At 63.9% G+C, this 109,360-nt stretch overlaps 5 protein-coding genes across 5 annotated transcripts; 3 read left to right on the top strand and 2 right to left on the bottom strand.

Moving 5' to 3' along the window:
- Positions 1-7,966: 7,966 nt before the first annotated feature.
- On the bottom strand, positions 7,967-30,476 carry PRKCSH (protein kinase C substrate 80K-H). The gene is given in 19 exon segments (XM_039514761.1): positions 7,967-8,532; positions 8,802-8,959; positions 9,625-9,724; positions 10,067-10,130; positions 10,133-10,140; positions 11,358-11,447; positions 15,191-15,260; positions 21,144-21,240; positions 21,956-22,099; positions 22,722-22,808; positions 24,057-24,135; positions 24,740-24,824; positions 26,241-26,370; positions 27,062-27,179; positions 28,040-28,097; positions 28,193-28,288; positions 29,059-29,175; positions 29,883-29,992; positions 30,458-30,476. Coding segments are annotated over 17 exon segments (1,569 nt in total). The 5' UTR covers positions 29,968-29,992; positions 30,458-30,476; the 3' UTR covers positions 7,967-8,532; positions 8,802-8,818.
- An 885-nt stretch (positions 30,477-31,361) lies between these two features.
- ODAD3 (outer dynein arm docking complex subunit 3) lies at positions 31,362-44,265 on the top strand. Its single transcript, XM_039514760.1, has 13 exons — positions 31,362-31,821; positions 32,206-32,327; positions 35,464-35,541; positions 36,120-36,299; positions 37,581-37,682; positions 37,956-38,081; positions 38,898-39,020; positions 40,024-40,185; positions 41,237-41,397; positions 42,103-42,259; positions 42,612-42,767; positions 42,917-43,001; positions 43,703-44,265. Exons 1-13 carry the CDS (start codon positions 31,737-31,739, stop codon positions 43,828-43,830), a joined length of 1,665 nt encoding a protein of 554 aa, XP_039370694.1. The 5' UTR covers positions 31,362-31,736; the 3' UTR covers positions 43,831-44,265.
- A 1,538-nt stretch (positions 44,266-45,803) lies between these two features.
- On the top strand, positions 45,804-63,227 carry RGL3 (ral guanine nucleotide dissociation stimulator like 3). The gene is made up of 18 exons (XM_039514703.1): positions 45,804-46,378; positions 47,549-47,656; positions 48,275-48,486; positions 49,183-49,379; positions 50,837-50,967; positions 51,199-51,405; positions 51,626-51,729; positions 53,370-53,454; positions 53,803-53,895; positions 54,328-54,414; positions 54,645-54,677; positions 55,786-55,907; positions 56,476-56,565; positions 57,267-57,411; positions 57,821-57,982; positions 58,147-58,261; positions 58,432-58,523; positions 63,183-63,227. Exons 1-18 carry the CDS (start codon positions 46,217-46,219, stop codon positions 63,225-63,227), a joined length of 2,190 nt encoding a protein of 729 aa, XP_039370637.1. The 5' UTR covers positions 45,804-46,216.
- Positions 63,228-66,926: 3,699 nt separating this feature from the next.
- EPOR (erythropoietin receptor) lies at positions 66,927-83,967 on the top strand. The gene is made up of 8 exons (XM_039514702.1): positions 66,927-67,135; positions 76,249-76,378; positions 76,641-76,819; positions 77,666-77,813; positions 78,293-78,471; positions 80,814-80,901; positions 81,270-81,357; positions 81,838-83,967. Exons 1-8 carry the CDS (start codon positions 67,030-67,032, stop codon positions 82,429-82,431), a joined length of 1,512 nt encoding a protein of 503 aa, XP_039370636.1. The 5' UTR covers positions 66,927-67,029; the 3' UTR covers positions 82,432-83,967.
- A 1,547-nt stretch (positions 83,968-85,514) lies between these two features.
- Positions 85,515-86,871, bottom strand: SWSAP1 (SWIM-type zinc finger 7 associated protein 1). Its single transcript, XM_039514701.1, has 2 exons — positions 86,662-86,871; positions 85,515-86,207 (listed from the first exon to the last, which is right to left on the bottom strand). Exons 1-2 carry the CDS (start codon positions 86,869-86,871, stop codon positions 85,671-85,673), a joined length of 747 nt encoding a protein of 248 aa, XP_039370635.1. The 3' UTR covers positions 85,515-85,670.
- Positions 86,872-109,360: the final 22,489 nt, after the last annotated feature.

The following is a 109,360-nucleotide window of genomic DNA, read 5'->3' as shown; positions in this document are numbered from 1 at the left end:
TTGAACTTCACACACATACACACACACACACAAACACACACAGAGACACACACGCGCACACAGACACACACACACACACAAACACACACAGAGACACACACGCGCACACAGACACACACACACACACACACAAATCTTTTTTGTTTTGAACAATGAGGTTCTGTGATTGCCCAGCTCAGGGCCGAGAAATGGAAATGGTTGTTTTCTTTCTTTGGGTTTCTTTTCCGAAGGGGGGGGGGGTCGTGAGCACTCACGCTTGTTACCGAGGATATTTTTTTATTTAACATTTTACAACAAAAAAACCCACAAAAAACAAAAAACCAAAAAAAACCAAAAAAAGCCAGAACAACAACAAAAATAAAACCTAGCAGAGAAAAGCAAGGGAAAAAAATTAAAAGAGGATTTAAAAAACACCCCAAACTAACCGGAAACACAACTGATTTTATCCAGGGAAACATGCTTCATCTTGCCATTACTTCCATTTACACCCAATTCCATAGTTTTGAAAAAGAGCCGTGAGTTCCTCCTTCCCCTCGGTTTTAGGGTGAAAAACGTTGGCAGCGCGTGAACGTTTCTTATTGATTTATTGTCCGTACCATAGTCGTGCCTGGGAGCTCCAGGCTTGGCTCAGTCTCGTTGCGCAAGGCACGGCACACATGAGAAACCAGTCGATGGAAGTGGCACAAAAGCATTTCTGAGGATCCCAGGGGAGGGTGGCGAAAACAAACCCCAGCCCTGACCAGAAATACACGTCTTGGCGCAGAAAAGCATTTGACTGGGTCGAGAGGAGGATCCGTTTCGGGGCATCTCGTGTGCTCATCGGTTCACAGGCCTTGAGAGATTCATAAAGTTTCAGAGCCCATTGGATCGAGTCCTGCGGTTCTCAAACTGGGGGTCGGGACCCAGAAGTGGGTCACATCCCCATTTTAATGGGGTCGCCAGGGCTGGCTTAGACTGGCCAAAGTCCGAGCGCCACCACCCGAGGCCGAGCCTGAGGGTTTCAGCCCGGCGTGTTGGGACTGAGGTTACCGTCTCCCCACCTGGGCCTTCAGCTTTGTCCTGCCGTCCCGTCCCTCCCCGCCCTGGGTCCCTGGGGCCCGGGCAGGCTCAGGCTTCGGTCCCACCTCCTCGGGTTGTGTAGTAATTTTTATTGTCAGAAGGGGGTTGTGGTGCAATGACGTTTGAGACCCCCCTGCTCTAGTCCCACCGGCTGCACAGACCCCTGGCACTTCGCCGAGCCAGCCCGGATCCTGCAGTTGAGCTGGCGCGGCACATTTAGAAAGACGACTCCCCCATCTGGCTGTGAAATCGCCAAGCTGCTGCACAGCCTGTCTTGCTCCGCGGGAGGCTGCTCCAGGGGTTCACCCCTCTCGCTGGGCAAACTCGGCTCTGCTATTTCCACGCCGGACTTGTCTGGCTTGGAAGCTGGGTCTCCCTTTGCCCCGTGGCATCAGCCCTCGTTCCCCAGCGTCGGGGACTGACCGGCGGTGCTCAAACTGCTGCCTAAGCTTCTCGTCCATCAGCAAAATTGATTTGAGCCTTCCCATGGCCGCGCCTAAAGGCAAAGCATCCAGAGCCCAAAACTGCTCTGAGATCCCTTCTCTGAACCTGCCTCAGTTTTTCCAACAGAGAAATGCAGACGCCATCGTGGTGGCAAGCTGCAGGTTCCACCCCAGTGCCCCTAGCATGAGAGCCAGGCTCCAGCTAAAAGACAGGACCTCACCCGCCCTGTCTCTCTAATACCATGAGGACAGATGGTAGCACCGTGCCCGTAGCATGGCCTACCATGATGCCCTGGCTGTGAGCTCACATGGAAACACAATACCCATAGCATCCTCCGTCATGACTCATGTCTCCTCCTCTGAAACGGAGGCCCCAGCGGTGCCTCATCAAGAGAAGCCAAGCCCTGTGTACCCCCACCACCACACCCACGGCCATGCTACGAAACTGATCCACCCAGGAGACCCACAGCTTTGCACCAACCCTCCCCTTGATGGGGAGGTGCTACTTTATTTCAAGCCATAGGATAATCATGGGGGATTTTTTGTTTAAGACGTCATTGTCCTGCCACCTGTAGCCACCCTGGTCAACTACCCTGATTCCCAGCCTTACAGCTGGGGGTAGGATTTAAAACTGGCCAGTGTCGGCTCTCCTCTGCTCTCAGGAAGGTCTCTGGAGCTTTACCGAACGCCGCATGAAACATTTTAGTCAAAAAAATTACTGGGAACATCAGATTTTTGAAAATCAGATTTTTTTCCCCCAGATGTCCAGCTCTTGCACTGGAAAACTGAAAATGTTGGGCCAAAAACTGGAGTTTTAATATATTCAGCTAAAAATGTCTTGGTTTTTTTGGCCAATAATTGGCTAACAAATTTGTAGTCACTGGCAGAATTTTGTTGATGTTTCAGTTTTCTGCAGGAAATTTTCTAGGTTTTCGGCCAGATTTTTCCAGTTTGGGGCAATATTTGGCCCAAAATTTACCAGCGTTAGGGAGATTTGGGCTATAATATTTTGGAAAATTTGGGTCATTTTTTCCCATTTTCATCAGTTTCCCCCCCTAGTCTTCAGCAATTTTCAGCCAGTTTTTTAAAATTTTTGGTTAAAAATTTACCAGTTGTTAACCCCCCAATCCCCACAGTTTTGAGATTTTTTTGACCAATTTTTTCCCATTTTCATGGGGTTTTAGTCAATTTTTCCCATTTTCATCAATTTTCAGCCATTTCCCCCTTATTTGGGGGAAGTTTTTGGCCACTTAACAGTGTTTGTCCATTTTATTGTCAGTTTTCAAAAAATTTGGCCAATATAAATGTTGGTTTTTGGTAATTTTCAGCCACCATTTTTCAGTTTTCTGCTGCCAAATACTCAAGGTTTTTGGGTTTCCAACTAAAAATCTACATTTTCCAACAGGGGGAACAAGAAACCCCCTTTTCTCCCACCAGCTCTAATGTAACCACTGCCTGCGATGGGAGCCAATTTCCCCCAGTGCTGATGGCTTGTAGCAGAGCTCTACCCTCGGTTAATTTCTTTGAAGGATGTTTCATTTCAAGGAGTTTAAAGGGGCAGTTTTTTCCTGGATTTCTGTTGAAAAACCACTTTCAACTCCTTGAAGTCCAGCCGTTCCTGAGAAAATATCTTCCAGTGTCTCATGTCTAAGCCAAAATCTACAGAGAATAAACCTTTCAGGAGTCCTGACAGACTTTTTAAACACTCACTCTTCTTGCTCTGTAGGCTTCTTTCGTTTGTTGCAGCGCAGAGCGACTGTGGTAATGGAAGGGAACTATCCCCAGAGGGGTGTTACTAACTCACCTGTCTGATTTTCTTTTCTCGTCCGCCCCTCCAAGAGCGAGCAGAAATTACGCTGATTTAAACTAAATCCCCAACCTTAAAAAGGGGGAAACTCCATAGCTCTTGCCTTAGCCAAGGCCTGTCATGGCAATTCACATTACAACGCCCATCCCAAACCACACACATCCGCTACTTTTTGGGTTAGGTTTTTTTTTTTTTTGAAATTTGATTTTCAAGTTTTGGTTTGACAAAAACGAGACCAATTCCTTCACTTTAGAAAACAAACGGGAAAAAACAACAACAACGTAAAAAAGAGAACGTGACGCTAATGAAACCTTTTAGCATTAGTTGAGTTTTAATTGTTTAAATGATTTAGAAGTTAGTTTAGGATTTCTTGAGTTTTGAAGATAAACGTGTTCTGTGTTCGTAAGAATCTGTGAGAGCTTCTGTTTGCGAAAAAACATAGAAAAACGACAAAAAAAATAACTGGCACCATTAACTTGTATCTTTTTGCGGATTTTAGCTTCTTGTAGTTTTAACTTATTGTTAACTTAACTATTTATTATTACTGCCTTGTATGAGTACATTTGTGTATATTTATGTTATCTCATCCGATCTGCAAGTTACAGAGGAACTATTTTTTAATTTGCTGAGACGTGGTTTTACCTAATTTATTTATTAAAGGAAAAGGGAACAGAAAACTCAAATCATCATAATAAAACCATTTAAGGAGCGATGCTCCGATCGAGGCGAAGTGCACGGACTTAAGTTAAGGGGGACGATGTAAAGAAACGCGTACAGCTCAACTGTCGAGCAAAGCGTGTCTGTGGGAATCAATGTGACATCGATTACTTTTGTCGTGTGGGGGAAATCGCAGGCCTGTTTCTGCTCTTCATTCTACGAGCAGGTTAAGGGACTTGAATTTCTAGCTTGTTGTTTGATCTATTTCTTTTTCTTGGGTGTAAGGATTAGCCCCTTGTCCCCTACATAACACAGCCCTCAGCACTCAAGCACCTCCCCCCCAGGTAAAACCAAGGATCGATTTCAGTCTGGTGATGGATTTCCTTTTATTTCAGTTTTTTTTTCTTTTAAAAAGAGCCTCCCGTGAAGCCGATATTGTGCACGTAAAGGGACAAATTGCACTTCTCTCTGGACCTGATTCAGCAACGGATTTAAGCATGTGAGCAGGATTACAGAGCTAACTACGATCGGGGGGGGGTTTACCGTGCTGGGCGCCGTGCAGACCCCGACTGAGATCAGGGCCCCGACGCGCCGGGCGCCGCCCAGACCCCACCCGAGATCAGAGCCCCACATCGTGCCGGGCGCCGCCCAGACCCCGCCCGAGATCAGAGCTCCACATCGTGCCGGGCGCCGTCCAGACCCCGCCCGAGATCAGGGCCCCGTCGGGCCGGGCGCCGCCCAGACCCCGCCCGAGATCAGGGCCCCGTCGGGCCGGGCGCCGCCCAGACCCCGACCGAGATCAGGGCCCCGTCGGGCCGGGCGCCGCCCAGACCCCGACCGAGATCAGGGCCCCGTCGGGCCGGGCGCCGCCCAGACCCCGACCGAGATCAGGGCCCCGTCATGGGGCCCAGGCACAGAGTGAGAGAAGGTCCCTGTCCCGAAGAGCTAAATACACAAAGGCTGGGAGGGGAAACTGAGGCATGGCCCTGGGCAGCGACTTGTCCCAGGTCACACAGCAGAGAGAGGTGACTCCCAGTCCCTCACCCTACCCACAGGCCCCTCCACAGCCAGGCCGCGTACAGAACGTTGCTGAATCAGGGCCGGTGGAGAAGAGCTGACCTGGCACCGCTGGGCGTTGCAGGCGAGAACGCCGGCTGGATGGGGCTGGATAACCAAGATCCGGTTTCTTTCAAGCCCTCCCCCCCACTCAACTGTCCTTGGCATCCAATGCGCCGCCTGCAGTTGCAGACGAGCTCTTAGCCGTGGAAAGGAAGAAGCTCTCTCCATAGCTGATCAGGTCAACCTGTCGCTCCCGATATTTCTTCTAGTAGCAATAAGCACTGTCGGGTTATTGAAGCGAACGGCCGAGCCGGCCGCGGAGGAGACGACTCCGACTTCCTTTGCCAGTCGCTGGGACAATTTGCTTCCGAGAAATGGGCCGGTGGGTTTCATAACCTGGGGACATGCTCCTAACCTCTCTCACCCCCCCCTCCACCTACCTTGTTGTGGATTTAGTGGGGGGGCAAAGTGGGTTGCTGGAGACTGCGTATCTCCCTCCCCGCCCCCCGGCTCTGTCGTTTCATACGGTTCATTTATTTGGAAGGGTTTGGGAGCCAAAACCGAAATCCCGCCAGGCAGGGCGAGCCAGGGGCCGAGAGGAAGGGGGCTTAGAGAAAAAAAAAAAAGAACAAAAAACTGTGGTAAAACAGAACACAAAGCAAAAGCTGATTTCAAGGACACTTTGCATTTCGTTAATTTATTACTGGGATTTCCGGCACAGCGACTGTAAGGAACTTTTACATGGACTTGTTGAATTATTTGTACTTTTCATGCCAGAAAATTAAAAAGTTCAGAATCTTACGCGTCTCTCTGCTGCGTGTGTGTGTGTGTGGGGGGGATACCCAGGCGTGTGCGTTTGTGCGTGCGGGGCTGGATGTGCGTGCAGGGGGGCGTGGGTAGGCGCCTGGGGGGGGCATGGGCGCGTGGGGGCCTGGCCTTAGAGGGGCGGGCGTTCAACCCTCCCCAGGCCGCAGCTTTTCCAACTGCAGTCGCCCCTGAGGCCTTCAAAATCCTGAGCGCGGCTCAGAACTCATGGGATTTTTAACAAGCACGCGTGTTCACACGCGTGTTCCCATGCGGACACGCGGAGGGCTGTGTGTTCCCTGTTGTGACCCTCTTGGGGTCACGCTCCTCAGACGTCACTTCCAAGGGGCGGGGGGACGGGACGCGCTCTGAGAAGCGCAGGAGTGGGAGGGGCTCCGGGGGCGTTAAATCACCCCCAGAGCTGGTCGTCGGCCAAGCTCGCAGCACAGTCCAAACAAGTGGGGAAACTGAGGCAGAGGGCGGGGCCGTGACTCGCCCCAGGTCAGGCAGAGGCAGGGCTAGAAGCCAGGACTCCAGAGGCCCAAATCTGCACACTCGCCCCTGCCCATTAAACCCCCGACCGACCGTCACCAACTGTTTGGAAACGGAGCCTTCCTCTCCCGCGGGAGCGTCCCCTCGGCTAGGCTGCCCGAGCTGCCCGGGACGCCGGCAGCCGGGGCTTTCTGAGCGAGACGCAGAGGGGGAAACTGAGGCACAGAGCAAGACAAAGGCGCGGCTCCTTGGCAGCATGTAGGCACCCGGCACCCGCCGAAGCGCCTGGGATCTCCAGCCCCCGTCCCAGTGCCCCGCTGGCCCCGGCGGGCGGCTCCGTGCCCTGGGGCGGGCACCCGGCTCCTGCGGGGAGGCGCCAGCCCTGCTGCCGGCCAGAGCCGGTTCCGATCCGGCCCCGCGAGGCAGGGAGCCACGGCTGGGGCGGCCGAGGGGGCGCAATGGGGGGGCGCAAACTGGGGCCGATCAGCCCCCCCCCCCGGCAGAACAGACCCAGGGCCCAGAGTGCGGCTCTGCCCCGCCTCGCCAGGCACCAGGGGAACGATGCAGACTGGGCAGCTGGGCTAGGCACTGCCCGCGGCCTCCCCCTCCCCCAGCCGCCTCCAATGGGGGGGCAGGAGGGGAGCTGGGGCTGAGCAGCTGGGGCACAAAAGGCCAGCGAGGTCTCCCCTCCCCCGCTTAGTGCAGCCGCCCCCTTGCTGCCCCCCCCCCGGAGCACTGTCTGTGCTGGGAGCTTCCCCCACCCCCCGCAGCAGGCACCTGGGGGCCCAGCTGGGAGCGGGGGCAGGGAGGCCCCTTTGTTATGGAAATGGGGTGGGGGCAGCAACAGGAGGGAGGCAGAGGAACGGCACCAAAGGCCCCCCCCTTAGTGCCCTGCCAGCCCAGAGCCGGCCGCAGCGGGAGGGGCCCATGGGGTGGGCACAGCGGGGAGGGTCGCTCCTCCCCCAGCCCTGTCGGTGCCCCTCACTCCCGCCCGCAGCCCCCTGCTCCACCGGTGCCCCTCACTCCCGCCCCGCAGCCCCCTGCTCCACCGGTGCCCCTCACTCCCGCCCCGCAGCCCCCTGCTCCACCGGTGCCCCTCACTCCCGCCCCGCAGCCCCCTGCTCCCCCGGTGCCCCTCACTCCCAGCCCGCAGCCCCCTGCTCCTCCGGTGCCCCTCACTCCCGCCCGGTGCCCCCTGCTAGACCGGTGCCCCTCACTCCCAGCCCGCAGCCCCCTGCTCCCCCGGTGCCCCTCACTCCCAACCCGCAGCCCCCTGCTCCACCGGTGCCCATCACACCCCCCCCGCAGCCCCCGGCACCCCCGGTGCCCCTCACTCCCCCCCCGCAGCCCCCTGCTCCACCGGTGCCCCTCACTCCCGCCCGCAGCCCCCTGCTCCACCGGTGCCCCTCACTCCCAGCCCGCAGCCCCCTGCTCCACCGGTGCCCCTCACTCCCAGCCCGCAGCCCCCTGCTCCACCGGTGCCCCGCACGCCCGCCCGCAGCCCCCTGCTCCACCGGTGCCCCTCACTCCCAGCCCGCAGCCCCCTGCTCCACCGGTGCCCCTCACTCCCGCCCCGCAGCCCCCTGCTCCCCCAGCCCCGCTGGCGATGGGTTCAGGACAGACGCGGCACTGGGGAGAAACGTCCTTTATTGGGATGGGAATCCTTGACGCACGTTCTCTCCGCTCGCTCCCTCGGCGCTGGCCGGGGGTCGCGACCCCTGAGTGCCTCCCCGCCCCCGGCCTCCCTGCCTGGCTCAGTCGATGCAGGGGCTGGGGGCAGGGGGCAGCTCCTGGGGTGAAGGGGGGGCGCCCTCATGGCATGGAAGTTCTTGGCCTTGGGACCCTCTGCCGGTGACCGGACCCCCGAGTCGCTGGGCACACGGGCAGTGCCCCCAGCAGAGCTGCTCACGGAAGATCACCCAGGACGTCGGGGGCACTGCCAGGGACCGGTGCCAGGCTGACGGGGAATCCAGTGGAGGCAGCCTGGCAGCTGCCCGGTGGGCACAGGGCACGACTCACATTCTGGTGTCGAAAAGGCAGCTGGCGGGCCGTGGGCGTCTTTCTGGGCAGCTGGGAGAGCCCGGTGGGGGCAGCGGGGGGTGGGCACAGCCGTGGGCAGTGGTGAGGTCCGGATCGGGGCTGGGGGAGGAGAGTCACTCAGCCACCCCCTGGAATGGCCTGGCTGGGAAGTGGGGCCGCAGGAGAGAGACTCTGTGAGAGAGAGAGGAGGTGCCCCATGAGCTGGGGGGCACCGGGCAGGTGACAGCCCTGCTAATGCCAGCAGGCCCCCTGGAGCCCCCGGAGAGCAGCAAGGATCACTGACAGATGGGCAAACTGAGGCATGCCAAGCCCATCCCCACCCTGGGGGCAGGGGGAAACTGAGGCACGCCCGGCCTGGGCTAAGGACACAGGGCCGGTCCCATCCCTGCTCCCCCCGAACCAGGACTGGTCCCCCCAGCGCCGGGGGGGGGGGCACATACCTGGCTCTCCCGGCCCCTCACAGCTCGTCGTGGTCGGCGGCGCCAGGGTCGCGGGGCTCCTGGCAGGCGGACGGCGTCACCAGCTCCATCAGGTACTCGCAGCGGCTCGGCTCCGTGGTGGACGTGACCACGGTCTCTTTGCCGCACGTCAGCTTCACCTGGGGGCCGGAGGGCGACGGTCAGCCTGGGGCGCAGGGAGAGGCCCCCAGCCACGCCCTGGGGCACCGCCGGTAAAGCCCCCAGGGCGATTTCCATTGCAATGCGCCTGCCCGGGCCAGCCAGCCGGGCCGCAGACAGGAATGGCTGGGGTGGGGGGCCGGGGGGGAGCGGCTTTGGCTTGCTGTACACAGGGGCTCACTGCAGGCTTCAACACCCTGGGTGGGGTGGGGGGTAGAGCTAAGGGGGACCCAGTGCCTGGGGGGCAGAGTTAAGGGGAATGCACCACTGGGGTGGGGAGCTATGGGCACAGCGCTGTCTGGGCTCATGCCCCCCATGGGAGGATGGGTAGGGGGCAGAGGGTGGGGGTGGCAGGCGAGGTCAGGGGAGGCAGGGGGCAGAGGGCGGAGGTGGTAGGCCGGCTCAGGAGTGAGGAGGGCACGGGGCAGGGGTGGCAGGCCGGCTCAGGGGAGGGGAGGGAGGCCGGCAGGGGAGGGCAGGGGGCAGAGGCCCTGTGGGGAGGCCGGGTCGGGAGGGCAGGCCGGGTCGGGAGGGCAGGGGCAGAGCGGGCGGGGATGGCAGTCCAGCACAGGGCAGGGGGGCGGGCGGCGGGAGGGTCAGGCCGGGTCGGAGGGCGAAGGGGGGTGGGTCAGGCCGGGACACTCACCGTGGTGGAGCGGTTGGGGCCCTGCCAGCAGCCCGTCCCGTGTTCGTACTTCATGACACTGAACTTGTTCTCGTCCGGGCCGGCCCACGAACCCCACGTGCTGCAAAAGGGGGGGGGTCAAAGGTCAGCACCCCACAGACGCCACCGCCGACCCCCAGCCTGTGCAAGGGGGGGGAAGCTTGTGAATGGATCATGGGGCCTTTCCCCTCTAGGGGGCGCTGGCTCTGATCCCACCCCAGGGTGGGGACTGGCTGGCTCGGGGGGACCCGGGGCCTTTCCCCGCTGGGGGCGCGGCTCCAGTGCAGAGTGGGGGCAGGGGGGCAGGGGCTGCGGCCTGGGGGCCGTGGCTCCGGGAGGTGAGGGGGCTGCGGCTCCGGCACAGGGGGCTGGTGGCCGGGGCACAGCTCAGGGGCACAGCTCGGGGGCTCAGGCTCTGTCTTACCCCAGGTTGGTCTCGGCGCCGCCGTTTTTGGGTTTCTGGGACACTCTGTTGAAGGGGCAGAGCCGTAAACGTACCTGGGGGCAGTGAGGCGCGGTGAGGACTGACCCCACCTCAGCAGCGCCCCAGAAGCAGGCAGAGGCCAAGCGCCCCACGCTTCCCCATTCCCAGCCCCACCCCGCTCCCCCTTCCTAGCCCTCCCCATTCCCCAGCCCCCACCCCGCTCCCCCCTTCCTACCCCCCTCCCCCTCCATTCCCCAGCCCCCACCCCGCTCCCCCCTTCCTACCCCCCCTCCCTCTCCATTTCCCAGCTGACCCCCCCCATGATGCGTTGCTGTGGCGCATCACCTGGGAAATGATTTGGGGGGGGGGAGCTGCCTTAAAGAGACAGGGCGGCATTTGGGAGCTGCTCTGTGACTCTGGGGAAATTAGCCCTAAATAGCTACCAGGAAAAAACAACTCGTTAGCGAGCGCATCCATCTGCAGCCAAGGGAATAATGGGGGGGACACGAAGCAGAGGGAGGGGCCGTGCCCAGCGCCGCTCACCCCGTGTCCGATGACTGGATGCCAAGGAGGCAGCTCGGTTCCTGCCGCCCCCACACTGGCGCCCGAAGGCGGGTCGGGCACCCAGCTGAGGTGGGTTGGAACAAATCGGCAGCCCCAGCGCTGCTGGGAACTCACAGGGGACGGCGTGGAGAGGTGCCAGGCTGAGTCAGGGCTCTGCTCCCAGGCCTGGCAGGGGAGTGGGGGCTAGTGGTTAGAGCAGGAGCCTGACAGGGTCAGGACTCCTGGGTTCTATTCCTGGCTCTGCCACTGGCATACTGTGACACCGGGGCCACTCCCCTTGTCCGTGCCTCAGTTACCATACACAAGGATCTAATCAATGCTGTCCGGTACCCTGGCACCCAGCCCCCCGACCGAGCGGGCTCCAGGCGCTGCCCGGACCCCCGACGGAGAGCTGAGTGGGAGGGGAAACTGAGGCACCGAGCGGGAAAGTGACTTGCCCATCGTCATCCAGCAGGCCGGTGGTGGAGCTGGGAAGAGAACCCAGGCGTCCTGATGACACCATCCCACGCGAGCAGCGCGCGCAGTGCATCGCTCAAGGTTAGCGGAGCACCGTGATGCTGGGCGTTGGGCGTCCTCTGGGCGTTACCCCCGAGGCAGAGCCGGAGTCCGGCCGAAAACCTCGGGCTGGCTCGGAGATCCTGGAGGTGGGTCAGTCCCCAGGCCGCCCCAGTGAAAGTTTGCGGTTTGAGGGCGGGAGGGGGGAATCAATCCGATCACCGGCACCTACTCGGTGGTGCTGAGCTCGTAGCACTGGCTGTAGAGATACGCGAACTCCCCCTGGGGGCCAAAATCAAACGAGATCTCCTTCTCCAGGCTCCTGGAACGACACGGGGGCGGGGGGAAGAGATCAGCCCCGCGGTTCAGCTCCTTCCCGACCCCTGGTGCTCTCAGGTACATACACCCCCCACCCCCCATCGCCAGAGTGTCTGGGCCCCTCCCAATCCCCTTGCGAAGGACAGTGTACTGCTGGGGAAACTGAGGCACAGAGCAGCTCAGTGACGTGCTCAAGCGACAGAGCAGGGACACCACCCCCATGGCCCCTGCTTTGCTCTCTGGGCCACCCGGACCACATGATTTCCTGCTGTCTGGGTCCACTGGGAAGCCAGCCCTCTGCCCCCAGTGGCCCTGCCTCCATTCACCCCGTATGGCAGCGACTCCCTGGCACCCTTGGCTCCCGAGTCACTGGGTCCTGCTCCTCCCAGTGGCATTACAGACTTGGTTCTTCCCTCACGCCCATCCCCCTGGCATAACAAGGGGGGCTGGTGACCGCTCCTCCCCCCCACCCCCAGCACTTTTCATTTTCAAAGCCGTCCAGCAGACATGGCGTCTCCCCCCCTCAGGCAGGGGAATGTTACTCGCCTCATTTTAGAATGGGGAAACTGAGGCAAAAAAAGGTGATAGTATGTGGGGGGTGTGTGTCAGGGCCTGAGGGAGGAACAGAATCCACCACTCAAGCCACTTGACCCCACTCCCGTCCCAGAGCCAGGGATGGAACCCAGGAGTCCTGGCTCCCAGCTCCCCTGCTCTAACCACTAGACCCCACGCCCCTCCCCGACCTGAGAACAGAGCCCAGGAGTCCTGGCTCCCAGGGTTCACTTTGTGCCAAACAGGACTTCTCAGATCTCAAGTCATCTCCCGCTTGCAATGGGCCGTCCCTGCCCTCAGCCCCCTGGCCTAGCTCATGGGAGGAGGGGGGTGGGTTTTTTTTGGGGGGGGCAGAGATGGGATATTGGAGGGGAGGGGGATAAACTTCCCGGCCCCACTTTGCTCCTGCCACACTCGCCAGCTGCCACAGGCTGGACCCCAGGGGACTCGGGCACCTGCCGTCAGCAAGGGGGGGGCCGTCCGGGTTACCTCCCCAGTACTGGTAGCCAAGGCTACTGCCAATTACTGGCCTCTCTGGGGCAGGCTGCTGCAGTCAGCCGGAGAAGGGGGGAGGGGGCCAGATGCCTTGGCCAAACTGCCGAGCTCGAGCTTCATTGAGAGCTGGCAGCTGAGCTTCCAGCCCCGGGAGGGGAGTGGGGGCTAGTGGTTAGAGCTGGGGGCTGGGAGTCAGGACTCCTGGGTCCTTACACCTGTGCGCTCGCCAGCTCTCGCAGCCACCCCCCCCGGCCAGTCGCGGGTCCCGGAGCTAACCCCTCCCTCCGGGCTGGCTGGTGGCTCAGACCAATCGCCCCCACCCCCCCCGTTAGCTAACCCCTCCCTCCGGGCTGGCTGGTGGTTCAGACCAATCCCCCGGAGCTAACCCCTCCCTCCGGGCTGGCTGGTGGCTCAGACCAGCCCCCCGCCCCCCCCCATAGCTAACCCCTCCCGCCGGGCTGGCTGGTGGCTCCGACCAATCGGCCCCCCATAGCTAACCCCTCCCTCTGGGCTGGCTGGTGGCTCAGACCCTAACCCCTCCTCCGGGCTGGCTGGTGACTCAGACCAGCAGCCCCAGGGCTCCAATTACAGGCCCAGTCTGGCACCTGCTGCGGTTTTAAGGGGGGGGAACTGACCTCGATCGGAACAGGCTGCCCGGCTGGAACTCCAGGGGGCGCCGTCTACCCCACACGGGGGGGGGGGGGGGCAGGGTCCCACCAGGAGAAGGGTCTTTAGAGCCCATCCCCCAACGCCCCCGGAAATGGGTTCCAGCCTGCAGCTCGCTCTCGCGTTTGGAGGGGCTGGGAGCCAGGACCCCGGGGTTTGATCCCCGCTCGGGGAGGGGAGGGGAGGGGAGTGGTTAGAGCAGGGAGGGGCTGGGAGCCGGACTCCGGGGTTCTAGCCCCAGCACTGAGAGGAGAGTGGGGTCTAGTGGTTAGAGCAGTGTGTATACTGGGACTCAGGACTCCTGGGTTCTCTCCCCAGCTTCAGCAGGGAGAGCTAGTGGTTAGAGCAGGAGCAGAGAGGGAGCCAGGGCTCCGGGGTTTGATTCCCCGCTTTGGGAGGGGAGTGGTTAGGGCAGGGAGGGGCTGGGAGCCGGACTCCGGGGTTCTCTCCCCGGCTCTGGGAGGAGCGTGGGGGCTGGTGGGTTAGAGACGGGTGAATGCAGCTCTTAGTGTGTCTCTCCGGGGTGCCTGGCTGCTGCGCAGACACCAGAGCCCAGTTGGGGACGGTATCGAGTCGGGAGAGATCTCCCAGCACGGGGAGGGGTGTCACTCGGGTGCTGAAGCACCTTACTGGACCTGGGCCCCAAGCAGGAAGTGGTGCCCCCTACGGGAGCCCCCACGTACGCTGGGTGAGAGGTGGGGTTGGACCAGAAAACCCCAGCAAGGCAGCCCGGTGTGTCCGCCCCCACGGGTCTCTCCGCTAAGGGTGCTGCAGCCCCCGGCTGGGGCTGGGGCCGGGGCAGGCCCGGGGCGATCAATAGGAGACAGCGTGGGGGTTGGGCAGTTTTTGTTTTTATAGTCAGCTTCCATCTCGCTGTGATCTCCTGGGAGGTGTTGGGGCTGCGGGGGGGGGAGCTGATTTACTGCTCCAAATAAACAGCTCTGAGGGGACACGGGGTCCCCTGGGGGGGGGGCGGGTGTCTCTATTAAACAACCCCCCCCACCCCAGAGCAGCAACACTGCAGTGTACCAGCCAGGCTGTGACGCGGGAGAGCAAGGAGCCTTGTCAAGAAGGGATTGTCAGAAATCCCCAATCCTCATTAACAGCTTAATTGGGGAAAGCTAATTGGCTTCTGGCCCTAGCTGCAGTTCGTCTCCGATCCCGGCCGCCGTACACGGCTGGGCACTTTCACTTTCCGGGGCGCTGCAGCCTGATGCCTCTGCCGTTTATCGCACACCTGCGCTACCCACGAGACCACAGTCCTCTGCCAGGGCGGGGCACAGAACCCAGGAGTCCTGCCTGCCCAGCTCTGCCCACACCCCACCCCAGAGCGGGGCACAGAACCCAGGAGTCCTGCCTGCCCAGCTCTGCCCACACCCCACCCCAGAGCGGGGCACAGAACCCAGGAGTCCTGCCTGCCCAGCTCTGCCCACACCCCACCCCAGAGCGGGGCACAGAACCCAGGAGTCCTGCCTGCACAGCTCTGCCCAACCCCCACCCCCGAGCGGGGCACAGAACCCAGGAGTCCTGCCTGCCCAGCTCTATCCACACCCCACCCCAGAGCGGGGCACAGAACCCAGGAGTCCTGCCTGCCCAGCTCTGCCCACAGCCCACCCCCCATCCCAGAGTGGGGCACAGAACCCAGGAGTCCTGCAGGCCCAGCTCTGCCCACCGCCCACCCCAGGGCGGGGCACAGAACCCAGGAGTCCTGCCTGCCCAGCTCTGCCCACAGCCCACCCCAGGGCAGGGAACAGAACCCAGGAGTCCTGCCTGCACAGCTCTGCCCAACCCCCACCCCCGAGCGGGGCACAGAACCCAGGAGTCCTGCCTGCCCATCTCATGCTTTAACCATAAAGTCTCCCACCCTCTAGCAAGAGGCTTCGTCACATTTCCAGGCATCTGAGTTTCCCCACTTAATTTTGTTCGGGGCAGGCCGGGGGGTGGGGGGCCAGGATGACGTGGAAGTGGGGCCCCAATGCCGAGCCTGCACTCCTGCCACACCCCTTAACCGCCCCCCTCCGCTCGCCCCCTTACTGGATGGAATCCTCCATTTCCTTCAGCGACTTTTCGGCTTCTTCAAACTGCTCCCGGGCTTTCTGGGCGGCTGGAAGAGAGGGCAGGGAGGTGAGGCCGGGGCCAGGGAGGTGAGGCCGCGTCGCTTTGCCTATGGGGTCCTCGGGGCGCAGCCGCCTGGAGCGCCCCCTGCAGGAAAGCCGAGGGACAGACGCCGCGGCCCATTCGATCCCCGGCTGCCCCGTCGGGGGCAGAGGCAAGTTTGCGCGGCCTGTTAGGAGCCCAACAGCCGGCTGCTTCCTGACCTGCCTGCAGAGCTGCCCCCTTGGCAGCCCAGATCCTGGCGGAGAGCCCCTCCCCCAATGCGGGGAGAGGATCCAGCTCGCCGTGGGGCTGGTTCGGGAGATGGTTTAGCTGTGGCAGGTAGGTGCCCTCCGCGGCAACCAGCAGGACTTGCCAGAGGCCGCGGCGGGTGGCCACGCGCTGCTCCTGCCTTGAAGCCAGCGGGGGCTCTGCTCCCCAGGCCGCCCCACAGCAGCACCACCCCCTTAGCCCGCGGAGAGAAAGGTGTGCGGTAAACAACCTACTGCTCCCGCGGGACAGGCACAGAGGGTCATTCTGCCGCCCATCTCCGGGTGCCCCCCCATCCCCCTGCCGTGACTCCACTCAGACCCATTTAACAGGGAGGGGGGCCCAGGCACAAGCGAGTCCAGCACAGCGCCCCCGGGTGGAGGCTACCGCGCTCTGAATTCACACGCCAGCGTATTCGGGATTAACGCCCCCGCAGACGAGCCTGCAGGGGTGGCACTGCCCGGCCTGGAGACAGAGCCCGCCCTGGCCCGCTGGGCTCAACACAATGATCTGAACTAGCCGGAGCAAGCAGAGAGCAGCAGCTACTGGCCGTTCTAGGAGGGCCCAAAACGTCACCCTGTTTTCAGATGGGGAAATTGAGGCACAGGGGTGGGAAAGTGACTTGCCCAAGGTCGCCCAGCAGGCCGGCGGCACTAGGGAGCTGGGTCGGGGGATACTTTGGCTAATTACTGCTAAGTAGGTGATCCGGGAGGGGTTAGTTATCCTCCCCCCCACCCCCATCGGTTCCCCATCAGTAGCTACCCTGGCCGCCATGCCCCCTCTCTGGCTTGACCTCACCCAGCAATGAGGCTGGTCTTTGCCGGGATCCCCCAGCGAGACGGAGGGTTTGGGGCTCTTAGACGCCGCCGTGTCCCGTGTCCCCCTGTCTCCTGATGGTTTCAGCTCAAGGTGCTTCGATCACACACACCTTCCCGGGCTCGGTGAAGACGAACTAATGGTGCCATCCGGCCTCCCCAGCTCTGCACACTCAGCTCAAGGCAGCGAATCTGGGCCAGAGCCAGGCACCGGAGCCCCACTCCCGAGGGCGGCGTCGGGCCATTTCGGCTCAGCGGAGCAGCCTTGGGTATCGAGCGGCTTCCCGGAAGGCTCGGGAGTGGCAGCTGCACTTAGCCGGGCAGACGCTGACGAGGCTGCGTTCCTGGGGAGACGCCCGCTCCCCGGCCACAGAATCCAGGCGCCTCTGAGGCCGTTCCTGTGGTTATACTGCGGCAGTCAAGAGCCCAGGCGTCTGTCTGGTACATTTCACTGGACTCTGCATTGAAGTGTTGACAGCTCGGGTTGGAAGCCGTGACGACATCGGCAGCGAGGCGGCTGGGGGGCCCCTTCCAGAACTCCCCCTCTCTTCGGGAGCTGTAACCGGCCTGACACCCGGGCAGGGGTTGCAGTTAAGGCACCGGACCAGGAATCTGGAGATCTGGGTTTGAATCCTAGCCCAGCGAGCTGCTTAGGCTGCCCGTGTAATAGTAACTTGGCAGAAACAGGGCTCGCATCTCTTCATGCGTTGAATGGGGCACAGGAGCTGGATTCGCTGGGGTCCGGCCGCTGTCGCAGACAGGATGCCGGGGTAGATGGGCCCCCCCCCCCGGTTTGAGACAATCTCCACAGGCCTCATTTATTGCTGCACGTAACAAATGCTTGAGGCAGCTTGGGGTGAGCCCTGGCCCGGCGGGCTGCGTGGTGCCAGCAGCCAAGCCCCCAACGGGCAGAGACGGGGCCAGACACAGCCCGGCGGAGAAAAGGCAACACGCAGCTGTACTGAAACAGCAGAGGGGAGGCGGAGCCCCCAGGACCGGACAGCCCCGCCGGGGTCCCCTCGCCGCATCGTCACCCCGGGGGATCGGCCCGGGGCAGCCTTGCCTGGCTGCGAGCGTCCCGACGGCAGAGCCGGAGCCGAGCGAGGGCCCTGCCCGGAAGCGTCCTGCAGCAGCCCGCGCTGAGCCGCTCAGGGGTGCTTTCCCAATCAGCTGGGGGAAACTTGTCTGCCCCTCAGGGGCATTGTGGGAAGGGCCCAGGAGGACTAGGCGCCCGTGAGCGATTCAGCCTGTGTCCGCGCCGCAAGGCGGGCGGGTTCCAGCCAGCCTGAAACCGGAACCCAGGCTCCGACGTCACCCCTGCCCCGGGGCAGGGGGTTAGCTGTGGGGTGCGGGCAGACCCTCCGGGCTGGTCTCTGCGCTCCAGCGAGAGCTGCCCAGCTGCCAATCCCCCTGCGGGCTGCAGAGTGACCTGCCCGTGCCAGAGGAGCCAGCGCCCCGAGGCAGGACTAGCTCCGGCGGGCCCAGCTGGCTTGAGCCCAAAGCACCCCAGCTCGAGGTGCGGTTATCCCCACGGGCAGCTGGGGGAAACTGAGGCAGGTCGGAAGTTAACGATCCTGAGGCGCGCAGACCCTGTGGCGACAGGGAGCTGACGACACGCAGCGAGGGCGGGCGCCAACGCTTTGGAGGACAGAGCTACGGTTCAGAGGGAGGACTGGGCTCCACACCACAAAATGACAAACCTAAGGTGCTGCCCTCAGGGAAGAAAACCCAACTGCACAATGACAGGCCGGGGGAGAACCGGCTTGGCAGCAGCCCTGCTGAGAAGCCTCTGGGACTTGTGGCGCATCCCAGCCAGGCCGTGAGTCAGCAACACGCTGCTGCTGCAGGGAAAAGCAAATGCAATTTTAGGTTGCACTGACAGAGGCCCAGCGGGCAAGTCACGGGAGGCGAGTCCCGCTCTGCTCAGCGCTGGCTGGGCCTCGGCCCGAGGACGGTGCCCAGGTTTGGCTGGAGCGAAGCTGGAAAGGACCCAGAGGCGAGCGACCCAGATGCTCAACGGGGGGGAACGCCAGCCACGCGAGCGAAGGCTGAAGGAACCGGGGCCGCGGAGCTTGGAAAAGAGGAGATTGAGGGGGGACTTGACAGGGGTCTTCAAATACTTGAACCGCTGCCATGAAATAGCCGGCGAAAAGCTGCTCTCTCTTGCCAGAGCGCAGGACAAGGGGCAACGGGTTCAAACTACGGCAGAGCAGATTTCGGTTCAGTCGCCGGGAAACCTTCCTGACTGTAAGAACAGTAGGACCAGGGACGACCTTCACTGGGGGGTTTTGGGAGGGGGCTGGACAGATCCTCATGGCCCCGCCAGCGCTGCCTGAAAGCCAGCCGCCTCCCCCCACGGCTCTTCGCAGAGTTCATTACAAGGAGGCGATGAGTCAGCTTCCCCCGCCCTCCTCTCCCTCGCTGCCGGAACAGATGGGGAAATGGGGGCTGGCAGGGGCGCTGCCACGAAACGGGGGCTTTCAACGCCCGAGAGTCGCCACCGGCGCAGGCTGCGGCAGGAGCTATAAGGCGGGGGGAGGGGAGCGAGCTTTTGGTTTGGCGCGGGGGCTGGTTTGCTCCGTCCTGCGACGGGTGGGAGGTCCCGGACAGGGCACGCGCCCCGGGGCTGGCTCGCTGGAAGTGCCGAGCTCCGGCCGTTCCCCGAGTCGGCCCCATCTCGGGATTCTGCACCCAGAGGCAGGAGGATCCCGAGATCCCAAGATGTGAGATCGGCTTGGCTGGCTCCTGGGTTACAGGCCGGAGAATTCCACTGTTCCCCCAGCGTCGGGCCCGACGAAAGGTGCCTCCGGGTCGTGTGGGCAGAGCGTGAGCCCTGGCCGGGGCACGGTGGGATGCACCCCAAGGCGGTCTGGCTGGACAGATACCATCCAGGGAATGGCGCTCGCTCTGCCCGTGGCCGCGAAGCTAGGAGGTGAAGCGACTTCTGGCTAGAGGAAGGATGGACTAGTGGTTAGAGCAATAGCCTGTCCAACCTGGGGTCCAGGTGACAAAGTGGGAATGTTCTTAATGTTTTCCCAGAATACTGTGTGGGTGCCTCAGTTTCCCCTATGCAGTTCTTCAGTATCTAGGTGGTGGGATAAGGGGGTGTGAGAGAGGGCCAGTGAATGGCCCACACCCTGTCTCCTGGTAACTGACGGCCTGGGCTCCTCCTCCGCAAAGGTGCCAACTGAAGGTGTAGGAGAACAAAGCGACCAGGTGACCTCCTGGCCCAGGAAAGAGACAAAGGCCAGAGGAGGGGCTGGGGCGTTTCCGTTTGGAGCTGGCTGGGGAAATGGAGGGGGGCCAGACGGGGCCCTGGCCTCCCTGGCCCCAAGATGGACCTGACTCAGGGGTCGTTTCCTGTACCCACAAACTCTGGGTTGGACTGTGATCCTGTCGGCTAATAAACCTTCTGGCTGACAGTCACGTCTGCCTGCGGAGTTGGGGTGCGGGGCCCTCTGGCTTCCCCAGGACCCCGCCTGCGCAGACTCGCTGCAGGAAGCGCACGGTGGGGCAGGGGATGCTGAATGCTCCGAGCTCAGACCCAGGAAGGTGGAAGCTGTGGAAGCTTCTTGCCCTGGAGCCAGTCTGCTCCCAGAGAGGAGGCGCCCCCAGAGTCCCGACCGGCTTCGTATGGAGTAGTTCCAGAGCATCGCCCGGTGACACCGTGACAGCAAGTCCCTCCGTCTCTGTGCCTCAGTTTCCCCATCTAGGACATGGGGATAACGCCACTGTCCTGCCTGAGGAGAACTACTCTAAAGGTTGCGAGGCGCCCGGGTGACAGGGGCCAGAGAAACCGGGTATTGCTGGCAACTGCCATTTCCCGCTCCTTGCGATTCGAGCTGCTTATTCTTCGCCAGCCTCGAACCCCTCCCCGGCACTCGGCAGCGCTGCCGTGCACCCCCAATCAGCTGCCGTGCCGCCCCTCAGAGGTGGCTGCCCAGTTCCCACTCTCCTTGGGACTGAGCACGAGTCATGACCCATCCTCATAGCTTTAGCCTTCTGCCTCTGGCCCAGACCCTTGAAGGTACTGAGGTGCCCAATTCCCCTTGGAACCAAAGGGAGTTAGGCACCTACGTCGCTCCGGGCCCGTCTTGGGCAGGGCAATCGGCTCTGGAAGGGAAGTGGCGGCAAAGCCCTTGAGCCCGGAGTCGAGAGGAACTGGTGAGTCCTTGGCAACGCTCTGACTCACTCGAAGACACAAACCGGCTCGGCTCCTCCCACCCACGCCCGAGCAGCCGGCACGCGCTCCATCCCTCTTAGAGCCAACGGCGTTTGTTTGCCGCTCAGGCGGCATGTTCAGCCTGCGGTAAGCCCAGAAGCCTCTGGGCGACGGGATTTACAGAGAATACCAGGAGCTGTTCAGGTTTGCGCCAAACGCGAGGCCGTGGCAAGGAACCCGCCGCTGGGGGCTTCGGCACCCCTGGGCTGGGAGCCCAGCCACCAGAGAGGGACGCCGGTAACCGCGCGGTCGGTCACGGAGCGACCCCTGAGCCACGAGACGCTGCCGACGCCGACGCTCACGCGGCTGCTGGCATTCGGACCAGGCTTCGGGACACGGGCTGGCAGAGTCACGCAGCCACGAGGGGCGACCCCAGTTTGAATTCTGGGCCCGGCTAAGGGAGCTGGGGTCCCCCCCCCGCTGCCCGCTACATACACAGAGCTCCCCCTGCTGGGGCTGGGATGTCTGTACAGGGACACTGGCAACCACAAGTCGAGTTATTCAGCACATTCGGGAGCCCGCTGGGGGAGAATTCCCCCCACCCCACCCCCCGTGGGCAGGTTCTGGCCCCGATTTAAAGCCTTACCGTCAATGAGGGCCTGTGTTGCTTCATCGTAAGGGGGCATCTTCTCCGCCTCGTCCTCCTCCGCTGTCTTCTCGGCCGGCTGCTTGGGCGGGGGGACCTGAAGGGGCAAAGGGAATTTGGATTGGCCCCCTGGCTCGCTGCGGGCGGGGCGGGAGAGTCCCTGAATGGAAGGATGCACGGAGCCCAGGCTGGGAGCATGCAACCCTCTCGTTCTATGCAATGAGCCGGCGGAACTCACTGCCACATGAGGGCATGAGCTCAGCAGGAGGGGCTGGGCGTTTAGACGGAGAATGAGATTATCCAGAGGGGGAATGACCAAGGGTTCGGGAGGGTTAGAACCACCCCTCCCCCTCCCCTTTTGGACAGGGGCTGAGCTCGGAGAAGCCTGTCCCTGGGGGCTGGTTATCCCACCTCCTTCCGCGGAGGCACCTGGCCCTGGCTTACTGGAGACGGGATGCCGGGCTAGATGGGCGTGTCCCGGTCCAGCGATCCCAATGCTCCTGTGGGGTCACTTGCATGTGCCCTGGGGGACGGGGTAGACACTGCGGGGAGCTTCAGGGATTCAGAAACCTGAATCCTATCAGCTTCCTCGTGCCCCTAATTCCCACAGGGGCTGGGGAGTCTCCGGCAGGCTCGCAGGAAGGAGTCACGCAGCTGGGATTAAACTGAGTGCCGGGGGCAGGCAGGAGGCATCCCTCGTGGGGAGATGGCTGCAAGGACTGGGGGCTCCGGAGAGATCCCGAGGGCTCCGATCTCTGCCCCAGCTGGCCCGGATCCGCGAGGGCCAGGTCACAGCCCCTCCCCTGCGCTACCTTCGGCTCCTCTTCGTTGCTCTCGTCATCGTCGCCCTCCTCCTCCTCTTCCTCATCGTAGTCGTCCTCGGGGGCCGGCTGCTCCAAGGGCAGGTCCGGCTGGGGCTCCGGGGCCTCGGGCAGGGGAGCGGCATCGGGCAGGCCCTGGAAGCACACGGCAGCCACAGGCCAGCGTCAGCGCAGCACACGGCTGCTCCCTGACGCTGCCAAGCAGGGTCCCAGGGGAGAGGTGGGGGCCGGCCAGCGGATGACGCAATGCGCAGGGGGGCTGGACTCCTGGGCTCCTTCCTGGCCCCAGCCTGGGGACCAAGCAGGGGGCAGTGATCAGCCTACAGGGCCACCACCCTGCTGTGGGAGTGTCACTGCCCCACACCGTGCCTCAGTTTCCCCACCTGCACAATGGGGACAACGATCCTCAGCTCCTTTGTGAAGCACTTTGAGCTCCACAGACGAAAAGCACGAGAGAAGAGCTGGGGAAACCGAGGCACCGATGGGGGAAGTGACTTGCCACCGATCATCCCTTCACGCTGCACACTGCCAGGGGGCTTCACACCCAGTCACTGGTGACGCTGGCGACATCACGTTAGTGCTGTAAGAGCCAGGGAAACTGAGGCACCCAGCCGGCCTGCGGCAGAGCCAGGAGCGGAACGCAGGTTTCAGTCCATGCTCTATCCACTGGACAATGCTGCAGGGGCTCGCTATGTTATTCCAGACTGAGATGGATGCAGAGGCCCCCTCGGAGGAGGGCCGGCCCCAGAGCACTGACCTCGGGCTTGTAGTTTTCCTTGATTGCAGCCCACACGGCGTCCCGGAAGCTGGAGGCGTCGGCCTGCAAGGCGTTCCCCAGAAGAGTCTGGAAGAGAAGCACTGAGGCTTGAGTACAGCAGGGCACAGCAAGGCCTGTGGGACTCTCTGCCACCGGATGCAGATGAGGCCAAGAGGAGGGCAGCTGAGAGGAGCCGGGGCTAGCAGAGAGGCAGGCTGGGCCAGTGGTTAAAGCACCCAGCTGGGACTCCGGGCTCAGCCACTATCTCCCTGGCTGACTCCTGAATCTCTCTGCGCCTCGGTTTCCCCATCTCTAAAGCGGGGACAACCATCCTTCCTTTTCCGTCTCCCCCAGGGGTCTGTGCTGTGCCTCGCTCTTTGGGGTCTCTCAGATCTGTGCTGCAGTCGACTCAACCAGCGACCCAGAGCACCGGGCGGGAGAGGCAGCTACTCAGTCCCCAAAGAAAACAGGGCTGAAGGGGGGACCCCCCCCCACCAAAAACACCCTCAGGATCGGAGCAGCAAGGACGCCTGCCTGTGAGCCCTTACTGCCACCTGCTGGAGAACAGGGGGAACGGACGCTGGTGGCTCTGGTCCCTGGGGGGCAGTGGGATTGGGTTTTGGTGGGTTGGAGGCCAGGAGGGACCGAGCTGAATTGCTGCAGGTTTCACTGCGGCCACAGAAGCAAACACGGCAGCCCAAGTGCGGGAGGGTTTCCGCGAGCAGGGCGGAGCTCTGTCTTTGTAACGGGATTAGTGGGATTTCACTGCAAATGGGGCGGGGGGGGGGCTTTGTGGGACAGGGTCTCACCCCACGCAAACGGAGCACGGTTACATGATGGTAGTGGGAGCTGTTAAGCAGTGGCTGCTTCCCACCCCAGAGGCGGCTGCATTTCGGTGCGAGGTGAAGCGATCCCTGGGTAGAGTTTACAAATCAGCCGAGCATGGGATTCTATCTGGAGGGGAGCGGGGTCTAGTTGGTTAGAGCAGGGGGGCTGGGAGTCAGGACTCCTGGGTTCTATCCCCAGCTCTGGGAGGGGAGTGAGGTCAGTGGTTAGAGCAGGGGGGCGGGGCTGGGATTCAGGACTCCTGGGGCTCTTTTCCCAGCCCTGTGAGCGTGCTGTGTCGTGCCACTGACTCTGCAAACTTGGTCAAGGCCCTTCCCTGCCTCAGTTTCCCTGTTGGTGACTGGAGGACGACCCCACCTGGAGGGTTAACGTGAGACGTGCTAAGAACTGTTTGGCACATCACTGTGCCTCTGTCCTGGGAACGTCGCCCCCCCCCCCCCCCCCGGGAATGCCTCGCCCCGCCCCCCCGGGACGCCATCCCCTCCGTACCTGGGCTTCCGTTTCCGAGAGGGTCCCGTCTCCATCCACATCCAGCTCCACGTGGGTCTGGAGCTCGGCCACCGACACCCTGCGGCCAGGAGAAGCGGGAGGATGCGTGAGCTGGTGCCCTCTATGCTGAGGCAGCGTGGGTCTGAGGGCCTCTGGCTGGCGAGGGGCCAAGGAGCTGGAGAGGCGCCTGCCCCAGATGCCCCTCTGCCAATCTCCTTTGGGGCTTGCTGGCACCTCACCGACCCACACGGGTGGGTCACCTCTGACCCGCGCCCCTCGCCCGGCTGCTCAGTGCGCCCGGCTCCCCCCACCTCTCTCCAGCGCTGGCCTGGCCCAGCAACGAGCCCCAGGCCGCCTGCTGAACCGAGCTCCCCAGGCATCGCCCGAGCTCTGCCGGGCAGGGGGGATCTTGCCCTGGGGCAGGTTATCCCGGCAGCACCGGGGGTCTTGTGCTGGCCCGGGGGGAGACTGGCGGAGGGGAGATGGCAGCAGGGACCGAAGGCAGAGTTCACCGGCATCTGCAGGGGGCTCTGGTCTCAGCCTCACCCCCTTCTGAGAGGGGCAAAGGCACCCGCCAGGCCAGGCCCTGCTCCGGGGAACACACTGCTGGGGGGCTGGGGGGGCACAGAGCACACACAGGCAGGGGGCACTGCTCACCCCCCCACCCCCAGATCCAGACTCACAGGCCGTCCCCGTCATCGTCCAGCTCCTGGAAGGCGTCGCTGGCTCGGGCCTGCTCCTGCGCCGCCTTCTCGGCCGCCTTCTGTTCTGTGTGAGAGCAGCCACAGAGCTGCGGTTAGGGCGCGGCGCCCCCTGCCCCCGCATCCCCCTGGGGGGCGCCCTCGCGCTGGGCACCGCACTGACGCCAGGGAGCTGCGGCCCCGAGGGAGCCAGTGACGTGTCGGAGCCGAGATTGGAACCCGGCTCCCCCAGTCCCAGCCCAGGGCTCAGCCGCGTGGCCCCAGCTGGGAAGGGCCCGGAGCCGGGTTTGCTGACAGGCGGCAGGAGTCCCTGCGAGAGGGACAAGGGGACGGAGCCTGCAAAGCCCCCCAACGGCTTCTGAACCCCCCATCTCCCCACTAGTCCCCGCTCCTCTCCCGGAGGAAGGCACCGAACCAGGGGGCCTGGCGCCCCGTTCCCTGACCTAACCAGTCTGCTGCACTCCCTGGGAGAGGGGAGCCCGACTCCCGCCCCGGTGCTCTGCCCATTGGGCCCTGCTGCCTTTCACGGCAATGCTCCCCAGCCCCACACAGCCTGCCGGGCACCCTCCCCCTCCCCCAGTGCCCCACAGAGCGGGCACCGCCCTCCCTCTCCCTCAGAGCCCTCCCCCTCCCCGAGAGCCCCACGGAGCAGGCACCGCCCTCCTGCTCCCCCAGAGCCCTCCCCTTCCCCCAGTGCCCCACGGAGCAGGCACCGCCCTCCCGCTCCCCCAGAGCCCTCCCCTTCCCCCAGTGCCCCACGGAGCAGGCACCGCCCTCCCGCTCCCCCAGAGCCCTCCCTTCCCCAGTGCCCCACGGAGCAGGCACCGCCTCCCGCTCCCAGAGCCCTCCCTTCCCCAGTGCCTCACGGAGCAGGCACCGCCCTCCCGCTCCCCAGAGCCCTCTTCTTCCCCCAGTGCCCCACGGAGCAGGCACCGCCCTCCCGCGCCCCGAGAGCCCTCCATTCCCCAGTGCCCCACAGAGCAGGCACCGCCCTCCCGCTCCCCCAGAGCCCTACCCGTCCCCCAGTGCCCCACGGAGCAGGCACCGCCCTCCCGCTCCCCCAGAGCCCTCTTCTTCCCCCAGTGCCCCACGGAGCAGGCACCGCCCTCCCCTTCCCCCCGAGAGCCCTCCTCTTTCCCCAGTGCCCCACGGAGCAGGCACTGCCCTCCCGCTCCCTCAGAGCCCTACCCTGCCCCCAGTGCCCCACGGAGCAGGCACTGCCCTCCCGCTCCCTCAGAGCCCTACCCTGCCCCCAGTGCCCCACGGAGCAGGCACTGCCCTCCCGCTCCCTCAGAGCCCTACCCTGCCCCCAGTGCCCCACGGAGCAGGCACCGCCCTCCTGCTCCCTCAGAGCCCCACAGAGCAGGCACCGCCCTCCCTCTCCCTCACAGCCCTCCCCTTCCCCCAGTGCCCCACAGAGCAGGCACCGCCCTCCTCCTCCCTCAGAGCCCTCGCCCTGCCCCAGAGCAGGCACTGCCCTCACCCTCCCACTTCTTCTGGTGAATCTCCTTGGCTTCCTTTTCTGGCTTCTCTGCTGCCTCCTTCACCGATCTCAGCGTCTCCACTTGCTCCTCCAGAGACTTCCTCCCCTCCTGTAACTCTGCCAGTGTCCTCTGCATGGGGGCGGGTGGGGGTGTTAGGGAGCAGGCCGGGCCCGTCCCGCTCAGCGTAGGGGGTGGGGAGCAGGCCGGGCCCGTCCCGCTCAGCGTAGGGGGTGGGGAGCAGGCCGGGCCCGCCCCGCTCAGCGTAGGGGGTGGGGAGCAGGCCGGGCCCGCCCCGCTCAGCAGTCACCAAGCAGTGGCCCCTGCCCAGCTATAGGGCTCAGGCCCTCAGGCCGCAGCTCCACCCTCCTGCCCCGGATTTACCCTCCTCACCCGCTGCGGGGATCATCTGTTCCACAGGCAGGGGACCGAGGCACCGGGGGGATGCAGCGACTGGCCCAAGGTCGCCCAGCAGCAGAGCTGGGAACTGAACCCAGGAGTCCTGATCCCCCGTCCATCCCCCTCCCCCGCGGCTGGGAGCAGAACCGGCCTCTCCCCGGGGCCACGCTCCCTCACCACGGCTACAGCTACGCTGCAGAGCCAGGCGGGCCCGGCACGGCCTAGGAACCGCGTCCGTGGCGGGTTCACAGCTCACACTGCCACGGGGCTGCGGCATCAACGGACCCAAGCAAGCGACGCTGACGCGCTCCCGATGCTGCTCTCAGCTCCCTCCTCGGCAGCCGGGCCCCGGGGGCGGCTCCATGCCCACGACCCGGCTGGTCTCACCAGGGCGGGGACCCGCCCAGCTCCCCGATCTCCTCACCTGCTTGTCTTCCCTGCCCTTGCTCGCTTCTTCAATCAGCACCTGCTTGAGCTGGAAGCCTTCCCTGGCCACTTCTGCCATCTGCGCCAGCGCCTCCCGCTCCTTCCGGCCCATCTCTCTGCATGGGGCGGGGGAGAGGCGAGAGGCCCCCGCGTGAGCCAGCGGCGCCAGGGACCGAGCCTGGGAGCGCTGGATCTAAGGGCGTGAGCTCTGCTGCCGGAGGGAGAGCCCCCGGGGCTGGGATTCACACCCGTACGGGCGCGGCCCCTAGAGAGGGGCACCGTGGGGTCACGGGCTGTGTTAGCAGGTGCAGCGGAGGTGGGACGCCCCAGGCGGCAGCTGGCTACTGGGCTGCCGCAGGGACGGGCCAGCTGAGCAGGGACGGGCCTTCCCCAGTCGATTTTACTGTCCGCGATAGGAGCCGAAGCTTAAGCTTCCCCCAGGAGCTGACGGGGTAAAAAGCCACGTCCCTGCTCGGCTCCTCCAGCCCGCACCCTGAACCAGCTTAGCCCTGGGTTGGAGGAGTCACCCACCCCAGGGCCCCACCGACCCCTGGCTGCTTTGCTGAGACGGGGGGTGCCAGCTCGGGTGGCGATTTCTGTGGGCCGACATCCACGTGCTGGGTACTGGACTGAACCCCCCGGGACAAGGCACTAAACACAGGGAGCAACTCAATGGGAAACAGAGCCCTCGAGGGGCCCTGAGCCAGCCAGCCACTTCCCCGGCCTCGGGCCAGATCACAGCCGGCGCCCCCTAGAGGGGAACGGCCCCGTGTCCCACTCCGTGCCCCTGAGCCAGCCACTTCCCCGGCCTCGGGCCAGATCACAGCCGGCGCCCCCTAGAGGGGAACGGCCCCGTGTCCCATTCTCCACCTCCAGGGCCAGACTGGAGCTGGTGCCACCTAGAGGGGCCCCACGTCCCCCGAGCCATCCAGTCCCCCCAGCCGACTCTGATCCCCAGCCCGCAGGCTGCTCTTACTTGCAGGTGTTCTCGCACACGAAGCCGCTGTTGTACTCGTCCGTGGCATCGCAGCAATCTGAAAGCGAGACAAGAGCGGCTGTCAGGGCCCCGCCCTGCGCCCCCAGGCAGAGCGCCACCCCCCGGCCCCCGAGCAGCAGCGGCCCAGCTTACCGCAGACGCCGTCATTGACGCGGGAGGAGGGGATGTACTGCGGCCGGTAGCCGGCGTTGGTGCAGTGAAACCGGCCGTTGGGGCAAGCCGAGGTCCCTGAAAGACACACAACAGCCCTGTTGGTTGGCAGAGCACAGACCCGCAGCGGGCAGCTGCCCAGTCTCCTCGCCCTCAGGGCCGGGCTTCACAGCAGCCGTAGCCTGAGTCCTGTCTACACCCCCCCCGCCCATGGCTAACGCTCCAGCGCGCGTAGCCTGCCAGCCCAACCAGCCTGCAGCATGGCTGCAGGGGGCTGACAGGCCTCCAACGTCTCCCCACCCCCCCAGGGCAGATTCTCCCCCAGTTCCCTGGGACAGCACCCACCGCGCGGCTCAGCCGCGGGGCGCGCTTAGTGCAGCCTCCGAGCGCAGGGGTAGCGAGGACAGAGCAACGCAAGGCTTATTTCAGCGCATTGAACGCCAGAAGGGGTCACCTGGCCTGTCCTCCTGGCCAGCACAGGCTGGGGACCGTCCCCCAGGACGTGATTTCAGGCCTAAGCCGTGCCACGGGCAGAGACCAGGAGAGGCCGAGGTGTCCCTGGGGCCCCCACGATGGCAGGGAATTGACTAGATGAGACGTGCCAAGCCACGCTTGAGGGGAGTGAGCGACACCCCCTCAGTCCCCTCTTCTCCTCCCTGCTTCGTGCCTCCCATCATGCCCCCCGCAGCTGCCTCGTGTCCTCTCCCCCCAACTCCCCCATGTGCCCCCTGCTCTTTCAGACAGGACCTGCCTTGGCGGGCACAGCCCCACACCAACGCAGCAGCGAGCGCCAGGGCGGGGCAGGCTGCCGCCTTACCGGCAGTGGGGCTCTCCGGCCCTTCACCCACCTGGCTCATCTGAGCCGTCCTGGCAGTCGCAGTAATCGTCATTGACCCACTCGAAGGCGATGGTCGAGGACCCGTCCAGGCAGGTGAACGGCTTCGATTCCTCGTAGAAGTGATGGTCTGGGAGGGAGAGAACCGGAGACGTGACAGGGAAGGGGGAATCTGTGGAGATGCACCCACAACCCCTCCCTCTCGGGGCCTGCGCTTCCTCCAGACCCCACCCAAGTACTAGGACAAGCTGTCACCCATCAGCCCCGCCACCACGGCGCCCGCAGTCAAGAGAGGAGGGGCGGCTCATTAAGAACGCCCCGATTTTAATGACCAGGTTGCAGAGCTTTTACTCTGCCACCCTCGCTTGCCAAACAGAAAGCAACTCGACTGCTGCGGTCCCCCAGGCCTCACAGGTGGAGCTGCGGGCTAGTAGTTAGAGCAGGGGGGCTGGGAGTCAGGACTCCTGGGTTCTATTCCCAGCTCTGGGAGGGGCTTGGGGGTCTAGTGATTAAAGCAGGGGTGGTAATTCAGGACTCCTGGGCTCTAGTCCTGGCTCGGACCCCGATTTCCCAGAATACCTTGGGGGTAAGCACTCGCCTGCTCTGTGCCTCAGTTTCCCCATCTAGTTAAATACCATCTGCCTTGGAGGGGGATTATGGGGCCCGGAACATCCATGAAACTCAGAGCCGCTGACCAATGGTGGAGGTGCACGGGTGGATGCAGCAGCTCTGCCCACAAAGCGGCATTTCCTTTAACTAGCCCCGCCCCCACGCACTTTTTAAAGGGCCAGGGACCCAATTCAGTATGGGACTGTGTGGCAGCTCCTGGTAACTTACTGGTCAAAGAGACACCCCGGGGTCGCTTCACCTCCACGGCAGAGGCCAGGGCGCTCAGTGCGGGCAGCAGCAGCGGCAGCAGCATGATCCACAGGCAGAGGCAGCAGATCCTGGTGGGGAGGGGAGAAAAGAGAGTCCGCGTAGCCAGTTGTTTCCTCTGCACCATCCCCGGGGGTGGGGGGCTCAAATCCCATAGAGGCTCCTGTAGGAACACGCCCCTGGACAGCCCAGTGCCTGCAGCGCCCTCCCCAGCTCCTTCCCCACCGAGGGGCACAGTCCGCAGCCCCATAGCAGCCCCACTCCCGCTGAGGCCCCTATAGACCCAGCTCCGCTCTCTCACCCATGGAGGCCCCTATAGAACTGAGCTCGCCCCCCATCGGGGCCCCGATAGATCCCACCCCTCACTGCGGCCCCATAGATGCAGCCCAGCCCCATCCATCCCCCAGAGACCCCTATAGACCCGGCCCCTATAGAAACCCAGCCCCTCCCACTGCGGCCCCTATAGAGCCCCGCTGAGGCCCTCATGGATCCAGCTCCCCTCTGCCCCATGGAGGCCCCTATGGAATGGAACTCACCCCCCACCAGGGCCCCTATAGATGCAGCCCCTATAGACCCAGGCTCGCCCCTCCCGCCAGTGAGGCCCCCACCGGGCCAGCCCCCCGGTACCCGAGGAGGGGGCGGAATCCCCGTGGAGAAGGGTCCAGGGTCCACGCCAGAGAAACCGGAAGTCAGCGGCGGCTCACATCCGCTTGGGCGCCCGCAGAAGGATGGAGGCGGGAGAGACAAAGGAAACGGCGTGTTCGGGCCGCCATGTTGAGAGTGGCAGTGCTCGCCCCGGCCCACTAGCTGGCGGCCATCTTGGATGTGGCGGAAGTATCTGACCGTTCCCCTCCTTCTAACCATGATGGTGTTGAATGCGCCGCGGTTTGGCGGCCACCTTGAATGTGGCGGAAGTGGTCCAGCCAATAATCGCAAGGGGGACCGGGGAGGTGGGGGAAGAGGATGTCTCCCAGTCTCCCCCTGCCCCACTGGATGGCGGCGGATGGGGCAGCCCGCTTACCTAGCGCCCACACAGAGGCCGGGTCAGAGCCCGGTGACCTTCTTCCCGTCATGCCCCGCCGGACCCGCGCCCTGGCGGCCAATGGGAGGCTTTGTATCAGAGTTGGTTGCCATGGCGAGCTGGGCGGAGGATGTTGAATGGGGAGCAGGGCCTTGGAGGGGCACAGAGGCGGCTGCAGGGGAGCAGGGCGGGACCCGGCGGGGCTTGGGGGGCGGGGGAAGCTCGGGGCACTGAGAGGAGTGGAGCCACCCGCTGGGTGCCCCCACCTGCCCTGGGGTGCCCCCATCTGCCCTGGGGTGCCCCCATCTGTCCTAGGGTGTCCCCCATCTGCTCCAGGGTGCCCCCACCTGCCCTGGGGTGCCCCCCATCTGCTCCAGGGTGCCCCCACCTGCCCTGGGGTGCCCCCATCTGTCCTAGGGTGCCCCCACCTGCCCTGGGGTGCCCCCATCTGCTCCAGGGTGCCCCCATCTGCTCTAGGGTGCCCCTCTCCCTGCCTAGGGTGCCTGCATCTTCTCTAGGGTGCCCCCATCTGTTCTAGGGTGTCCTCCATCTGCTCTAGGGTGCCCCCTCTCCCTGCCCAGGGTGCCCCCCATCTGCCCTAGGGTGCTCCCTATCTGCTCTCGGGTGCTCCTCTCCCTGCCCAGGGTGCCCCCCATCTGCCCTAGGGTGCTCCCTATCTGCTCTCGGGTGCTCCTCTCCCTGCCCAGGGTGCTCCTCTGACCGCCCTAGCGTGCCTCTGTGCCTCGCCACCCTGCTCTCCAGCACCTCCCTAGTGCCAGGGGGCTGCAATCACCATGCCTGCAACGCTGAGCCCTGCGGGCGTGAAGCCCCCAGTCCACGAGCAGATCTCAGAGCTGCAGAATAAGATACAGCTCCTAGGTACGTAGCTGTTCCGCAGCAGCTTGCACACACTGGGGGGTGAGGGTGGGGGTGTCTGTCCTGTGGGGGGGGGCAGGGCGGGTGTCAGCATTCAGATGGGGGAGAAGTCCCCACGTGTGACTCTCCATCTGCATCAGTGCTTCCTTCTCAACTCATTGGGTGACCAGATGTCCTGATTTTATAGGGACAGTCCAGGTTTTGGGGTCTTTTTCTTATATAGGCTCCTATTACCCCCCACCCCCATCCCGATTGTTCACACCTGCTGTCTGGTCACCCTGCCGGGCCATGCTTAGCCTGGGAGAGCCGCGGGGCTGACGGGCAGTGGCCCGGCTGCCGGGACTTGTTGGTAACTCCCCGCTTGGGGTTGTTTTGCACCCTCGGTAGAGGGCGACCGGAAAGCTTTCTACGAGAGCTCCCAGTGGACCATCAAGAAGAACAGGGAGTCCATCCAGTCGCTGCGGCAGGAGAACAAAAAGCTGCACAAGAAGCTGGCGGCCATCCTGGCGGTGAGCAGCCCCCGGGGGTGGCAGGGCGCTCAGAGCCTGCGGCACGACGGCTCCCTTCAGGGTGTGCTTCGGTTGCCCGGGAGAGCAGCAGCCCCCCATTCAGAGGCTTCTTTCAGCTTGTGATGTGGTCCAGTGTTGAGGGATTTGCGTGGGGTTGGGCGGGCGGGAGGTTTAGGAGAGTGTGGCAGAGCGTCTTAGGGTGTGCGGGTGCGGAAGACGTAGGGTCGTGCGGGTGTGTGTGTGCAGGTGGGGGGTATGTGGGGGGTATAAGTGGGTGTGAGGGTCTATGGGGGTGGGTGGGGTTATTTTGGGGTGGGGTAGAGGACATGAGAGCATGAGTATGGGGAGTGGGTGGGTGATGAGCATGAGGGTCTGGGGGTGGGTGGGGGTTATTTTGGGGATGTGAGTGTGTGGGGGTGGGTGGGGGTTATTTTGAGGGTGTGGGGGAGTGTACAGGGGTGTGAAGCTGGGGAATATGTGTGAAGGTGGAGGGTGTATCAGGTACTGTATGTTATTAGGTGTATTGCAGCTGTTCCTAGGGGCCGCAGCCATGGCCCAGGAGCCCGTTGTGCCAGGCGCTGTACGTTATTTATTAGGTGTATTACAGTATTGACGAGGTGCCCCAGCCGTGGCCCAGGACCCCGTTGTGCCAGGCGCTGTACGTTATTTATTAGGTGTATTACAGTATTGACGAGGTGCCCCAGCCGTGGCCCAGGACCCCGTTGTGCCAGGCGCTGTACGTTATTTATTAGGTGTATTACAGTATCGCCGAGGTGCCCCAGCCGTGGCCCAGGACCCTGTTGTGCCAGGCGCTGTACGTTATTTATTAGGTGTATTACAGTATTGACGAGGTGCCCCAGCCGTGGCCCAGGACCCTGTTGTGCCAGGCGCTGCACGAACACAGAACAGAGAGACCAGCCCTGCCCCAGAGAGCTCCCTATCTAACTATAAGACAGGAGACGACAGGTGGCGACAGGCAGGCAGGTGGGGCGGCGGAAGCAAGCCGACAGCTTTGGTCAGCACGATGGGCCATGGCCTCAGCTCACCTGCCACCTACCTGTTGTCAAGGATTTTCCAGAGCAGCGTTGGTGGCTGCTTCTCTCGCCCCACCAGGCTGTGGGTGACAAAAGGGGAAACCATATATCCGCTTCAGCAGGATCTGCCTGAGATCTGCCTCCTGGAGCAAAGTGTTCCACCCGCGAGCTAGCAGCCGGTGAGCTGAGCCCGCTGGCCGGCACCGTCTCGCTGCCCGGCTCTCTGAGCGGCCGTCTCCTGGCGTACTCAGTGCCCTCACGCCAGGGCCAGGGGACGACGGCGATTGTCTAGGCCGAGCTCTGGAGAACGGCGGCCGCAGAACAGCCCTGAATTAACTCCGGGTAGAGCTAGAAAAAAGAGCCCCCCGCGGCCCCTGGCGAATTGCTCCCATGGGGTTACAAATGTGCTACCTATTTCCAGTCTGTGTCGGGCTAGCTGCAGCTTCCAGCCATTGGCTCTGGCCCGGGGAGCTCCTATGATCCTGTTGCTGTTCCCCACGCAGGCACCTCAAAATCGGGATCCCGCCGCCCCTGCACCGGCGCTTTGTGAAACAGCCCCGATGGAGCTCCTGGGGTCTGCGGCTATCGGGCAGGATGGCTAATCCTTTCATCCGTCTCGGCGCTCTTCTCTGAGCCCTCCCCCAGTGACCTAGATAAACTCTCGGGGGCCGGGACTGGCTTTGCACTCTGTGCCTGTACAGCACCTGGCACAACGGGCTCCTAAACGCTACCGTAATACACCTAATAAACAACATACAGCGCCCAGCACAACCGCTCCTTAACGCTACCGTAATACACCTAATAAACAACATACAGCGCCCGGCACAACGGGCTCCTAAACGCTACCGTAATACACCTAATAAACAACATACAGCGCCCGGCACAACCGGCTCCTAAACGCTACCGTAATACACCTAATAAACAACATACAGCGCCCGGCACAACCGGCTCCTAAACGCTACCGTAATACACCTAATAAACAACATACAGTACCCGGCACTACGGGCTCCTAAACATAGGCGGCAGGTTTGTATAATTTTTGGTGGGGCCCAAAATGGTGGTGCCCCCCGGCTCCCGCCCTGTAAGCCGATATAAAATGAAGCTACAACGCGTCAGTGCCACAAGATTACAAAGGTCAATTAAAAGTGGAAAGTCAGAAGCAGCACTTGCCTGCTTCAATATACAGTATTATACACCCAAGATGGACCTGACAGAGGGGTTCTGTTTTCTGTACCAACAAGCTCTGTTTAAACTGTGTTCCTGTCATCTAATAAACCTCAGACCCAGGAAGGTGTAGACAGTCTGCTCGAGTTGTTCCAGCATCACAGCATCCCTTCACCGTGCACTTCCCAGAAGTCCGCACCACTGACACTCCCTCCTCTGGCCTTTGTCTCTTTTCCAGGCATTAGGCACCTAATCTCTGTTCTCCAACACCTTCAGTTGGCACCTTGCAGGAAACTGATTTGGGAGAAATGAAGTAAAGCTAACAAACAGCACTCTGAATTTTGAGGTGTTCAAATCTGAAAAGCAGGTGCTGGGGGGTGGAGAGGGGCTGTGGGGTCATGGGGGCATGGCAGCAACTGCAACTGTCTGGGAGCCAGACACGCTGGCTCTGGGCTGGGCTCCCGGCAGGCAGCCCATAGCGCCCCGGTAATACACCTAATAAAGCCCAGGAGCCCATATAAGTCGGCGCCCATGCTCCTAAATGCTACCGTAATACACCTAATAAATAACATACAGCGCCCGGCACAACGGGCTCCTAAACGCTACCGTAATACACCTAATAAATAACATACAGCGCCTGGCACAATGGGGTCCTGGCCCATGCCTTGGGTGCCTAGGTGCTACCATGATACATCTAATATAAAGTCCAGTGCTCAGCACAATGGAGCCCTGGCCTATGATTGTGGTGCCAGGCTGCTACCACATTGCCACCCACCTTGTCTGCTTGTCACCGGACTGAGGGACAGTGAGGGCGACGTGTCCAGGAATCGGGAGCTCTGTTCTGCAGATCCATGTGCCAGGACTGGAAGAGTCACCTGGGAGGGGTGACGTTGCCCGAGGAGCTCTGAGGGTGACGGCCGCTGTCTCTTCGTCTGCAGGGAGATGCACAGATCATCAAAGAGGTGTTCCGGGACCGGGCTGCCGAAAAGGCCTCGCTGAAAAATAAAAGTGGAGAGGTATGTGGGTGCTTTATGCCGTCCTTCGTGCCAGGCTGCCAGCCCAGCTGGTCAAGGCTATGGATCAGCAGTCACCCGGCCCACGTTTCTAGGAGGGAAAAAGAGAGAAATTGGGCATCAGCAGAGGAGTACAGGGCTGGGATGGCAGGGGGCTGTGGGTCGGGAGTGAGGGGGGCTGGCAGAGCTGGGGGGCAGGGCTGGGATAGCAGGGGGCTGTGGGTGGGATTGAGGGGCACTGGCAGAGCTGGGATAGCAGGCACTGGCAGGGCTGGGATAGCAGGGGCTGTGGGTTGGGAGTGAGGGGGGCTGGCAGAGCTGTTGGGGCAGGGCTGGGATAGCAGGAGGCTGTGGGTGGGATTGAGGGGCACTGGCGGAGCTGGGGGGCAGGGCTGGGATGGCAGGGGGCTGTGGGTCGGGAGTGAGGGGGGCTGGCAGAGCTGTGGGGGCAGGGCTGGGATAGCAGGGGGCTATGGGTGGGAAGCTCTGAGCCCAGTTGAGGGCGACGAATTGGTAGGGTGATTTCAGCGGGAGCTGAGAACACCCCGCCCTGTACGATTTGCCCTTTCCCTCCTCCCGAGGGCGCCATCGAGGTCATCAACCACCGGCTCTGCGAGAAGATCAACCGGCTCAACGACCTGAAGCACCAGGTGGAGGTGAGGAAGCGGCGGCTGGAGGAGCTGCAGCTGCAGTACGACTCCAAGGTGCAGGAGGCCCGGGGCTCCCAGGCGGTGGAGGAAGGGGATGCGGAGGCAGCCAAGGTGAGGGGGGGGTTCGGGTGGGGGCTGGGGGGGGCTCACACCGACCCCAGCGCGGCACTCACCCTCTCAGCACCCAGCGCTTTAGCTGGAGGGGGAGTTTCGTTTCTGGGCTGAATGTGATTTATTAGGTGTATTACGATAGTGCCCAGGATCCCATTGTGCCAGGTGCTGTGCACTAATAGTAGGTGTATTACGGGATCTCTGGCCTGGCTCATGCTCAGAGTGTGGGGGCAAGGAGGGCGGGGAGGCTCTGGAACCAGCTGCTGCCCCATTGGGTGCGGGAGGCGGATCAGCCCGGGGAAGTCGCAAACCATTGGCCACTTTGTTGGCTGGGCACCGCCCATCCTGCTGGCCGCTAACCTCTCACTGTGTCCTTGGGCTCCCCTTGTCTTCCCCCCCCCTGCCCATTTCTCTCGTGTGATACCAGGGGGCAGCGTGGCCTAGTGGTTAGGCAGCTCTCCTGTCTGAGCCTGGCGGCTGCAGCAAACTCCTAAACCTGTGACACAGACCAGCCACTGGAGGGAGACAGAGCCCCTCGCTGCTCTCATGGGCCCGCCCCAGTTCTCAGGGTCAGAATCTCTGGCCTTTTTCATGGGTGGGGAAAGTGAGGCACGGAGCGGGGCCGTGGCTGAGCTGGGACTAGAACCCTCGTCTCTGGAATCCCGGACCAGAGCCTCCTTCCCATGAGCCTCTGGGAGGGACAAAAGAAGCCACCCCCCCCGGCCCCCATGCAAGCACGAGACATTTGCTACCGGGAGTCAGCCCGGGCAGCAGGGAGGGGGCGTAACCTGCCCCTCCTGCAGTGCTGAGAGCTGCCCGCCCTGCCCCAGGTTGCCTGGAGTCTGGCGAGATCACGGCTTCTCCGTTTGCTAAAGAAACGGCAGATGCGGCTGTTTCTAAAACACAGTGTGGGGGGTATTTGGGGATCAAAGCGGCCCTGGCGCCCGGGGTTGCCCTGCAGCAGGCCAAGAGGGCGTGACGGGAGGGTGCCCTGGGCTCCGGGATGGGCACCGGCTCCTCCCAGCCGGCTGGCCCTGCTGCCTGCCGGGGCCGTAAGAACCGGTGTCGTTTGCAGCACCGCCGCTCCCGGCCTGCCCCGGTCCGAGGGTTCGGTTCAGCCCGCTCCAGGGGCATGGGGTCCCTCAGCCGCCTGGGGAGGGCAAGGGGGGGCTCCCCACAGCCTGATCCAAAGCCGGGGAGCCCCTGGGCCTGGCTCCCGCGGGGATCAGTGCCCCGCTGTGTGCGGGCGGCTCATTCAGCGCCGTTCGTCTCCCCGCCCAGACCCTGCGCCGGCTGGAGAACCAGCTGGAGAAAGCCCGGCTGAAGGTGGAGGAGGCAGAGCATGTCACCGGCCTGTACCGCCAGCTCAAAGCTCACATGCAGGTGGGGGCCGCCGGGCATGGGCTGGACAGAGAAATCCCCCCCCCATCCCCTGAGCTTCTGGGGTCAGGGCCTGCTCCCCCCACACACCTCCAGCTTGTGGATCCGGAGCGGTGGGATCCCGGCCGGGCCCCTCCCCCCCCCTCCCCCCGGGGACCCGCAGGGTTGGGTCCAGGTGCCCTGGGGTTGGCTGCAATCCAAGCATGTCCCTGCCCGCGGGTGCACATCGGGGGGGGGGGGGGGCGCGGGGGGAGCTGACACTGTCTCCCCCCCCAGGAGGAGAGCTTGACAGCCCAGACCCAGCTGGATGCGCTGGAAGCTGAGATCCTGCGACTGCACCATGAGCTCCATGGCCTGCAAGCGATGAACACAGAGGCACAGGCCACGCGGGATGCTGCCAGGGTATGGGCAGGGGACGGGGGGCATCAGGGTGTGGGCGGGGAGCTGCCAGGAGATGGACCATTGGGGGGCCGTCAGGGGTTGGGGGAAACGCAGGGATGGGGGCCACCAGGGCAGATGAGACCCCTGGGGCATCGAGATGGGGATTCCTCCATCCTGCAGCAGGTCAGGCCAGTGGGTCATTCTAGCCCAGTACCCAGGTCAGACCCATGGGCCTATCGCAGCTGGTACCCACCCACCCGCTGCGTCCCCGCTCAGACCCGGGCGCCCGTCCCGCCCGGCACCCACCCGCTGCGTCCCAGCTCGGACCCGGGGGCCCGTCCCACCGGCACCCACCCGCTCCGTCGGCTCGGACCCGGGCGCCCGTCCCGCCGGCACCCACCCGCTGCGTCCAGCTCGGACCCGGGGGCCCCTCCCGCCCGGCACCCACCCGCTCCGTCCCAGCTCGGACCCGGGCGCCCGTCCCGCCCGACACCCACCCGCTCCGTCCCAGCTCGGACCCGGGCGCCCCTCCCGCCCGGCACCCACCCGCTGCGTCCCCGCTCAGACCCGGGCGCCCGTCCCGCCCGACACCCACCCGCTGCGTCCCAGCTCGGACCGGGGCCCCTCCGCCCGGCACCCACCCGCTCCGTCCGCTCGGACCCGGGGGCCCGTCCCGCCCAGCACCCACCCGCTCCGTCCCAGCTCGGACCCGGGGGCCCCTCCCGCCCGGCACCCACCCGCGGCCTTGTGACCAGCAGCGTGTGCTGGACTGATCTTTGCCCTGCACCCCGGCTTTTCCCTGGGGGCTGACCCAGCGTTAACTGCCCCCCCGTCCAGGAGCAGCTCCAGCTCCAAGAAGAGAGCATCTACCAGGACAGGTACATGCGGGAGCTGAAGCTGACGGAGCTGAAGAAGCAGGCAGAGGAGAGGAGGGCACAGAATGAGCGGGCGGAGAGACGGGTAAGGCTGGGGGGGTACATGGCACCCACCCTGGACAGCAGTAGCTCCCCAGCAGAGCAACCCCAGCTCGTAACTGTTACCCCCACTCGCTTCCCAGAGCTGGGAGAGAACCCAGGTGTCCTGGCTCCCAGCCCCCTGCTCTGGCCACTAGCCCCCACTCCGCTCCCACCATAGTGGTGCATCATGCCAGCCCCCACCTCCCCGTGTGTCTGCTCAGCTGCAGGTAGTGGGGGATGGGGGGAGACACCTTCTGCCTTGGATCCGGGGCCACCCACAGGGGTTCACGTGAGACCATCCAGGCCTGTCCCACGAATGGCGCCGCAGTTGGCAATCCGGGCTTCCACTCACCGCGGTCAGCATCCCCCCCCCCCGCACGGCCAGCAGGGGGCAGGGGGAGCGCGGTCAGCATCTCCCCCGCACGGCCAGGGCAGGGGGAGCTCGGTCAGCATCCCCCCCCCCGGCACGGCCAGCAGGGGGCAGGGGGCGCGCGGTCAGCATCCCCCCACCCCCCACCCCCGGCACGGCCAGCAGGGGGCAGCGGGAGCGCGGTCAGCATCCCCGCCACGGCCAGGTAGGGGCAGCGGGATTCCCGCATGGCCAGCAGGGGGCCGGGGGGGCGCGGTCAGCCTTCCCTCCCCCCCCCCGCACGGCCAGCAGGGGGCAGGGGGAGCGCGGTCAGCATCCCCCCCGCACGGCCAGTAGGGGGCAGGGGGAGCGCGGTCAGCATCCCCCCCGCATGGCCGGCAGGGGGAGCGCGGTCAGCATCCCCCCACCCCCGGCACGGCCAGCAGGGGGCAGGGGGAGCGCGGTCAGCATCCCCCCCGCACGGCCAGTAGGGGGCAGGGGGAGCGCGGTCAGCATCTCCCCCACAAAGCCGGCGGAGGGCAGGGTGTCAGCCAAGCCGCTGCAGCCCGGGGCGGGATTTGAACCCAGGCCCTGGTGAGGGCCGCGACCTGGCCTGGGCCTGCCTGCGGGGGGCTCTGAGCGACGCGTCTCTCCCCAGGCCCTGCGGGAGCGCCTGCCCCTGCAGACGGAGGAGCTGCTGAGCGACGCCCAGCGCAGCAAGGGCACCGGCCTCCGCGCCAAGCAGCTGCTGGGCACGGCGGCAGCGGTGGAGGAGACCTTCGAGAAGATCAAAGTGGCCACCGGCGTCACCAACTCCAGGGTGAGAGGCTGAGGAGGGCTCTGCCCCCGTCAGCGCCCCCCTGGTCCCCGGCACTGCCCAGCCGAAACCACCGCAGGCTCTAACCACTAGGACACGCTCCCCTCCCAGAGTCCTGGCTCCCAGCCCCCTGCTCTACCCCCCGGAGCCATGAACAGAACCCAGGAGTCCTGGCTCTAACCCCCCCGCCGGCATAGGCCTTGGTCCCGATCCGGGGTAGCGAGGGGGGGCCCTCTGGCCAGTCTCATTACCTTCTCCAGCCTGTGCCCCCACGAGCCAAATGACCTGCCCATCATTCAACCTCCGCCCGTCACGCGCCAGCTCCCCCCGGCAGCGGGGGGGGGCACTCAGAAATCGCCCCCCAACCCAGGAGGCTTTGACCTGGGGCCTGTGGCCAGCGGGGCCCCAGCCCCCAGCTCCCTGTCTCCGGGGAGGAGGGGCAGTGCCACCTCCCAAGGTCCTTGGGAAGCCGGGCGGTGCCAGCGGGCAGGTCCCCTTCACGCCCGCCCCACGCCGCTCACCCGGAGCCGCTGCCATGGCGACGGCGGGCTGGCAGCCAAGCTCTCTCGGGGGCCAGAGCCGGAGCGGGACGAGCCGCGGGCGCCGGCCCCCTGCCGGGGACAGTGAGCAGTCGGGTGGCCATGGGTGCCAGGCCCCTGGCTGTCCCTGCCAGCCAGGCCCCGAAGTGCCCTTGTCTCGCCCCACACACTGATTCTCTTTGGGGGTGGGACAGCACAGCCCTCCCCACTCTCGCTCTAGCCACTAGACCCCACTCCCCTCCCAGAGCTGGGGAGAGAACCCAGGAGTCCTGGCTCCCAGCCCCTCCCTGCTCTACCCACCAGACCCCACTCCCCTCCCAGAGCTGGGGAGAGAACCCAGGAGTCCTGGCTCCCAGCCCCTCCCTGCTCTACCCACCAGACCCCACTCCCCTCCCAGAGCTGGGGAGAGAACCCAGGAGTCCTGGAGTGAGGGGAGCAGCAGAGGTGGCTGCGTTTTGGAAGGGGCCTGGCCGTGGCCCTGGGGGGCTCTAACACTCCCCCCCCCCCCTCCGCAGGATGTGGTGAGACGGTTCCTGGCCCAAGGAGACACTTTCCAGCAGCTGGAGCAGCTGACGACGCAGAACGAGGAGGCGCTGGTGCGGCTGCGGGAGGAGGAGGAGGCGCTGCAGGCCGAGCTGCAGGGCCTCACCTACTCGGGGGAGGCCCGGGTGACGGGGTGAGCTGCCAACCCCCCCCCCCCGCGCTGGTGTGTGGAGGCAGGAGCCCCCCCCCCAGCCCTTCAGTACGTGGGGGGAAGGGCTCTTTGGGAGTCAGTTCTCAGCTGCCAGAGGGGAGTAGGGGCCAGTGGTTAGAGTGGGGGGGGGCGGGGTGGCAGGACTCCTGGGTTCTGTCCCCAGCTCTGGAAGGAGTGGGGGCCAGTGGTTAGAGGGGGGGGCTGGGTGGCAGGACTCCTGGGTTCTGTCCCCTGCTCTGGGAGGAGTGGGGGCCAGTGGTTAGAGTGGGGCTGGGTGGCAGGACTCCTGGGTTCTGTCCCCAGCTCTGGGAGGAGTGGGGCCAGTGGTTAGAGTGGGGGCTGGGTGGCAGGACTCCTGGGTTCTGTCCCCTGCTCTGGGAGGGGAGTGGGGGCCAGTGGTTAGAGTGGGGGGGGGCTGGGTGGCAGGACTCCTGGGTTCTGTCCCCAGCTCTGGGAGGGGAGTGGGGGCCAGTGGTTAGAGTGGGGGGGGCTGGGTGGCAGGACTCCTGGGTTCTGTCCCCTGCTCTGGGAGGGGAGTGGGGACCAGTGGTTAGAGCGGAGGGGGGGAGGCTGGGAGCAAGAGCTCCCCCTGTGTTCGCCGGAGCTAAGGGCAGGAGCTCTCTGGCCCGGCCCTGCCCCGGGGTAGGCAGTACCCACAGCCCTGATGCCCACCTGCCCCCTGCCCAGGGCCCAGCGCCTGCTGGAGGAGCTGCGAGCTCACCTGCGCCAGGAGGAGACGCAGCGCGACGCGGCCAAGCGGCAGCTGGACAAGGTGACGCGGGTGCTGCTGGTGGCGAAGGCGGGCGTGGAGCACCTGGCCAGCAAGGTGCAGCACATCCAGCTGGTGAGCGAGCAGGAGGGCGGCCCCCTGGCACAGCGCCGCCCCCGGCACAGCGCCCCCTGCAGGCGGCCGGGGCCAGGCCGGGCTGCGGGAGGAAGGGGCTGGCGGACACAGACCGACCCTGCGCTGCCTGGTATCGCCACCAGGGGGCCCCTTGACCACGCCCTGGGCTAAACGCAGGGGAGGGGGTTGGTGAGTCGCAGGCCGCCATGAGCACTGCTGGTGGGATTGGGGAGCAGGACTCCTGGGTCCTATCCCCAGCTCTGCCACTGCCATAGCCTCTGACCTTGGGCTAGTCCCTGCCTGCACTCGTGCCTCAGTTTCCCCCTTGCTGTGGGCCCTGTTGTCCCCCCAGGAGAGCGGGCGCTTTGCTGGGGCCCCGCCAGACAAGGCCGCCGGCGACTACGTGCTGGAGCTGCTGGCGCAGACGGAGGAGAAGCTGCTCAAGGTGCAGGCCGAGCTGAGCGACCAGGACCAGAGGGAGCTGCTGCAGAAAATCGCGGAGGAGGAGGTGAGCTGAGCTCGGGACAGGGCTCCCCTCCCCCACCCACCCCCGCCAGCCCCACCTTGCTGGAGCTGCCCCCGGGCCCATCCAGCCTCCCCTCCCCGGGCTGGGCCAGGCGCCCCCCCCGGCCCCGCTCACGCTGCCCTCTCCTGCAGTTCCACGCGAACCTGGAGGGGCGTCTGCCCAGCGCCAACGTCCGGGTGAAGCTGCCCGTCGCCCAGAAGCAGGACATGTACTACGGTGAGTGTGGGGCGGGGGCGGGTCAGTTCCAGGTTGGAGGAGGCAAAGGTGCACGTGGGCTGGGGGATGAGGTGGGGTGGGGGCTGGGAGTGGGCTGGGGAGAGGTGGGGTGGCACTGTGGGGGTGAGGGGAGCTGGCAGGGTGTGGGGATGGGGCAGGGGTGAGGTGGAGTGGGGAACTGGGGGGAGAGTTGGGGTGGCACTGTGGGGGTGAGGGGAGCTGGCAAGGTTGGGAGCAGGGTGTGGGGGCAGGGATGGAGTGGGGAGCTGGGAGTGGGAGCTGGGGAGAGCTGGGGTGGCTCTGTGGGGTGAGGGGAGCTGGCAGGGTGTGGGTGCGGGGATGGGGTGGGGCGAGGTGCAGTGGGGAGCTGGGGTGGCTCTGTGGGGTGAGGAGCTGGCAGGGTGTGGGTGCGAGGATGGGGTGGGGCGAGGTGGAGTGGGGAGCTGGGGGTGGTGGGTGGCTCTGGGGTGAGGGAGCTGGCAGGGTGGGGGCGAGGTGGAGTGGGGCTGGGGAGAGGTGGGGTGGCTCTGTGGCGGTGAGGGGAGCTGACAGGGTGGGGGGCTGGGAGTGGGGCTGGGGGGAGAGGTGGGGTGGCTCTGTGGGGATGGGGGGGCGAGGCCGGCTGGCAGCGCCAGGCGGGTGGGGGGGGCGCAGCATCGCTCTGCCCCCCGCCAGCCCCCGCCCCCCGTCTCTGCCCCCAGACGAGGACGCCAGCGGCGACGAGGGCGACGTGGTGACTCGGGCGGCGCTCAAGCGCCAGTCCCAGCAGATCATTGAAGCCAAGACCAAGCGCCGCGGCCGCCCCAAGAAGAAGGAGGGGAAGCCGTAGCCGTAGCCGTAGCCGCCGGGCCGGGGGGCGCCCTGGGGGGCTCGCTCAGCCCCCCCCCAGGGCTAGGGGGCTAAAGCCCAGCTGACTCCAGCCCAGGGCCCTCCCCTCGAAGCCGTGCCCCCTACAGCGCCCCGATCCCAGCAACCCCCCACGCGGCCGCTCTAGCCCCTCTGTGGGTCGGGGGCCCAGCCCCACAGAGCTCCTGCCCCTCGGGTGGGGGGGCAGTGTGAAGGTCAGGGCTGCCCTGTGGCCTAGCCAGGGGCCCAAGCCGGTCGTGGAGGAGGGGGAGCTGCCCCACAGCGACCCCTCAGGCCGGGGAGCACCACACCTGCCGCCCCAGAGCCCGGGCCCCGCCCCTCCCCTCCCCCGCTCCCCTCCCCTCCCCGCAGGCAGTGGGTGAATCGTGCCCCCCGGCCTGGGCCTCTCGCGCTCCCTGCTGCCTCGAGCGCTGCCCCAGAGCTTCCCACCTCCGCGCGGGGACCCCAACCCCGCTGACCCCCGTGTGCCGCGTGTGATTCAATAAAGCCCCTCGGGCGGAGCAGCCCCTGGCTTGGTGCAGTGTGATGGGCATCCCCTCCCCCGCGAGGCAGGGGGCGGCAAGGGGCATTGGGCGTGACTAGCGCCCCCTAGTGCCGCCTTGGGGCCAGCGCTGACTGCTGGGGAAAGCCCCCCCTGCTGAGCCCCTGCCCCACAGCCCAGCGCCCCCTAGTGCCGCCCTGGGGCCAGCGCTGACTGCTGGGGAAAGCCCCCCGTGCTGAGCCCCCGCCCCACAGCACAGCGCCCCCTCGTGCCCCCCTGGGGCCAGCGCTGACTGCCCGGGAGAGCCCCCCGTGCTGAGCCCCCGCCCCACAGCCCAGCGCCCCCTAGTGCCACCCTGGGCTGGCTGCAGAGACCAAGGGCCGCCCTCTCTTGGCTGCAGCCCCTGCTTGGCCCGGGGGGGGGGGGGCGCCAGCAGCAAAGATTTGATCCCCCCTGGGCTCTGCTTCACCCCGGCCCCAGGAGCCTCCACCCGCCTGAGCCTGGCCCCAGGCTCTGATCTGAGAGCCCGTGTGCCCAGCTTCCCCCCCCGCGCCTCAGTTTCCCCTGTCAGAAAGGGGGGCTCGTGGCGGCTCTGCCCCCGGCTCCATGCTGCCGGGCGAGTGCCCCTGGGAGCGGGGGCAGGAGTGTCCCACGCCCAGCGTGATCCCAGCCCCGGGGCAGCACTGGCGGGGGCACAGCCAGAGAGAGGAGGCCAGGCTGGAAGGGAACTGGGGGGCCAGGCGGCTGTACCCCCAAATCACCCCCTGCCCCTCAGGAGAGGCTGCCCAGGGGGATCAGCTGTGATGAAGTGGGGGATGGGAGTGGGGCCCCGCCGGGCAGCGAGCGGCCCTGGGGCGCGGGGCCCACTGGGACATGCCCCCCTCAGCCCGTGTCCTGCCCCCCGCCCCGATTGCCAGAGCTGTGACCCCCAGGGGGCATCTGCTCCCGGCCGCTCCCCCCCCCCGTTCAGTGTCAACCACAGATTGCAGCTCTGGGCTCTCCACACCTCAGCCCTGCCGGTGCCCCTCACTCCTGACCCGCAGCCCCTGCTGGCTACCCCTGGGGCCCCCCAGCTCTGCCGGTGCCCCTCACTCCCGACCCACAGCCCCTACTACCCACCCCTGGGGCCCCCACCTCAGCCCTGCCGGTGCCCCTCACTCCCGAACCGCAGCCCCCTGCTGCCCACCCCAGGGACCCCCACCTCAGCCCAGCCGGTGCCCCTCACACCCGCACCGCAGCCCCTGCTGCCCATCCCTGGGACCCCACCTCAGCCCTGCCAGTGCCCCTCACTCCCGACCCGCAGCCCCCTGCTGCCCATCCCTGGGACCCCCACCTCAGCCCTGCCGGTGCCCCTCACTCCCGACCCGCAGCCCCCTGCTGCCCACCCCTGGGGCCCCCACCTCAGCCCTGCCGGTGCCCCTCACTCCCGACCCGCAGCCCCCTGCTGCCCATCCCTGGGACCCCCACCTCAGCCCTGCCAGTGCCCCTCACTCCCGACCCGCAGCCCCCTGCTCCCCTGCCTGGAGTCGGAGGAAGGCGAGATGGGGCCAGTGGGGTTTCAGGTGCCCCCGAGTTCTGACCAGGGGAGACCTGCCCGCGTCCTGCCCCAGCCGCTGCTGCACCCACAGAGAGAACCCAGGAGTCCTGGCTCCCCGCACTCCCCCCTCCCCCGACTACTAGACTTTGCCCTGCAGCCTGTCCTCCCCCAGCTCTCAGTCCCCCCGGCTGCCCCACTCCTGGCCCCCTCCAGGGGGCTGAGCCTCCCCACTGAGCGCCCCACGTCCCCTCCCCGGGGGCGGCTGGGTCTCAGGCCGGGACTCCATGTCCCAGGCGCGCCCTGCGCTGCTCTCCCGCCCCCACCCCTTGGATGGGGGGAGGGGCCCCTTGTGCCCAAGCTGCGCTGCCCACCCCCTCCCCTCCCCCCGGCGGCCCGGCCCCTCCCCCCGGGGCTGCAGCCGAGAGACCTTCCCGGCGCCGCCGAGTCAAGGGCGGACGCCGCGATCCAGCCCCGGCGCCGGAGCGCCCGATGGTAACGCCGCGCCCGGGGCCCGAACCCCCGCCCGGCAGAGACATCGGCCCTGGGGGGCGGCCCCTCGGCTGGGCTGCGGGCGGGGGGCACATGGCTGCCCGGGGGCGCTGGGTGCCTGGGGCTGGGTGGGAAGGGGGGCGCTGGGTGCCCGGGGGGGGGGTAAGGGGGGCGCTGGGTGCCCGGGGGGCGCTGGGTGCCCGGGGGTAAGGGGGCGCTGGGTGCCTGGGGGGCGCTGGGTGCCCGGGGGGGAGGGGCGCTTTGTGTCCGGGGGGCACCTCCCCTGCTGGGGCCTGGGTCGAGACCCCCCCAGCTCACCGCGAACGATGGGGCATGGTGGGGTGGGGGCAGCTCGGGGGGATTGGAGACCTCACCCCCCTTCCCAGGCGGCCGCGTCCCATGGGGATCAGGGTGCCGGACGCCAGCCCCACATCCCCGAGCTGGGGGGGAGAACCTGACTTGCGGCTACTGGGATGGCAGCCCCCCCCCCACCAGCTGGGGTGGGGGTGGGGCGGGGGGGCAGCAGGGCCCCTTGTGGAGGTGGGGCTGGGGGAGGCCGACCCTGCTGGACCGGTTGGGCGGCTCCGCTCCGGCTCCTTAAATGGGGGCTTGTTCAGGGTAGCCGGAGCCGCAGAGTGCTCTGCCCCCCCCACATGCCACGCCCGCTTCTCCCCCCCCCCCGTGGGGGTGGGTGGCCCCTGCTCCTCCCCCCTTTAGCAGGGGGCTGGGAGTCCGGACTCCTGAGTTCTAGTCGCTTCCAAAGCAGCTTCGTGCCTCAGTTTCTCCCTCTGTTCTCTAGGGATGTGGATTCAGCACCCGCCTGTAGGGGGCGGTGGCGTGCCGGGGGGCTGCCTGCAGGGAGGGAGCCGCACTGCAGCACCATCCTTCAGCCCCAGAGCTGCCAGCACCCCAGGCTGATGGCTGCACCGGGGGTGGGGTGAGGGGCCCCCTTAATCCTCACCCCCCCCAGGGGAAACCTGTCTGTGGCAGAGCTGGGGAGAGAACCCAGGAGTCCTGGCTCCCAGCCCCGCCCCCCCACTCTAACCACTAGATCCCACTGTCCTCCCAGAACTGGGGACAGAACCCAGGAGGCCTGATTCCCAGCGCCCCAGCCCCATCGCTGGGTGTTGGGGGCTGGCCGGGCCCATGGCCTGGTCTGTTCTCCCCCCGCAGGAGCCCCTCCAGCAGTGGGGTGAAGAGGTGGAAGACGGGGCCATCTACAGCGTCACCCTGCAGCGGGTGAGGGCGGAGCCTGCGGCCCACGGGGGACCCTGCCCGCTGGTACGGGGGGCTCCGCCAGGGGCCTGTCAGCTCGCCTGAGCCAAGGGGGCTGGACCAGCACCTGCCTGGGGGAGGGTACCTGGTGCTGCAGGGAGCGGGGCGGGGGGCCAGCCGGGGGCGCTGTGCTGGGACTTTGGCTCATTTTCTACCGGAGCTGGAATTCTTCACCTCCGGACCTAATCCGCTGCCAGCGTTGTTATAAACAGCCCTGGGCTCCGCCCCAGAGGTGGCTGCAGCTCAGTGCCGGGCGAGGGGTCTCTGTATAAACAGCCCCTGGGCTCCGCCCCAGAGGTGGCTGCAGCTCAGAGCCGGGCGAGGGGTCCCTGTATAAACAGCCCCCGGCCCCACCCCAGAGGTGGCTGCAGCTCAGCACCGGGCCAGGGGTCTCTGTATAAACAGCCCCCGGCCCCACCCCAGAGGTGGCTGCAGCTCAGCACCGGGCCAGGGGTCTCTGTATAAACAGCCCCCGGCCCCACACCAGAGGTGGCTGCAGCTCAGGCCAGTGGACCCTTTTGGGGTCCTGCAGGAGGGGAAGAGGCTGGGGTGATGTAATTATTCCTTCTGTTCCCTCTGTCTCAATCTCTCCATACTTCTCTATCCCCATCCACTCCCCCGCAGGCCGGAGCCGGCCCCCCCTGCCCCTTCGTGCAGTACCGCACCTGCAAGCTGCGCCGGCTGCGCGCCGGGACCCTGCCCCAGCTGGTGAGGGGCCTGGTCTCGGCCAGTGCAGAGAGCGACCCCGGCTACCTCCCCAGCTTCCTGGCCACCTACCGCGCCTTCGCCACCCCCGGCCGCGTGCTGGAGCTGCTGCTGCCGCTGGGCCCCGACAGGTGAGCCGGGGGGGCGCTGGGATCCCCCCTCCCCCGACAGGTGAGCCCGGGGGGGGGGTGCTGGGATCCCCCCTCCCCCGACAGGTGAGCCCGGGGGGGCGCTGGGATCCCCCCACCCCCGACAGGTGAGCCCGGAGGGGCGCTGGGATTCCCCCTCCCCCGACAGGTGAGCCTGGGGGGACGCTGGGATCCCCCCTCCCCCGACAGGTGAGCCCGGGGGGGTGTGCTGGGATCCCCCCTCCCCCGACAGGTGAGCCCGGGGGGGCGCTGGGATCCCCCCACCCCCGACAGGTGAGCCGGGGGAGGGCGCTGGGCTCCCCCCACCCAACAGGTGAGCTGGGTGGGGTGCTGGGATCCCCCCTCCCCCAACAGAGGAGCCCCAGGGGTTGCTGGGATCCCCCCTTCCCTGACAGGGGAGCCCCAGGGGGCGCTGGGCTCCTCCCACTCCAACAAGTGAGCTGGAGGGGTGCTGGGATCCCCCCTCCCCCAACAGAGGAGCCCCAGGGGGCTGGTCTCTGGGGAAGCTGCAGGGCGAGAACCCTGCAGTCCGGTTCCCGTGGTGGGGGCCCTCCCCCAGCCAGGCCAGGGGAGGGGGCTGCTATGGGTTATAGGGATTCCCCCCAGTCCCAGAGGGGAGGGGCCTCAGAGCCTGATCTGCCCCCTCTTGCCAGGACTGACCCTCCCCTACCCCCCCAGGGCTGTGCTGCAGGTGCTGGAGCTCTGGCTGCGTGATCACCCCGAGGATTTCCGGGAGCCCCCCCAGCACCCCAGCCTGCGCCAGCTCCATGGCTACCTGCGCCAGGCAGCCCCGGGCTCGGAGGGGTGTGCGCGGGCCGAAGGGCTACTGCAGAGCTTCCAGGAGGAGCCGAGAGATGAACAGGCGGAGCCTGAGAGTAAGAGACTCTGGGCTACAACCCCCCTGCCTCCACCTGTCCCCTGGCCACAACCCCTGCCTCCGCCTGTCCCCTGGCTACAACCCCCACTGCCGCTTGTTCCCTGGCTACAACCACCGCCTCCGCCTGTCCCCTGGCCACAATCCCCACCTCCGCCTGTCCCCTGCCTCCGCCTGTCCCCTGGCCACAACCCCTGCCTCCGCCTGTCCCCTGGCCACAACCCCCGCTGCCGCCTGTCCCCTGGCTACAACCACCGCCTCCGCCTGTCCCCTGCCTCCGCCTGTCCCCTGGCCACAATCCCCACTGCCGCCTGTTCCCTGGCCACAATCCCCGCCTCCGCCTGTCCCCTGCCTCCGCCTGTTCCCTGGCCACAATCCCCACCTCTGCCTGTCCCCTGCCTCTGCCTGTCCCCTGGCTACAACCACCGCCTCCGCCTGTCCCCTGCCTCCGCCTGTCCCCTGGCTACAACCCCTGCCTCCGCCTGTCCCCTGGCTACAACCACCGCCTCCGCCTGTCCCCTGCCTCTGCCTGTCCCCTGGCCACAACCCCCGCTGCCGCCTGTCCCGTGGCCACAATCCCCACCTCCACCTGTCCCCTGCCTCCGCCTGTCCCCTGGCTACAACCACCACCTCCGCCTGTCCCCTGCCTCTACCTGTCCCCTGGCTACGACCACCGCCTCCACCTGTCCCCTGCCTCCGCCTGTCCCCTGGCTACAACCTCTGCATCCACCTGTCCTCTTCCTCTGCCTGTCCCCTGGCTACAACCCCCACCTCTGCCTGTCCCCTGCCTCCGCCTGTCCCCTGGCCACAATCCCCACCTCCGCCTGTCCCCTGCCTCTGCCTGTCCCCTGGCTACAACCCCTGCCTCCGCCTGTCCCCTGCCTCCGCCTGTCCCCTGGCTACAACCACCGCCTCCGCCTGTCCCCTGCCTCTGCCTGTCCCCTGGCCACAACTCCCGCTGCCGCCTGTCCCCTGCCTCCGCCTGTCCCCTGGCCACAATCCCCACCTCCGCCTGTCCCCTGCCTCTACCTGTCCCCTGGCTACAACCACCGCCTCCACGTGTCCCCTGCCTCCGCCTGTCCCCTGACTACAACCCCTGCATCCACCTGTCCTCTTCCTCCGCCTGTCCCCTGGCTACAACTGCCGTCTCTGCCTGTCCCCTGGCTACAATCCCTGCCTCTGCCTGTCCCCTGGCTACAATTCCCGCCCTCCGCCTGTCCCCCTCACCCCCAGCTACAACCCCCACCTCCATCTGTCCCCCGGCTACAACCCCCCAGCATCTGTCCCCCTCCTGGCTCTTCCACCACCACCACCAGTCCCCTGGCTACAGCCCCTCGTCTGCCTGTTCATCTTAGCCCCTCCTCCGCCCATCCCTTGGCTGGAACCCCTCAGCGCCTGTCCCCCTCGCAGGCCCTGTGCAGCCAGCAGGTCTGATGCCCTGCGCTGTCTCCCCTGCAGGCTGTGAATCCCCTGGGGATGGTCCGCTGGTGTTGGGGGGCGAGGGGGGGCCAGAGGGCTGCGGGGAGTCCCCCGATCTCCTGTCGTTCAGTGTGGAGGAAGTGGCCGAGCAGCTGACACTAATGGACATAGTAAGTGGGGGGCTGGGGGAGCGGGGCCAGATCACCCAAGAGAGCATAGCCCAGTGGTTAGGGCAGGGGGCCCGAGGGGCAGGACTCCTGGGTTCTCTCCCCAGCTCTGGGAGGGGAGTGGAGTCTAGTGGCTAGAGCGGGAGGGTTGGGAGCCAGGACTCCTGGGTTCTGTTCCTTTGCTGTGCCTGGGCATAGAGCATGGGCCCTCCCCCACTCCCTCCTCCCCCCCAGGAGCTGTTCATGCAGGTGCGGCCCTTCCACTGCCTGGGCTGCGTGTGGTCGCAGCGGGACCGCGAGGGGGCAGCGCCCAGCGTCTGCGCCACCGTGGCCCAGTTCAACGCCGTCACCGGCTGCGTCGTCGCCTCGGTGCTGGGTGATGTGCAGCTCCGTGCGCCGCAGAGAGCCCGGCTGCTGGAGAAGTGGGTGGCCATCGCCCAGGTGGGGGCAGGGGACAGCTGAGGGGGTGGGGTGGGGGGCAGGGCTGAGGGGGCCCAGTGAGGTGTGGGGGAAGGTGAGGGGCACTTATGGGAGGTTGGGGGGATCCAGGCCAGCAGGGGTTGGGGGAGGGAGTCCAGTAGTAACTGGACTTGTGGAGGGTTGCGGCGTAGATCTCGGGGGGGGGGGCAGCTGGATCCCACTGACTCCCCTCCCCCCCCAGCACTGCTGCGTTCTGCGAAACTTCTCCTCCCTGCGAGCCGTGATCTCCGCCCTGCAGTCCAGCCCCGTGCACCGGCTCAAGAGGACCTGGGCTGCCGTCAGCCGGTGAGAGCTGGGGGGCTGAATGGAGGGGGCGGGGGCTGTCCGGCAGTGGAGAGCGGCAGCTTTCACACCCTGCCCCCCTTTGGCTTGGTGGGCGGAGCTTGGGGGTGAGTTTGGCTCCATGCAATCTGACCAGCGCCCCCCGAAGGCATGGCTGGGATGGCCAGGGCTAATCCAGGAAGTCCCGCCTTCCAGAGGGCGGGACTTGCCCCCAAGAGCCAGTGCTCTTGGGTTGGGGCTCACGGTGGGGAGTGGGGTCCGGAGGATCCCGGTGACCCTGGAGGGGTGCTATGAGTGGGATCAGGACATGCTGGGGAGGCTGCCAGGATGGGGTTCAGGGGGTGGGGGTGGGTGGGACAGGAATAGGGGGGGTGAGAGGATCAGGGTGCCGGGGTGGGGATAGTGTCAGGAGGGTGCAGGACGCAGGGATAGGTGGGTGCCGGGATTGGGGACTGAGGTTTGGGGGAGCTGGGGGTGGGGATTGGGGGTTGAGGTTTGGGGGAGCTGGGGGTGGGGATAGAGGGTTATCAGGGTTCCCTCCCCACTCTGAACTCTGGGGTACAGATGTGGGGACCCGCATGAAAGACCCCCTACGCTTATTTCTACCATCTTAGGTTAAAAACTCCCCAAGGCACAAATCCTTCCCTTGTCCTCAGATTAGGTAACTGCTGCCACCACCAAGCGATTCAAACAAAGAATCAGCAAAAGGACGACTTGGAGTCCGATTTCCCCAAAATATCCCCCAAGCCCCTTCACCCCCTTTCCTGGGGAGGCTGGAGAATAAACAAGCCGAGATCAGCCCTGGGTTTTTCGGACACTAAAAAACCCAATTAGATTATTAAAAAACCAGAACTTTATTAGAAAGAGAAACGGTGACTGGAGCATCTCTGGACGACTGGACTGGAAGGGAACCTCACAGGCGATCAGCAGAGGGTTTCCCTCTGGGCAAAACTTTAAAGTTACAAAACGAGAAAACGGGGCTAAACCTCCCTCTCGGCACAGAGAAAATCACAAGCCAAAACAAAAGCTAATCTAAGGCGTTTCCTTGCTAAATACCTGCTAACTCGAGAGGGGTTGGATTTCTCTTGATCTGTCTCCAGCAAACACACAGAACAGACAGACAAAACAACCCCCCGCCGCCCCCCATTTGAAAGTATCTTGCCCCCTTATTGGTCCTTTTGGTTCAGGTGTCAGCCAAGTTACCTGAGCTTCTTAATCCTTTACAGGTAAAAGGATTTTGTGCATCTGGCCAGGAGGGATTTTATAGGACTGTACACAGGAGGGCTGTTACCCTTCCCTTTATGTTTATGACAGGGGCTGAGGATTGGGGGTGCCAGGGCAGGTGGGGGCAGGGATCAGGCACTGAGGATTGGGGGTGCCGGGGCAGCTGGGGGCGGGGATCGGAGGCTGAGGGTTGAGGATGCGGGGCCGATGGGGATGAGGATCAGGGGTTGAGGATTGGGGGTGTGGGGGCAGGTGGGGATGGGGATTGGGGGTACTGGGCTGGGTGGGGGTGGGGATTGGGGGTGCAGGGATGGGGATTGGGGTGCGGGCTGGGTGGGGGTGGGGATTGGGGGTGCAGGGGTGGGGATTGGGGGTGCATGCATGGACAGAGCTCTGTCTCGGTCCCGTCCCGCCCCCAGGGACACCATGGGCATCTTCCGGAAGCTCTCGCAGATCTTCTCCGATGACAAGAATCACCTGAGCTGCCGGGAAATCCTGCTGCAGGTACCTGGCGCTGGGGCCATGCTATGGGGTGCTGTGCCCCAGGGAGTGAGGGGGCTCGGTGAAAGGTGGGGGGCTTGCTGGGAGGGTGCCATGCTTTGGGGGCAGGGGGCTCAGCAGGGGGCGGGGGGCCTTGGTGAGCAGGGGGCTTGCTGGGGGTGCCATGCTGTGGGGGCAGGGTGGGGGGCTTACCAGGGGTGTAGGGCAGGGGGCACCGGGGGATATCGTGCTGCAGGGGATGGGGACACTGGGGCACCGTGCCCCCGGCAGTGGGATTTCCCTCCATGTACTGCAGGCTCCCATCAATGATTTCTTTGCGCTGGGCCCTGCCGGACCCATCCGTCTGCACAGGGAGATGCTGCCCAGGGCATCCCCGAGGGAGCCCCCAGCCCCCGCGTCGCCCGCAAAGCGACTCAGAAACTGAATCCCCCGGAGAAGCCAGTGGTGAGCGATGGGACCCGGCCAGGGTCTAGGGCCTTGCAGGGCTGCGGGTCGGGAGTGAGGGGCACCTGCTGGGCTGCGGGTGGGGATTGGGGGCCACTGGCAGCGCGCGGCGTGGGGGGTGGGGAGGGATAACGGGGGGGCTGCGAGTCGGGAGTGAGGGGCACCTGCTGGGCTGCGAGTCGGGAGTGAGGGGCACTGGCAGAGCTCAGGGTGGGGGGTGGGGAGGGATAACGGGGGGCTGCAAGTCGGGAGTGAGGGGCACCGGCAGAACGGGGGGTGGGGGTGAGGAGGGATAACGGGGGGCTGCGAGTCGGGAGTGAGGGGCACTGGCAGAACTTGGGGTGGGGGTGAGGAGGGATAACGGGGGGCTGCGAGTCGGGAGTGAGGGGCACCGGCAGAGCCGTGTGGGTGACCCGGACCCTCCCCCTCCAGGCGCCCCCCCCGGGCACTGTCCCGTACCTTGGCACCTTCTTGACGGATCTGGTGATGCTGGACACGGCGCTGCCGGATTTCCTGGAGGTGAGTCGAGGGGGCTGGGGGTCCCAGGCTCACACCCTCGCTGTGTCACCCCCACAGTGCCCATCTCAGGGGCCCCCTAGGGCCGAGCTGCTCTTCCCCCGAGACCCCCAGAGGCTCTTGTGCACATCCTGCCCCCGGGGGCCGGGACCCCTCCCCCAGTGCCAGCCCCTTCCTGGGGTAACCACTGGGGGGGCCCAACCCCCTCACGTTCTCTCTCTGATTCCCCCCAGGGTGGGCTCATCAACTTTGAAAAGAGGCGGAAGGTGAGTGGGGGGGAGAGGGGCTGGCCGGGACCCTGGGAGAGCAGAGGGGAGTGGGGGGGGAGGGGCTGGGAGTCAGGACTCCTGAGATCTCTGATCTGTTGGTGGGAGAAATTGGGGGGGAGGGTCAGGGGATGGGAGCTGGGGTGATGGGAAGGGGGCTGGGGGTGGGGACAGGAAGCTGGGGTGGATGGTGGGGATGGGAGCTGGGGATGGAGGACAGGAGGCCTGCGGTGGCAGGATGAGTGCTGGGGGCACGGGAGTGGATGGGAGGCTGGGGATGGGAGGTGGGGGTGACAGGATGAGGGCTGTGGGGCGGGAGGCTGGGTGGACGAGGAGGACGGGAGCTGGGGGACAGGAGGCAGACGGCGGGGACGGGAGCTGTGGGGCGGGAGGATTGGGGGGACAGGAGCTGGGGCGGGGAGGACGGGAGTTGGGGGACAGGAGGCGGATGGTGGGGACGGAGCTGTGGGTCGGGAGGATTGGGGGGACAGGAGCTGTGGGGGCAGGAGGCTGGGGGGGCGGGGAGGACGGGAGTTGGGGGGACAGGAGGCGGATGGCGGGGACGGGAGCTGTGGGGCGGGAGGATTGGGGGGGACAGGAGCTGTGGGGACAGGAGCTGGGGGCGGAGGACGGGAGTTGGGGGACAGGAGGCGGATGGCTGGGACGGAGCTGTGGGGCAGGAGGATTGGGGGACAGGAGCTGGGGCGGGAGGCTGGGGGCAGGGAGGACGGGAGTTGGGGCTGGGGCGGGAGGACGGGAGTTGGGGGACAGGAGGCGGATGGCTGGGACGGAGCTGTGGGGCAGGAGGATTGGGGGACAGGAGCTGGGGCGGGAGGCTGGGGGCAGGGAGGATGGGAGTTGGGGACAGGAGGCGGATGGCGGAGCTGGGGCGGGAGGACGGGAGTTGGGGGGACAGGAGGCGGATGGCTGGGACGGGAGCTGTGGGGCAGGAGGATTGGGGGGGACAGGAGCTGGGGGGGCGGGAGGCTGGGGGGGCAGGGAGGACGGGAGTTGGGGGGACAGGAGGCGAATGGCGGGGATGGGAGCTGTGGGGCGGGAGGATTGGGGGGGACGGGAGCGGGGCCCTGAACCCCGTCTCTGGGCCCAGGAGGCCGAGATCCTGCTGCGGATCCAGCAGCTGCAGGCGTCGTGCCGGGGCTACGCCCTGCACCCCAACCCCCCCGTGCTGGCCGCCTTCCAGCGCCACGGCCGGCTCGCCGAGGAGCAGAGGTACCCGGGGGCGGGGAGGGGGTCTCGGGGGGTCGCAGTGGCGGGGCAGGTGGGAGGTGGTCAGTGAGCAGGGAGTGCAGTGGGGGGCAGAGGAGGGGCTAGAGGGGGCCGGTGGCGAGGGGGCAGTGAGGGGTGGCAGGAGAGAGGCAGGGGAGGGGGCAGAAGAGAGGCCAGGGGCAGTAGGGAGGTGGGGAGGGGCAGTGAGGGGGCAGGAGAGAGGCCGGGGGTCAGTGGGGGCAGTAGGGAGGTGGGGGAGGGGCAGAAGAGAGTCCGGGGCAGTAGGGAGGTGGAGGAGGGGGCAGTGAGGGGGCAGGAGAGAGGCCGGGGGCAGTGGGGGAAGTAGGGAGGTGGGGAGGGGGCAGAAGAGAGGCCGGGGGCAGTAGGGAGGTGGAGGAGGGGGCAGTGAGGGGGGCAGGAGAGAGGCCAGGGGTCAGTGGGGGGGGCAGTGGGGCATCACATGGGGAGCTGCCTGGAGCATCCCCCTGCATGATGGAAGGAGCGAAGTAGCCGCAGAAGGGGGGGGGCAGGACGGACACTCGCGAACCCCCCCTCCGCTCCCCCCCCCCAGCTACCGGGTCTCGCGGCTCATTGAGCCCCCAGCCGACTCCTGCCCCAACTCACCCCGCGTCAAACGCAGCCTCAGCAAACGCTTCAGCTCGTAAGTCACCCCCAGCCCCCCCCAGCTCGGCAGTCGCCCCCCCAGCTCGGGAGTTACCCCGCCCCCCGGCCCCCCTGCAGCTGGGAGCCCCCATCAGCGCCGTGCCGCGGCCGGGGGCGTCTCCGGAGCTGACCTGGGCTCTCCGAAAGGCCGGGCGGGACGATCCCAATGGTCTGTCCAGCCGCGGCGTCCGTCTGCCTGTGAGCAGCCCCCCCCGGCCTGAGCTCCGGGAGCTCCGGGAGCCGGGAGCCCTGCCTGGGGGGTGTGGGGATGGCGCTGGCTGTGCCCAGCCTGCCTCAGTTTCCCATGGGGGGTCCCGTCGGCTTCCCGCATCCCCTGCTCAGAGGGGTCGATCCTGGGGGCGCCATGGGGCAGCCCTAGGCCAGGCCTCACTCCCCTCTCCTCTGGGGGTCATTCCCTTGGCACTAGCGCCTGGTCAGGCAGAATCAGTGGGGAAACTGAGGCACACGTAGTGGTCATAAAACTATTACCAGATTTCCCACATGCATGTGGAGGTGGGGGAGGGGCAGGGGGTCCGTGGGTATTGGGGGGAGGAGGTGGGTGTTGGGGGGCATCTCTCTCTGGGAGGGTGGAATTGGCGTCTGGAGAGGGAGGGAGATGTCTGGGGGGCAGGTTCTCTTTTCGGCCCCCCCAGCCCTTCCTCCCCCCTTTCTTGCCCATTCACCCCCATCTCCCCTCAGGCTCCTGCTGGGGGCCGAGGCCCTGCCCCCCCGTCTGCCCTCCGCAAAGGGCAGCATCTCGCCCGCGGGCACCGGCAGCAGCTGCGAAGCCGATGAGGGGCCCAATGCCCCCTGCTCCCCGGAGATGGGGGGTCCCCTTGGCAAGGTACCGTGGGATGCCGGGGGGCTGCCGGGGTAGCTGGGGGTGGGCTGAGCTGGGCCAGTGCAAAGGCCAGTGTCCGCTGGGCTCCAGTGATTAGAGCAGGGGGAGGGGGGAACCCCGGACTCCTGGGTTCTCTCCCCGCTCTGGGAGGGGAGTGGGGTGCGGTGGTTAGAGCTGGGGGGGAGGGCGGGGCTGGGAGCCCGGACTCCTGGGTTCTGTCCCCGCTTTGGGAGGGGAGTGGGGTGCGGTGGTTAGAGCTGGGGGGGAGGGCGGGGCTGGGAGCCCGGACTCCTGGGTTCTATCCCCACTTTGGGAGGGGAGTGGGGTGCAGTGGTTAGAGCTGGTGGGGACTCCTGGGTTCTCTCCCTGCTTGCTCACCAGCTCCCATTACCCCCCCCCCCCCCGCGCCCAGAGCCTGCTGGAGCTGCCGGTGAGCACCTGCCCCCCCGAGGAGCCGCCCTCCCCCCTCGCCCGCCGCCCCGGCTCGCCCCTGTACAACCAGCAGGGGGCGGACTCGTGCATCGTGCGGGTCAGCATGGACAACGCCCACGGCAACCTCTACAGGAGCATCCTGGTGAGGGGGGGCTGGGGGGTCCTGCCTGTGGGGCGGGGCTGGGGCTGGCCCCGCCCCATCCCCATTGCTGCCCTGTACCCTCCCCATCCTGCATGCTCCCGCCCCCACCCCTGCATGTGCTGCCCTCCCCCACCCTGATCCTGTGCCCCCCTCCGGCCCCCCAGCTGACCAGCCAGGACAAGACCCCGGCCGTGGTGCTGCGCGGCCTCCAGAAACACGGCCTGGACGGGACCCCGCCCGGAGCCTTCCAGCTCCTGCAGCTGCTGGGGGGCGGCAGAGGTGAGGGGGGCCCGGCTGGGACGGGGAGGGGAGATGTCACAGGTGGGGGGACGGTTGGGGGGGTGAGGGCATGGGGGGAGGTGTTGGGGGAGGGGCAGGGGGAGACGAGGACCAGCTGGGGGGTCTTCAGTACCATTGTGCCCCCCTCACACTCTCCTCCGACCCCCCAGAGCTGCTGATCCCTGACGGGGCCAACGCCTTCTACGCCATGAATCCAGCCGCCCACGTCGACGTCGTCCTGCGCCGGAAGGGCCCCAGCCCCGCCTCCCCCGACCCCCCACTCCCCACCACCCCCCCACCCCCCCCCCCCCCCGCCCAGCCCGACCCCTGGCGCCCCCACTCCCCGCCCCCCCCGGGCCCTTTTTGCCCCCAGCACCGCGCAGGCCGGGCACCCCCATGCTCCCCTCTCCTCCCTCCCAGCCCCTAGCACCTCCCCGGCAGCCTCCCTGGCCTCTCCCCCCTGATCTCCACCCAGAGCCACCTGCTTCATTCCCCAGCGCCCCGGCTGCAGGTCCAGCTCCTCCCTGCACCTGCTGTTGGGCCCCCCCCCCGCCATCGGGGAAACAAGCCTCAGCTGGGCTCCCCCAATTCCCACCCCCCCGGTCAGTCCCGGGGTATGGGGCCCCCCCTCAGCCTGCCCCCCGTCCCGCCCTGCAGCCAGGAGCGCTGAGCGTGCCGTGGGGCACCGGAGACGCTAGGATCGGCTGTGCTGGGGGCTGCCCTGCTCCCAGGAAGAGGGGTTTGGGGGGCAGGCGATCCACGGGGGCCTGGAGGGGCCAGCGCTCCTGGGAGAGGTCCCCGCTGAGGGGTGGGGTCTGTGCTGGGGGTTCCCCCCTCGCTGCTCCCCAGCAATCAGCCGAGGGGGGGGGCTCTGAATCCTGGATTTTCCAATAAACCCCCCTGAGCAGAGCAAACCGTGGTCTGATGGTTTGTTCTGCCCCCCCCGGGGGGGATCTGGGGCAGGCCCGTTTTTGTAGGGGGTGGAAATGGGGGGCCAGTGATTTTGTAGCTGGTTGAGCCCCCCTCCAGTGGCCACTAGGTGGCAGCAGCTGGCCCTGGCTCCCTTGGGGGGCCCCGGCTGGGGAGCTGGTGGGGCTCTAGGCTGATGCCTGTTGGGGGTGCGGCTGTGTTTTCAGCCCCACCCCCTGGTTGCCGTGACAATGCTGGGGATGAGCCTCGCTCTGGGTGTGGGGGGGGGCTGCCAGGAGCCCCCAGACGGGGGCAGGGAGGGGGCATCGGGGTCTCATTCCCCTCCGCAGCTTTGTGTCTTGGTGGGTGGGGGGGTCTCCACTGCGGGATCAGGCCCTTTGCAACCCCAGGATCAAGGTGTCTTCAGCACCCCCCCCCCCCGTCCAGGATTGGGCCCTTGGCGGATGTGCCCCCCCCGCTCCAGAATTGGGCCCTCAGTCACCCCCCACCAGCAGGCCGGGGCCTGGAGCTGCAGCAGGATCGGATCTTGGGGGGGGTCGGCTCCTGGGGTCCCACGTCCCCCTCGCTACGGCTGACGCTGGGCTCGCCCCCAGGCCACTGTGGGGGGGAGGAGCACGGGGCTAGGAGGGGGCGACGGACCCCGTCTGGGAGTCTGAGCCCCACAGAGATCCCCAGGGTCCGGCAGCCGCCCCCTGCTTCCTGCCCGGCACAGCCCTGCCCCAGGTCTGCCAGCAGCGGGCACCGGATAGATAGAGGGGGGGCCTGGGGCAGGTGGGGGTGGGAAGGGATGGATAGAGGGGGGCTTGGGGTGGGTGGATGTCTGTGTGGAGGGATAGACAGAGGGGCGGGGTGTGGGGTGGTAGGGATGGACGGCGGGATGGGGCAGGTGGGTCAGTAGGGATGGATGGGGGGATGGGGGCAGGTGGGGGTGGGAAGGGATGGATTGGGGGAATGGGGGTGGGTAGGGATGGATGGGGCAGGTGGGGTGGGAAGGGATGGACAGAGGGGAATGGGGGTGGGTGGGGACGTGGGGCAGGTCGGGGGAAGGGATGGATGGGGGCTGGGTGGGGTTGGGAAGGGATGGACAGAGGGGAATGGAGGCAGGTGGGGACATGGGGCAGGTGGGGGTGGGTAGGGATGGACAGAGGGGAATGGGGGTGGGTGGGGACATGGGGCAGGTGGGGGAAGGGATGGACAGAGGGGAATGGGGTGGGTGGGGACATGGGGCAGGTGGGGGAAGGGATGGACAGAGGGGAATGGGGGTGGGTGGGGACATGGGGCAGGTGGGGTGGGTAAGGATGGATTGGGGCATGGGCCTGGGTGAGGGGTGGTTAGGGATGGATGGGGATGGGGCAGGTGGGGTGGGAAGGGATGAACAGAGGGGAATGGGGCGGGTGGGGATGTGGGGCAGGTCGGGGAAGGGATGGACAGAGGGGCATGGGGCTGGGTGGGGACATGGGGCAGGTGGGGTGGGAAGGGATGGACAGAGGGGCTCGGGGCAGGCGGCTGCCGTGGGGAGGGTTAGATGGGGCTGGGTGTGAGTTGGGAAGGGATGGATGGGGAATGGGGTGGGTGGGAGGTGGGTAGGGATGGATGGGGGCTGGGTGGGGACATGGGGCAGGTGGGGTGGGTAGGGATGGACAGAGGGGAATGGGGCGGGTGGGGACATGGGGCAGGTGGGGGTGGAAGGGATGGACAGAGGGGAATGGGGTGGGTAGGGATGGATGGGGGCTGGGTGGGGTGGGAAGGGATGAACAGAGGGGAATGGGGGTGGGTGGGGATGTGGGGCAGGTCGGGGAAGGGATGGACAGAGGGGAATGGGGGTGGGTGGGGGTGGGTAGGGATGGATGGGGGTGGGTGGGGGTGGGTAGGGATGGACAGAGGGGAATGGAGGCAGGTGGGGACATGGGGCAGGTGGGGTGGGAAGGGATGGACAGAGGGAATGGGGGTGGGTGGGGACATGGGGCAGGTCGGTGGGAAGGGATGGAATGGGGGCTGGGGCAGGTGGGGGTTGGGAAGGGATGGACAGAGGGGGAATGGAGGCAGGTGGGGGACATGGGGCAGGTGAGGGGGTAGGGATGGACAGAGGGGAATGGGGGTGGGTGGGGGTGGGTAGGGATGGACAGAGGGGAATGGGGGTGGGTGGGGACATGGGGCAGGTGGGGTGGGTAGGGATGGACAGGGGAATGGGGGTGGGTGGGGGACATGGGGCAGGTGGGGTGGGTAGGGATGGACAGAGGGAATGGGGGCAGGTGGGGACATGGGGCAGGTGGGGGTGGGAAGGGATGGACAGAGGGGGAATGGGGGCGGGTGGGGGGTGGGGAGGGATGGGTGGGGGCTGGGTGGGGGTGGTTAGGGATGGACAGAGGGGGACTGGGGGCGGGTGGGGACATGGGGCAGGTGCGGGGGGAAGGGATGGACAGAAGGGGCTCGGGGCAGGCGGGTGCCCGTGGGGAGGGCCCATAGATCACACGGGGGGCAGACGGGTTCTGCAGCTGGCTGGCGCAGGGCCGTGCCCTGGGTTTCTCCGGCCCGCGGTGCCTCCCTGGCACCAGGCCAGGCTCCCTGCCCCTCGCTGGGGGGCTCCCGGCTGCAGGGGGCCGGGTCCATCGGCTGCGAATCGCGGGTGCTACCGGGTGCACGATCCCCAGTTTATTCAATGCCCACTGGGGACGGGGGACCCGGCCCGCCAGGATCCGCTCCCAGCCCAGAGGGTGGGGCTGAGGGTCTGCGCCTGTGGGTCCAGGCCGGGCGTTTGGGGGATCAGCCGCCCCTTGGCCCCATGTGACTCTGGCTCTGCCCTGTCTCATTAGTCCCCTGCTCGCAGCCTCGGCGGGGCCCCCGGGTGGCCCTGAGGGGTCGCGTGGGGCAGCCTGGCCAAGCCAGAGCGTGGACCCAGCAGAGCTGCCGTGGGCACCGTTCTGGCTCTGCCCTTTGTCCGGCCAAGGGGGCAGCGCTGAACCCCCAGCCTGACCCCTTTGCTCTGGTGCCGGGGCTGGGTTGCTGGGTGTTAATGGGGGGTCCAGGGGGGGCTCCCCTTGGCTGTTTGGAGTCTCCAGCTGGTGCTTGAACCAGCCCCTGGGTCCACCCTAGCCAGCCCCAGGTGCCTGCTCTGGGCCAAGAGCAGATTTAACCCTTTCGCATCTGCTGGGGAGCAAGGCTATGTCCGGAGGGAAACTGAGGCACATGTGAGTGTCATGAAAATATTACTGAAAATTCCCATTTTGCCACAGCCCCCCAGGCATCTTCGTTAGCGTCTCAGCTGCGCTTCCAGGCTGCGTCCGGGGTCGGGGCCCCCTTCGGGCCTGGTGCTGCACAGACCCCGCCCGGGATCAGGGCCCCCTTGGGCCAGGCGCTGCCCGGACCCACTGAGAGACAGTCCCTGCCCCGGAGCTGACAAGCTAAATACTCTCCCCACTGGGCAGGTGGGGAAACTGAGGCACAGAGGGATGCTGTGACGGGCGCATGCGCAGGGGCTCCGTGTCTCAGTCCCAGATCAAACGGTTCCTTTGAACTGTAAATACCCCCCCTTTGGAATCTGTAACACTGCCGGGGGGGAGGGAATCAGGCCATGAGGACCCCCCCCACACACAAAGCCCCTGCCCCCCCTGCCTGGCTCTCCCATCTCACCACTAGCTTCCTGCCCCCCAATCCCTGCAGTTGCTTAGCAACCAGCCAGCCTTATTCCTTCCCCCACCCCCGCTGTTAAGGGGGTCCCTAATATCCACCCCCCCAGTCTTGGTGATCCTGGCTCCCACCAACCCCAGTGTGACCCCTGCGGTGACAAGAGGGGGGGCATCAGCCCAGGGTGCCCCCCCCATCTCTTCTTGCTGTTCCGGCTTGGAAAGGGTTAACGGGCAGGCCCCATGGGGGAAATGGGTGGGAGCCCCTGGGGCGGGGGGATTATCCTGCATGGGGAGGGGGCGATAAGCAGCAGGGAGAGAGGGAAGCGTCCTGGGAATGGCTGATATGGGTCCTCTCCCCCCCCCAGTGTCTCTGGCCCCTGCCCATCACCCCTCCAACCACTAGCCCCTGAGGCCTCTCCCAGAGCTGGGGATAGAACCCAGGAGTCCTGCCCCCCTCCCGCCACCCCCCGCTCAGAGCTGGGGATAGAACCCAGGAGTCCTGCCCCCGCCACCCCGCTCAGAGCTGGGGATAGACCCCTCTCCCCTCACCCACAGACTGCTCAGAGCTGGGGATAGAACTCAGGAGTCCGGATCCCCCTCCCCCACTAACCCCCACAGCCTCTCCCAGAGCTGGGGTGTCACGGAGCCCCCGGGCGCTGCTCTGGAGCTGCTCCCCACCAAGCCGGGCAGGACTCTGGGGAGCCTCCTTTCTGGGAGCAGCCTGTCCCCAGGGCAAGAAGCTCCCACGGCTTCACCTCCTGGGTCTCTCCTTGGAGCATTCAGCATCCTCGGCCCCTCCGTGCGCTTCCCCCAGCGAGCCTGCCCCAGTGGGATCCTGGGGGGGCCACCGGGTCCTGCCCCCCCACTGCGCAGTCAGACATGACTCTCAGCCAGCCAGTAACACAGAGGTTTATTCGATGACAGGAACAGGGTCTAACACAGAGCTTGTAGGTACCGCGAACCGGACCCCTCGGCCGGGTCCATTCTGGGGGCAGTGAGCCAGACCCCCACGTCTGCACTTCACTCCTCATCCCCAGCCAGCCCCAAACTGAAACCCCCTCCAGCCCCTCCTCCTCTGCTCAGTTCCTCTCCCGGGCCACGAGGTCACCTGATTTCTTTGTTCTCCCCCACCTGTAGCATCCCCTTGGAGGGGGGGGGAAGGGCCTGGCCATTAGTTGCCAGGCACCAGAGGGTCGGCCAGAAACTGAGCCGCCCCCCCCCCCGTATTCAGAGGGAACATTAAGAACAGCCCCACTTTGTCACCTGGGGATAGAACCCAGGAGTCCTGACACCCCCCCCCCTTCCCTGAGCTGGGGCTAGACCCCAACCCCAAGCTGGACAAAGTCCCCAGTGGCTGATGGTTTAACCTTCTAAGGAGCCTATGAGTATGTTTGTGTGTGTGCGTAATAATACGTGTGTGATTATATGCCAGGCTGTATGTGCCTGAGTGGGGGTGTGAGCGTGTGGGTGTATGTTCATGGGTGTGCATGCAGGGATGTGCCTGTATTCGGGGTGGGGTATTGGTGCATGCAAGGAGGCACATGTCTTTGCGCATGTCTGCAGGCGTGTAGTCATGTGTGTGCAGGCATGTGTATATACCAGTGTGTGTATTTATGTATGCATGCAGCGATGTGCCTGTATTTGTGGGGGAAGTGCAGGAATGTACATATGTTTGTGCATGTGTGTATTCATGTGTGTGCAGGGATGTGCATGTGCTAGTGTGTCTGTCACTGCATTCGTGTGTGTATGTATTCACGTGTGCATGTAGGGAATGTGCCTGTATTGGGGGGGGGGGTGCATTCAGGAATGTACATGTGTTTATGCATGTGTGTATTTGTGTGTGTGCAGAGATGTGCCTGTATTCGGGGGGAGTGTGTGCCTGTAGGAATGTACATGTGTTCGTGCATGTGTGGAGTCATGTGTGTGCAGAGATGTGCCTGTATTCGGAGGGGAGGTACATGTAGGAATCTACGTGTGTGTGCATGTGTGTAGTTGTGTGTATATAGGGATGTGCCTGTATTTGGGGAGAGGTGCATGCAGGAATGTACGTGTGTGTGCATGCGTGTAGTCATGTGTGTGCAGGGATGTGCCTGTATTTGGGGGGAAGTACATGCAGGAATGTACATGTTTGTGTGTGCAGGCGTGTAGTCGTGTGTGCAGGGATGTGCCTGTATTCGGGGGGAGGTGCATGCAGGAATGTACATGTGTGTGCATGCGTGTAGTCGTGCCTGTGCAGGGATGTGCCTGTATTTGGGGGGAAGGTACATGCAGGAATGTACATGTGTGTGTGTGTGTGCATGCGTGTAGTCGTGTGTGTGCAGGGATGTGCATGGAGCAGTGTGTCCGGGGCTGCAGGCGTGTACTCCTAGCTGGATGGCGACACTGGTGCGTGGGGTGGGGGTGGGGCTGGGGGCGTTGAGTGGGACGCTCCGTTACCACCCCCACGATCGCGCCATTCAGCTGTTTCAAAGAGGCCCCGGGCTTGGTGTAAACAGCCCGGTCCAGCCCGGCGCCGCTCCGGCGCCTTATCTCTGGCCAACACGCGGTGTTTGTTCCAGCCTGTCCCTCCCCATGTTCCTGCTGGGACAGAGCTCACCTGCGTCACGGGGGCCGGGGCTTGGGGCCGGCCTGGCTTTGATTGACGGCCGGACAGTTTGTTTTTCACAGTAAAAAGTGGGGAGGGGGGTGTTAGTGAAAGCTACAAACGGCTGCTTGAGCTGGGTCCAATTCCCAGCTGTGCCCCCCAGACTCCCCGGTGACGTCACGGCCTGGCTCTGTGCCTCAGTTTCCCCATCCGTACAATGGGGATAATGAACCTCATTTTGTCTGGCTTGTGAGTTTAGCCTGGGAGTGCTTGGGGCAAGGACTGTCTCACGGGGTCTGGGCAGCGCCTGGCACAGGGGGGCCCTGATCTCGGGCGGGGTCTGGGCAGCGCCTGGCACAGGGGGGCCCTGATCTCGGGCGGGGTCTGGGCAGCGCCTGGCACAGGGGGGCCCTGATCTGGGTCGGGGTCTGCACAGCCCCTGGCACAGGGGGGCCCTGATCTCGGTCGGGGTCTGCACAGCCCCTGGCACAGGGGGGCCCTGATCTGGGTTGGCGCCTCTAGGGCTCTTGCAAGGCACAAAAGCAGCAATCCCAATGTGCTGGCATCATAACGCCCTGTTTTATCTGCTGTCCAGCCCCAACGTCCCCTGGGAGGGTTTGATTATCTTGCTGCTGCGGGGAAGGGGCCTGCCTTCCTTCCAGCCGGACGGTTGGGGAGTGCAGGCGGGGGGGGGGTATCTAACCCCCCCCTTTAACACCCTCTTTCCAGCACCCTCTGTGTCTGGGGTGCATCACCCCCCCCCCCCCCCGTTTGGCTCAGGTCCCGTGAGCTGGGCCTGAGTGTCCCTGTGTGCTGCATGGGGAGGGAGCCGGCTGCCATCTCCCGCTCGATCCCCCCGCTGCAAAGTGCAGGATCGGCCCTGCTAGAGCCCACGGGTGGGGAGTCACTGCCTCGTCTGATCAACTCCCCAGCTGTGCATCCAAAGGGCCAGTGAATCCTGTGTGATCCTGGATCCCACCGGTCACTGATCCACAGCCCCCCATTGTATCCCACCAGGCAGAATCCCCTGCATCCCATGGGGCAGTGAGCCGCTCCCCCTGGATCCCACGGGGCAGTGAGCCGCTCCCCCTGGATCTCACGGGGCAGTGATCCGCTCCCCCCTGGATGCCACAGGGCAGTGATCCGCTCCCCCTGGATCCCACGGGGCAGTGATCCGCTCCCCCCTGGATCCCACGGGGCAGTGATCCGCTCCCCCCTGGATCCCACGGGGCAGTGATCCGCTCCCCCTGGATGCCACGGGGCAGTGATCCGCTCCCCCTGGATGCCACGGGGCAGTGATCTGCTCCCCCCTGGATCCCACGGGGCAGTGATCTGCTCCCCCCTGGATCCCACGGGGCAGTGATCTGCTCCCCCTGGATCCCCTGTCCAGCCCCAATGATCCCCTCCCCAAGGCAGTGGAGGGGGCAATGGGGGAGATATGGGGGCGTCTCTACCGCTCCTGGCTCCTCTCCAACTCCCTGCCCTGCTCCTCAGCCTCCCCTAGCAGCAGCCCCAGCCCAGCCCTTATCTGTCCCCTCCCAGCCCGCCCCGAGCGCAGCCACAACCAGCAGCCAGGGAGCCCTGCCAGGCCAGACAGCTCAGCGCTCCGGTTGTCCCTTCCCCGGGCCATGGAGCCTCATCGGAGCCACATCGCTGCCCTCTGCACCGTGCTGCTCTGGGCCACCTGCACCACGCAGGAGGGAGCCGGCCCCGGCAACGACTTCAACATCCAAGGTACCAGCGTGGGCCTGGGGGGCTGGCAGTGCCCTGCGGGCTGGGGGCGGGTGAGCGGCCCGGGGGCCAGGCAGGGGCATGGGCAGGAGTGTTTCATAACAGGAAACCGATTTCCTGCCTCTGCTGGTAAAACCTGACAGCTAGTGTGTGCGGGTGTGTGTGTTCACGTGTGCGTGCATGAATGTGTGTGTGTTCACGTGTGTGCGTGAATGTGTGTGTTCACGTGTGTGTTTTCACGTGTGCGTGCATGAATGTGTGTGTGTTCACGTGTGTGCATGAATGTGTGTGTTCACGTGTGTGTTTTCACATGTGCGTGCATGAATGTGTGTGTTCACGCGTGTGTGCGCGCACGTGTGTGTTCATGTGTGCATGAATGTGTGTGTGCATGCGTGAATGTGTGTGTGTGCGCATGTGGGGGTGTGTGTGCATGCGGGGGTGTGTATTCATGTGTGCGTGCATGTGTGTGTTCACACATGTGTGCACGAATGTGTGTGTTCACATGTGTGCATGCGTGAATGTGTGTGTGTGCATGCGGGTGTGTGTATTCACGTGTGTGTGTGCGGCTGTGCGGGCACGTGCGTGAGTGGGGGGGGTGCGCTTACAGGCATTTGTGCTGAGTGCATGCTGGGTGTGTGCGTGCACATGTGTGTACCCAGCTCTAGTGAATGTGGCTGTGAAATATGCTCTGATGTCTTAGCCCAGTGTGTGGGGCTGCCCGATCGATCCCCAGACACACGTATCGCTCCAGCCCAGGGCTGCCTGGGGGGGGGGGCAAGTGGGGCAATTTCCCCAGGCCCTGGGCCCCCACGAGAATATCGTATCCTATAGGTTTGCAACTTTTTTTTATGGAAGGGGCCCCTGAAATTGCTTTGCTCCAGGCCCCCTGAATCCTCCGGGCGGCCCTGCTCCAGCCGGCTCTCCGGCCTCAGACACATCTGTCCTACCAAGAGCCTGAACTACAGCAGAGCTGACCCATTCCCGCGCCTCTCTCCCCATACACCCCCTCTATCTATCTATCTATTCCCATACACCCCATCTATCTATCTATCTATCTATCTACCCCCCCACACACCCTCTATCTATCTATCTATCTCCACACACACCCATCCCTCCATCCAGATGCCTCCATGGCCCTAACCGCCAGTGCTCTGAGCATCTCCAGAAGGATGCTGCAGTTGGGGGAAGCCCCCTAGCAGAGTTTATCGCTGACCCACTGGCCCATGTGCTGACACGTTATATAGACGCAGAGGTAATTAGCGGCAACCTCCTAGAAGTGCTGCAGAGCCAGGCTTGGCCAAATTTGATTTTTATTTTTGAGCAGTTGGACGGATAATCTCGGTGTTTATTCGTAAGGTGGTTTTTTTAGATTTGCATTGAGCTAAATCTTCACAGCTGCACAAAATTGGGGGGTTTTATTCAGCCAATGGGGGGTGTCGACGACAATTATTTAATGGCACTAGACGTTCAGATGCAAAAAGTTCAAGCTTTCTAACCGGTACAACCCAAAGGGTCAATGTCACGTATCGAAATACACAAAGGAAACAGCCTTAAATCAAGCTCCTGCCTCCTCGGGCAGTGCTCTGCCGCGCTGTACGTTTCACTGATCATCGGCGGAAACACTTGTTATCAGTTTGTGCATGTACTGTGTGAAATCAACATTTACTGATACCAATCTGCTCCTCCCAAGCCCGTGCACAGATAAGCGTGGTGGGCGGTTGCACAAGCGTGTGTGTTATGTGAAATATCTTTGGAGAAATGTACATGGTAAAAAGATGAACTGTATGGCTAAGGAGGTAGCTGTGTAGCTATATACGGACGGGGTGGGGTGCATGTCGGAAAGATGCATGATGAGAAGCTGCCGTGTACAGACAGCGAGATGTGGATCTATGTACAGATAGAGAAGTGTGTGTATAATTTGTGGGTCTATGTAAAATATGTGAGTGTCTGCCTCTTGGTGTATGTGTGTGTATGTCAAATGTGTGAGTGTGTGCAGAAATCTGTGTATCTGGTGTATATATACACACACACAAATATAGATCGACACGTGTATGATACACACACGTCTCACGGCTATTTATGTATCTCTGAAGAAGATGCGTGTCTATAGCTGCGCGTGTGTATATCTGTATATTATGTGTTTGTTTAATATCTAGCCTCTTGGAATGTTTTCCAAACCGTATTTCACATAGTATATCTAAGCCCGGACAGTCTGAAACGTCCTTATCAGGTGTCGCATACAAGGTAGTTTTGGACGGGCTTGGCCCCGAAGGAGGCGGGAGGCAGAGCAACTCAAAGATAAAAGGGGGGGGGGAGAGGGGGGACATCACGGTTGGGGGGTTTACCCCAGATCAGGAAGAGGAGGTGGAGGAGGCATTTCTAGAACGAATAACAGAGGGATCCAAAACACAAGACCTGGTAGTAAGGGGGCGTGGGGGTGGGTGGGACTTCACCTCCCCAGACATCTGTTGGGAAAGGAATTTGGCAAGATTTCCAGTACTCTGCTGGACTGTGCTGGGGCCAGCTGTTCGTTCCAGCCAGCGGAGCAGGGCCGCCCGGAGGATTCAGGGGGCCTGGGGCAAAGCAATTTCGGGGGCCCCTTCCATAAAAAAAAGTTGCAATACTATAGAATATGATATTCTCGTGGGGGCCCCTGCAGGGCCTGGGGCAAATTGCCCCACTTGCCCCCTCCCCCGGGCAGCCCTGCAGCGGAGGAAGTAACCGGGGCACAGGCAGTTTTGACTTGATTCTGATCAGTGGTTGCAAATCTGAAGTTGGAAGGCAATTTGGGTGAACATAAGAATGGCCAGACTGGGTCAGACCAAAGGTCCATCCAGCCCAGTATCCTGTCTTCCGACAGTGACCAATGCAGGTGCCACAGAGGGAGTGAACCTAACAGGCAATGATCAAGTGATCTCTCTCCTGCCGTCCATCTCCACCCTCTAACAAACAGAGGCGAGGGACACCATTCCTTACCCATCCTGGCTAGTAGCCATTAATGGGCTTAACTTCCATGAATTTATCTAGTTCTCTTTTAAATGCTGTTATAGTCCTGGCCTTCACAACCTCCTCAGGCAAGGAGTTCCACAGGTTGACTGTGCGCTGCGTGAAGAAGAAATTCCTTTTATTTGTTTTAAACCTGCTGCCTATTAATTTCATTTGGTGACCACTAGTTCTTGTATTATGGGAACAAGTAAATAACTTTTCCTTATTCACTTTCTCCACATCACTCATGATTTTACATACCTCTATCGTATCCCGCCTTAGTCTCCTCTTTTCTTTTTTGGTGGAAGTGATTGTGACGGGATAGATTCCGTGTTTCGAGGGAAAGGAAGGAACAGGACAATGGATATCCAAAAAAGCAGACGCTGACAAACTCCGAGAACTGGCAGCTGAGGTCCCATGGGAAGCAAATCTGTGGGATAAAGGAGTTGAGCTGGTGGCTTCTCAAGGAGACACTATCAAAGGCACAACTGTGAAGTAGGCCAATGCGAAGGAGAGCGCAGAAGAACAGTAAGAGGCCAACGGGGCTCCTCCCGGAGCTCGTTAGTGACCTGAAAATCAAAAAGGAATCCTACAAAGAGTGGAAACCTGGATGAGCTGCTCAGGAGGAGAACAAAAGACCAGCACAAGCCTGTAGGGACAAAATCAGACAGGCTAAGGCACAAACTGAGTCACACCTGCGAGGGTCATGTCAAGCAAGAAGAGGTTCTTTAAATCCATTAGGAGCAAGAGAAACGCAAAGGAAAGTGGAGGTCCTCTGCTTAGCAGGGAAGGAGAGCTCATAATCCAGGGCAGATTGGCAGAGGCCCTGGAGGTTTTTCACCTTCCTCTGCAGCGTGGGGCAGGGGTCACTGGCTGGAGGATTCTCTGCACCTTGAGGTCTTCCAACCACGATAAGAGGACTTCAGTAACTCAGACATAGGTCAGGGGTTTGTTCCAGGAGTGGGTGGGTGAGATTCTGGGGCTGCGTTGTGCAGGAGGTCAGACTAGATGACCATAATGGTCCCTTCTGACCTTCGGTCTATGAGTTTATGAACTGATGACATCAAGAAGGCTGAAGTGTATCGTGCCCATTTTGCTTCAGTCTTCATGAAAACGGCTAACGGTGCCCAGGTACTTAACACAGTGAATATTAACCAGGGGGAAGGACCGCAAGGGGAAGATCACGTTCAAGCATGTTCAAATAAGTTGGATGTGCTCAAGTTGGCAGGGTCTGATGAAACTCATCCTTGGTTACTTAAGGAACTCGCTGAAGCAATCTGGGAACCGTTCGCGATTATCTTCGAGAAGTCATGGAGGACGGGTGAGGCCCCAGAGGACTGGACAGGGGCAAACGTAATATCTATCTTTTAAAAGGGGAACAAAGAGGACCCAGGGAATTATAGACCAGTCAGCCTGACTTCTGTACCTGGAAAGATACCGGAACAAACGATTAAAGTTGGTAAACCCCTAGAGGATACTAGGAGAATAAGGACTAGCCAGCATGGAGTTGTGCAGAACAAATCATGGCAAACCAACCTCATTTCCTTCTTCGACAGGGTTACTGGCCCAGTGAGCTGCAGACAGGAAATATCTTGATTTCAGTAAAGCTTTTGATGCAGGCCCATGTGACAGCCTCATAAGCAACCTTAGGAAATGCAGCCTAGATGCCATTACTAGGCGGTGGGGGCACAGCTGGTTGAGAAATTGGACTCCGAGGGGAGTTTTCAATGGTTGCCTGTCGAACTGGGAGGTTTCAGAGTGGGAGCCGTGTTAGTCTGTATCTGCAAAAAGAACAGGAGGACTTGTGGCACCTTAGAGACTAACACATTTATTTGAGCATAAGCTTTCGTGGGCTAAAACCCACTTCATCCACTACGTGCATCCGATGAAGCGGGGCTGTAGCCTACGAAAACTGGGAGGGTGTCTGCTGGGGTCCCACAGGGGTCAGTCCTGGGTCGTGTACCGTTCAGTATTTGTGTTAGTGACTTGGATAACGGAGTGGAGTGTGTGCCGATACGTCTGTGGCTGACACCAAGCCGGGAGGGGTTGCAAGCACTTTGGAGGGCCGGATTCGAAGTCAAAACCGCCCGGACAAATTGGCCTGAAATCAAGAAGAGGAAATTCAGTACAAGTGCAAAGTGCTTCACTCAGGAAGGAAAAATCAAACGTCTAGTGTCAGGAAGAGGAGCCGGGGGTTAGAGTGAGTCACCCAGCGAACGAGCCAGCAACGCGATGCAGTTGTGAAACCAGCCAATATTCGGGGGTGTATTAGCAGGAGCCACGGGTGGTGATGGTCCCGTTCTGCGCGGCACTGACGAGGCTCCAGCCGGAGTCTCCTGGGCGCTGCGCTTTAAGAAAGATGTGGACAAACCCGAGAGAGGCCAGAGGAGAGCCACAAAAATGATCAAAGGTTTTGAAAACCGGCCCTGGGAGAGAAGATTAAAATCTGGGCATGTTTAGTCCTGAGAAAAGAGGACTGAGGGGGGAGCTGAGAACAGCCTTCAAATGGCTTAAGGGCTGTTCCAGGGAGGATGGGGATCAGTTGTTCTCCACGGCCCCGAGGGGAGGGCAGGAAGCAAAGGGCTTCGTCTGCAGCGAGGGAGACGCAGGGTAGATATTAGGGGAAAACTTTCTAACGAACTCTGAGGGGAGCTGAGCTCCGGACCAGGCCTCCAAGGGCGGCTGTGGGATCCCTGACAGGACACAGTGGGACAAGCCCCTGGCAGCGATAGCCAAGGTTCATTTGCTCCCACCTCAGCGCAGGGGGCCTGGGTCTGATGAGCTCGCGAGGTCCCTTCCAGCCCCACATTTCTCTGTTTCACTGAGATTTTCTTTCTCTGCCGTACAGACATTTTGGTAAAACCACGTCTCCTCTTGATATGTGAGATGCTGCTTGCGCCTCTGTAGTCACGGGGAAGTTGAATTTTGCTCCTAAAACAGGGTTATAGAGAATGTATCATTTTCTATAATCTACTCTAATCTATCTATCCCCATCCACCTCCTCTATCTATCTATCCCCATCCACCCCATCTATCTATCTATCTATCCCCACACACCCCCTCTATCTATCTATCTATCCCCAGCCACCCCAACTATCTATCTATCTATCTATCTATCCCCATCCACCCCCTCTATCTATCTATCCCCATCCACCCGCTCTATCTATCCCCATCCACCCCCTCTATCTGTCTATCCCCATCCACCCCCTCTATCTATCGATCTATCTATCCCCATCCACCCCCTCTATCTATCTATCCCCACACACCCCCTCTATCTATCGATCTATCTATCCCCATCCATCCCCTCTATCTATCTATCCCCATCCACCCCCTCTATCTATCTATCTATCTATCTATCTATCCCCATCCACCCCCTCTATCTATCTATCTATCTATCTATCCCCACACACCTCCTCTATCTATCAATCTATCTATCCCCATCCCTCCCCTCGATCTATCTATCCCCATCCACCCCTCTATCTGTCTATCCCCACACACCCCCTCGATCTATCGATCTATCTATCCCCATCCACCCCCTCTATCTATCCCCACACACCCCATCTATCTATCTATCCCCACACACCTCCTCTATCTATCTATCTATCCCCATCCACCCCCTCTATCTGTCTATCCCCACACACCCCCTCTATCTATCTATCGATCTATCTATCCCCATCCACCCCCTCTATCTATCTATCTATCCCCATCCACCCCCTCTATCTGTCTATCCCCATCCACCCCCTCTATCTATCTATCTATCCCCATCCACCCCCAGGGCCGCCCAGAGGATTCCGGGGGCCCGGGGTCTTCGGCGGTGGGGGGCCCTTCCGTTCCTGGACCCTCCGCGAAGTGCCCGAAGACCCGCGGCGGGCCTCCCCCCCCCGCCGCCGAATTACTGCCAACGCGGGACCCGCCGCCGACGCGCAGCCCGGTCTTCGGCGGTAATTCAGCGGAGGGGGGCCCCGCCGCGGGTCTTCGGGGCACTTCGGCGACGGGTCCCGGAACGGAAGGGCCCCCCGCTGCCGAATTACCGCCGAAGACCGGCCTGAACTTCGGTGGCCGGTCCCGCTCCGTCTTTGGCGGTAATTCGCCAGCAGGGGGGTCCTTCCGCTCCGGGGCAGAAGGACCCCCCCCGCCGGCGAAGACCGGGAGCGGCAGAAGCTCCTGCGCCCTGCCCCGCACAAGAGTTTGCCGGGCACCCCGGAGCGAGTGAGGGACCCCACTCCAGGGGCCCTGAAAAACTCTGGTGGGGGCCCCCGTGGGGCTCGGGGCCTGGGAGAAATTGCCCCTCTTGCCCCCCCCTCTGGGCGGCCCTGTCCACCCCCTCTATCTATCTATCCCCATCCATCCCCTCTATCTATCTATCTATCCCCACACACACCCTCTATCTATCTATCCCCATCCACCCCCTCTATCTATCTATCCCCATCCACCCCCCTCTATCTATCTATCTATCCCCACACACACCCTCTATCTATCTATCTATCTATCTATCTATCTAACCCCATCCACCCCCTCTATCTATCTATCTATCTATCTATCTAACCCCATCCACCCCCTCTATCTATCTATCTATCTGTCTATCTATCTAACCCCATCCACCCCCTCTATCTATCTATCTATCTATCTATCCCCATGCATCATCTATCTATCTATCTATCTATCTATCTATCCCCATGCATCCCATCTATCTATCTATCTATCTATCTATCTATCCCCATCCACACCCTCTATCTATCTATCTATCCCCACACACCCCCTCTATCTATCTATCCCCACACACCCCCTCTATCTATCTATCCCCATCCACCCCCTCTATCTATCTATCTATCCCCACACACCCCCACTATCTATCTATCCCCACACACCCCCTCTATCTGTCTATCCCCATCCACCCCCTCTATCTATCTATCTATCCCCACACACACCCTCTATCTATCTATCTATCCCCATCCACCCCATCCATCTATCTATCTATCTATCTAATCTACTTTCCTAAACTATATGAAGGAGGGAACATAGCCTATATGGTAATAATATCGAATAGTTAATTAAAGATCATTTCTTGACTCCCCGCGTGACGCAGGCTGGGAGTTATTAACAGAAAGTAGCTTCACACAAAATGACAGAGACTAAGGAGAATTCAGTGTCTGCACGTGGCTGAATCCCCGTGAAATGCCTGGAACAGGCACTGGTCTAATAAACGAAGCATGAAATAATAATATGTATTATCTGGATTATGGTAGAGCCCAAAGGCCCAGCTGTGCCGGGCACTGCACGGACACGGTATAACAGTGTAGTGAGGAGCTGTGTTGTTATTTTCTACACACAATCACACACATGTCCTACCCCCCCATACACAGACATACACACATAGATACACACCTGTTCCTACACACACATCCACACACCCACTGCCATATATCTATATATACACACACCTATTCCTACACACACACATCCACACCCATATATCTATACACACACACATCTGCAGACACAGAGCTACCCATGCACACAGATACACACACACACACATACACACACATGTGCAGACGCAGAGCTACCCATGCACACAGATACACACACACTCCCTATTGAATAGCCCTTCATCGGTCAGTAGACACTCGTGCACACAGGGATGCTTTCACACACAGCCGGGTCACCACATTAACTCTCCTGCCCGGAGCCAGTGGAGAGCCCTGTGCTGTCCATGGGCTGTCCGCCTGCTGTGGGGCAGACCCAGGGAGCTGAGATCTGCCCCCAGGAGCCCCTCGGGCAGGGCCGGCTGGCTCCAGAGGACACCCCTCACTCACAGCGGCAGCTGGGGCCTGTTGCCTGCTGGGGGTTGGGGTTGTTCTTGTGCCTGGCTGCGAAGGTCTCTTTTGGAGTCACCTCCCTGGGCGGGTCAGGGCAAGGGGCTGTTAATCCTTGGAACCCCCTGCAGCAGGATGTTCCTGGGGCGCAGGGTTTGCTGCAGGGTAGCGGCGTTCTTCGCTGGCCGGGCTTTGGGGGCGCAGGACTGTAGGATGGGGGAGATCGCGCGATGACGCAGCCGGGTGGGGCTGTTGGTCCGTGTGGACGGGGGGAGGGGAGAGGTGGCTGCTAACTGGGCCCTCCCTGTGTCCCCAGCTGCCCTGCTCCTGGGTGAGGAGCCCAAGGACCCCAAATGTTTCACGCGCTGCCTGGAGGATCTGACCTGCTTCTGGGAGAGCAGCAGCCCCCCGAGTGCCACCGAATACGGCTTCTTCTACGTCGTGGAGTGAGTCCCCCTCCCCCACCGGGGGCCCCTCTGCGGGGAGCTGAGGGGGGGAGGGGGCAGGTCCTGGAATGCCTCTGTGCCCCCAAGTCTCACCCCACAGCCTGCCCCCTTGCCCCCTCCCTCTGCACCCTCAGGCTGGGCCCCCCACATGTCGGCCCCACCAAACATGCCCCCTATGCTGATACCCCCACCCCAGGCCTCCCCTCTCCCCAGGCTCTGCTGCTCCTGATCCCCCACCCCCCTCTCTCCTCGACTCCAACAGGGGGGACGCCCCACAGCGCTGCAACGTGAGCGTGGCCCGGACGCCCTGGAACAGCACCCGCTTCATCTGCGTCTTCCCCCCCCAGGACACCCCGTCCTTCACCTCCCTGCACGTCCGGGCCTTCGCCGGCAACAGCAGCAACGTCATCCACGCCCGCACCATCATGATCAACCAAGTGGGTAGGTGTGAGAGCCGGGAGGGGAAAGGCTCCATGTCCCCTGAGCCAGCCGGTCCTCCGGCCCCGGGCCAGAGCGGAGCCGGTGCCCCCCAGAGGGGAAAGGCCCCGGGCCCCATTCCCCACCCCTGAGCCAGCCGGTCCTCCGGGCCCGGGCCAGAGCGGAGCCGGCGCCCCCCAGAGGGGAAAGGCCCCGGGCCCCATTCCCCACCCCTGAGCCAGCCGGTCCTCCGGGCCCGGGCCAGAGCGGAGCCAGTCCCTGCCGTGGGGCCAGACAGGAGCCAGTGCCTAGAAGGAAAAGACCCCGGGCCTCACTCCCCCCCGCCCCGAGTCCTGCCCCGGGCCACATGGGAGCCGGCGCCCCCTAGAGGGGAAAGGCCCCGGGCCCCACTCCTCACCCCTGAGCCAGCCGGTCCTCCGGGCCCGGGCCAGAGCGGAGCCGGCGCCCCCCAGAGGGGAAAGGCCCTGGGCCCCACTCCCCACCCCTGAGCCAGCCAGTCCTCCGGGCCCGGGCCAGGGTGGAGCCGGCGCCCCCCAGAGGGGAAAGGCCCTGGGCCCCATTCCCCACCCCTGAGCCAGCCGGTCCTCTTGCCCCACGCTGGATTGGAGCCAGTGCCCCCCAGAGGGGAAAGGCCCCGGGCCCCATTCCCTGCCGTGGGGCCAGACAGGAGCCAGTGCCTAGAAGGAAAAGACCCCGGGCCTCACTCCCCCGCCCGCCCCGAGTCCTGCCCCGGGTCACATGGGAGCCGGCGCCCCCTAGAGGGGAAAGGCCTCGAGCCCCATTCCCAGCCCCGCCCCGCCCCAGCCAGCCCCCAGGCCCCTGAACCCCCAGCTCACGTCTTCCCCGCAGTTCTCCTGGACCCACCATCCAACCTGACGGCGCGCGCGCCCGAGAGCCCGGCAGCTGGCGGTGAGCTGGCAGCCGCCCGGCCTGCGCTACCTGGAGAGCAGCCTGCGCTACGAGGTGGCCTTCGCCCGAGGGCGCCGAGCGCCAGACGGTGAGTGCCCCCTACCCCCGCCCCGCCCGGGCTCCCGCCCAGCGCCCCTCACCCTCCTCCCGCCTGCCCCGCCCGGGCACCCCCTGCCCAGCGCCCCTCACCTGCCCCCGCCCCGCCCGGGCACCCTCCACCCGCCCAGCGCCCCTCACCCTGCCCCCCGCCCTGCCCGGGCACCCCCGCCCAGCGCCCCTCACCTCCTCCCGCCTGCCCCGCCCAGCGCCCCTCACCCTGCCCCCGCCCTGCCCGGGCACCCCCGCCCAGCGCCTCACCTCCCTCCCGCCTGCCGCCCAGCGCCCCTCACCCTGCCCCCGCCCTGCCCGGGCACCCCCGCCCAGCGCCCCTCACCTCCCCTCCGCCTGCCCCGCCCAGCGCCCCTCACCCTGCCCCCGCCCGCCTGCTCCCCCGCCCAGCGCCCCTCACCTGCCCCGCCCCGCCTGCTCCCCGCCCAGCGCCCCTCACCCTGCCCCCGCCCCGCCCAGCGCCCTCACCCTCCCACCCCTGCAGGTCGACATCCCCGACGGCCGCACCGAGTGCCTCATCCTCAACCTGCGGGGCCGGACCCGCTACACCCTGGCCGTGCGCGTCCGGCCCGACGGCGTCAGCTACAGCGGCTACTGGAGCGCCTGGTCGGCGCCGGTCACCGTGGTGACGCCCCACGGTGAGCCCCCGCCGGGCCCCTCCCGTGCTGGGTGGGGATAGCGGGGATGGGGGAGGGGCCGTGGGCTGGCAGGGGATAGTGGGGAGGGGCCTTGGGCTGGCAGGGGAAAGTGGTGGGGTGGGGATGGAGGGGCCGTGGGCTGGCAGGGGATAGTGGGGATGGGGGTAGAGGGGTCATTGGGTGGTGGGGATAGCAGGGGATGGGGATGGAGGGGCCATGGGCAGGCAGGGGATAGAGGTGGGAGGGGCCATGGGCTGGCGGGGATAGTGGGGATGGGGGTAGAGGGGTCATTGGGTGGCGGGGATAGCGGGGATGGGGATGGGGGCCGTGGGCAGGCAGGGGATAGAGGTGGGAGGGGCCATGAGCTGGCGGGGATAGCGGGGAGGGGCCATGGGCTGGCAGGGGATAGTGGGGGTAGAGGGGTCATTGGGTGGCGGGGATAGCGGGGATGGGGATGGAGGCCGTGAGCAGGCAGGGGATAGTGGGGAGGGGCCATGGCCTGGCAGGGAATAGTGGGGAGGGGCCATGGGCTGGCGGGGGATAGCGGGGTGCGGTGGGGATGGAGGGCCGTGGGCTGGCAGGGGATAGTGGGAGGAGGGGCCATGGGCTGGCGGGGATAGCGGGGTGCGGTGGGGATGGAGGGGCCGTGGGCTGGCAGGGGATAGTGAGGGGATGGGGATGGGCAGGCAGGGGATAGTGTGGGGATGGGGATGGAGGGGCCGTGGGCAGGCAGGGGATAGCAGGGGAATGGGGATTGGCAGGCAGGGGATAGTGGGGGAGGGGCCGTGGGCTGGCAGGGGATAGTGAGGGGTTGGGGATGGGCAGGCAGGGGATAGTGGGGGAGGGGCCATGGGCTGGCAGGGGAAAGTGGTGGGGTGGGGATGGAGGGGCCGTGGGCTGGCAGGGGATAGTGGGGATGGGGGTAGAGGGGCTGGGTGGTGGGGATAGCGGAGTGCGGTGGGGATGGAGGGGCTGTGGGCTGGCAGGGGATGCTGGGGAGGGGCCGTGGAATGGCAGGGGATAGTGGGGATGGGGTAGAGGGGTCATTGGGTGGCGGGGATAGCGGAGGGATGGGGATGGAGGGGCCGTGGGCAGGCAGGGGATAGAGGTGGGAGGGGCCATGGGCTGGCGGGGATAGTGGGGATGGGGGTAGAGGTCATTGGGTGGCGGGGATAGCGGGGATGGGGATGGGGGCCGTGGGTAGGCAGGGGATAGAGGTGGGAGGGCCATGGGCTGGCGGGGATAGCGGGGAGGGCCATGGGCTGGCAGGGGATAGTGGGGGTAGAGGGGTCATTGGGTGGCGGGGATAGCGGGGATGGGGATGGAGGGCCGTGAGCAGGCAGGGGATAGTGGGGAGGGCCATGGCCTGGCAGGGAATAGTGGGGAGGGGCCATGGGCTGGCGGGGATAGCGGGGTGGGGATGGAGGGGCCGTGGGCTGGCAGGGGATAGTGGGGAGGGGCCATGGGCTGGCGGGGATAGCGGGGTGCGGTGGGGATGGAGGGGCCGTGGGCTGGCAGGGGATAGTGAGGGGATGGGGATGGGCAGGCAGGGGATAGTGTGGGGATGGGGATGGAGGGGCCGTGGGCAGGCAGGGGATAGCAGGGGAATGGGGATTGGCAGGCAGGGGATAGTGGGGAGGGGCCGTGGGCTGGCAGGGGATAGTGAGGGGTTGGGGATGGGCAGGCAGGGGATAGTGGTGGGAGGGGCCATGGGCTGGCGGGGATAGTGGGGAGGGGCCATGGGCTGGCAGGGGATAGTGGGGTAGAGGGGTCATTGGGTGGCAGTGGATAGTGGGGAAGGGCCATGGGCTGGCGGGGATTGTGGTGGGAGGGGCCATGGGCGGGCGGGGGATAGCGGGGTGCGGTGGGGATGGAGGGGCCATGGGCAGGCAGGGGATAGTGGTGGGAGGGGCCATGGGCTGGCGGGGATAGCGGGGAGGGGCCATGGGCTGGCAGGGGATAGTGGGGGTAGAGGGGTCATTGGGTGGCAGTGGATAGTGGGGGAAGGGGCCATGGGCTGGCGGGGGATAGTGGTGGGAGGGCCATGGGCTGGCGGGGATAGCGGGTGCGGTGGGGATGGAGGGGCCATGGGCAGGCAGGGGATAGTGGTGGGAGGGCCACGGGCTGGCGGGGATAGCGGGGGCATGGGCAGGCAGGGGATAGTGGGGAGGGGCCAGGGGCAGGCAGGGGATAGTGGGGGGGTGGGGATGGAGGAGCCGTGGGCTGATCTGGGGGGGGCTGATCCTGGGCCCTTCGCTGTGATCCCACTGGAGGCAGCTGGCGCCATCCCTGGGGTCACTCGTGCCCGCAGCCTGGGCTGACCCTGCCTCCCCACCTTGCAGATCTGGACCCCCTGATCCTGTCGCTGTCGCTCATCCTGGTGCTCATCGTGGTGCTCCTGGCCCTCTTTGCCCTTCTCACCCACCGCAGGTACCGCCTGCTGCGCCCCTGCCCACGGGACAGCCCATCCCCCGCCCCCTGGGCCCCTCTGGGCTAAGGCTTCAAGGCACTGGTGGGGGGAGCACGCGCCTGCCACACTGGGGGAGTCCCCAGGCCTGCATGGCCTTGTGTGTGGGAGCATGCACATGCGTGTTGTCACGTGTGTGCAGACGCTTGGCGGTTGTGTGAGGGGATGCGCGAGGCGTGTGGGTGGTGCTGGGGGCCGCATCTCCCGAGCCCCCTGCAGCCAATGGCCCCCGAGCGTTTGCAGGGTGGGTGCACGCACATTTCCATGGGGGGGGGGGGGGAGGTTCACGCCAGACTTGTCTCCTGTTCACCACTGCCCCCCTCCCCCCCAGGTTTTTGAAGAAGAAGCTGTGGCCGGTGATTCCCAGCCCGGAGCACAAATTCGAGGGGCTTTTCACCCTCTACAAGGGAAACTTCCAGGTACCAGATCCTGCCCTGGCCGGGGGCCCCAGGGGCGCTGCAGGGGGCTGCAGCCCATTGCCGCATGGAGGGGTCTGGCCACCAGGGCCTGCTGGGGGTCACCACCCTGCCCCGAGGGCATCTGTGCTGGGGAGATGGGGTGTGTGTGTGTCTGATGCAGGGGAACACACTGGGCTGGGGGACCAGGGCGATTGTCCAGGGGAGAGATGCTTAGAGATGGGGGAGCCGCCAGGGAAGGGCCAAGATGGGGAGTGAGCCCGGGGCTGGTTTCCATGCTGCCAAACGCTAGGCATTGTTGTTGTAGGCCCTACATAAACCCTTGGTTTAAAACAAAGGGGCTGGCAGGAGCTGGTGGGGGACAGGCAGAACCTGAGAGTCCAGGGGTGCAGAGAGGGGGCTCAGACCCCCAGGCTTGGCTCAGTCGGTGCCCCCCACCCCTCCCCAGCCTCTCTGGTGATCCAGGCCCTGTTGCCTTCGCAGCTCTGGCTGGGACACAGGAACGCCTACCTGTGGTGGAGCGCGAACCCTGGCTACTTGGAGGAGCCGCCCACCACGCTGGAGGTGCTGTCTGAGGGCCGCGAATCCAAGGCGGAGGGGCCGGTGCCCCCTCTGCCCCCCAAAGCCCCGGGCTTGGTCCCGCCCACCCGCCCTGAGCCGCCCGTGGAGCCCCAGGATGACTACCTGGTGCTGGATGAACAGCTGATGCCATGCAGCCTGGGTGAGGCCTCTCTGCTCCTGCCAGATGCCCAAAGCAGTGCGGGCTCTGAAAGCCCCCCTGCCACGGGGCAGGAGCTGGGCCCCCCGGGGGCTACACCGGAGCCTGTCCCGGAGGAGCGGGTCTCGTCCTCCTCCAGCTTCGAGTACACCGTCTTCGACCCCAGTTCGGAGCTGCTGGCACCCTGTGGGCACCAGCGCCCACTCAAATACAGCTACCTGCTGGTGTCCGACTCAGGGATCTCTGCTGACTACAGCCCCCTGGGCACCAGCACCCACCAGCCCAACCTCTACACCAACCTGTGCCAGGATGGGTGCCAGGCCCAGCCCTTCCCAGCCAGCTACGTGGTGTGCTCATAGTGCCGGCGGATGGGCAGGGGACTTCGGGCCTGGAGAACAGAGGTGGAACCCCATGTCCGCTGGACGTGACGGAAACTCCTTCCTGGCAGGACGTAGCGGGGACCCCGTCCCGGCAGGACGTAGCGGGGACCCCAACCAAACAGGCTGTTGAGGGAACCTGGGATGATATAAAGGAGACCCCCGTCCCAGCAGGACGCAGCGGGGACTTCATCCCGGCAGGACGTAGCGGGGACCCCAACCAAACAGGATGTTGAGGGGACCTGGGATGATATAAAGGAGACCCCCGTCCCAGCAGGACGTTGAAGGGACCCCATCCTGGCATGATGTAAAGGACACCCCGTCCCAGCAGGACGCAGAGGGGCCCCGTGGCTGGAGGATGTTGAGGGGACCCCGTCCTGGCATGATGTAAAGGACACCCCATCTCAGCAGAACATAGCAGGGACCCTGTCCCAGCAGGGTGTTGAGGGGACCCGGGATGATATAAAGGAGACCCCCATCCCAGCAGGACGCAGAGGTGCCCCATCCCAGCAGGACGTTGAGGGGACCCCGTCCTGGCATGACGTTGAGGGGACCCCGTCTCAGCAGGACGCAGAGGGGCCCCGTGCCTGGAGGATGGACATATGACCCCAGCGCCAGCTCCCTCTTGCCTGGGCCTTGCAAGGCTGGGGGGGAAGCCAATGGAGGTGGATTCCACATGACCCCAGCTCAGGCTCAGACTGGGCTCTTGCGGGGACAGAAACTCCCACCTGGCCGGATGGGCCATGGGCAACGCGGCCGGTGCCGGCTGTCACATCCGCGGAGCAGGTGGTCAGGGACCAACCTGCCAGCAGGGGGCGCGACCACCAATCCCCCGCCCAGAGCTGCCTTGGATTCGAAACACGAGCTGGGTGGAAGCTGCAGCCCCCTGTGCCACCAAGGGGAGCCCACCCACTCTGCCCCCCCCGCCCAAGCCTGGCTGAGCTGCAAGGGATGCTGGGAGTCCTGCAATCCTGCTTCTTGCCCCTTTTCTTTTTGTACTTATGTGTACGGGGCAGGGGGAGGGGAGCTCAAAAAGCCCCGTTACCCCTGTAAATCTGTTACTGCTGTGACCAATTTATTAGTCAGGCAGCAAGGGCCAGAGGTGGGAGTGGGTGGGCCGGGTCTCAGGGCTCTTGGGTTCTAGCCCCAGCTGTGGGAGAAGAGTCTGGCCTAGTGGTTAGAGTTAGGGGAGCTGGGAGTCAGGACTGCTGGGTTCTATCCCAGCTGTGCCACCGACTTGCTTTGTGACCCTGGACATTTCCCCCCCCCTTCTGCGCCTCAGTTTCCCCACTTGTAAAACAGGGCTGACAATACTGACCGACCTGGGCTGTCATTTGGATTTTCCCTTTAAGTATTTAACTCCATGGGGTTGTCCCTGCCCTGGGGCGCTCTCGGATGGACTGAGTCGCCCTGGCACCACCAGCAACCCATCTGGCAGCACTGAAACGCCTGGGGGTCGAGGGCTGTCTCCTACCTGCCCGGCAGCGGTGGGCCCCGGCTTAGGCCAGGGGCTTGTTAAAGGAGAGTGGGGGGGGGAGAGCTGGCAGGGAGGGCCAGTGGGGGTTGAAAATCCCCCAGAACTAGGGGACTGCCCCGCAGTGCCTTGGCAGGGGTGGGGCCCGGCTAGGAGCCTCCAGCGGCTGGATGCGTGATCTAAACGGGCTGGTTTTCCCCACTCCACGTCTGCCTAGTCTCAGCTGGGGAAGGCTCCACGCATCCGGACGCCCCGTTACACCAGCTGTCGGAAACCGACCAAGCTCCGGCTTCAAACCAGTTAGGTCTCTTCCCCCCTCACGGCTCCTCCAGGGGGCTGCTGCCTTCTCTGCTGGGGAGAAACCTCCTTCCCCATCCACCATGTCTGTCCCTGGCCAGCCTTATTCTTTAGTGTCCCGACCGCTCCCCCCTCCCTGGGATCCCACCCGTAGCTTTATAGACCAGCCAGAGCCCCTCACAGACGCGTTTTGGGCTCTGCGTTTTGCTGCGCCGGGGGAGAGACTGGAACCTCTGTAGGGCAGGGACTGGCTTTGTGACCTGAGTTTGTACAGGGCCTGGCACAATGGGATCCCGGATCATACAGCGAAATCACGTTTTCCGCTCCTCGTAGCAGGGCCTGAGGAGCCCTGCGCGACACTGGATAAAGCCAGCGTGCATGGCTGCCTGTCCCACGTGCCGGGGTCTCGCACGTGCACAGCACTAGTGCAAGGAAACATGGCAATGGGGCCCTGGACACTGCTGGCTCTCCCATGGCCCTGGGCGTCAGTGACTCCCCTGGCTCTCAGCCCGGGCGTTGACGGTGCCAGGGGCGGAATTGGGGGAGTAGCTCCGCTTGGGTCCAGCCCCCCCACCAGTGTGAGAACATGTCCCCACCTGATAGCGATTATCTCCACAGCAACCAGCCCCCCGGGGGTTATCAGCAGCGGCTCAGCTTGGGACAGGCTGCGGCTGGGACTGGCGCGGCTCCAACATCGGCAGGGTGAGCCACTTGGGAAGGGGGGGGGCAGGAGCTGATGGCTGCAGCCGAGGCAGCAGGGAGCTGCTGGGCCTGATTCGTGGGCCTCCTTGTGCCCGCGCCCCCAGCCCTGTGCCAGATCAGCTCCATGGCACTAAGCCAGCTGTGAGGGACACTCATGGCTGTGGGAGGGGAGTGGGGTCTAGTGGGTTAGAACGGGGGAGGGAGGGTCTGGGAGCCAGGACTCCTGGGTTCTACTCCCAGATCTGGGAGGGGCTGGAGTCAGATTCTATTACTGGCTCTAGATGGGGAGTGAGGTCTAATGGGGAAAGTGACTTTCTCGAGGTCAGATAGCAGGTACTGAGTGGCAGAGCCAGGAACAGAAGCCCAATCTCCTCTGCTCCGAGCCCTCATCCTACACCCTGGAACAGATAGACTCCCCCTCAGAGCTGGGCGCAGCTAACCGGTCAGGTCACCCCACCTCCCCAGAGAGCTGAAACCGTGGAAAATAAATTAGATTCAGGGGTAGAGAGTGCGTATTGCTCTGTGTCCGTGCAGCACCTGGCGCGATCTCGGCTGTTCCTTCGGCGGTACTGGAATAAATAGATTTGAACTGTTGAATTTTCTTTCATTTCTATTCACTGGGGGTGGCAAACCAAGCAGGCCAAGGAGGGGACGTACAGAGACGGATTTCCCCCTAAATCGCCCAAGGTTCAGCCAACGGCCAGGCCAGAAACCCACAGACAAATTTACATCTCCAGAGCCCCAGGGGTCATTTGCCAGCCGCGGCAGCTCTGTCTGTGTCTGCTGCCCCTGGATCCTCTGCACGGCCCCACGGAACCGGGGACACCCTCATCTCTCCATCGAGGCTGAATCCCAGCTTCCATTCCTGGTCTGCGGCACCGGGCTGGGACAGGCGCGCCCTGAACATGCGGTCGCCCCCGCAGTCCTCCTGGCCCGAGGCTGCCGCCGGGTCTGGGCACAGCCAGCACTGGGCGGGGAAGTAGCGCTGGAGGACGCAGAGATGATCCTCAGCCGCTATTTCCCCGGAGACCTGCATGGAGGCGACGAGCTGGCAGCTGGGGGCAGATCCTTGGGGGTCCGCGCCGAGGCGCCCCGTGAAGTACGAAGCCGTGTCCACCAGCAGGGCTGAGAGCCGGGCGGCCGCCTGGGGGCCAGGGCAACCAGCGAGGTACTGCTCCAGCCCGTCCAGCAGGAGGAGCGCAGGGGGCCCAGGCAGGCTCTGGGGCAGCGAGGCCAAGAGGCGCAGCAGCTCCCGCAGCGAGGGCGGGTAGAGGAACTGGATGCGCTAGGGTGGGGAAGGGGAGGGAGCTATTGAACTGGGTTGGCCCCAGCCCAGCCTGTGATCCCCTCCCTCACCAGGCCTCCCCCCGCTAGCCCCAACCCAGCATCCCCTCCCCCCAACCAGGTCCAGTCCCTGTCCTATGCCAGCACCTCCAAAAAGCCCCTCCCACCCCTCAAGCCCCTCCCTTTATCCTATGCCCTGCCCCTTAGGCTCCTCCCCTGCCATGAAGCCCCACCCCTTAGCTCCCCTCCTGCTTTTGCTGCCTCCCTCCCACCCACCCACCCAGCACTGCAGACTCCAGCTTCTCCCCCCATTCAGCCCCCTGGGGAGAAAGTAACCCCAGCCCCCTAAGACTTTTATCATTGGCCCCGCCCCGTTCCCCACAGGCCCCGCCCAGACTCCTGGCCCCGCCCCTTTCCCCACAGGCCCCGCCCAGACTCCTGGCCCCGCCCCTCACCTGCAGGCCGCGCGGGTCGCTCTCCCCGCGCCGGGCCCCCGGCAGCCGCTGCAGGGCGCGGGGCGCCAGGAAGAGCGCGCGGGGCCCGCCCAGCGCCGCCCGGAACAGCAGCGCCGAGCGGCCCGAGCCGGCCGGGCCCAGCACCAGCGCCGGGGTCGGGGCCGGGCCGGGCCCAGCTGCGCCCAACGCCCGCCGCAGCGCCGCCGACATTGCCCCGCCCACTCCTCGCCCCGGGCCAATCCGGAGGGATGTCCCGCCCCGTTCCCGGGTGGTAGCTAATCAGAAATCGTTCTCCGTTCCGGTCACGCCCCTTCTAACCTTCAGCCAATCGGGAATAAGGACCGCCCACTCTCGTTGATCTAGCCAATCCGAGGGGAAGGCCCGCCCACTCTCTGAAACCTAGCCAATCAGTGGCTGCAACCGCCTCTGGCCGCGCCTTCCCCGCCCCACCCACTGCCCTAAGCACTGGATCCCCCCTGCCAGCCGGGATAGAACCCAGGCGTCCGGGCCCCACCCCCTGCACTGAGCAGTGGATTCCCCCCTCCCAGCTGGGATAGAACCCAGGCGTCCGGGCCCCACCCACTGCCCTGGGCACTGGATCCCCCCTCCCAGCTGGGATAGAACCCAGGCGCCCGGGCCCCACCCACTGCCCTGAGCGCTGGATCCCCCAGCCGGGATAGAACCCAGGAGTCCGGGCCCCACCCCCTTCCCTGAGCACTGGATTCCCCCCTCCCACCTGGGATAGAACCCAGGAGTCCGGGCCCCACCCCCTGCACTGAGCAGTGGATTCCCCCCTCCCAGCTGGGATAGAACCCAGGCGTCCGGGCCCCACCCACTGCCCTGGGCACTGGATCCCCCCTCCCAGCTGGGATAGAACCCAGGAGTCCGGGCCCCACCCACTGCCCTGGGCACTGGACCCCAGTTCACCTGCACTGACTGGGCTATATAAGACCGACGCACCCTTTGGCTGGTGCCCCAGGCGCTGATGGGGGCGTGGGGAGACCAGAGCCATAACCAGGGCGGCGAGTGAGGCACTTGCCTCGGGCGCGCAAAGCGGAGGGACGCAGCTCTACTGCCACCGCTTCTTCGGTGACGGGTCCCTGAGTCCCTCTCGGAGGGAAGGACCTGCCGCCGAATTGCGGCCGAATTGGCTGGAGCCGGCCCTGGCCTCGGCCGCAAAAATTCCTTGTTACAGCTCTGGCCGGAGAGCAGAGGGGTTTGAGGAATGTTCCCTTTATTTGGGGCACCCACCAAAAGGCTGGCTGCCAAATCTACCCTCGCAGCTCTGCTGATACCCCTGGATCCTGACCCACAGCCCCTGCAATCCCAGCCCTGGGTCCCCCCCACCCCTCCAGCTCAGTCAAAGCCCCTTGATCCTGACCTATCCTAGCTGCTCCCCCAACCCAGCTGTGGCAATGCTCCTCACCCCTGACCTGCAGCCCTTCTACCCTGGCCCTGCTACCCCTTCCACCTCTGCCAAGGCCCTTAATCACAACCTGCGCCCCCTGCCATCCCAGCTCTGCTTCCCCCACAGCTCTGGTGATGCGCCTCAACCCTGACCTCCTGTGAATGCCCCTCAATCCTGACCCATCGCCTCCTTAGAAAGGCTCCAGAGAAACTGATTTCACCATAACGTGAATGGGGACCCCTGGGTGATCGCTGGCTTTGGGCCCGAAAGGCAACCAGGGGCCATGGGGGACTCGGAGGGGGATTAATGCAAACATTTAGCAGTAAACGGTGGCATTTTCAGCCAGCTGGTGTCTCCATCTGTCCCCTGCTCCGTGGGGCATCTGCAAACCTCTCGCCATCTGTCACCTGCTAGGGAGGCAGGGAGAAGGGCCAGAGCTGGAGGGGGGAGGGGAGCTTGGCTGGGAGGAGTTAATTTGCAGTAGAATTGGGGAGGGGAGAAAATCCAGAGACACCCCAGCGAGTGGACACCTCATAAGCACCCTGGGGTCCTACCGTTACCACCTGGGGCTGCATTATCCCAGGGGCAGCCCAGCCTGGGGTGAAATGACACAAAGGAAGCTTGTCCCATGTCCGAGGGGGTCACCAGCTGGGAGGGGGGTGGCAGAGGGGGATCTCTGGGCTGCAAAGGGTCAGAAGGAACTCACCCCAGCCAGTCTCCCCCTCCCCACCCCGGCAGATTTTAAGGAGGATCCAATTAATGAGATTAGGTGGGGATCACAGCTCAGGGCACCTCAGTTGTTAATTACCAGCTAAGGCACAGTTTGTGTGTCCATGTGCCAGGTGGGTGAATTGGCTCTGACCTTAGACTGGGGTCCCTGATCTCCCCTCCCCACACATGCTCAGTTGCCCCCAACTCACCTGTCAGCCTGGGGATGCTGGATATAAACTACAGACCCTCCCCCCCAGATAATGGATTTAGCAACCCCCCCTGCACGGACACAGGCACACAGAGACCACTATATGGGATGCCCAAAGGGCCTGCTGTGGATTGGGGGGGCCTACCCAAGGGGGTTTTAGTGCCACAGCTCCCCACCACCATGTCCCAGCCCTGGGACTGCTCTCGAGTGGGGAGCATGGGCCTTTCCCCTTTAGGGGGAACCAGCTCCCCTCCAGCCCCAGGGACTGTCTGGCTCAGGGGGTTGGCCCCCTTTCTTTGAGGCTGGTTTCCATGGCCAGCTTCATTGGAGATCTGTCACATTGAGGGGCTCTTGTGTGTGGGGGGGGTTACCTCTCCCCTCTCTCCCCTCCGTCTCTGCTCTGAATGGGTCTGGGAATCCATTGCTAATGGATAGCTGGGGCCTACTGTGGCAATGCCCGAAATGGGGAGGGGGGTGATGGAAGGGGAGGGGCGTGGGTGCTGTTTTAGCGGCAGGAGGTGAACGGGGGGAAGGGTACAGTGTATTAGGGATGGGCTGGAGGAGGGGCTGTTTTAGGGGCAGGAGGGCACGGGGAGGGTGGTACAGGGCATTGGACAGGTGCTGGGGGGTGGCCGCACCAGGGTCCCCCCTTTGCCATGTTTCTGGTTGATGCCCGGCTCTGGGCAGGGCCACTGGCTGCAGGTGGCCTGTACTGCTGGCTTGCAGAGCTGGCAGGGTGGCTGTGGAGTGGGGGACTGGGGCCGGTCGCAGGGTTGGGTGAGCAGGGCACGGGAGGGGGGCGCAGCTCCCCACACTGACTAGGGACTTGGGGGGAGTGATTATACGGGGCAGGGGTTAGATCAGGGGCTGGGAAGCAGGACTGCTGGGTCTGTTCCCAGCTCCGGGGTTGGCCTGGCGTCTCCAGGAATTAAAGATTAATCTTTAATCAAAGATTATGTCAGGTGATGAAATCTCCAGAAATACGTGCGCCTGAAACTGGCAACCCTCATGCCCTGGCACTTGGGGGGGTTGTGGGGGGGCTGCTCATCTGGTCAAGTGCCATTTTCCAGGCCTCTGTCAGAGCTGCCAATCACCCCCTACACACACACACACACACATGCTCCCTAGCAACTGTGTTGCCTAGCGCCCGCTGCTCCGGTTGCCAGGCAACACTGAGAACTTTCAGGGTTCCAGTGGGTGGAGAATTTTGAAGGGGGAGGCCAGAACCCCCCCCCCCCGCTCAATCCCACCTGCAGCCTTTAGTGAGCGTGGGTGGGGGGTGGCTGTGGACCAGCAGCACCATCGATAACTATCGGGGAAGGAGCGGATTAAAGGGAATGGGGTGTTCACTGCCCATCCTCCACGCTGTTCTGTGTGTCTCCGGACTGCCAAGGTGCCCATCCCTGGTGTTTCTGGGCACTGAGTTTGCTCCCAGGATGTGCTGGGCCCCCCCACAACCCCCTGCCTCACATATACACTCTACACACCCACAGGGTAGGAGGGCGTGGGGGGAGGGCGGAAAAGGGGGATGGGATGGGACCATTGTGGTCACCCAGACTGACCTCCTGCATGGCCCAGGCCAGCGAATTTCCCCCAGCGATCCCTGCATCCGGCCTGTCACCTCTGTGGGATCTAGAGAGGGTGATTCTAGAGCTGGGGGGGGAGGTCCTGGGGCTGGGAGTGGCTCTTGAATTGGATGATACTAGAGTCGGGGGTTCTAGAGCAGCGAGTTCTTGAGTCAGTGATTCTAGAGATGGGGGTTATGTTCAGGGTTGTGGAAGAGGAGTGTTCTAGAATTGGGGGGCTCTGGCCTGGAGGGCTCCAGGACATGGCAGTTTTAGAGTTAGGTGGTTCTCAAGTTGGGTTCTAGAATGGGGGTCCCAGAGCAGAGTGACTGTAGAGTTTGGGGGGGTTGGACAGAGACGATTACAGAGCTGTGAGATCTAGAACGATGGGGTTTTCTGAACAGGGTATTCTGGAGAAGGAGGTTCTGGAATGGGTGCTTCTGGAGTGGGGAGGTTCTAGAGCGGGGGGCTATGGGCTGCGGGGTGCTCCAGAGCCTTTTCCAAGCCTGCTCTGTAGGCTGAACGGTTCAGCTGGGGGACGGGGCAGGACCCTGCTGGAGCGAAGCCCCCAGTAGAGAATGGAGCCCGGTGCCAGCCCTGCCCTGGGTAAGAATATTGAAGTAGAAGCACCAGCTGCCTCCACCTTGCTACAGAAGCCAAGAGACCAGACCCCACCCTCACATACATGCCCTCCCCCCGGCTCCGGCTGGCTCCCAGATCTGGGGCTTTTACCATCTTCCAGGGCAGGAGGAGCCAGTCGCTCTCCTGCCTCCGTCCAAGATCTGGAGAGATGCTGGAGCCCAGTGGCCTCTCCCACCAGGATCCAAGTCCCCATATGCTGGTGGAGTCAGCAGATGCACTAGGAGCAGAGATGGAGGGTGGGAAATGTACTTAGGAAGGGTCATAGCCACCCCCATGGCTCACGGACCACCCACCTGACAGCGAGAGACGTGCCCTGCGAATGGTTCCCCCCGCCCCATATTTACCTAAGGCAGACGGGCGCCACTCGCCGGGGCTTTTCCGCAGCAGGCCAGTAGTCAAGCAGCTGGGAAGATCCAGCCTTTGAGAGCCACCCCCAGACCAGGACCTCTGGCTGCTGGGAGAACTGGAGAGCTCTGACCTGGGCCTTGTCGATGTCAGAACCAAGCAGAGGTGGGAATACGAATAACTTAGCCGTGTTGGATTTGTGACACGGGCTGAGCCCAGGGTTTGCCTACATTGACAGATGCCAGGGCCAGACGGGACCCCTGAGCTCCTGGACACCACTGAGCTGCCCTCCAGCAATTCCTGATTGAACTGGGGCACTTTTAGAAACGCACCCAAGCGTGATTTAAAAATTGCCAGTGATGGAAAACCCACCACAAGCCTTGGGAAGTTGTGCCAACAGTAAATCCCCCTCTCTGTTAAAAACATGCACCTTAGTTCCAGTCTGAATTTGACTAGCTTAAACTTCCAGCCTTTGGATCGTGTTCGACCTTTTGCTGCTAGACTGAAGAGCCCAGGATAAGTATTTGTTCCTTGTAGGCACTCAGAGACTGGGATCGAATCGCCCTTTACCCTTCTCTTTGTTAAACTAAATAGATTGGGCTCCTGGAGTCTCTCACTCTAAGGTCTGTTTTCTAATCCTTGGATCATTTTCCTGGCTCTTCTTTGAACTCTCTCCAATTTCTCAACCTGCTCCTTAGCTGAGCGCAGGATTCCAGCAGAGGTAGCACCAGTGCCGAATCCAGAAGGAATACAATCGCTGCGCCTACTTGAAATCTTCTTACAGGTGTTGGAAATGTTTGATTTCAGGCTTTTAAACTGAGGCCCTGCAATTCTTGTTTAGGCAGCTGAAGAATATCAGCCAACGTCTTCAAAGATGCTGCACTATGACCAGTGGAAAATTCCCCCTTGAACTGGCTTTTTGATGGCCAGTTGGGGTTTTCGAGAAAAATAACTTTTTTGTGTGTGTGGAAAGTGTATGATTTCCTCCCAGATGTTCTATTGGGCCTTGAACAACCAAAAATCTGAAAACTGACCCCAAAATGGGAAAATCCCCAAACCAAGACTGACCAAAAGCAAAAACTTAATGGTGGTTTGGGGGACGCACACAAAAGAGTCAAATTTTTCTAGAGAAAATTTCAAGAAAGACAATTAGAGGTTGGGGTTGGGTTTTTTTGCCTTCCAGTTTTTGTTGAAAGTTTCCACACAAAAACCTCCCCCATTTTCCAGTGCTGAGTTCCCTCCATGCCCATTTGTAGAGCCCTGCGCAGATACAAAATTTATATCTGCATCCGAGCCGCAATCCGCAAACATGGGCCATGGATATAAAGCGGAGAGCCGCAGATTGGCTGGGCTCTACCCAGTTGTTTCAACAAAAGAAAGAAAGAAAGAAAGAAGCGACTCTGCAGAATGCCCGGCTCCAGGGGGAGTTGCAGGCCCCACAGACGTGTGTGGCCGAAGCTCCTATTGATTTCCCTGGATCCAGCATTTCCCCTGGGTGGCTCCGGGACTGGTTTTTCACCCTGATGCTAAGGAAAGTTCCACTGGTTGGCTCCCAGCCCCCTTGCGCCCAGGGGCGGCGAGTTGTATGGTGCCCGTGGTGCCTGTGCTCCAGGAATATTCAGAGCACTGGGGCCCGGCTCCACCAATGTTTGAGAGACCCGGCCCCACCTGCCGCCCCTGCGCACCTCCCCTGGAGCGTCTCCCGGCCCCGCATGCTGCCCCCAGGCGATTTAAAATCTCCCAGCAGCGCAGCGGGGCTAAAGTGGCTTCCTGCCACCCTCACTCCATGACGCGCATCACTCCTGGAAGCGGCCGGCACGTCTCTGCAGACCCAGGGGAGGGGGGTCTGCGCACGCTGCCCCCCCCAGCACCAACTCTGCCACTGGAACTGTGGCCAATGGGAGCTGTGGGCAGCAGCGCATGGAGACCTCTGGCCCCCCTGCCTAGGAGCCGCAGCCAGAGGGGTGTGCAGGTCGCTTTCAGTAAGCACTGCACCTCACACCCCCTCCTGTACCCCAACCCCCTGCCCCACCCCAGAGCCTGCACCCAGCATCCAAACTCCCTCCCAGAGCACAACCCCTCACCCCTCCTGCACCCAAACTCTCTCCCAGAGCCCACCCCCTTCCTGCACCCCAACCCCCTGCCCTAGGCCAGAGCCCACACCCCCTCCTGCACCCCAACCCCCTGCCCCAACCCAGAGCCTGCACTGAGCATCCAAACTCTCGCCCAGAGCCTGCCCCCCCCCTGCACCCCAATCCCCTGCCTCAGCCCAGAACCCGCACCCAGCACCCAAACTCCCTCCCAGAGCCTTCGGCAGGTGTGGGTGGGGAGGGGGGGCGGGACTTGGACCCGTTCTGGGCACCACCAAAAATGATACAAACCTGCCGCCCCTGCTTGCGTCTGCTTATCTCCATGCACGTCCCACCGAGTGAAAGCTCCAAAGCGGCCAGCGAGTGACCCTGGGCTGGGCGGGCCGCTGCTCAGATCCGGTGAGGCAGCTCACGTGGCAGCAGGATTCCTCGCCTGCTCACCCACGAACACCTGGGCCCATCCTCGCAGGGTCTCCTAAATCAGCAGCCGGGGCTGAAATCCACCCTCATGCGCTGGGGCCAGCAGGAGCCCTTGGCGTCACTTGAATCTCGCTTAAAAGAGACGGAGCGTGGCCCAGCGGGCAGGGCATTTGGCTAGGAGGAGTCAGGACTTCTGGGCTGGAGCTTGGGCCCTCGAGCCTGATGGGCTTGGAGACCCCAAGCTGCAATGTCCCCACTGCGATTTTTAGGGCACTAGCGCCAGCCCTGCTAGCATGGATCTGTCTACATGGGCGCGGGAAGCACAGTGGGTTTTGCTCCTGTCGAGGGCAGCCGTAGCTAGAGGGGAAAGCGTTAGCCTCAGATCCCCAGCGGGGGTGACGCTGCAGTGCCGGGGTTATAATTCCTACAACACCCCGGGAACCTCTGGCCATAGGGAGCAGCCTGATCCTTCGGAGGCAGGGTGTGTGGCGGGGACAGTCACCTTGCAAATCTCATGCCGCTCATGGCTGGGGGAGGGGAATCCCACCCTGACTTGTGCTGTCTCCCCCAGCCCTTGAGCTGCGGCTGCTTCTGGGGTGGATGGCAGCGGGTGTTTTAACAAGCGGTGGCTGAGAGCAGGGAGCACAGGCGAATGCTGCATCCAGGCGGCAGTGCAGAGTGGGGGGATGTTAACTGGAGCTAGCTGAGATATCAGGGCTAACAGCCCCCTCGTCTTGTCATATACCAGAGGGGGGCTGAGGAGCGTGAGTGGTGAGGGCCTGGGGGTGCTTGGACTCAGCCCCTGCAGGTCAGAGCCTGGGGGTCTCCGAGGAGGTCACGGCACCCACCAGGCACTTTGGAGGCTCAGATCCAAACACTGATTGGCTCCAAGCACCGATTTGCCCCACTCATGCCATGTCCTCAGCTCGCTGTTGCTCCGCTGGACTCGATGGGTCCAGACACCCAGGTGGCTTTCCAGGGAAGCAGCTTGGATGGACAGAAAAAGACCCAGGAATACCCAGGTAGCCCTGTCTCCTGTCTCCAGCTTGGCCAAGCACCAGCTGCTGCAGAGGAAGAGGCAAGAAACCCATTGGTGGGTTAACTGCCCCCTCAAGGGGGAAAATCTCCTCTTATCCCCCAATAACTGGGGGTCAGCTCATGGCCCATTGCCCAATGGGGGGTTCTTCTAACCCTCTCTACCCTGACCCTGGGTGCTCTTGCTCCCCATGGAGAAGTCTGATCCCATGCAGGAATCCTCCTCATCTTGTGGTGAGGAGTTCCACAGGCCAACGCAATCACTGGCGTAGCACGACACAGGGGCCAGCATGGGTCTTGGCTCGCGGGTGCCATCTGGTGTGGGTGGGCACCATTCCGTATTCCTTCCGGGGTGGTGCTGAGCCCCTGGCTGGGGTGGGCAGAGGGTGAGCGTCAGCTGGTGCAGAAAGGAGGGAGAGAGGCACAGATGAGCGACTCTCCCCTCGGCTACGCGTATTCTCAAGCAATAACAACGCAATCCGTATTATCTACCCAAGAATACCCGTCGTCGAAGGGAGCTAGCGGGCTGGGGGTTCATCTTGGGCACAGCTCCCGCCCAGGTGACCCAGAGGGGAGCTCCAGCCTGCAGAGAAAACAGGAGAGAAAGCAGGGGCTGAAAGAGCAAAAGAGAGTTAGTCACAAGGGGACGGGGCTGGGGCGCGTTAGGAGGCCAGGCTGGCAGCACTACCCTGATGTGCTGGGCTCTCTGGGCTCTTACCCCATGTGGTCCCACTGGGCCCTGCTCTGGGCTGGAGCATGTCCGTGCCACTCTGCTGGCTTCCATGCAGGGCTGCCAGGTCACACCAGCTGGGGATCTGGGCCCATTGATTCCAATGGAGAGACGCCCATTGACACCAGCCGGGGATCTGGGCCCATTGATTCCAATGGAGAGACGCCCATTGACACCAGCCGGGGATCTGGGCCCATTGATTCCAATGGAGAGATGCCCATTGACACCAGCCGGGGATCTGGGCCCATTGATTCCAATGGAGAGATGCCCATTGACACCAGCCGGGGATCTGGGCCCATTGATTCCAATGGAGAGACGCCCATTGACACCAGCCGGGGATCTGGCCCATTGATTCCAATGGAGAGACGCCCATTGACACCAGCCGGGGATCTGGCCCATTGATTCCAATGGAGAGACGCCCATTGACACCAGCCGGGGATCTGGCCCATTGATTCCAATGGAGAGACGCCCATTGACACCAGCCGGGGATCTGGGCCCATTGATTCCAATGGAGAGATGCCCATTGACACCAGCCGGGGATCTGGCCCATTGATTCCAATGGAGAGATGCCCATTGACACCAGCTGGGGATCTGGGCCCATTGATTCCAATGGAGAGATGCCCATTGGCACCAGCCGGGGATCTGGCCCATTGATTCCAATGGAGAGATGCCCATTGACATCAGCCGGGGATCTGGCCCATTGATTCCAATGGAGAGATGCCCATTGACACCAGCTGGGGATCTGGGCCCATTGATTCCAATGGAGAGACGCCCATTGACACCAGCCGGGGATCTGGCCCATTGATTCCAATGGAGAGACGCCCATTGACACCAGCCGGGGATCTGGCCCATTGATTCCAATGGAGAGACGCCCATTGACACCAGCCGGGGATCTGGCCCATTGATTCCAATGGAGCGACGTCCATTGACACCAGCCAGGGATCTGGGCCCATTGATTCCAATGGAGAGATGTCCATTAACACCAGCCGGGGATCTGGCCCATTGATTCCAATGGAGCGACGTCCATTGACACCAGCCGGGGATCTGGCCCATTGATTCCAATGGAGCGACGCCCATTGACTCCAATGGAACGACGTCCATTGACACCAGCTGGGGATCTGGCCCATTGATTCCAACGGAGAGACGCCCATTGACGCCAAGTGGGGATCTGGGACCACTGACTCCAATGGAACGATGCCCATTGACACCAGCCGGGGATCTGGCCCATTGATTCCAATGGAGCGATGCCCATTGACACTGACTGGGGATCTGGGCCCATTGACTCCAATGGAACGACGTCCATTGACACCAGCTGGGAATCTGGGCCCATTGACTCCAATGGAACAACGTCCATTGACACCAGCTGGGGATCTGAGCCCATTGACTCCAATGGAACGATGCCCATTGACACCAGCTGGGGATCTGGGCCCATTGACTCTAATGAAACGATGTCCATTGACACCGACTGGGGATCTGGCCCATTGACGCCAGTGGAACGATGCCCATTGACACCAGCTGGGGATTTGTGTCCATTGACTCCAGTTGAGTGACACTGGACTAGAACCCAGGAGTCCTGACTCACAGATGCCCCACTCACTAGTATCTAAACCAGGGGTAGGCAACCGATGGCACGTGTGCCGAAGGTGGTACCCGAGCTGATTTTCAGTGGCACTCACACTGCCCGGGACCTGGCCACCGGTCCGGGGGGCTCTGCATTTTAATTTAATTTTAAATGAAGCGTCTTAAACATTTTAAAAGCCTTATTTACTTTACATACAACAATAGTTTAGTTCTATATTATAGACTTATAGAAAGAGACCAAAAAACGTTACAATGTATGACTGGCACGTGAAACCTTAAATGAGAGTGAATCAATGAAGACTCGGCCCAGCACTTCTGGAAGGCTGCCGTCCCCTGATCTAAACATAGGCTGCCCCATGTGAGTAGCTTGCAAAACACCCCATTAACTTAGGGGTGTCAGGGGAATCAATGGGGCCTCCCTGGTGCAATGCTGGCTACAGGAACATGCTCTCGGGGAAATGCTCCGGGGGCAGGGAGGGGCTGGCTAAAAGGCTTTTAGTTTGGGCCCAGCTGGGATTTGCTCACAGTCTCTTGCGGTAACGATGATTCTATTAGTCATTTTAAAAAAGGCCTCATTAAGGCCGGGTCCATTTGGGCTTGGCCAGCACCTTGGATAATTCTTGTACATTTCAAACTCCTTACGTCACGTTGGCAACCGCTGCTCTGAGTGTCTAGCCTGGTCTTGGCCCTAATTGTGAGTAGCCTGGGGCTAGAACCCAGGAGTCCTAGCGCCCAGCCCCTGCTCTAACCACTAGGCCATAATGCCCTGACCCTACTTTTACAGCTGATCTAAAACTGGGGGCAAATACATTCACCCTCAACCCTGAGTCTCCGCCTTCTCCCTGCTGTAACCCACTAGCCTCCACTTCCCTCTCAGAGCAAAAAACAGAACCCAGAAGTCCTGACTCCCAGCCCCCCTGCTCTAATCACTAAACCCCACTTCCTTCCTAGTGCCAATTCTAGAACCCCGCCCTCCTGACCTGTCAGGCAGAGCCAGTCTCCCCTCTCCCAAGCAGGGAGCACACACAGGCACCCGGATAAATGTTTCATTCTGACACTCCGGAGCTCTGGGCAGGGTGTTGTGGGGGTGGTATTTTTTCGGCGGGGGGGGTGTTAATGGACCCAAAGCAGCTCGTCACACCAGCACCGTCTGCCGCATGACTGGTTACACAGCTGGAAGTGTGATGTGAGACTATTTCCCCAGGTGCCCCCACCCCCTGATTTCCACTCTTAAGACCCCCTATTGCTCCCAGGGGACCTGCTCTGCGAATACCTGTGCTCTGGAATTGTTATTAGATGTCTTAGAGTCACGGCTAGAGACCCCAGACAAAGTCAGGGCCCCATCACACCAGGCGCCGCCCAGCCGAGATCAGGGCCCCGTCGCACCGGGTGCTGCCCAGCCCCTGACCGAGCCCACCGTATCCAAAGGTTCTGGGCTCCGATGACAAGACAGATCTTGTTATGCAGCAATCAGGCCTTTCTCTGCTCTCTCTCCCTGCCCCCAATCCCTCTCCTCCCCCCCCCCCGTCCGCTTTCAGCACCACGGCCAGCTCCCCGGGTTTGCATTGTCCCAGGAGCGCCAGGAAGCCATGATCCGCGCTAGTCATTTTCCCACACACACAGGCCCAGCCCTAAGCCAGATGCTGGCAGCGACTGATCGCCGATCAGAGGCGGAGGAGACAGAAAATGGGGGGTCGGGGGTAGATTTGGGCAGGGCCCCGGTTCTCCCCGCTGGCCTGGTATTTGGAGAGCCGAGGCCAGGCCGGGGTGGGGTCTTTCAGGGGGTGGATAAACAAGCCTGCAACTTTTGGGGCGAGCCACCCGCTTTGCCCAGGCAGCAGCCGGGAGGCCCGGGGCCCACGCCCGGGGCCATTCAAACGCACTTCGGTGGCTCATCTGTTCCCCTCCCAATCAAGTGACGCAGGTCTCGGCCCAGGGTTTAGGGGGACTCCTGGTCGGTGTCAATCTGAACCCCAGGCCCCTTCTGCCCTCGGCTGGGGCGGGGAGCAGCTGACAAACTAGCGAGAAGGAGAAAAACGGGGCGGGTTTTTTTGGGGTCACACATTTTTGCTCACTAAAAAAGAAAAAAAAAAGGAATCAGCGAGAAAAGCCACAAAGCAGAGAAGGGCGCAGCAGCGGGATCTGAAAACACAAGGGGCGGGGTTGCCAGAGGGGAACATTCCTGGAGATGCTTTGGAAAAGAAAACACCCTAAAAAAAGGACCAGAGCGGGCTCCCCAACCAGAAAATAACCCGGGCTTCATCTTCATTCCGTGTGCCTGGCTGGGAAGGGCCCCGAACCGGTGCTGGCGGGTTAGGAAAATGACACTTGAGTCAGGCTGGTCCCCACCCGCGGGGCGACGCTGGGGCGGGAGAGGAGCTGCCCCCGGGGGGTGGGGAAGTGAGAGCAGAGGAGGGGCTGGGGTTGGGCCCTGGGAAAGGATGGGGCAGAATGGAAGGGCGCGGGGGGGGGGGATGGAAAAAATCCAGTGGGGTTTTCTTAGCATGTTGCCCCACCTTGGCTGATCTCACACACACACTAACACACACACTAACACACACTAACACATACACACACCCATTGACACTAACACGCTCACACCCACACACTCGTTGACACTAACACACGCTCATTGACACTAACACACTCACTAGCACTCACACTCACTAACACACACACACTGACACACCCACACATTGACACTAACACACAGACACACTCATTGACACTAACACGCTCACTGAGACACATACACTCACTGACACACACTCACACTCACTAGCACACACACTCATTGACACTAACACACACTGACACACCGACACATTGACACTAACACACTGACACACTCATTGACACTAACACGCTCACTGACACACACACTTTCACACACACACACTCACTACTAGCACACACACTCATTGATACTAACACACACACATCGACACACCCACACATTGACTCTAACACACACACTGATACACCCACACATTGACACTAACACACTCACTCATTGACACTAACATGCTCACTGAGACACACTCTCACACACACACTCACTAGCACACACACTCATTGACACTAACACAGAAACACTCATTGACACTAACACACTCACTGAGACACACACTCACACTCTCACACTCACACACACTCACTAGCACACACACTCATTGACACTAACACCCACTGACACACCCACACATTGACACTAACACACTAATTGACACTAATGCTCACTGAGACACACACACACTCTCACACACATTCATACACACACACACACACTCACTAGCACACACTCATTGACACTAACACACACACTGACACACCCACACATTGACACTAACACACACACACTCACTGAGACACACGCACACTCATTGACACTAACACAGACACACTCATTGACACTAACACGCTCACTCACACACACACCCCCCAGCAAGCGGATCCCCTCCTGAGCATGCAAAGAAACAGCAAAAGGCTGCAGAGGCTCCCGGGGGGCAGAGACGCGCCCCGAGAGCCCGGGACTCACCCGCTTTTGTCCGGCAGATCCTGCGGAGGGGGGGGGCAGCGCGGGGGGGCTCAGCGCTCGCCGCGGGTCTGTCCGTCCGTCCTCAGCCCAGGCTCCTTCTCGATCTTTTCTCTGGGCGGAGGAAATCCCCGGATTTCTTGTGGAATTCCAGCCGGATGTGTCTTTAAAATCACCCCCCCTTCCCTCTCTGCCCCCATCCCCGGATCGCCCCCCCCCAGTCCAGAAACCTCCATGGCTCCGGGAAAAGCAGCCCCCCCCCCCGCTGTAAACACGCCTGGGAAAAGAAAAGAGGCGAGTCAGGGGCTGGATTTGCGCCCCCCCCCGCCGTCACTGCAGCCAGCCGCCCCCTCTGCCCCCCCAGGGGTCACGCGAGGGGGGTGAACCCCCAGCTGGGGGGAAGGAGCCGTGGGGCGAGCGCAGGACCCGCCGCAGCCCGGTGGCTGCCACGCCCTGTGCCCCGGGGTGGGAGAAGCGCTGCCCGCCGGGGGGGCGGGGTGCCCGCTGCCTGCCCGGCGCGGGGTGGGGCCTGCCCGCGGGTGACAGTCACGCGAGTGGGGTGGGACTGAGCGGGGCGGGGATCGCGGTTGTAAAGGCGGCGACCCCCCGGTATCGGTGGGGATGGAGCAGGAGGGGGTCTGAGAGAGGGGCCGGGAGGGGAGCGGGGAGTCTGGCGGGGAAGGTGAGAAGCTGGGGGCCCCCACCCCACTTGGGAAACTGACCCCCCCTGTGAGTGCGGGGCCCCCGCGCGGCTGGACCAGGGGGATGGGAGGGGCGGTTGGGAGGGGCTGGGAGCAGTTCGGGGGAGGGGTACAAAGGGGGGGGTGGGGGAGCGACACGCCGGTGCCGGACAGACAGACCCCCCCCCCCCCGGAGCCGATGCCCCGAGGCGCGCCGCACGGGGGCCGCCGGCTGCAGGGCGGGGCCTGGGGCTCTGCGGACACGTGGGGCGGGGAACCAGCTGCATTTCCAGCCCCCACTGCGGGCAGCCCTGGGCCGAGCAGGGAGACTGCCCAGCCCCAGCTGGGTTTGCCCTGTGCCCCCCACTCCCCCCCCCAGCCCTGTGCCCACCACCACTGGCCCCCCTCCCACAGCCCTGTGCCCACCACTGGCTCCCCAGCCCTGTGCCCACCACTGCCCCCAGCCCTGTGCCCCCACTGGCTCCCCACAGCCCTGTCCCCACCACTGCCCCCGCCCTGTGCCCCCACTGGCTCCCCACAGCCCTGTCCCCACCACTGGCTCCCCAGCCCTGTCCCCACCACTGGCTCCCCAGCCCTGTGCCCCCCACTGGCTCCCCCCCACAGCCCTGTCCCCACCACTGGCTCCCAGCCCTGTGCCCCACTGGCTCCCACAGCCCTGTCCCCACCACTGGCTCCCCAGCCCTGTGCCCCCACTGGCTCCCCACAGCCCTGTGCCCCCACTGGCTGCCCCCACAGCCCTGTCCCCACCACTGGCTCCCCAGCCCTGTGCCCCCACTGGCTTCCCCACAGCCCTGTCCCCACCACTGGCTCCCCAGCCCTGTGCCCCACTGGCTCCCCAGCCCTGTGCCCCCACTGGCTCCCCACAGCCCTGTGCCCCGCTGGCTGCCCCCAGCCCTGTGCCCACCACTGGCTGCCCCCAGCCCTGTGCCCACCACTGGCTGCCCCCAGCCCTGCCCCCACCACTGGCTCCCCAGCCCTGTGCCCACCACTGCCCCCAGCCCTGTGCCCACCACTGGCTGCCCCACAGCCCTGTGCCCGCCACTGGCTGCCCCCACAGCCCTGTGCCCCCAATCCCCCAGCCCTGTGCCCACCACTGGCTCAGGCCCCTGTGCAGCCCTGGTGCCTGGCACTGGCTCATCCGGCCCCGTGCCCAGTGCTGACTCAGCCCCCTCCCCCCGTCCCACATAGCCTTGGTGACCAGGGCTGCTTCACTCCCCCCATGGCACGACCCTGGTGCCCGGCGCTGGCTCAGTCCCCCCCATGGCACGACCCTGGTGCCCGGCGCTGGCTCTGCCAGAGGCCCAGCTGAGGGCAAACCAGCCCATGCCCTGTCGGGGTCTGACAGCCTCCCCGACACGGCCTGTCTCAGTGCCCGGGATCAGGGTCTGGGGCAAATCTCTCAGGCCCCCGGAGCCCCCCAGGGAGCTGAGATCACACAGCTGCCAGCCCTGCCCTGGCCCCTGCATCACTCAACCCCCCCCATACCCACTGTCACGGAGCCCCCGGGCGCCGCTCTGGAGCTGCTCCCCACCAAGCCGGGCAGGACTCTGGGAGCCTCCTCTCCCTCGGAGCAGCCTGTCCCCAGGGCAAGAAGCTCCCACGGCTTCACCTCCTGGGTCTCTCCTTGGAGCATTCAGCCTCCTCGGCCCCTCCGTGCGCTTCCCCCAGCAAGCCCGCCCCAGCGGGGTCCTGGGGGGGCCACCGGGTCCTGCCCCCCCACTGCGCAGTCAGACGTGACTCTCAGCCAGCCAGTAACACAGAGGTTTATTCGATGACAGGAACAGGGTCTAACACAGAGCTTGTAGGTACCGCGAATGGGACCCCCTCGGCCGGGTCCATTCTGGGGGGCAGTGAGCCAGACCCCCACGCCTGCCCCTCACTCCTCGTCCCCAGCCAGCCCCAGACTGACACCCCCTCCAGCCCCTCCTCTCTGCTCAGCCCCTTCCCCGGGCCAGGAGGTCACCTGACCCCTTTGTCTCCAACACCTTCAGCTGGCACCTTGCCGGGGAGGGGCCCAGGCCGTCAGCTGCTAGGAGACAGAGTGTCGGGCATTTAGGTGCACTGGCCCCTTCCTCTGCAGCAACCACACCCCCTGATCCCACCACCTAGATATTAAGAACTGCAGAGGGGAAACTGAGGCACCAACACCGTATTCAGAGCAAACATTAAGAACATTCCCAGTTTGTTACACCCCCACCTCCAGACTTGGGACTGGGGGGCACGGGGGAGGGGACAGCTGATATATACAAGGCAAAGAGTAACACAGGCCAGTGTATCACACCCACCCACCCACCCCCCGACACACCCACTTACCCAGGCTCCCATGCATCCCCGATCCCTGCTCTTCTTGTCAGCTTCACCCTGTGCCCCATTAGGCCCCTCATCCAGCTGCTCCCCCCACTTCACTGACCCCTTCAGCCTCCCGAATCCCCCAGCTCCCCAGCATGAAACACTGGTGCCAGGCTCATCGGGAGAGCACCCCCCCCCCAACCCCACTAACGGTGGGATTGGATCCTGGCCTGCCCCACCCACCAGCCCCAGCTAATGGGGGACATAGTTGATGGCGGGCGAAACGCCCCCTCCCACAGCAAGGGGCTCAGGCTCTCTGCAGACTCAGGCAGCATCGCTGTGTCCGAAGCATCTCTCTTGTTTCCAGCAAGAGCTGTGAGCCACCTGCCTCTGGGAGCTGTGGCTCCCTGGGCACAGACCTGCCATGGGGGCAGAGCTGGGCCCCACTTGTTCTGGCTCAGGGGCTCAGACCCCCTCTCCCCAGGGACGAGCTTGGCATAAATACACCCAGCCAGTGACAACGCCATGCCCCGCCTCTCTGCCTTCTGCCCAATGAGCTCAGAGCACCTCATGAATAGTCATTAAGCCATGCCCCAGTTCCCTTTCCTGGATCCCTGCAGAGAGGTAAACTGAGGCAGGGGGGAGGGAATGTGGCTGTAGTGAGGGTCAGAGCCAGGACTCCTGGCCCTCAGCACCTGGCCTCGCTGTGTGCGGCAGCTGCAGAGCCACGGGCCCATCGCTGGCAGCTTCAAGGCTCTGGTGCAGCACTGCAAGGGGCAATGCAGGAGATGGGGGGATGGGGTGTTTCCCCGTGGGAAAAGCACGAGCCTGGGATTCAGGAGCGCTGGGTTCTATTCCTGGCTCCACCGCTGGGTGTCCCACTCTCTGCCTCAGTTTCCCCTCTCACCCTTTGGCCATATAGACTATGCGCTTTGGGGACTGTCCATTGCTGGGGCTTTGATCCTGGTTGGGGTCTGGCAGCGCCTTGCACAACCGGGGCCCTGAGCTCAGCTCGACCATAATTTACCTAAAAGTGAGCAGTGGAAAATAACCCATGGGGCACCTCCCCGTAGCAGCACCCAGCTAAACAGGCGTGTTCTGTGCCTTCGGCTGTTCTGTGCCATTCAGCTGAAGCCCAAGGCACCGGCTGATGCTAACCCCAGACAGACAAGTGCACGCTGACGGCCAGGTAGGGCAAAGAGTGACGTTTCTATAGTAACAACGGCGTTCCCAGGTGGGCTGGCCGACAACGGAGTCTGCAGCGAGCCTGAGCCCGTCGATGAGGCGGGGGGAGCTGCCTGGGTGTCATCAACACAGTGACTTTGCCTGAGTCTGCAGAGAGCCTGAGTCTGTTGCTCCCAGCCGGGGGGGAGCTGCCTGGATGCTCCCCAATGAGGTGTTACCTCCCCTCTGCTCTGCGTGGGGTAGGAGGGGAGGGCTCAGGGGGGGCTGAGACACCCCAGCTGCTGAGACGCATACCGGGGGGGGTCCCTGCTGCCACCCATCTCTCTGCCAGCACACCCAGGTCAGGGGCTCCCGTGCTGCCTGGGACGTGAGGGTCCTGCCTGCTATTGCCCACAGCCGTGCCCATGTCCTGGGCACCTGCTCCCAGGCCATTGGCGCCGCTGGGAGCTGGATCGGGGCCCTTAGCATCAGGGCTGGGATCCCCCAAGGGCTCTGGGGCCCAGCACCCCCATTCCGGAGCCAAGAAGCCGGGAGAACCAGGAATGGGGCAGGCAGGGGGGGCGAGTGGGCTGAAGAGCAGAGCAATGAAGTACCCAGGAAGGGAACTGCCCCCACCTGCCCCCCCACGCCTGCCCCAAGCCTTTATCAGGATGCAACATTGGCCGCCCTAGACCGGGGTGACGTGCCCGTGATCACACGGCCAGTCAGCGGCAGAGCCGAGGAGAGAACCCAGGAGTCCCAGCTCCTAGAGCCCCCCCCCGCTCTAACCACTAGACCCCACTCCCCTCTGAGAGCTGGAACTCCTGACTCCTGGCTGTCACGGAGCCACAGGCCCGGTGCTCCCACATGGCTCGGGACCAGGCCCTGGGCGGCCCCCTTTCGCGTGTTCGCCCCCGTGAAGGTCACACGCGCTTGCCGGGGGCAGACCCTGAGCTGCCCCACTTCCTGGCACCGAGTTGCGGTGCCCTGAGCACCCCTGGCCCGAGCCGTGAGCTCCCCACCTGGGTTGGACCCTGGAGAAGGTGTCACTCCCCAAAGGGAGCTAGGCCCCCCGACTTCCTGAGACTGGAGCGACTCCCAGCCGGTGGTGTAAACAGGAGGGATTATTGGAGGCCAGAACCAGCCTAGAGACCAGAAAAGTTACAGCAAGTTTAGTCTCATTCCCGGGCAAACCAGGTCACCTGGTCACCTGCCTTAGCGCTTTGTTCTCCCGCTGGCTCCCTGCAGAGCCGGGGCGGCCGGCCCGGGGCGTTAGCTGAGAGGCCCCGAATGTCCGGGCCATTGGCTTCTGGGTTCGTCACAGGCATGGGGCCCCTGGCAGCCAGGGCTTGATCACACCTGGATTGCTACAAAGAATAACCCCCCCCCCTTGGGCCACCACCTAGTTAACCAGGCAGCACAAAGGGGAAACTGAGGCACCCACCGTCTTCATAGAAAATATTAAGAACAATTCCCACTTTGTCACACCATCCCCCCCACCTCTAACCACTAGACCCCACTCCCCTCCCAGAGCTGGGAATAGAACTGCCACGTCCTGACTCCCAGCCCCTCCAAGCTCTAACCACTAGCCCCTAATCCCCTAACCCCAGTCTTTACGCTAGGTGCAATTACATTCCCTCAGTGCCGATGTTCGGGGGGCCTCGCCGGCTGGCAGGGGTACCCGGCCCCCGTTGCCATTCTTTGGGCACCCAGCCCCGTGACGAAGTGGGGGATTTTCTGGGTTTGTCCTTGGTTTTCCAGTGCTTTGCATGCCGAGGGAGTGGACTACGTGTGGCACCTTAGAGACGAATACATTTATTGTAGCACTGGTGGGCCAGTGGGTTCTGGCCACAGTGGGAGGACAATGGGCTGTGAAGAGAGGAGCCAGTGACCCGATCAGCCGGTTCCAGCCGGAGAGGCCAGAGGACAGGAGAGGGGAGGAGGCCCAGGTGCCCCTTTCCCTGGAGAGAAGACAATGGCCGGGGGGGCTTGGGGCGGTGATTTCAGAGGCCCAGCTGGGAGCAGGGGGGCTCGGGGCTGGAGGGGGGAGCAGGCAGAGCCCCCCTGGCTGCAGGGGGACTGGGAGGTGCTGGGCTGGGGGAGGCCAGGCCTGAGGCCCGGAGAGTTTCCTGTGCTGGGTTCAATGGTCAATAAACCTCCTGTTTTACGCTGGCTGAGAGTCGCTCCGGTCTAGGGATCAGGGCTGAATTGTCCCCTTCGGGGGGTGGAGGCCCCGGGGTCCAGAGCGAGGGGACTCCCTGGGGGGGCCCACAGCAGAGACAGGGGTGCTGAGGCTCCGAGAGGTGCGGCTCCAGGAGGTGGAGGGGCCTGACCCCGGGAGAGAGCGGACCCCCGAGAAGGCCTGTTGCACTGGAAGGGGCACCCCCCCCGGAGCGCACGGGGCCAAGGGCTGTCGCACTGAAAGGGGCACCCCCCCCCACGGAGCGCTCGGGGCCAAGGGCTGTCGCATTGGAAGGGGCACCCCCCCCATGGAGCGCACGGGGCCAAGGGCTGTCGCACTGAAAGGGGCACCCCCCCCCCACGGAGCGCTCGGGGCCAAGGGCTGTCGCACTGGAAGGGGCACCCCCCCCACGGAGCGCACGGGGCCAAGGCCTGTCGCACTGAAAGGGGCACCCCCCCCACGGAGCGCACGGGGCCAAGGCCTGTCGCACTGGAAGGGGCACCCCCCCCACGGAGCGCACGGGGCCAAGGGCTGTCGCACTGAAAGGGGCACCCCCCCCACGGAGCGCACGGGGCCAAGGCCTGTCGCACTGAAAGGGGCACCCCCCCCACGGAGCGCACGAGGCCAAGGGCTGTCGCACTGGAAGGGGCACCCCCTCCCACGGAGCGCACGGGGCCAAGGCCTGTTGCACTGAAAGGGGCACCCCCCCCACGGAGCGCACGGGGCCAAGGGCTGTCGCACTGAAAGGGGCACCCCCCCCCACGGAGCGCACGGGGCCAAGGCCTGTCGCACTGGAAGGGGCACCCCCCCCATGGAGCGCACGGGGCCAAGGGCTGTCGCACTGGAAGGGGCACCCCCCCCACGGAGCGCACGGGGCCTAGGGCTGTCGCATTGGAAGGGGCACCCCCCCGCACGGAGCGCACGGGGCCAAGGCCTGTCGCATTGGAAGGGGCACACCCCCCCCCCACGGAGCGCACGGGGCCAAGGGCTGTCGCACTGGAAGGGGCACCCCCCCCCACGGAGCGCACGGGGCCAAGGCCTGTCGCACTGGAAGGGGCACCCCCCCCATGGAGCGCACGGGCCAAGGCCTGTCGCACTGGAAGGGCCCCACGGAGCGCACGGGCCAAGGCCTGTCACACTGAAAGGCACCCCACGGAGCGCACGACGGGGCCAAGGGCTGTCGCACTGAAAGGGCACCCCACGGAGCGCACGGGTCCTAGGGCTGTCGCTCTGGAAGGGGCCCCCCCATGGAGCGCACGGGGCCAAGGCCTGTCGCACTGAAAGGGGCACCCCCCACCACGGAGCGCCCGGGGCCAAGGGCTGTCGCACTGGAAGGGACCCCCACCATGGAGCGCACGGGGCCAAGGCCTGTCGCACTGACAGGGGCACCCCCCCCATGGAGTGCACGGGGCCAAGGCCTGTCGCACTGAAAGGGGCACCCCCCCCACGGAGCGCACGGGGCCAAGGCCTGTCACACTGAAAGGGGCACCCCCCCCACGGAGCGCACGGGGCCAAGGGCTGTCGCACTGAATGGGGCACCCCCCCCCACGGAGCGCACGGGGCCACGAGTGGGCACGATCTGTGAGTCCGCGCCAAGCCCCCATTCTGGAGTCAGGAGGTGTCTCTGCGTCACCCTACCCCGGCCAAGGGGCCCCGAGCGGTTTGATGCCGGGCGTGAGATTTTTCCACCGAAACCATCACACGAGCCCCACAGGCCGATGAGCTGGAGGGAGAGTTTGAAACGGCTCCGAGGTTCGTCCTGGTCTGGGATGTGGGGCGAGGGGCTGCCCAGCGAGGGCCCCATCCCAGGGCTGGATCGAGGGCCCATGGGGCTGGGCGGTGCATTTAGTGAACAGCCAAGGCCTCTGCATCCCCTGTGCACCCGCCCCACACTCAGCCGTACCCCCCACCCCCGCTGCAGCTCCCGTCTCCTCCCTGCCTGCACTAGGCCGTGCAGCTCCATGCACACGCTTGGCCCTACCTGAGGCGGCTGGCCAGCCCTCCAGGGCCCGGCTCTGTGGCAGGGCAGGAGCGCGGCTTCCCCTGGCCTCGTTAGCCGCAAGGCCGTTAATTAAGGAAGGAGCCCCTGGGCC

Source organism: Mauremys reevesii, linkage group 25, assembly GCF_016161935.1.
Source record: "Mauremys reevesii isolate NIE-2019 linkage group 25, ASM1616193v1, whole genome shotgun sequence".
NCBI lineage: Eukaryota > Metazoa > Chordata > Testudines > Geoemydidae > Mauremys > Mauremys reevesii.
Note: the sequence above shows the minus strand (reverse complement) of the source record. Positions and strands in the feature narration are given on the sequence as shown.

Excerpts from the sequence above, each read along its gene's own strand:
- ODAD3 (XM_039514760.1), top strand. The coding sequence starts at position 31,737 with ATGCCTGCAACGCTGAGCCCTGCGGGCGTGAAGCCCCCAGTCCACGAG. Across the intron at positions 32,328-35,463 it reads AGCTGGCGGCCATCCTGGCG|GGAGATGCACAGATCATCAA; the intron begins GTGAGCAGCCCC and ends CTTCGTCTGCAG. Across the intron at positions 38,082-38,897 it reads CCACGCGGGATGCTGCCAGG|GAGCAGCTCCAGCTCCAAGA; the intron begins GTATGGGCAGGG and ends CCCCCCGTCCAG.
- RGL3 (XM_039514703.1), top strand. The coding sequence starts at position 46,217 with ATGGGGGGAGGGGCCCCTTGTGCCCAAGCTGCGCTGCCCACCCCCTCC. Across the intron at positions 48,487-49,182 it reads CTGCCGCTGGGCCCCGACAG|GGCTGTGCTGCAGGTGCTGG; the intron begins GTGAGCCGGGGG and ends CTACCCCCCCAG. Across the intron at positions 56,566-57,266 it reads CTCAGCAAACGCTTCAGCTC|GCTCCTGCTGGGGGCCGAGG; the intron begins GTAAGTCACCCC and ends ATCTCCCCTCAG.
- EPOR (XM_039514702.1), top strand. The coding sequence starts at position 67,030 with ATGGAGCCTCATCGGAGCCACATCGCTGCCCTCTGCACCGTGCTGCTC. Across the intron at positions 77,814-78,292 it reads AGGGCGCCGAGCGCCAGACG|CGCCCTCACCCTCCCACCCC; the intron begins GTGAGTGCCCCC and ends CGCCCCGCCCAG. Across the intron at positions 81,358-81,837 it reads TCTACAAGGGAAACTTCCAG|CTCTGGCTGGGACACAGGAA; the intron begins GTACCAGATCCT and ends TTGCCTTCGCAG.
- SWSAP1 (XM_039514701.1), bottom strand. The coding sequence starts at position 86,871 with ATGTCGGCGGCGCTGCGGCGGGCGTTGGGCGCAGCTGGGCCCGGCCCG. Across the intron at positions 86,208-86,661 it reads GCGACCCGCGCGGCCTGCAG|CGCATCCAGTTCCTCTACCC; the intron begins GTGAGGGGCGGG and ends TCCCCACCCTAG.